Source organism: Gossypium hirsutum, chromosome A08 (genome assembly GCF_007990345.1).
Source record: "Gossypium hirsutum isolate 1008001.06 chromosome A08, Gossypium_hirsutum_v2.1, whole genome shotgun sequence".
In the NCBI taxonomy this organism is placed as follows: Eukaryota; Viridiplantae; Streptophyta; class Magnoliopsida; order Malvales; family Malvaceae; genus Gossypium; species Gossypium hirsutum.
The window spans coordinates 114,489,741-114,633,919 of NC_053431.1; the positions used below are offsets into that span (position 1 = coordinate 114,489,741).

At 32.9% G+C, this 144,179-nt stretch overlaps 5 protein-coding genes and 2 pseudogenes across 12 annotated transcripts; all 7 read left to right on the plus strand.

Moving 5' to 3' along the window:
- The first annotated feature begins 56,779 nt into the window (after positions 1 to 56,779).
- Positions 56,780 to 57,653, plus strand: LOC121204627 (uncharacterized). Its single transcript, XM_041074845.1, has 2 exons — positions 56,780 to 56,926; positions 57,266 to 57,653. Exons 1-2 carry the CDS (start codon positions 56,810 to 56,812, stop codon positions 57,497 to 57,499), a joined length of 351 nt encoding a protein of 116 aa, XP_040930779.1. The 5' UTR covers positions 56,780 to 56,809; the 3' UTR covers positions 57,500 to 57,653.
- Positions 57,654 to 58,189: 536 nt separating this feature from the next.
- On the plus strand, positions 58,190 to 60,607 carry LOC107934083 (uncharacterized). The gene is made up of 6 exons (XM_016866427.2): positions 58,190 to 58,485; positions 58,771 to 59,117; positions 59,220 to 59,461; positions 59,654 to 59,766; positions 59,881 to 60,118; positions 60,227 to 60,607. The coding sequence occupies exons 1-6, from the start codon at positions 58,190 to 58,192 to the stop codon at positions 60,605 to 60,607; spliced, it is 1,617 nt and encodes a 538-aa protein (XP_016721916.2).
- Positions 60,608 to 64,866: 4,259 nt separating this feature from the next.
- Positions 64,867 to 67,692, plus strand: LOC107934063 (2-oxoglutarate-Fe(II) type oxidoreductase hxnY-like; annotated as a pseudogene).
- Positions 67,693 to 67,951: 259 nt separating this feature from the next.
- Positions 67,952 to 71,672, plus strand: LOC107934064 (1-aminocyclopropane-1-carboxylate oxidase). Of its 2 annotated transcripts, XR_001693801.2 has the most exons (10): positions 67,952 to 68,911; positions 69,020 to 69,212; positions 69,302 to 69,367; positions 69,459 to 69,507; positions 69,681 to 69,802; positions 70,334 to 70,434; positions 70,520 to 70,578; positions 70,654 to 70,710; positions 71,044 to 71,123; positions 71,352 to 71,672. XR_001693801.2 is itself a non-coding variant. In XM_016866409.2 (9 exons), exons 1-9 carry the CDS (start codon positions 68,834 to 68,836, stop codon positions 71,057 to 71,059), a joined length of 741 nt encoding a protein of 246 aa, XP_016721898.2. In that variant the 5' UTR covers positions 67,952 to 68,833; the 3' UTR covers positions 71,060 to 71,325. The 2 variants fall into 2 exon arrangements, 1 of the variants encoding a protein (XP_016721898.2); XM_016866409.2 differs by lacking the exon at positions 71,352 to 71,672 and having other exon boundaries at positions 71,044 to 71,325.
- Positions 71,673 to 100,074: 28,402 nt separating this feature from the next.
- Positions 100,075 to 103,152, plus strand: LOC107934066 (2-oxoglutarate-Fe(II) type oxidoreductase hxnY-like; annotated as a pseudogene).
- A 1,546-nt stretch (positions 103,153 to 104,698) lies between these two features.
- LOC107934057 (2-oxoglutarate-Fe(II) type oxidoreductase hxnY) lies at positions 104,699 to 107,889 on the plus strand. 7 transcript variants are annotated; one of them, XM_016866403.2, is made up of 11 exons: positions 104,699 to 104,966; positions 105,154 to 105,346; positions 105,597 to 105,662; positions 105,768 to 105,819; positions 106,042 to 106,169; positions 106,318 to 106,418; positions 106,494 to 106,555; positions 106,630 to 106,686; positions 106,788 to 106,833; positions 107,103 to 107,182; positions 107,530 to 107,889. In XM_016866403.2, exons 1-11 carry the CDS (start codon positions 104,889 to 104,891, stop codon positions 107,591 to 107,593), a joined length of 927 nt encoding a protein of 308 aa, XP_016721892.2. In that variant the 5' UTR covers positions 104,699 to 104,888; the 3' UTR covers positions 107,594 to 107,889. The 7 variants fall into 7 exon arrangements, with proteins under 7 accessions (XP_016721892.2, XP_016721895.2, XP_016721893.2 ...); XM_016866406.2 differs by having other exon boundaries at positions 104,780 to 104,966; positions 106,497 to 106,555; XM_016866401.2 differs by having other exon boundaries at positions 104,808 to 104,966; positions 105,151 to 105,346.
- Positions 107,890 to 139,224: 31,335 nt separating this feature from the next.
- LOC107934092 (transcription factor KUA1) lies at positions 139,225 to 142,053 on the plus strand. Its single transcript, XM_016866442.2, has 3 exons — positions 139,225 to 139,847; positions 140,638 to 140,846; positions 141,238 to 142,053. The coding sequence occupies exons 1-3, from the start codon at positions 139,577 to 139,579 to the stop codon at positions 141,742 to 141,744; spliced, it is 987 nt and encodes a 328-aa protein (XP_016721931.1). The 5' UTR covers positions 139,225 to 139,576; the 3' UTR covers positions 141,745 to 142,053.
- The last annotated feature ends 2,126 nt before the right edge of the window (positions 142,054 to 144,179 follow it).

Consider the following 144,179-nt stretch of genomic DNA (forward strand, 5'->3'; position numbering starts at 1 on the left):
GTATCTGTTATTAGAATCTTAAAAAGTTAAAACTGTCATCTGACATGACATAATTAATTTTTATAATTTTCTGTAAAGATTTACAATGTGTTATATTCCTACTAAACATGTCATTTGACACAGTTGTTTTAAAATTCCCTTTTAGTTTTTCTTCAACACATGTCACCATGTGTTAACCATTAGCTAAACCATCATCTAATGCGATAAGTTCAAAGATTTTTCAAAAAGAAAAATTGTACAACATTAATTTTTTTTAAAATTCATATTTACCACGTGTCACATCTTTATTGAAACTGTCGACATGGTTTCATCTCACATAAACAAAAATGTAAATTACTTTTCTAAATTAATCTGAAATTTAAATTTCATATTTAAATAATTTCTAAATAATCTGAAAAATAGATTATGTGTTTCTTTTTAAGGAGGTGCATTTATAACCCAAAAAGAAAATCTAATTTTAGACATTAAATTTTAAATTAGAAATATTTTAAATTAAAAAGAAAATTATAACCCCCACGTAATATGATTTGATGGATTTGGGGTAGACCTGTTCATAGGTCGATTCACTCAGTCCAACCTAAAGACCCGTTCAAAAAGTGAAAGGTTTTGAGTAAAAATATTAGTCCGAAAAATGAGTTCAGGCAAAATAAATAATGCTAATTTAAAAATTAGGCTGAGTCTCGAGTAAGGTTTTTTTGGCCTGGGCTCAACCTAGCCCAAATTAGCAAAAAAATTTCTTATTATTTTCTCACTGTTTTGCTACAATTTCACTATTATGTTACTACTATTTTGTTGTTATTGTTTGGATATTATATAACTCTTGTTTTATTATTAATTTTGTTACAATTTTAGAGGCATTTGCTTGTTAAGTTATACCTATGTTAGTGTTTCTTTTATATATTTTTTAATTTATTTTCAATTTGTTGGGAAACATTTATTTAAATGTTTTTAATATTTTTGATGTATTATATTTTTAACATTTTTTATATACAAAATTAATTCGGGCAAATCAGTCTGGGTCCAAGTTTTAATATTTTTATCCGGACTGAACTTGAACAAAATTTTAAGTCCATTTTTCAGCTCATGTTGGCCCAGACCTAGTAAACAAACCTAAAATTTTGACAAGATCCAACCCGAGTCCAACCCAACCTAACTCATGAACATCAACATTAAAATGTAATGACGAGTAACTAAAAGAAATAATTCCAAATTTAGATTATGTAACTAAAAAAGTCTCATATATCCTATCTATTTATTAAGTAATTTTAAACAAAAAAGATAATTATACTCTTCCAATCACTTATCCATGTATCTTCTATTTAGTTTATTCATTAATCTATTTTAATTACAAAATAATTACATATTTAAGTATTATAAAACTAAATATATTTAAATTATTTTATATAAAAATATATTTTACTTTAATTAAAATTAAATACTTTAAATTTATGTTTAATTCAAACATATTTTAACCTAATATTATAATTAAAGTAAATTTTAAATATTTAAGATGTATTTACATAAAAAATAATTTAAAAAGAAGCAAAAAGCAAAGCAAAGAAAAGGTAAAAATAAAAATAATTATCATTGATAACAATTTTTTAAAAATAAACTTGAAGCAAATAAGGCTATGGCTTGATGTCAAGGTTAAGGTTTTGAGAACTTTAAAATCTTATATTCGAGTCTTATTTTATGTAAATTAACTTATATTTTGTAAAAGTTATACATTTTGGTACTTAGAGGTAACAACATTAACTTTTTATTATTTAATTCTGGTTTTAGGTCTAATAATTTTAGCAATTAATATTTATCATTGTACTATTTTTAACAAATTAAACACAAAATTAAATAAATACATAATTAACACTAAATTTAACAAAATCAAGAAAATCCAAACCTAATAGTATTAGGAACTAATTTTCATTATATCAACCCTAAAACTTGAATTAAGTTTTAAAAAATTAACACAGTTATAATTGGGTACCACAATGTACAATATTTTGTCAAATATAGATACCACATTGAAAAAAAAATATGTACCACATTAGAAAATAGCGTCAACATTAGGTATTAGATGATGTATTAAGCCTTGTAAATTTATTTTGGGTTGTCTGAATGTATTCTTATTATCAATGTGATCAAGCTTTATAATTATTAATTCTAATTATGATTATTTAGATATAATATTTTGTAATTACAATTGTGATTGTGTGTATAATTTTTCCCCCCAAAAATTATATATGTTAATTAAAAAATACATTATGTTTGATATATGATTAAATTATAATATAATGAAAATTATAATTTAATTTAGTAATAATTAAAATATTTTAAAAAATATTAAATTAAAAAAATAAAATAATTAATTAATTAAAATGTTAAAGTTGTACTTTTATTTAAAATTTATTTAGGGTTAGTGAATTGTTGATGAAATCATAAAGGGTAAGTGGATTTTTCATTAAATGTTTAAATACTTTTTCCTAAATTTTATTATACAGGTATTTAAGTATTTTAATATTTTTATAATTGTTTTTAAATTAAATACCTTAAACTACCATTTAAAAAAATAAAACGAATAAAAGTTTAAGTTGATAGATTTATTTAGACTTAAGAGTGCAAAAAGCCCTCAAATTTTTTTAGAAAAAGTAATTAAGTCCCTTTATCTGTTTTTCACTCATTTGGGTACTTGAACTTTCAAAATGCATCAAAAAGACCCTCAAACTTTTTCAAAAAAAAAGCAATTAAGCCTTTGCTTTTATTAAAAATTAGAAAAAAATTATAAAAAATTTAAATCAATAAAAGCCATAAATATTATTAAATTTTAATAAAAATCAAATATTAGAAAATTATTAAAAAATATAAAAAATATATATTTCATAAAATAAATATAAAATTTTATTAAAATCGTAAAAAATGATAAAATATATAGAAATTATAAAATATTATAAAGTCGTAAGAAAATTATACAAAATGTATAGAATTATAAATTTCGTAAAAAAATTATCGTACTAAAAGAAGCATTTTATAATTTTTCTATAACTTTTATTGATTTTTATTTTTTATTTATCATTTTTGCCACATGTCACGTTGTGTTGCGACATATGATGACTTTAATTGAAAAAAAAAACTAGGGGCCATTAAATTTTTTATGATTTTTATGAAATTTTATATTTTTTTATTTTTTTACGATTTTTATAAAAAAAATTCTAATTTTTAATATTTTTATTAAAATTCAATAGTTTTTCTAAAATTTATTATTTATTATTTTTTGTAATTTTTTTGTAATTTTTAATAAGAGCAGGGGCTTAAATGCTTTTTTAAAAAATTTTGAGAGTATTTTTTATGCATTTTGAAAGTTCAAATACCCTATTGAGTGAAAAAAAAAAGCAAGGGCTTAATTTTTTTTTTAAGAAATTTGAGGGCCTTTTTGATGCATTTTGAAATTTCAAATACTCAATTAAGTTCAAAAAATAAAAAAAGAGGGGCTTAATTACTTTTTTTAAAAAAGTTTGAAACTTTTTACACCTTTAAACCATTTATTTATTTGTACAAGAGCCTATCTTTAGTATTGGTGTTGATTGTATATATAAATTTTTTTATTCAATACAATATGGGTATCTCATAATCAACTTTATTGTATTTGTTTAATGGCTATTGAATTTATTGGAATATGTTTAGTTGATTTATATTTAATGTATTTGAAGATAAATCTGGGTGCAATCTTGTATGATGAAATTCAGCTAGAAGATAGATTCAGCATTTTAAGTCGTTGGAAGGTTGTTTAACTTTTTTTTTTTAAAATTATAAGAGGAGGGTAAAACCCTAATAGTGACGTGACTAACGTGATTCAAATCCAGGCCATACTTAATGTGGTGAACATCCTGACCATCAGGTCAATACACTGGGTTTAATTGGTCTAACCTATTTGGTTTAATTGCTTGGAAAATATGGAAAAATAGGAACCTTTTCATGTTTCAAGGAATAACTTGGAATTCCTTTGAAACTATTAAATCATTCGTCAGCTAGGCTAAGCAATTTGATTTAGCTCACAAGAAGGCCTCACCAAGACAATTTGATATTGCTCCTAACCTACCTCTTTCAAGTAATTAGATTAATTTACATATTGACGGGCCGTTCAGTTAGGTGTAGGTTTTACTATTGCTGGAGGTGTGGTACGCAAACAGAATGGTTTTGGATCATTGGTTTCAATCACTATTTGGGGAACTTCTTAGTTTTTGATGTCGAGCTTTAAGGTGTTTTGGATGATCTGATTCTTCTTCAAATACGGGCATACAACAAGGTATTAATCCATACTGGCAGTTTAGAGGTGGTCAATGCCTTTCAGAATAGACACTTGGCCGAATCGACTTCAGTTTTGGTGAGAAGGATTTATCTGATATTACAAACTATGGATCAGTGGAGTATCAGGAATGTTCCAAGGGAGAAAAATCAAGTAGTTGATCATATTGTTAAGATGGCTTCTGATAGGATAGAAGATGTGCATGTGTATTTTGAAGCATCTGAGGAGCTCAGAACTGGTCTTTGTGTCGATAAAACAAATGGCTTTCTTACACATGATGGATTAATTTAGTTACCTTTTTTGTGTTTTTTTTCAAAAAAAAATTAAGCTAGAATTTAGACCAAAGAAGGCTGCTGCTTAAATTCAAAAGAGTAAACCTATAAATTATAGAGCTATCCACTGGATTATGGTACACAACTCTCATGAAGATATTGAAACATTACATGCAAATACATTTAAACTCTAATTACCTATGGCAAAAGGACCCACATCCGACTTCAACAACACAACATATACTTCCACCAATCATTTCAAAGAGCTACCACATGTTGAGGGCTCTCTCCATTGCTGAAAGATAACTGTAATAGGTCATTTTGCCCGGGCCCAAACTAAACCAAATAAAATAAAAATTTTAAAGTCCAAATTAAAAACAGTCCAATTATAAGATTACAAGCCCAAAACAAAAAAAAACTCTAATGGTCCAGGCCCGGTACCCTAAACTAAGGTTTCAATAAAATAAAAAAACCCTAGCCTCCAGCGTCGCTGCCCTCTACGTGAACAGGCACTCCGTTTGGGGCCTGATGTGACTTTGCTGCCGTTTCACCAAAATGGCAAGGGCATGCTTTTTGCCCTGTCGTTGACTCTCCAAGGGGTACCTACAAAAAGAATGAAAAAAGGACAAAAAAAAAACAGTAGCAAAGAAACTGTACCAACGTAGAAACAAAAAAGAAAAGAAAATGTTGTAATTTCAAACAACTATAAAAGCTGATTTCTTGTAAGATTCAAGGGGACTTCTTTTTTGAAAAAAGAAAAGATCAGATTCAAACACAAAAAAGAGGGTGACTTACTTTGTTTATCTTTTGATTCGTAAAATAAGAAAATAATAAATAAAAAAGGAGTTCATTACCTGTCTACTCGTGCCGCGCCACCGATGGAGGTCCCCTTTAGTCACAAAAGCCGCCGAACCCATTAAGGTATTATTCGGGCTTTGTCGAAAGGGGACACGAGAGGGCAAATTGACAGAAAAAGAGCAGAGGCCGAATTTCTTTTCGTTCTTTTTTTTTCTTTTTATTTTTAGGCATTTGCCTTTAGATCTAAAACCTAGGTTTAAAAAAGAGGCCAAAAGGGACTATTTTCGGTATTTTCTAGCCACCGGGAATAGCGGAGCCCATTGTCGGTGACTGGTGGCCGCCGTGGGCTCGCTGGACCCTTAATCAGGACAAGGGGGCTGGAGAGAAACAAAAAAGGGTCAAAGTGTTTTTTTTTAAAAAAGCTTAAAATGTTTTTTTTAAAACGTTTTTTAACTTATATAGTTGATGCAAAACGACACCGTTTCAATATGTCCTGAAATGCCCCAAAATGATGTCGTTTTGGGGCCAAACCCGAAATCTGACCCGATCCTTTAATAGGATCCACGTGTTTTTGAAAAATGGCCTATTTATACTTTCAGTCCTTCTGCTTTTTAATGACATTTCAATGCAGTCCTATTTCTTCTTTCCCTTTTTAATTTTTACCATGTAATTTCATTTTTCTTCCATTTTAGTCCCTATGGAACGGTGTGTTTGAGGAGTTTGGGATAATTTCATATTTAGCCCCTATTCTTTTACACGCGTTTCATTTTAATCATTTATTCTGTTTTATTATTATTTTTTATTTCATACCATTAATTTCATTTAAATTTTAATTTAATCCTTTTTTTAATCTTTATTAAATTGTTTTCTTTTATATTTATCTACTTACTTATTTATTTATTATTTCTCATATATTTAAAATTATTGTTTATATTCCTCACATTTTGTGTACATTTCCATCATTATTTTTTATTTTTCTAATATATTTTTTGTATGCTTAAATCTAATATTACTTATTTTATTTATTCATTTACTTTTTAAATACTTAAATTAAATATTATTTGTTTTGCCTATTTATTTATTTATTATTTATATATATATATATTTAAATTCGATGTTACTTATATTCCCTTTTATTTGATTTTATTTTTTATTTTTTATTTCAAAATTACTTTATTTATTTTGTTATGAATTAATATTCTTATTATTGCCACATTTACATCATTTATTTATTATCACCATGGTATGATTATTAATGTCAATGTTATTGTTATAATTATGTTATTAATATTATAATATTTCTTCATTTACTTATTATTTATCATTCTATCTATATAGTCATTTTAAGTTATCTCATTTCCACTATATCAGATACTAAGATTCAAACATTTATCCATTTGTATACCACGCCCAAATGAATTAAATACACATCACCTTAAGTATTACATTCACTTTTTCGCGCAATGCATAAAAAAAAGAGAAATTTTTAAACCGAAGCAAATGTTCATTATTTTGAAATTAGAAAAGTTGTGTTCCTAACTCACGAAATATGGCTTCCTTCTAAAGTCGATATATTCAAATATTTACTTTAAAATAAATAAAAAATGAGATTTAAGTAACATTCAATCGGCATTTATTCTACTTCTCGAGAATTTAAGGCATTGTACCCTAACTTACTAGACATGATCCTTTCTTTTCGAACAACTTGAAATAAGCCTTTTTCGTGAAAATTAATTTTGTTAAGTAATGCTTTAATACAAAAAATGATCGTGCTTTAAACTCCTTTCAAATTTTCAATTCCCGACAATAAGACATCAAGTAATCAACCAGGTACCAATTTTGGGCGTCACGAGGGTGTTAATCCTCCCTCGTGTGTAACCGACTCCCGAACACATTTTTTTCCAAATTTCGTAGACCAAAAATTATTGTTTTAGTAAATCAAACCCTTTATTAAAACAATCAAATTAGGAGATGACCCGATCACACCTCACAAAAATGATTGGTGGCTACTCCCATTTTCACTTTTAAATAAAAGTCGATATCAAAAAAAGGTTTTGACAATAACATTACACTCATAGATAACATAGGTATAATGAAGTGCTAATGAATCCACTAAAATAATATAAATAACTCATAGATAATATTTTTGTACCAACAACATTATGCACTTAACGATATCTAATTTATGATGATCTTGTTTCATCCATTCAACAATATATGTGTGAGGACTCCCAAATCTACGTCTTTAAAAATAAGGCACTAATCTTCAATTATACCTCTTGTCAAACTAAATGCACTTGTCAGTATCAATCCACTAATCTTCAATTATACCTCTTGTGAAACTAAATGCACTTGTCAGTATCAATCTACTTCTTAATTTTGTAATAGTAATTGAATTTTTGAAAAGTTGAAATTGTCATATGACACAATGTAATCAATTTTTGTAATTTTTGCAGAGATTTACAACGTGTCATATTCCCGCATGATAGTTTTAAGATTTCCTTTTAGTTTGTTTTTAACTCATGTCACTACGTGTTAACCATTGGCTAAACTTATCATCTAATGCCATAAGTTAAAAGGTTTTTCAATATATATATATACATATATATAACATTAATTTTTTAAATTCATATTTGACCACGTGTCACATTTTTACTGAAATCGTTGCCATGATTTCACCTTGTATAAACAAAAATGTAAATTACTTTTCTAAATAATCTAGAATTTAAATTTCATGTTTAAATAATTTCTAAATAATCTGAAAAATAGATTATGTGTTTCCTTTTAAGGTGATGTATTTAATAACAAAAAAGAATTCTAATTTTAAACATTAAATTTTAAATTAGGAATATTTTAAATTAAAAAGAAAATCATAACCACGGCATAATATGAATTGATGGATTGGGGATAGATCTATCCATGGGTTGGTTCACTTGATTTGGCCTGAAAGCTCGCCCGAAAATTGGAAGAGTTGGGCAAAAATATAGGACCAAAAATAGATTTGGACAAAAAAAAAGGCCGGTTTAAAAACGGGTTACGCCTTGAGTAAACTTTTAGCCTGGGCTCGATCAGACTTGAATTTGAAAAAAGACAAAAAAATTATACTGTTTTCTTGTTATTTTACTACTAAATTATATTGTTTTGCTATCATTCCACTATTATGTTATTACTATTTTATTATTATTGTTTGAATATTATATAACTCTTGTTTTATTGTTAATTTTGTCAGTTGCTTGTTAAGTTCATCTATCTTAGTGTTATTTAAGTATAAATATTTTTTTTAAATTTATTTTCAATTTGTTGGAGAAACATTTATTTTAATGTTTTTATTATTTTTGATGTATTTTTAATGTTTTATGTTTTTTAATTAAAATTAAATACTTTAAATTTCTGTATAATTCAATCATATTTTAACCTAATATTATAATTGAAGTAAAATTTAAATAATTAACATGTATATTTTACATAAAAAATAATTTAAAAAGAAGCAAAAGTAAAGAAAAGGGAAAAACAAAAATAATTATCATTGATAACAACTTTTTAAAAATAAACTTGTAGCAAACAAGGCTATAGTTTGATGTCGAGGTTAAGGTCTTGAGAATTTTAAAATCTTATATTCGAGTTTTATTTTCAGATAAACCAACTTATATTTAGTAAAAGTTATACAATTTGGTAATTAGAGATAACAATATTAACTTTTTACTGTTTAATTCGAGTTTTAAGTCTAATAATATTAGCATTTAACTTTTATCATTGGACTATTTTTAACAAATTAAACACAAAATTAAACAAATTCACAATTAACACTAAATTTAACAAAATCATGAAAATTCAAACCTAATAATATTAGGAACTAATTTTCATTATACCAACCCTAAAACTTGAATATGATATTAAGAAATTAACACCATTACAACTGGGTACAACAATGTACAACATTCTGTCAAATATATGTACCACATTGAAAAAAAATACATGTATCACATTAGAAAATAATGTCAAAATAAGGTATTAGATGATGTATTAAGCCTTGTAAATTTATTTTGGATTGCCTTAATGTTTTCTTATTATCAATGTGATCAGGCTTTATAATGATTAATTCTAATTATAATTATTTAGATATATTTTTGTAATCGCAATTGTGATTATACGTATAATTTTCATCTAAAACATTTACATATATTAATTAAAAAATACATTATATTTGATATATGATTGTATTAGAAAATAATGAAAATTATAATTTAATTTAGTAATAATTAAAATATTTTTAATAAAGATTGAAATAACATAAATAAATAGAATAATAACTACTTAAAAGGTTAAAGCTGTACTTTCATTTTTATTTGCCTTAAATTACATTTTAATCACTTATGTTTGAAATGTTACCGTTAAAACCATTTTCTTGAAAATGTTGACTTTTATTTAAAAACGAAAATGGAGTCGCCACCAATCTTTTTTATGAGATGTGATAGGATCACCTCGTAATTTGATCGTTTTAATAAAATGTTTTGATTTACTAAAACAATGATTTGATCTACGAAATTTGAGAAAACGGGTTTGGGAGTCGGTTACGTGCGAGGAAGGATTAGCACCCTCGTAATGCCCAAAATTGGTACCTAATTAATTAATTAATTAATGTCTTAATGTCAAAAATTGAAAACTCGAAAAGAATTTAAAAGACGATCCCTTTTTTATTAATGTTGATTTTAAAAAAAAAGCTTGAATAAATTGAAATGAGAATTAAAGGCCCTCTCGTCTTGAGATAAAAAAATGTCACATCCCGTAAGTTAGGACATGACATTTGAATCCTCGAGAATAAGTTTGCCTTTTAATTTTTTTATATTTTAAAACTTGTATGTTTTAATTCTAAAAGATATTAGGCCATTTAGGTCCAACGAGAAAATCAAAACCCCGTAAATTAGGACAACTTCTCAAAGTTTCAAATACGAAATATTGTCTTTATTTTCAAAATTTTCATTTTTTACGAATTTGGGTGAAATTTAATGTAATATTTAAAATGATATATGAACAAAATACTATGCTAATGAATGACAACAATATAAATGTACTAATAAGCCATTTATAATACATATAATGACAACAATCACATAATACGTATCACTTTAATACCAATATTAACAATCAAAGAAAAATAAAATAAATAACAATGATATCAATAATATTAATGACAAAACAAGGCACACAAAAAGAAAATATCAATTTTTAAACGTAATAAGGACAAAGAAATAAACACATACATAAATAAAGATTGAGAAAAATAATTTATAAAATATTGAAAATAAAAGACCAAATTAAAATATAAATGAGAGTTGGGGTGCAATTTGTAATAAAGTACATAATAATAATAATAATAATAATAATAATAATAATAATAATAATAATAATAGAGAATAAAATGAAATAAATGGAAAAATGCCCGAAATAAAAAAACAAAATAATAAATATAAACAAAAATAAAGAAATAATAAATAAGCAACTAAATGAATAAATAAATAAATTAAATTAATTGAGGGACTAAATTGATGTTTAGACTAAACTACAAGTATAAAATATAATAAAAATAGACTGATTGAATGATAAAACAAATAAAAGGACCAGTTTAAAACGCGCGGAAAAGGCAAGGGATTAAGAGGGAAAATATCCCAAGACCCCACTAAGTGTGCCATTCCATTTTGCGAATCGAAGGACCAAATTAAAAGTGAAATAAAATTAAAGAGTCAAATTTTAAAAAAAAATAAAAAAGAAAATATGATTAGATTAAAACAACCCAGAAATGCGGAAGGACCAGGGGCGTAAATAACCCAAAAATGAAAACACGCGGGTTCCCCTAGAGTGGGTCAGGTTGACCGCGGGTTGGCCCTAAACGGCGCCGTTTTGGCATTAAAAGGTCAAAGCAAAATGACGCCTTTTTATTTCCATTATTTAAATCATTTTTTTTAAAAACTTCATTTTCTCTTTTCTTCCTAAAAAAACAAAAGAAACTCTCTTAACTCCTCCCCCATCTTTTAGATCTCTGGCATTATCCGACCATTAGGCCACCGTGGTGACCACCGATTGCCGGCGACAGCGCCGCAGTACACGGTTGCCGAAGAACACCAAAAGACACCCTTTTAAAGCCTGTCATATGTAGAACGCCGATCCGAGGCCAAAACCCCTGAAATCCCAGCCTAAAAAGAAACATTTTGTTTCTTCTCCTTTTTCGGCGTGGCCTTCGATGGCGAGGAGACCGATAGATTTAGGTGAGTTTTCTTTTCTTTTTATTCCTATATCTTATATCTTTAAAAAAGAAATAAAAATAAAAATAAAACGATAGATACATAAAAAAAGTTCACCTTATGTTTAAAATTTTTTATTTTTATTTTATTTCTACTTCTTGCATGCATAAAAAAGAAAATACAAAGATGATGTTGGGCTTTTATAGCCAATGTTACAAGATCCGTTTTTATTTTTGTTGTTTTTTGTCTGCTGTCATTTTGTTTCCTTCTTTGTTGTCTTCTTTTTTTTGCATGTTGCAAGTGGTGTCAGAGAAGGGTCAAATGCATAGAGAAGTGGTTGCGTGCAGCGACGGCAACTCTTAGGCTAAGGTTAGGTTCTTTTTCTTGAAAATGTTAAGATAGTGAGCCATTTGGGCAGTCTAAGGTTTTTAAGTTTTGGGTTGGTAATTTGTTTGTAAATTAGGCTGGTGTGTTAAGGTTAATTCTGGTCTGAGCTTGTAATTGGGCCTGTCATTAGTATTTGGACTTTGGATTGTTTAATTATTTTTATTTTGGTTTTTGTTTCCCTTTTTTTATTTTTGATTTTGCTTGTTGGGCCCTTGCAAAAATGGGCTTTTACAGTTGCCCCTCTTTGCTCGTTGTCGTCTAATGAGAACGGAGCAAAGACTTTAAAGAGGGCCAAATTTGCCCGATTTTTTCAAATATCGACTTCTTTGATGTCTCTCTTCTTCAAATAGTCTCATTCCAATCTACTGCGTATTCAGGCGTATAATAATTAGTGTTTTAATCTAATCCACTGTAACTTCAGAGAGATCAGTCTCACATTTACAATCTGTTCCACTGTAACTTTAGGGAGATAAGATTTTTAACTCGTAGCTTTAATCTGTTCCACTAAAACTCCAGGGAAATAAGAATCGCATCTTCAATCTGCTCCACTGCAACTTCAAGAAGATAAGATTTGTAACTCTAACTTGCTCCACTGCAACTTTAGGGAAATAAGGTTTATAGCTTTAATCTGCTCTACTGCAACTTTAAAGAGATAAGATTCGCTATCTTTAGTCTGCTCCACTGCAACTTCAGGGAGATAAGACTTGTGGCTTTAATCTACTCCATTGTAACTTCAGGGAGATAAGATTTGCCATAATAACTTCAATTCATCCCACTGCAACTTCATGGGTATGAGACTTGTGACTTCAATCTACTCCACTACAACTTCAGGTAGATAAAATTTGGTATTTTTAACCTACTCTACTGCAGCTTCAGGAAGATAGGATTTGTGGTTTCAATTTGTTCCACTGCAACTTTAGAGATATAAGATTCACCATGATGATTTAAATTTTTCCCACTGTAACTTCAGGGGTTTAGGATTTGACTTGTAACTTTAATTTATTCCTCTGCAACTTTAGGGAAATAAGATTTGAGGCTTCAATCTACTTCACTACAACTTTAGAGAGATAATATTCGCTATCTTCAATCTACTCCATTGCAACTTTAAGGAGATAATATTTATTATTTTTAACCTGCTCCACTGTAACTTTAGGGAGATAAGGTTTGTGACTTCAATCTGCTCCGCTGCAACTTTAGGGAGATAAAATTCGTAGCCTGTAACTTTAGTCTATTCCACTAGAACTTCAAGAAAATAAGACCTATTATGGTAGATTTGATCCGACCTACTGCAACTTCAAAGGTATAGGATTTATTATTTTACTCCATTTCAACTTCAGGGAGATAAGATTTGTAATTTGTGGTTTTAATTTGTTCCACTACAACTTCAAGGAAATAAGATTCACTATCTTCAGTCTGCTCTACTGTAACTTTAGGGAAATAAGACTTGTAACTTCATCCTACTTCACTACAACTTCAGGGAGATAAGGTTTGTGGCTTTAATTTGCTCCACTGCAACTTTAGGAAGATAAGATTCACCATGATAACTTTAATCCGTCCCACTGCCATTTTAGGGGTGTAGGATTAGTGGTTTCAATATGCTCCACTGCATCTTCAGGGGGATAAGATTCGCCATAATGATTTTAATCCATCCCACTGCATCTTTAGAGGTATAGGATTTTTGGTTTCTCTGATCTTTTACACCATTCTTTGGGGAACATGACCTGTAGAATCTATTTCATGAGCCTATTTATGCCAAGTCATGATCAGAATAAATCAAATGCTCCTAAAATGTGTATGAATGATGTTTGCATGAATGTAAAATGTCATTTTTTCGAGAAAAATCCATTGTTTAGAGTTTGGGTTGTCATTGCTTGTTGTTCATCAATGTTTTATCACTGACATATTACTCTGTCTTTTTCTTCAGTTGGTATCTCTGACAGAAAACCCGAGGAATAATCACAATTTGGACTATTCTTTCCCCAATGTTTCCAACTCTTGAATTTGGTTAGTTTTAACTAGTGGTCCTGTTTTAGGTCCTTGTACTATTTAGAAGCTTTTCAGTGCAATATGCAGAACTTCTTTTACGTGAATATTATCAGTCCAATAATTATTGTTTCAATGAAAAATGTTTGAAAAAAATTATCACAATGGATAAGATGGAACTTTATTGATAGAAAAGCTCGAAATTAATAAATTAATCAAGATAGCAAATTTTGCTAATATAAAAAATGAATAAGATGATAATAGGTACCCCAGATATCGCAGCATAAGCTTCTTTGCACAAAACTTCTCGAGGACCTTTTGGACTTTATATGTGTTCAGAAGACCTAGAGTACTTTGTTGATGCCCCAAGATGTAGCATCCTTCCTTCTTGTTAATTCGGAGAAGACAAGACTACTGTATGCCTCCACCCTTAATCAAAATTTGAATTACCCATTCCTGGGTTTTCAACTCAAAACCTTTTTGGTCTCAAGGAGCCCTTTTACGGGTTTTTATTTTGGCCTCCTTTTTCTTTTTCTTCTTTTTTATTTTTGTTTATTTTTATTTTTTTATTTTGTAGTGAAATATTTCTTAATTGAATCTGAATTCACGGGATTAGGCAAATTATTTGGCATCCATTTCAGTCAAAATTGACGCTCCTCTAAAGAAGGCCTTCTTTACCATATAATGTCTTTCCTAGTTTGGCATCCACTTTTCTGTAAAGTCTTTTTGTATAGGAAGGATTTTTTTCAGTAATAGATTTCCCTCATAGAGTTCTCTAGGATGAACCTTTTTGTTGTAATCTCGTATTATTCGTTTTTTTATATATCTAACCATGTCGTATAGCCTTTAACCTCTTCTCTTCAATCAGATTCAATTGATCACATCGAGATTTGATCTATTTTGCTTCATCCATCTTCAGCTCAACTGACACTCGGTGAGAAAGAATTTCAACTTCAATGGGCGAAACCACCCCATTCCATAAATTAATGAGAAATGCATTGCCTAGGTGAGGATCCTGACAAGCGTTTAATAAGCATTTATAGTAATTTCTCATGCCAATCTTTATGAGTCTCAATCATTTCCCCCACGATCTTCTTAAATTTTTTTATTGGTTGCCTCTACTGCACCGTTCATTTTTGGGCTATATGGTGTTTGATCTTGAAAAAGAATGTAAACTTTTGATATTGTGCTATTGTTTAAATTCAGTGTATTGTCAGATATTATCCTTTTTGGCATTCCATACCAATATATGATTTTTTTAAGAACTTGCTAACTGTCGACTTTCTGCCTTTGGCATATGAAGCATCTTTTACCCACTTAGTAAAGTAATCGAAGATCGCAAAGATGAATCGATTCCCACTAGAAGCTTTTGGTGTGTTCGTCCTAATAACAACCATGCCCCACATAGAGAAAGGTCATGGATTCCAGTGATTTTTTGTAAGGTAGGATCTGTTTATCATCTTGTTCTACTATCCTTAACAAATCAGGAAATAAACTACAATTTTGATCATCTTCAAAGTCTTAAGGTTCCTCTGGACACATATCTTGGTCAAAAGGAGGTTCTGAGTCAATAGCAGTGTTGCTCATATCATTGATATCTGGAGACCTATTGTAGGGACGAACAAAAACCCAAAGAAAAAAAGAATCTAAGAATAAATATTTGTGTGGTATGAGATGAAATAAACAAAAGAATATTTGCTCGAAGTGAGGCACAAAGATGCATTTTATTGAAATAAAAATGTTGGAAATAGGCTTATTTCACAAGAGGATTCTTATTGCTCTTAGGCTTAGAGCAATAAACGCGTTTTGAACATTACTTTGAATTAGCTCTAAAAAATACAAGAATCTCTTCCACAGTCCTATTGTTCAAAACATTCCCAGGTATGTAAGGGCAAATGCTTGATAATTTTTTTCCCTAGTTCCCTATTAATGTTCAAATTTCCCAACATTCGTTCTCGGCCTTTGTCCTCTTCAAAGAATTCCAACTCTTAGTTATCCATTAGACTTTGCACCAAAACTTTGAATTTTCCGCACTTTTGGATTTCATGACCTTCTTCCGCGTAGAATTCACAGTAACTCCTCATCCCTTTGGGTATCTTCTATGAATCCTGAATGATTAATTTCATGTCTATCATTTGTTTCAAGATCCATTTCAGAGGGGTTTTTACTTCTGTAACATTGGTTTTGGTTCTCTTTCCTCCCCTCTCAATTATCGCGTTTACCCCTAGGTCTAAATGACTGGGTAAAGGATTTTTTGCCACATTAGGTCCTGATGGATCGTCGAACTTAACGATTCCTATCTTGATGAACCTTTCGATTAACATTTTAAATGTAGTGCAGTTTTCAATTGACGCGTTATTCATGCGTGGTACTCGCATTGGGCATTCGCATCATACCATTTTAGGAACGGAGGCTGCATGGGTTCTAAGTAGAACAATGATACAACATGCGCATCAAACAGATTCTGATACAGCTCCCTATATGTCATCGGGATGGGTGTGAACTGAAGTCTTTCTGTATTTGGCCTCGAGTTGGATTCTTGCATTGAGAGGCCTTGATAACTAGTAGTTATGGCCCTCGGCTGGCTTATAGTGACTGGTTTGGAATGGCCTTTGTTGTACATGCTCATGTTATTCATTTCATTTTTCTTGTTCTTCAGGGTTGATCTTTTGGTGCTTTCTCCCGCATCTATCTTCCTACTTCTCACTGTATTTTTAATCATCTCACCGGACATTACTATATCTAAGAAGCTCATGGTAGCACTTCCCAACATATGATTAATAAACGGGGCTTTCAGAGTGTTGATGAAAAGCATTTTTGTTTTTTTTCCAGAAGAGATAGTTGGACTTGCGTTGCCACCTCTCTCCATCTTTGGGCATATTACCTGAAGCTTTCACTTTACTGCTTTTCCATATTCTGCAGTGTAATTCTGTTGGGTGTCATGTCTGTTACATGGATGTATTGCTTCATGAAAGCTTGTACCAAGTCTTTCCATGAATTTGATTTTAGCACGACTTAGCTGGTTGTACTATTTGGCCGCAGACCCGATCAGACTGTCTTGGAAGCAGTGGATTAATAATTGATCATTATTACCGTATCTTGTCATCCTTCGTCAGAACATCATGATGTAAGCTTCAAGGCAGCTAGTCCCATTATAATTTTCAAACTCTAGAATATTAAACTTTGGTGGGAGCACTAGATCTGGGACCAAGCTCAAGTCCTTAGCATCAATTCTGCAATGGTAGTTAGTGTTTTCCATTGCTTTGAATTTTTTTTCTAACCATTTGCACCTATCTTCAAGTTGCTTTGGCAGTTCCACTATTGCTTTTTCCATTTCTGCCATATCTGTAACACCCCCTACCTGTATCTGTCGCCAGAATAGAGTACGAGGCATTACCGAGAAGCACGAAACACTTACAGATAGTTTAAATACATTTTCATAGCAATTTGTTTCGATTTCATACTATTCCATATTTAAGCTTTATTCACTAAAGTATTTGAAATATCATCTTTATGCAAATAGCACACATGAGGTACATAATTCTATAATTATGAATGAACACATTTATCAAACATATTCCATGTTTTTATATATATCATAGTTTCATATTTCCATGTATCAATTACCATCACTTCCTCGTATTTCAGACAAATACGTGTAACAATTCATAAATATGCAATTCATTAACTCTTCCTACCAATTACGATTTAAATTGCCAAATCACTTATTGAGCCCAATTTGAATGTTCACTAAAATTTATCATATAAATTTTGATGTACGTATTCATCAATAAATTTCATGTACAAATATCATCATCTTATATTTCCACATACATTTGCTTTCCACATTTATGAATTCAAATAGCATATACAATACATACCAATGTATTTCAAGTACATTTTCATGATATTTCATTTCGAACTCAGATTATTTCATACTAGAAGTTTTCTCATTAACTCATTTGAAGTACCAATTCATACGGATAATACACTCAAGGCGTAGAAATATATAATCAAAAATGAATTCATCCATCAACCAAGTTTTATGCTCATGTCTCATCAACTCGTATTTCCTTATGTCACATAATTCCATGTAATACTTACCAAACTTCTTCAAATTAGTGAACATCTTACGGAATTGAGTACTTCATTTTTTTCGATGCTATAGTTCAACTATGGTCTTACACATCTTTACATAATGATGCCATAGCCCAGCTATGGTTTTACACGTAAGCACATATCTCACTGATGTCATATCTCAGATATGGTCTTATACAGTAGCATATATCACACCGATGCCATATCCCAGATATGGTCCTATACAGAAATCACTTGTCACTTGTCACTTGTCACTTGTAGCCAAAGCTACCACTATTCACTGATCAGGTAGCTGGTGCTACCATTTTTCACTGATTAGGTAGCCGGAGCTACCACTTTTCACTGATCAGGTAGCCGAAGCTACCACTTTTCACTGATTAGGTAGCAGAAGCTACCACTTTTCACTGATCAGGTAGCTGAAACTACCAATTTTCACTGATCAGGTAGCTGAAGCTACCACTTTTCAGTTGTCATTTGCCATTGATCAGATAAGTGTAGCCGAAGCTATCACTTATCACTTTCACTTGTCCTTAATCAGATAAGTGTAGCCGAAGTTATTACTTATCACTTTCATTTGTCCTTGATCAGATAAGTGTAGCCGAAGCTATCACTTATCACTTGTTTCCATGGTCCAACCATGGTATTTTCTTTCAATTCATCTTGTCACTGAACTGAAATGCTCAATTTGATCATTTATTCAATTTTCATGCTTTTACATTATTCATGATTTTATCATCAATACATATGAAATAACTCATCATAAAATTCATAAAATTAACAAATAATCACTAAAATTTAGCCATATAAACTCACAAGTTCAATTTTTGTATTATAACGATAATTATAATTTCATAATAAATATTCCAAATAAAACATTATATCATTTCTAATCCAACACTCATCGATTATAACCGGGCATGTGATCAATTTATACACGAGTCATTCATATATATGTATATTTTCCCTCCTCCTCCTCTCCATCCACATCCTTAGTATAAACAACACACTTGTAAGTAACATTATCCATAATTTTCATTATCTACTTATGTGAATATTCAAGTTATCCATCTGTGTCATAGTCACTAAATTATTTTTATCTTGAGCTACAGAACTCCAAATTAAGATCTGCTAATTTTCACTCATATACCTTCTTACCATAAAAATTTAATAATTTTTGGTTGGGCCAATTAATACAGTTTATTCATTGAAGTCTCCCCTGTTCTGCTGTCTAACAGTTCCAACCCTTCTTCATTAAAAATTAATTATCTTCTCGTACAGGATTTGAATGATGTCCTCGTTTATTTCTATTGAAAATAGACTCATTCATGATTCTAAACATATAAATTTAAGCCTCTAATTATTTTTATACAATTTTTTATGATTTTCCAAATTTAGAACAGGGGAACTCGAAATCATTCTGACCTTGTCTCACAAAAGTTATTGTATCTGATGATTTACAATTCCATTGCTTACATAATTTCTTTTATAAGAAACTAGACTAAATAAGATTTAATTTCATATTTTATTCATCCTCTAATTCGATTTCTATAATTTTTAGTGATTTTTCAAAGTTAGACTACTGCTGCTGTCTAAAACAGTTTTAGTCCAAAATGTTTATTTCCATTTTGCCCCAAATTTTACAATTCATACAATTCAGTCCTTGCTCAATTAACCCCTAAATTAAGATAATTTTCTCAATTAAAACTTTTTCTAGACATTATAAGTTATTTCATAACTATTGAAATTCAAAATTTCCATATGAAACTTTAACTTCAAACACTTTTACAATTAGCTCCCAAACATTCACTTTCTATTCAATTCTTTCAATAAAATCAGCATATAAATAATTTAAAGCTCTAATTCCATGCCAAATCATCATATACTTCCAGCACATGTTCATAACAACTTTCAATTTCTTTCATAAAATCAAAAACTAATGAATTCAACAAGTGGACCTAGTTGTAAATGTCACAAAAACATAAAAATTTCAAGGAGAAAGCAAGAATTAAACTTACATGAAGCTAGAGTATGAAAACCAGCTTGAACCTTCCTCCATGGCTGTTTTTCAGCTGATGAATATGAAGAGAAATGAAGAGAATTGTAGATATTCCAATTTAGTCCCATTTTTATTTAGCCAATTTTGGCAATTTTCCAATTTTGCCCTTATTTCATCCATTTCCTGATTTTTCTCAGCTATTGCAGCCCAAAATATCTCCTTTAGGACTATTTTTACTTTAGGTCCTTCCTCATTTGACAATTGAGCTATTTAATCCTTCTAGCAACTTTTACACCCTTTTTAATTTAGTCCTTTTTATTTAATTAACCACCCAAACGTAAAAATTTTCTGACTAAATTTTAATACTACCTCACCAACACTCCATAAATATTTCTAAAAATATTTATGGCTCGATTTATGAAGTTGAGGTCTTGATACCTCATTCTCGACCCAATTTACCTAATTAATTCTTTTAAATCACCAAATTCACTAATTCAAAAATGCTTTTATATTCGCATTCGACTCATAGGTATTAATTTATTAAATTTTTAACTCACCCGTCGGATTTAGTGATCTCAAATCTCTATTCCCGATACCACTGAAAATTAAGCTGTTACAACTCTCCCCCCCTTTAGGGATTTTCGTCCCCGAAAATCTTATCAGAAAAGAGGTTAAGGTTTCAGCATAAATCCTCCATCCTGTAATGTTGCCTAAGAACCTTACACTGTACTCGATTACTTTAAATTTTCTGAATGTCATTATACAATATTAATTAAGTAATCATCAATCGCAAAGTAAACAAAACTTCATTACTCAGAGCATACATATCTACGTTTACTCTTCTCAAAGGTTAATCGATAGCTACTCACAATCTTTCAACAACTCAAATCATCATCACTGTCTTAAATTTAAATTTTTCTGTAATATTCGACACTTTAAACTCTTGGAATCAAGAATTTTTTTATTTTTCGGACTATCCTTCTATTTACCCATGAATACATAAAATTCATTTCCAAACTCGAGGATCGATTTACATACATATATCTCAATTTTCCTTCTAACTGAATAACTTGTTCTGATTAAAACATCTAATTCCATCTTAACTGTCAAACAATATTAACCTTTCAAAACAATTTCCTCTTCAAGTTGTTAGAACAACTCAAACACATAATCTTTCACAATTTCCGTAATATGCTAGTCAAAAAGCTTTACTAACGGCATTAGTTCAAACAAAACACCACATCTCGATTTATCTCATTGACCTTAATCAATATTACCTAATAAAAGGAAATTAATATAAAAATTTAGCTTGAACAGTCACAATCCACACTTTGTCGATGCCAATCTTCTTAAGAAAACTCGAAGAATTCCTGATAACACATTCTTTAGATATCATACCTGGATAAGTTGATTGTCCTCTTCTTTAACTGTGGCATCACTTAATTTGAATGATTTTCCAAACAGTCTATCATCTCTTCCAGAACCTTTTTTACTTGCTAAACCATTTTAATCTCTGACTACATTATTAATTATTCCACTTTTTGAACTCTTTTGTTTCACACTTGTGAACTTATTCAATATAAATTTCATAAACTTTATTATATAATACCATAATGATAGGGGTGAAGATTGTAAAGGCTAGACTTTTAGCTATTATATATATATACATCTAACATATCATTTATCAACAACATAACATCATATAAATACCAAACAACTCACAAGATAAACTTTTATTTCATTTCATACATCATCACATCCATATCATGAACTCTTTTTCATACCTTTCCAAGTTTCAACTCATCATAAACACATTCTTACTCAGACACATTAGTGTCACTTTCAACACTTTCTGAAATAACTCGATTGAAAAGTATTTATGTCTATAAGTAAAATAAAAATTTGATCAGATTATACACATCACTTTATCACAGATTTATACGGCATGTATCTCTAAACACTTTACACATCTCATTTGATCAGAGAATCGGCTAAACCAAAGCTCTGATACCAATAAATGTAACACCCCCTACCTGTATCTGTCGCCGGAATAGAGTACGAGGCATTACCGAGAAGCACGAAACACTTACAGATAGTTTAAATACATTTTCATAACAATTTGTTTCGATTTCATACTATTTCATATTTAAGCTTTATTCACTAAAGTAGTTGAAATATCATCTTTATGCAAATAGCACACATGAGGTACATAATTCTATAATTATGAATGAACACATTTATCAAACATATTCGATGTTTTTATATATATCATAGTTTCATATTTCCATATATCAATTACCATCACTTCTTTGTATTTCAGACAAATTCGTGTAACAATTCATAAATATGCAATTCATTAACTCTTCCTACCAATTACGATTTAAATTGCCAAATAACTTATTGAGCCCAATTTCAATGTTCATTAAAATTTATCATATAAATTTTGATGTACGTATTCATCAATAAATTCCATGTACAAATATCATCATCTTATATTTCCACATACATTTGCTTTCCACATTTATGAATTCAAATAGCATATACAATACATACCAATGTATTTCAAGTACGTTTTCATGATATTTCATTTCGAACTCTGATTATTTCATACTAGAAGTTTTCTCATTAACTCATTTAGAGTACCAATTCATACGGATAATACACTCAAGGCGTAGAAATATATAATCACAAATGAATTCATCCATCAACCAAGTTTTATGCTCATGTCTCATCAACTCGTATTTCCTTATGTCACATAATTCCATGTAATACTTACCAAACTTCTTCAAATTAGTGAACATCTTACGGAATTGAGTACTTCGTTTTTTTTGATGCTATAGTTCAACTATGGTCTTACACATCTTTACATAATGATGCCATAGCCTAGCTATGGTCTTACACGTAATCACATATCTCACTGATGTCATATCCTAGATATGGTCTTATACAGTAGCATATATTACACCGATGCCATATCCCAGATATGGTCTTATACAGAAATCACTTGTCACTTGTCACTTGCCACTTGTAGCCAAAGCTACCACTATTCACTGATCAGGTAGCTGGTGTTGTAATATCCCGAATTAGGGCCTAATCGGAATAGTGGTTTTGTGACCACAAATTCGAGATAGAAATAATTATTTTATAATTATTTTGAGGTTTATGATATGATTGCATGATTGTGTGAAAATTTCGTGATGAAATTCTATGCCTAAAGTGCTTAAATTGAAAGTAGGGACTAAATCGAATAAGTTGCAAAACTTGCATTCTAGAAGTTTTTAGTATGAAATTGTTTTGGAATATTAATGAGGAGGTCTTAAATAGCAATTTGACCAATTTTAAGTTCATGGACAAAATTAGGACATGGAAGGAATTTTTGGAAAGTTTAGTAGTAAGGGTATTTTGGTCATTTAGTTATTAAAATGAATTAAAAACAAAATTAAAAGCCAATTTTTATCCATCTTCTTCATTAGGCCGAAATTTCAAGGGTTCTCCATAGCTAGGATTTGTTTCAAGCTTCCAAGCTCCATAGTAAGTGATTCCATGCCCCGTTTTTAATGATTTTTACGTTTTTGATATCCCGGTAGCTCGATTAAGCTTATGCTAACAATAATTCAACTTAGGGTTCATATTTGGAAAAATACCCATAGGTGAAATTTGTGTATTTTGATGTTTTATGATAGAATATGGGGTTTTAAATTACGTTAGACAACTTGTGCTACTCGGTTTTGAGTGAAAACGAGTAAAAGGGCTTAATCGGTAAAAATACCTAATAGTCATAAGTACATGTTAGAGTGAGAATTTGATGTTTCCATAGAAGAGAAAAGTGATCAGCATGTTGTAAAACATAAGAATAAGGAATAAAGTTTAATCCCGAGCCTAGGGGCAAAAATGTAAATATGCAAAAGTTTAGGGGTAAAATTGTAATTTTTCCAAAATTTGAGTTAAGGATTAATTTGATAATGTGAGTATTAAATAAGCTAAATGTGTTATTTTAGATCAAGAAAGACGTGGAATCGACCTCAATCGAGGAAAAGAAAAGATTGTGGACTAAATTGCAAAATCTTTGTATTTTGGTACTAAGGTAAGTTCATGTGTAAATAATGTAGCATAAATGTTATTTTTAAGTTATTAATGTTAATTATATGATATGCTGATTTTTATCATGAAATATATGCTTTGTGGTTATTTTCGAATAAAATGCAAATTATGTGAATTATTTGTTAAATATAAAGTGCTACCGAGTATTGGTTTCGGTATTTTACGGAAGATGGCATGGAGATGTGTTCGAGGAAAATCCCGTTTGAACCTTAGGAATAGATTAGGATACAAGTGACATGTCACTAGGATGGTTGAGCATCCGAACTCGTTGAGTTGAGTTCGAGTTCACTTATGGATGCGAATGTCCGAACTCGTTGAGTTGAGTCCGAGTTCGTGAGATGTAACTAGGCATCCGAACTCGTTGAGTTGAGTCCAAGTTCACTTATGGATGCGAACACCCGAGCTCGTTGAGTTGAGTCCGAGTTCGCTTATGGGCGGGTTACATGATTGCTTGATTGAATATGTGGCACTTATATGCAAATTATGCATGTATCCGAATTATATTCCAATGTGTTCAACGGGTAAAGTTCTACTCAATGGAGGAATATTCGAGATGTAAAGAGAAGTATTGGTGAGTGATGTGAAATGGATATTTTGGACAGGTATGTATTTAACCCTCGGGTTGAGTATTGATACAACCACTATAAGGTAATAAGATGATGAAAAATGATCAGAAATGTGATATGTGTTTTAGTGATGTATGCTAATGTTGATTGGTATAACTGTTTGTTATGTTACTTATTATTTGCATATGAACTTACTAAGCATTTATGCTTACTCCCTCCTTCTTACTCATTGTAGTTTTGGACAAGCCAGCTCAGGAGTCGGGATAGGTCGAAGGCTCAGTCACACTATCTGGAAGACTTTTGGTAAATGGCTTGTAAATTTAAGTATGGCATGTATAGCAATATACCTATTTTGTGTAAATGATCTTATGGTATGGTTGTGGAATGGTTGAGGAAATGGTTGATAATGATAAATTATGAAAATGGTTAGTGTAGATTATGTTTGATGTTAAGGAAAACTATTAAGATACTTAGTGCATAAAAACTCATAAAAAGGATGAAATTTGCCATAAACAGAATACTGCAGCAACACTGATGCGAGTTTGAAAATTTATTAAAAATCATAGCAATTGAATTTGGTGATGGAATACATATAAAATTTAAGCTTATTATGTCTAGTTTCACATGAAACAAATGAAACAGGTAAAGGAATTATATGTTAGAAGATATTTGAATTTTAGTGAAACAGGGTCATAGCAGTTTTTGAATCCCCTGTTCCAACTTTAGAAATTCATTATAAATTATAAAGATATAATTAGGTGGTATATTTTATATCCTCAGAATCCTTATTGAGTCTAGTTTTAGTAAAAACAAATCTAATAGTCATATGAATTTTTTACGGAGAGAAATGTGGTTCGTAGTAAACAGAGGTCAGACTAGTTGAGTCCTGAAATAGGGGTAACTTTAACTAATAAACTGTGCTAATTGGCCCAACCAAAAATTCTAGAAAAAATTTAGTAGATAGGTATATGAGTCTAGATTCAGGGAAAATTTATGGATCTTGATTTCGAGTTTCGTAACTCGAGATATGATTTTTCTTGTGACTATGATGCAAGTAGCTTAAAAGCTGTGAATGTAGAAACAATAATCCAAAGTTCTAAAAATGTTAAACTAAGCTTAGTAACACCTCATACTCGACTCCGGCGATGGTCTCGGGCGTGGGGGCGTTACATTTAGTGGTATCAGAGCAGGTTTAGTCGGTTCTCGGACTACGTGTTGTATGTACGAATTTTGCTATACATGCCATATGTATGAATTGTGATAGTGTGACGACTTCTGACCTTTTTAAAAGATTTTTATATAGTAAATGGATCCCGATCCAGCTGTTACAGATGAAGTAGAGAGTAATGCGCCAGCTCCGGCTGAAGGAGCAGCGCCGACTGAAAATCCACCTCCTACTGTTGGTCAAGGAGGAGGAGAAAGGGGTCGGGAAGCCTTTCTCCAAATGATGAGTGCATGGTACACTGAGTTCATTCGTACGAACCCAAATGTACGACCTCCCCCACCTCCCCCAATTCCTCAACCTATACCCCCGATGCCTCAAGGTATGGATATGATAAAATTTCACAGAACCCCTGTTGATAGAATTCGTAAACAAGGGGCTGAAGAATTTAGAGCAAATATTGATGATGATGCAGAGAAAGCAGAGTTCTGGCTTGAAAATTCTATCTGGGTATTTGATGAATTATCTTGTACACCTGAAGAATGTTTGAAATGTGCTACATCTTTGTTGAGAGATTTAGCCTATAATTGGTGGAAGACTTTGATTTCGGTGGTACCGAAAGAGAGGGTAACCTGGGAATTCTTTCAAGAAGAGTTTCGGAAGAAATATATTAGTTAAAGGTTTATTGATCAGAAATGTAAAGAGTTTCTTGAGCTGAAGCAAGGTAATATGACAGTCTCAGAATATGAAAGAGAGTTTGTTCGATTAAGTAAGTATGCCAGGGAATATGTTCCTACAGAAGCCAAGATGTGCCGACGATTTGAAGACGGGCTTAACGAAGACATTAAAGTATTTGTCGGGATCCTTGAACTAAAAGAAATGGTAGTACTGGTTGATCGAGCTTGCAAGGCTGAAGAGCTACTTAAAGAAAAGAAAAAGGTAGAGGCTGAGACTAGAAATTGGAAGAAAAGACCGATGAGCGGTTCATTTTCACAGCAACCTAGAAAGTCAAGGAATATGAATCCTCGTTCCCAAGCTTCAGCTGGGCAATCATATGGGAATTATAGGAAGCAAAATGTGGGTCCTAAATCCCAGACTACTTCGGCAGCCAGTGTAGGGAACTCGAGATTTGTTAAACCTGAGTGCCAGCGGTGTGGTAGAAATCATTTTGGTCCGTGTAGAGCAAATGAATGTTTTCGATGTGGTTCTCCGGATCATTTTATTAGAGACTGCCCAGAGAGAGCTGAAAAAGAAAAATTTCAGAATACAAAATCTAGTGGTGCAGACTCGAGAGGAAGATATTCGAGAAAAGCTGGAAATGAAGCAAGCAGCAAGAATGTAGCCAGAGATTCAGCAGCTAAATCTGAAGTAAGGGCTCCAGCTAGAACTTATGCCATAAAGGCACGTGAAGATGCTTCCTCACCTGATGTGATTACCGGTACATTTTCTCTCTATAATGTTAATGTTATTGCTTTGATTGATCTCGGTTCTACTCATTCATATGTATGCATGAAACTGGTGTCTAGTATGAATATACCTGTTGAGAACACAGAATTTATGATTAGAGTGTTGAACCCGTTAGGCAAATGCGTGATAGTTGATAAAGTAAGCAAGAAATGTCCTTTAATGATTCGGGATCATTACTTTCTGGCCGACTTGATGTTGTTGCCGTTTGATGAGTTTGATGTTATTTTGGGTATGGATTGGTTGACATTGCATGATGCTAAAATAAATTGCAAAGAAAAGATTATAGAATTAAAATGTGGAAATGGTGAAACTCTGCGGGTTGAATAAGATAAATCAGAGGCATTATCTAGTATGATTTCTTCGATGTCGGCTCAGAGATATTTGAGAAAGGGTTATGAAGCTTATTTGGCGTATGTAATTAATACAAAAGAAGTTGAAAAGAAAGTTGAATCAGTGCCGGTTGTGTGTGAATTTGCGGACGTATTTCTAGAAGAATTGCCGGGTTTGCCTCCAGTCAGGGAAGTAGAATTTGGTATTGATTTGATACCGGGAACAGCTCCAATTTCGATTGCTCCGTATAGAATGGCACCAGCAGAGTTGAAGGAATTAAAGTCACAGTTGCAAGAGTTGACTGATAAAGGTTTTGTGAGACCGAGTTTTTCACCTTGGGGTGCTCCCGTGTTATTTGTGAAAAAGAAGGATGGTTCTATGAGGTTGTGTGTTGATTATCGGCAGTTAAACAAGGTGACAATCAAAAACAAGTATCCGTTGCCAAGAATTGATGATTTGTTTGATCAGCTAAAAGGAGCGACATGGTTTTCAAAGATTGACTTGAGATCTGGGTATTACCAACTGCGGGTAAAAGAGTCGGATGTGCCTAAAACTGCTTTTAGAACAAGGTATGGTCATTATGAATTTTTAGTTATGCCATTCGGATTGACAAATGCTCCTGTTGTGTTTATGGATTTAATGAATCGCATATTTCGGCCATACTTGGACAGATTTGTTGTGGTGTTTATAGATTATATTTTAATTTATTCAAAAGATGAGACAGAGCATGCTGAGCATTTGAGGATAGTTTTGCAAACTTTGAGAGATAAACAGCTGTATGCTAAGTTTAGTAAAAGTAAATTTTGGCTCCGGGAAGTTGGATTTTTGGGTCATATTGTTTCAGGTGATGGTATACGGGTTGGTCCTAGTAAAATTTTAGCCATTGTTGATTGGAAACCACCGAAAAATGTAACTGAAGTTAGAAGTTTCTTGGGGCTAGCTGGGTATTATCGGCGGTTTGTAAATGGATTTTCTATAATTGCTGCTCCTATAACTAGATTACTCCGAAAGGATGTTAAATTTGAATGGACGGAAGAATGTCAACAGAGTTTTGAAGAATTGAAAAAGTTATTAACAGATGCACCACTGTTAGTACAACCTGAATTAGGTAAAGAATTTGTGGTGTATAGTGATGCTTCTCTAAATGGTTTGGGGTGTGTGCTCATGCAGGAAGGAAAAGTGGTGGCATATGCTTCGAGGCAGTTAAAACCTCATGAGAGGAATTATCCTACTCACGATTTGGAATTGGTTGCGGTGGTGTTTGCTTTGAAAATTTGGTGACATTGTTTGTATGGTGAAAAATGTCGGGTATATACTGACCACAAAAGTCTTAAGTACTTGATGTCACAAAAAGACTTGAATTTGAGACAGCGAAGATGGTTGGAGTTATTGAAAGATTACGAGCTTGTTATCGATTATCATCCGGGAAAAGCGAATGTGGTTGCTGATGCTTTGAGCAGAAAGTTGTTGTTTGCTTTGAGAGTTATGAACACTCAGTTGAAAGTGTCAGATGATGGTTCGATTCTAGCAAAGTTAAGAGCAAGGCCGATGTTTTTACAAGAGATTTCTGAAACTCAGAAAAATGATCAAGATTTGCTAGCCAAAAGAAAACAGTGTGAAGCTGATACGGGATCAGATTTCAGAATTGGTGCTGATGGGTGCTTAATGTTTAAAGATCAGATTTGTGTACAGAAGAATGAGGAATTGATTCAAAAGATCCTACAGGAAACACATAGTGGTTATTTCTCGATTCATCCGGGTAGTACGAAAATGTATAATGACTTGAAGAAAATGTATTGGTGGAATGGAATGAAAAGAGATATATCAGAGTTTGTGTCCAAATGCTTAATTTGTCAACAGGTGAAAGCTGAACACCAAGTACCTTCGGGATTACTTCAGCCTATTATGGTTCCTGAATGGAAATGGGATCGGATTACTATGGATTTTGTTTCAGGATTGCCATTGACTCCAGGAAAGAAAGATGCCATCTGGGCAATAGTTGACAGATTAACTAAGTCGGCTCATTTTATCCCGGTACGTACGGATTATTCTCTTAACAAGTTGGCTGAACTGTATATTAGAGAAATTGTTAGATTACACGGAATACCAGTATCGATTATTTCAGATAGAGATCCAAGGTTTACCTCGCGGTTTTGGCAAAAGTTGTAAGACGCGTTAGGTACGAAGTTACATTTCAGTACTGCTTTTCATCCACAAACTAATGGACAATCAGAAAGAATAATTCAGATTCTTGAAGATATGCTTAGATGTTGTGTATTGGAATTTCAAGGAAGTTGGGAAAGATACTTACCGTTGGTGGAATTTGCTTACAATAATAGTTATCAGACGAGCTTGAAAATGGCACCTTATGAAGCATTGTATGGTCGTAAGTGTCGAACGCCTTTGTATTGGACTGAACTCAAGGAAAATCAAATTTATGGAGTTGATCTAATAAAAGAAACTGAAGAAAAAGTGAAGGTAATTAGGTGGTATATTTTATATCCTCAGAATCCTTATTGAGTCTAGTTTTAGTAGAAACAAATCTAATAGTCATATGAATTTTTTACGGAGAGAAATGTGGTTCGTAGTAAACAGAAGTCAGACCAGTCGAGTCCTGAAACAGGGGTAACTTTAACTAATAAACTGTGCTAATTGGCCCAACCAAAAATTCTAGAAAAAATTTAGTAGATAGGTATATGAGTCTAAATTCAGGGAAAATTTACGGATCTTGATTTCGAGTTTCTTAACTCGAGATATGATTTTTCTTGTGACTATGATGCAAGTAGCTTAAAAGCTGTGAATGTAGAAACAATAATCCAAAGTTCTAAAAATGTTAAACTAAGCTTAGTAACACCTCATACTCGACTTCGGCGATGGTCTCGGGCGTGGGGGCGTTACAGGTGCTACCATTTTTCACTGATCAGGTAGCCGGAGCTACCACTTTTCACTGATCAGGTAGCCGAAGCTACCACTTTTCACTGATTAGGTAGCAGAAGCTACCACTTTTCACTGATCAGGCAGCTGAAACTACCACTTTTCACTGATCAGGTAGCTGAAGCTACCACTTTTCAGTTGTCATTTGCCATTGATCAGATAAGTGTAGCCGAAGCTATCACTTATCACTTTCACTTGTCCTTAATCAGATAAGTGTAGCCGAAGTTATTACTTATCACTTTCATTTGTCCTTGATCAGATAAGTGTAGCCGAAGCTATCACTTATCACTTGTTTCCATGGTCCAACCATGGTCTTTTCCTTCAATTCATCTTGTCACTGAACTGAAATGCTCAATTTGATCATTTATTCAATTTTCATGCTTTTACATTATTCACGATTTTATCATCAATACATATGAAATAACTCATCATAAAATTCATAAAATTAACAAATAATCACTAAAATTTAGCCATATAAACTCACAAGTTCAATTTTTGTATTATAACGATAATCATAATTTCATAATAAATATTCCAAATAAAACATTATATCATTTCTAATCCAACACTCATCGATTATAACCGGGCATGTGATCAATTTATACACGAGTCATTCATATATATGTATATTTTTCCTCCTCCTCCTCTCCATCCACATCCTTAGTATAAAAAACACACTTGTAAGTAACATTATCCATAATTTTCATTATTTACTTATGTGAATATTCAAGCTATCCATCTGTGTCATAGTCACTAAATTATTTTTATCTTGAGCTACAGAACTCCAAATTAAGATCCGCTAATTTTCTATGAAACTAGACTCATATACCTTCTTACCATAAAAATTTCATAATTTTTGGTTAGGCCAATTAATACAGTTTATTCATTGAAGTCTCCCTTGTTCTGCTGTCTAACAGTTCCGACCCTTCTTCACTAAAAATTAATTATCTTCTCGTACAGGATTAGAATGATGTCCTAATTTGTTTCTATTGAAAATAGACTCATTCAAGATTCTAAACATATAAATTTAAGCCTCTAATTATTTTTATACAATTTTTTATGATTTTCCAAATTTAGAACAGGGGAACTCGAAATCATTCTGACCTTGTCTCACAAAAGTTATTGTATCTGATTTACAATTCCATTGCTTACATAATTTCTTTTATAAGAAACTAGACTCAATAAGCTTTAATTTCATATTTTATTCATCCTCTAATTCGATTTCTATAATTTTTAGTGATTTTTCAAAGTTAGACTACTGCTGCTGTCTAAAACAGTTTTAGTGCAAAATGTTTATTTCCATTTTGCCCCAAATTTCACAATTCATACAATTCAATCCTTGCTCAATTAACCCCTCAATTAAGATAATTTTCTCAATTAAAACTTTTTCTAGACATTATAAGTTATTTCATAACTATTGAAATTCAGAATTTCCATATGAAACTTTAACTTCAAACTCTTTTACAATTAAGTCCCAAACATTCACTTTCTATTCAATTCTTTCAATAAAATCAGCATATAAATAATTTAAAGCTCTAATTCCATGCCAAATCATCATAAACTTCCAGCACATGTTCATAACAACTTTCAATTTCTTTCATAGAATCAAAAACTAATGAATTCAACAAGTGGACCTAGTTGTAAAAGTCACAAAAACATAAAAATTTCAAGGAGAAAGCAAGAATTAAACTTACATGAAGCTAGAGTATGAAAACCAGCTTGAACCCTCCTCCATGGCTGTTTTTCAGCTGATGAATATGAAGAGAAATGAAGAGAATTGTAGATATTCCAATTTAGTCCCATTTTTATTTAGCCAATTTTGGCAATTTTCCAATTTTGCCCTTATTTCATCCATTTCCTGATTTTTCTCAGCTATTGCAGCCCAAAATATCTCCTTTAGGACTATTTTTACTTTAGGTCCTTCCTCATTTGACAATTGAGCTATTTAATCCTTCTAGCAACTTTTACACCCTTTTTAATTTAGTCCTTTTTATTTAATTAACCACCCAAACGTAAAAATTTTCTGACTAAATTTTAATACTACCTCACCAACACTCCATAAATATTTCTAAAAATATTTATGGCTCGATTTATGAAGTTGAGGTCTTGATACCTCATTCTCGACCCAATTTACCTAATCAATTCTTTTAAATCACCAAATTCACTAATTCAAAAATGCTTTTATATTCGCATTCGACTCATAGGTATTAATTTATTAAATTTTTAACTCACCCATCGGATTTAGTGATCTCAAATCTCTATTCCCGATACCACTAAAAATTAGGCTGTTACAATATCATCTAGATCAAGAACAATGTGATTGATTGGATTCTCCTCCGAATTGGAGCCTAAACTCATTGGGTAGTTCGCTGGTGCCGAGGTACCGGTTTGGTATTGTTGAGGTCTGATGGTAAGGGGTACCCTTCGTGGGCACGCCTCTGGTTGAGTCTGGACATTTATCGGGTTAAAACCTTGGAGATAGGTAGGGTCTTCATTATCATCCCCCGAGTTAACCGCAGTACTCTTCCCTTTTCGAGTCCTCCAGTCAGCAACTGCGTTAATTGGCTTAGCATACTTCTTTGGGATTCTTGCATTTGATCCCTCATATCTTGCTGAATTTTGGCTAATTGTTCTTGCATTTGTGCTTGCAATTGATCTTGCATATCTCTTTGCATTTTTTCTAATATTTCCAATCTCTGATCCATTGCCTTGGTTTTGCGGCGGGTACTGTAACGATATTTAGTTGGTAAACTTTCATTGGTTTCCAGGGTAACTGTCATAATTTTAACTAATTAGGGTTTTTTTTTATGAAACTTAATGTATATGATGAAATGTAATGCAAATGCATGAAATGAATGCAAAAAGAGGCGCTGATTTTGATTCAATTTCATTAGAATAACTTTACTAGAAAACAAAGCTATTTACATAAAATAGATATTTATACACAAGGTTTTTTCCTAATATTCAAAGTGAAGACATCAATCCTTTTCTTCATATCCGGATGTTAAGATTAAATCTCACGAATTTTCTAATGGATGCCTACTATCTCCTCTTTTCTTGATCCGGGCTGCGACCCATTACTCACTCATCCTTGTGATGCTCATTAGAAATTCAGGACATTGACGACTCTCGAACAATCCTTGTCGGCTTGAGTCATCGGGTAACGAAGCAAAGTCATATACTCCTTCGTCTGGATATCACCCTTTTCTTGTTGTGTTTCCTTAGACCATATTTGGATGGCCGCATTATCCTCCACTTTATCAAGAAATCCATTTTCCATGACAAAGCTCCATATTTAGAAACTGAACGTGAATCAACACCTTTTTTTTATGATGAAAATGTCATGCAATTACAGACAAAACAAAACAAAACAAAACAAAACAAGTCAGTATCATACAAAGCTAAAGTAAGCAATAAATGATAAATAAAACCTATTCAGGTAACCACTAGGGTTTGGCGTGGCTCTACCTAGGGTAGGCTTTTAGGGCTCATTATATGTAGTTTAGTTCTAAAGCGAAGGTACCCAAACCTACAGATTCCTCGATCCTCATCCATTATAAGCTCATATGGACTGAGTTCAGTTCAGGGGAATACATTTCCCTATGGATATACGAAGATGAAAATCTTACGAAGACATAGGTACGGATATATCCCAGAAACGATCTACTATCCTATACGGAGGTGAAGACCTCACGAAGGAATGGTTTCTCACTCCCACTTAAGAGAAGTAAAATCGAACAATTATGCAATGCGATGTGCGGAAGTATACTAAGAGACTCGAACCAAAAAGCAAACATATCAAAATGATGAAAACCACAAAAATGAAATGCAACGAAAGGATCATAAATTTAAACCAAATTATCAATTTTTGACAAAAATACAGAAAATAATCAATTCGCGGCTTGACTCTCTTATTTTGTCCCCAGTGGAGTCATCAAGCTGTTGAAACTATTTTTTTAAAATGTCGACTTTTATTCAAAAACGAAAATGGAGTCGTCACTAATCTTTTTTATGAGATGTGATCGGATCACCTCGTAATTTGATTGTTTTAATAAAATATTTTGATTTACTAAAACAACGATTTTGATCTATGAAAGTCAAGAAAACAGGTTCGGGAGTCAGTTATGTGTGAGGAAGGATTAGCACCCTCGTATGCCCAAAATTGATATCTAATTGATTAATTAATGTCTTAATGTCGAAAGTTAAAAACTCAAAAAGAATTTAAAATACGATCTCTTTTTTATTAATGTTGATTTAAAAAAACGCTTAAATAAATTGAAACGAGCATTAAAGGCCCTCTCGTCTCGAGATAACAAAATGTCACATCCCTAAGTTAGGACACGACATTTGAACCCTCGAGAATAAGCTTGCCTTTTAATTTTTTTTTATATTTTAAAACTTGTATGTTTTAATTCTAAAGGATATTAGGCCATTTAGGTCCAACGAGAAAATCAAAACCTCGTAAGTTAGGGACAACTTCTCGAAGTTCCAAATACGAAATATTATCTTTATTTTCAAAATTTTTATTTTTTACGAATTTGGGTGAAACTTAATGTAATATTTAAAATGATATATGAATAAAAATTATGCTAATGAATGACAACGATATAAATGTACTAATAAGCAATTTATAATACATATAATGACAACAATCACATAATACGTATCACTTTAATACCAATATTAACAATAAAAGAAAAATAAAATAAATAACAACAATGATATCAATAATAATAATTACAAAACAAGGCACACAAAAAGAAAATATCAATATTTAAACGTAACAAGGACAAAGAAATAAATACATACATAAATAAAGATCGAGAAAAATAATTTATAAAATATTGAAAATAAAAGACAAAATTAAAATATAAATGAGAGCTCGGGTGCAATTTTTAATAAAGTACATAATAATAATAATAATAATAATAAAACGAAATAAATGGACAAATGCCCGAAAGAAAAAAAACAAAATAAAAAAATATAAACAAAAATAAAGAAATAATAAATAAGCAACTAAATGAATAAATAAATTAAATTAAATGAGGGACTAAATTGATGTTTAGACTAAACTACAAGTATAAAATATAATAAAAATAGATTGATTGAATGATAAAACAAACAAAAGGACCAGTTTGAAACGCGCGGAAAAGGCAAGGGATTAAGAGGGAAAATATCCCAAGACCTCACTAAGTGCGTCATTCCATTTTGCGAATCGAAGAACCAAATTAAAAGTGAAATAAAATTAAAGAGTCAAATTAAAAAAAAAGAAAAGAAAATAGGACTAGATTAAAACAACCCAGAAAAGCGGAAGGACCAGGGGCGTAAACAACCCAAAAATGAAAACACGCGGGTTCCCCTGGAGTGGGTCGGGTTGGCCTTAAACGGGCCATTTTGACATTAAAGGGTCAAAACAAAATGGTGCCGTTTTACTTCCATTAGTTAAATCAATTTTTTTTAAAAAAACTTCATTTCTCTCTTCTTCCTCAAAAAACAAAAGAAACTTTCTAACTGCTCCTCCATCTTTTCGATCTCCGACATTATCCAACCATCGGGCCACCGTGGCGATTGCCGATTGCTGACAACAGCTCTGCCGTACACGGTTGCCGGAGAACACCAAAAGACAGCCTTTTGAAGCCCGTCACATGTAGAACGCCGATCCGAGGCCAAAACCCCTAAGAACTCAGCCTAACTCAGCGGAGAAATAAAGAAACGTTTCGTTTTTTCTCCTTTTCCGACATGGCCTTCGACGGTGAGGAGAGCAACCGATTTAGGTGAGTCTCCTTTTCTTTTTATTCCTATATCTTATATCTTTAAAAAAGAAATAAAAATAAAAATAAAATGAAAGATACATCAAAAAAAGTTCTCCTTTTGTTTCAAAATTTTTGTTTTTATTTGATTTCTACTTCTTGCATGCGTAAAAAAAATACAAAGATGATATTGGGGGTTTTATAGCCAATGTTACAAGATTCGTTTTTGTTTTTGTTGTTTTTTGACTGCTGCCATTTTGTTTCCTTCTTTATTTTCTTCTTCTTTTGCGTGTTGCAGGTGGTGTCAGAGAAGCGTCAGACGCGTGGAAAGATGGTAGCGTGCGGCGGTGGCAGCTCTTAGGCTAGGGTTAAGTTCTTTTTCCTGAAAATGTTAAGATAGTGACTCATTTAGGCCGTCTACGGTTTTTAGGTTTTGGGCTGATAATTTGTTTGTAAATTGGGATGGTGTGTTAAGGTTAATTCTGGTTTGAGCTTGTAATTGGGTCTGTCATTAGTATTTGGACTTTGGATTGTTTAATTATTTTTATTTTGGTTTTTGTTTCCCCTTTTTTTTCTGATTTTGTTTGTTGGACCCGGGCAAAAATGGGCTTTTACAGTTACATTTTAGTCACTTACGTTATTGTTTTGTTACGAAGTGGTTATTCCGCCGTAAAGCTTCGTTACCTCCCTAATGACAATCCTATATGGCATCCCAAATGGGTTTTAAATACCAACTTGGATGTCCAACTGGGACGAGAATAGGTTTTTAATTAAATAAATTTAATTAATTAAAAATTTTAAATTAATTACACCTTGAATTGGAAAATACAATCATCGGTCTCCTTTTTCTTTTAGTTTTCTTTTCCATTTTGACTAAAAAAACTATTTTCATCCAAGTTGGACATCAAAGTTGGCATTTAAAACCTATTTGGACTGTACGTAGGATTGCCATTAGGAAGTTAACGGAACTTAAAGACAGAGTGACTACTTCGTAACAAAATAATAACGTAAGTAACTAAAATGTAATATGAGGCAAACAAAAATGACCATTTTTATAATTTGGTAAACAAAAATGACTATTTTTATAATCTGGCAAACTAAAATGACTATTTTTATAATTTATATTAATTTTATAGGGTTAGTGAACTGTTGTTCAAATCATACCGGGTAAGTGAATTTTTCATCAAATCTCGTAAAAATTTGAATAGTTTTCCCTAAATTTTATATATGACAATAATACTTATTTGGTGTTCTACTTCACGACTAATTTTTTTATATAAGACATCAATTTTAATTTTCTTTCGTAAAACAAAAAAAATGGTCAGTCTCTAAAAATCAAAAGTAATTTATGTAAATTATCAATGAAAATGAAAACTGAATTTAAATTTAATATAATTGCGTATCGCTATTATTCTTTTTGTTGTTTTTTGAAGTTGGGATGATGTCATTATCTTCTTTACTTGTACACCTGGACTCGCATGATTTTCTTTTAGAGTATATTATATTGTCGTGGTGAGATAATCTGAAATGCATAGAGTATAATGAAGTGCTAAAGAATACACTAAAAATAATATAAATAACTCGTTTTAGTTAGGGTATAAATGAAAAATTAGTACCGGTAAGTTATTTGAGTTTATCTCTGGTGAACGAGTATAAACTTAATAATACTCGATTTGAACGGTTCACAGAAAATTTTGTTTTTCTTGAATTGTTCATTCATTCAATTAATTTTTAAATAAGTCATATCTTACTCAGACCAATAAATAAAAGCTAAGGTTATAGTTAAAGCCACTAGTAAAAAACCAAAAGAACTAGTTATGGTGGGCATAAAGGAGCTAAATGAAATATGTTCTTTTTATACATATGTTTACAAATCACTTACCTAAGTTTCATTTTTTAAACGAGAGGGGGATAAACAAAAATACCAATTGAAATAATAAGTTCAATTGAAATTTTTTGCTTCAACAATCATTATAAACGGTATTCACAAAAACAGAGCAGCAGGACAAGAGTAGAAAAAAAATCGATTCATCATCTTTGTAGTTAGGTCAAGAAAAAAACCTTTGGATCCAATGCAAGAATACAAGAAAGGCCGCCTAAAAAATATTGATTAGTAGAATTTTTTTTTCTCCTTGCTTTTTTATTTTAATCTATGCCATGCCCCAAAAATTGGGTTAGAAGAATCGGATTTGTGAAAACCGAAAGTTGTCACGCTCCAAGTTTTAAAGTTATCTTTGAGCATTTATTAATCGAGGGTTTGAAATGGATACCGAAATTAGGGTCATAAATAATTAATTAAAGTATTAAAATAATATAATCAATTATTATTATATTAATTAATCTAAAACGAAACTTGATTATAAGGTTTAATTTGAAAATAGTGTGTTTTAATTGAATTAGGACCTAATTTGAAAAGGGGTAAAATAAATTAAAATATTAACAATGAGACTTGATTATGAGTATTAATTATTGCATATAAACTAAAATAGGAATGCGTTAAAAACCATAAAGTAAAATAAAAATTGAGTAAATGCATAAGTTAAAAAAGAATATATAAGTTGAACCCAAAATAAATATATATACAATTAAGTGACTAAAATATGTAGGAAATAGGGCTTAAGCCTAATGGTTAAGTGTTAGCTTTCCTACCTAAATAGTCTAGGTTCAAACATAACTCTTTCTATTTCCTTTCCTTTTAATTTTCCACAACCTAGAATAACAACCACACTAAATGTAATACCCCCTACCCGTATTCATTGTCGGAATAGGGTACGAGGTATTACTGGAGTTTACGATTTTTTTACATATTCAATATAGTCCCTTTATAAATATTTAACCTTCTCTGAAATTTTAAACCAAAAACAGTCCACATCAACCAATCCAATTCAACATATTTTCAAGATAAATTCATGCATATTTATAAAATAACGTCATCACATACCCAAAACCAGTTTTGTTAACCATACTAATGGCTAACTTTACATTCATTTCACGTTAACATTTACTTTATTAGCTTATACATGACATTAATTTCCAAAATAAAGTTTCTTTATATATCGAAATCCTGAGGTTGATAGTGTGATGTGTCTCTGACCAAATCCGACCTCCGAGCTCTTAACACTACAAAATAGGGAAAAAGGAAACGGGGTAAGCACCTCGTGCTTAGTAAGCTCATGTAGCAAGAATTATACTTACCTAATATTTTCAATACAACACAATAAACATTCATATATCCATTCAATGCATTATTACCCTAATATGCACAAACTCAACATTCTAGTACAATAATTTCCATGTACCAATAATATATACCATGATTGATGAGCTCACTAATATCATAATTTCCATTTCCTTGTTATTTTTCCATATTTATCTCGTTGAATTTATCAGAATTTCGATGGATTTTCAGAGGTACACTTTTAGTGTACAATTCTGGGTCCGTCAATCATATTCATGTGCGCACATTTCCATTTCAGAGAGCACACTCCCGCGAACCTCAACCTTGCAGCGGGATTACCAGTCCAGGCTAAATCCCCTGCAGTTTAAACTCATAGAGTATTGTCGGGATTACCAGTCCAGGCTAAATCCCCTGCAACGACAATTACTCTAATGAGCTTGGATCTGAATTACCAGTCCAGGCTAAATTCAGACCCGAATTCGGATTACCCGTCCGGGCTAAATCCATTTTACACATATTCTTTGGGAGGGCTATATCAAGATAGGATCACCTGTCTGGGCTAGATCCTTTTTACTGTCAATTCCTTTTCAGAGATCCATCGAATTTTCCTTTCATTCAACCGAGATTTCTTCCCCTTTTATCAAATATATCAATGTTTCATAAATTTCCATATAATGAACATTCAAATCATATTCATATAAAAAACATGCATTTCAAACATTTAAGAATATAATTCAAGTTACACGAACTTACCTTGATGCTTGTTAGTAAACAAAAAAAATCTACTAATCCCGAACTTTTTTCTATCCTCGATCTAGCTTCGTATTTGAATCTTTTGGTGCAAAAATTATGGAATACCAGCTTAGAGAACCCTCCTATGGCATTTTTAGCTGCTGGAATTGAAGAGAAATGAAGAGAAATCTAGATATTTCCTATTTAGTCCTAGCTTTATTTAGTTAATTTTGCAATATTCCAAATTTTCCCTTAATTTATCAATTTTCCTGCTGATTTCATGCCCTTACCGTCCAGCCCAAATAAATTTTGGGTCTAATTGCCTTTTAAATCCTTTCTCATTAGACTCTTAAGCTATTTAATCATTCTAGCAATTTTTACACCTATTACAATTTAGTCATTTTCATTTAATTGACTACCGAAATATTAAAATTTCCTAACGAAATTTTAATACCACATTACTAACATTTCATAAATATTTATAAAATTATTTTCGACTCGGTTTTACGAGATAGAGGTCCCGATACCTTGTTTTTACCCAATTTCTTCAATAATTTCTTTTTCTAATTAACCACTAAATCCGTAAATTTTTTTTTCTATCAATATTTTCATACGATTTTCCTATCATATCAATTTTCATGCAAAAATATTGAAATAAATTTCTCTTTAAATCGGATTTGTGGTAACAAAACCACTGTTCCGATAACTTTGAATTTAGGCCATTACAACTCTCCCCCCTTTAGGATTTTCGTCTTCGAAAATCTTACCAGTAAAGAGGTTTGGGTATTGTTTCCTCATTGCCTCCTCCGGTTCCCATGTCTTTTCCTCAATCCCGTGCTTTTGCCACAATACTTTCACCAAAATTTTCTTTTTATTTCTAAGCTCTTTTGTCTCCCATGCCAATATCTTGACCAGTTCTTCACTGTAAGTCATATCCGGTTGAATCTCCACTTCTGTAGGAGAAATAACATGTGAAAGATCTTATTGATATCGTCGTAACATAGATACATGAAAAACATTATGGATTCTATCAAGTTCCGGTGGTAATGCCAATCGATAAGAGACCGGTCCAATTCTTTCTATGATTTCATATGGCCCGATAAATCTTGGACTCAGTTTACCCTTTCGACCGAATCGAATGACTTTTTTCCAAGGAGACACTTTCAGGAATACCTTGTCACCGACTTGAAATTCAATCTCTTTTCGTTTAAGGTCGGCATATGATTTTTGACGATCGGAAGCTGCTTTTAGACTATCTCTAATAACCTTTACTTTTTCTTCTATTTCCTGGTTCAAATCAACCCCATGTATCTTCCTTTCACTGAGCTCTGTCCAATATAACGGTGTTCTACATTTTCTACCATACAAAGCTTCATACGGAACCATTTTAATACTCGATTGATAACTATTATTGTAAGCAAATTCAATCTAAGGTAGATACCTCTCCCAATTACCTTCAAACTCTAGTATACAACATCGGAACATATCTTCCAATACTTGAATTACACGCTCAGATTGTCCATCTGTCTGAGGATGAAATACAGTGCTAAAATACAACTGAGTACCCAAGACTTCTTGCAATTTGTCCCAGAAACGAGACGTAAATCGGGGATCTCTATCTGATATAATAGAGACAGGCACTCCATGTAGCCTGACAATCTCAGATATGTATAGTTCAGCTAATTTATCCAAAAAATAATCCATACGTACCGGAATAAAGTGAGCTGAATTTGTTAATCGGTCAACAATCACCCAAATAGCATCTTTTTTTCCTCGGAGACAAAGGTAACCCCGATACAAAATCCATAGTGATTCTTTCCCATTTCCATTCCGGTATAGTATTTGGCTGAAGTAACCCCGAAGGTACCTGATGTTCAGCTTTAACTTGCTGACATATTAAACACTTTGATACAAACTTAGAGACATCACGTTTCATTCCCGACCACCAGTACATCTTTTTCAGATCATTATACATTTTATTACTCCCTAGATGTACAGACATAGTACCGCTGTGAGCCTCGCGTAGAATCTTCTGTATGAGCTCTGAATTCTGAGGTACACATACCCTACCTCTGAATAATAAACAACCATCAGAACCAATCTGAAATTCAGAATCATTACCTGACTCACACTGTGCCCGTTTAACTTGTAACTTCTTATCATTCTTCTGAGTTTCACATATTTGCTGTAAAAATGTTGGTTTAGCTCTTAATTCTGCTAGGATTGAACCATCATCAGTCAATGACAACCGGGTATTCATAGCTCGTAAAACATATAGAGATTTCCGGCTCAAAGCATCAACTACAACATTAGCTTTACCCGGATGGTAATCAATAATCAAATTATAATCCTTTATCAGTTCAAGCCACCTGCGCTGTCTCATTCAAATCTTTCTGTGTCATCAAATATTTCAAGCTTTTATGATCAGTATAAATATGACATTTCTCACCGTACAAGTAATGCCGCCATATTTTCAGTGCAAATACAATAGAAACTAATTCAAGATCATGTACTGGGTAATTTCTTTCATGTGGTTTAAGTTGTCTTGAAGCATAGGCTATTACTTTACCTTCTTGCATTAAGACACAACCTAAACCATTTAATGAGGCATCACTATAAATAACAAATTCCTTACCCGGTTTAGGCTGCACTAATACAGGTGCTTTCGTTAGTAGATCTTTCAATCGGTTGAAACTCTGCTGACATTCATCAGTCCACTCAAACTTTACATCTTTCTACAATAATCGAGTCATCGGAAAAGCTATCATAGAGAATCCCTGTACAAATCTCCGATAATAACCAGCTAAACCAAAGAAACTTCTAACTTCAGATACATTCTTTGATGGATTCAAATTGACAATAGCTGAGATTTTACTTGGATCTACCCTGATGCCTTCGGTAGATACAACGTGTCCAAGAAAACCCACTTCTCGGAGCCAAAATTTACATTTATTGAATTTAGCATATAATTGCTTCTCTCGCAGAATTTGCAACACAATTCTCAAATGTTCTGTATGTTCTTCTTCATCCCGAGAATAAACCAAAATATCATCAATGAATACTACTACAAATCTATCTAAGTACGGTCTGAATATCTGGTTCATCAAATCCATGAATACTGTAGGTGCATTAGCTAGCCCAAATGGCATAATCAGAAACTCATAATATACGTACCTGGTTCTGAAGGCTGTTTTTGGCACATCTGACTCCTTTACCCGTAACTGATAATAACTTAATCGAAGATCAATCTTTGAAAACACAGTAGCACCTTTCAACTGATCAAATAAATCATCAATCCGGGGTAACGGGTACTTATTCTTTATGGTTACTTTATTAAGCTGCCGGTAGTCAATACATAGTCTTAAAGACCCGTCCTTCTTTTTCACAAACAAAACCGGAGCACCCCAAGGTGAATGACTCGGTCGGACAAAACCCCTGTCAACAAGCTCTTGCAGCTGTGTCTTTAACTCTTTTAATTCAGTAGGAGCCATCCGGTACGGAGCTATGAAAATCAGAATAGTTCCCGGAATCAAATCTATGAAAAATTCCACTTCTCTTTTTGGTGGCAACCCTGGTAATTCCTCTGGAAACACATCGGAAAATTCACATACTATTGGCACTGCCTGTATCCTTGACTCAGATACCTTAGTGTCGAGTACATAAGACAAGTAAGCATCATACCCTTTTTTTGACATACCTTTGTGCTACTATTATTGAAATCACATCAGATAACCTTTCTGTCTGATCAGATTTAACCCGGAGCAACTCACCATTCTGACATTTTAGCACAATATATTTTTGTCTACAATTTACTACCGCATCATGCTGGGTTAACCAATCCATGGCCAATATCACATCAAATTCATCAAATGGCAGTAACATCAAATCAACCGGGAAGCAATAACCTCTTACCATCAGTGGGACAATTTTTACAAATTTTATCCACCAACACAGACTGGCCCAAGGGGTTCGAGACTTTAACCACAAATTCAGTAGGTTCAACTGATAAATTTTTAACAATTGCAAGTTTAACACATATATATAAATGCGTAGAATCAGGATCAATCAATGCAGTAATATCAGTATCAAGTAAAGAAAATGTACCAGTAATAATATCAGGTGCTGAGGTATCTTCTCTGGTACGGATGGCATATGTCCTAGCAGGTGCTCGTGCTTCAGACCTGCCTGCAATATCTTTCGTAACTCCTTGGCTACCACTGACATTACCAGATGGTCGAGGTGGTCTACCTCTCGAAACTGGATTACTCGGCTTCGATATCTGTTCAGCTTCTTTTTCACCCCTTTCTGGACAATCTCTGAGGAAATGGTCAAAAGAACCACATCGGTAACAAGCCCCGCTCTTTAATCGACATTCACCAAAATGAGCTTTATTACAGTACTGGCATCTCGGCTTAGGAGTGCCAACACTGCCAATACTGGTCACTGATGGAGTAGAAGGTCTTGGATTAGTACGTTGAGAACCTTGCTCTCTACCCGAATACCCAGTGGCTGAGGTAGAACGATCCTGGTACTTCCTTCAATTTCTTTGAAGCAGAAAACTAGGATTTTCTCATCGGTCTTTTACTAAAAATTCGAGCTTCCCTCTCATCCTGTTTCTTTTTTTTGCTCGATTCTTCTGCTTTATAAGCTTTCTCTGCCAATGTAGCAAACTCTCGAATTTCAAGAATTCCGATCAGTAGCTTAATGTCTTCATTCAAACCTTCTTCGAATTGTTTGCACATTTCAGCTTCTGACTATACCCATTCTCGAGCATATTTACTCAATCGAACAAATTCCCTTTCATACTCAAATACTGATCTGTTACCCTGTTTCAGCTCAAGAAATTCTTTTCTCTTTTGATCGAGAAACCTCTGACTGATATATTTCTTTCTAAACTCAGTCTGAAAGAATCCCCATGTAATTTCTTCTTTTGAAACAACTGAAGCTTTAGTATTCCACCAATGGTAAGCTGTATCTTTTAGCAGTGATACGACACATTTCAGACATTCTTCTGGTGTACAAGATAATTCCTCCAAAACCCAAGTAGTGTTTCCTAACCAGAATTCAGCCCGTTCGGAATCATCATCAACTGCTGCTCGAAATTCTTCGACCCCATATTTGCAAATTTTATCTGCTGGAGCTTTCCCTTTTCTGATAGATTCAGTACCTGTACCCTGTGGGATTTCGGGAACCGGTGGAGAAGTAGGAGGAGGAGCTTGAACTTGCTGCACTACAGGGTTAGTTCTTAAGTATTGACTAAACCATTCATTCATCATTTGAAAAAAGGCTATTTTTGCCTCCTCCCCTCGACCCTCTGTCTCGGGCCTTCTACTGCTAGTTTCTTCTCTTTGTACTGAAGCCGAAGCATGACTCCCAGCTTCCTCAGATTGAGCTCGGTCGGTAGACATTTACTATAAGAAAAACACATTTTAAATGGTCAGGAGATATCACACTATCAATAATAATTTAAATGGCATGTATAGCTAATCCCTTATTTGCTACATCGGTCCTAGAACTGGCTAAACCGTAACTCTGATACCAATAAATATAATACCCCTACCCGTATTCATTGCCAGAATAGGGTAGGAGGTATTACCGGAGTTTACGATTTTTTTATATATTCAATATAGCCCCTTTATAAATATCTAATCTTCCCTAAAATTTTAAACTAAAAACAATCCACATCAACCAATCCAATTCAACATATTTTTAAGATAAATTCATGCATATTTATAAAATAACGTCATCACATACCCAAAACCAGGTTTGTTAACCATACTAATGGCTAACTTTACATTCATTTCATGTTAACATTTACTTTATTAGCTTATACATGCCATTGATTTCCAAAATAAAGTTTCTTTATATACCGAAATCCTGAGGTTGATAGTGTGATGTGTCTCCGACCAAATCTGACCTCCGAACTCTTAACACTACAAAACAGGAAAAAAGGAAACGAGGTAAGCACTTCGTGCTTAGTAAGCTCATGTAACAAGAATTATACTTACCTAATATTTTCAATACAACACAATAAACATTCATATATCCATTCAATGCATTATTACCCTAATATGCACAAACTCAACATTCTAGTACAATAATTTCCATGTACCAATAATATATACCATGATTGATGAGCTCACCAATATCATAATTTCCATTTCCTTGTTATTTTTCCATATTTATCCCGTTGAATTTATCAGAATTTCGATGGATTTTCAGAGGTACACTTTTAGTGTACAATTCTAGGTCCGTCAGTTCATATTCATGTGTGCACATTTCCATTTCAGAGAGCACACTCCCGCGAACCTCAACCTTGCAGCGGGATTACCAGTCCAGGCTAAATCCCCTGCAATATAAACTCATAGAGTATTGTCGGGATTACCAGTCCAGGCTAAATCCCCTGCAACGACAATTACTCTAATGAGCTTGGATCTGAATTACCAGTCCAGGCTAAATTCAGACCCGAATTCGGATTACCCGTCTGGGCTAAATCTATTTTACACATATTCTTCGGGAGGGCTATATCAAGATAGGATCACTCGTCCGGGCTAGATCTTTTTTACCGTCAATTCCTTTTCAGAGATCTATCGAATTTTCCTTTCATTCAATCGGGATTTTTCCCCTTTTATCAAATATATCAATGTTTCATAAATTTCCATATAATGAACATTCAAATCATATTCATATCAAAAGCATGCATTTCAAGCATTTAAGAATATAATTCAAGTTACAAGAACTTACCTTGATACTTGTTTGTAAACAAAAAAAATCTACTAATCCCGAACTTTTTCCTATCCTCGATCTAGCTTCGTATTTGAGTCTTTTGGTGCAAAAATTATGGAATACCAGCTTAGAGAACCCTCCTATAGCGTTTTTAGCCGCTGGAATTGAAGAGAAATGAAGAGAAATCTAGATATTTCCTATTTAGTCCTAGCTTTATTTAGTTAATTTTGCAATATTCCAATTTTGCCCTTAATTTATCAATTTTCCTGCTGATTTCATGCCCTTGCCGTCCAGCTCAAATAAATTTTGGGTCTAATTGCCTTTTAAATCCTTTCTCATTAGACTCTTAAGCTATTTAATCATTCTAGCAACTTTTACACCTATTACAATTTAGTCATTTTCATTTAATTGACTACCCAAACATTAGAATTTCCTAACGAAATTTTAATACCACATTACTAACATTTCATAAATATTTATAAAATTATTTTTGACTCGGTTTTACAAGATAGAGGTCCCGATACCTTGTTTTTACCCAATTTCTTCAATAATTTCTTTTTCTAACTAACCACTAAATCGGTAAAAAAAATTTCTATCAATATTTTCATACGATTTTCCTATCTTATCAATTTTCATGCACAAATATTGAAATAAATTTCTCTTTAAATTGGATTTGTGGTTACGAAACCACTGTTCCGATAACTTTGAATTTAGGCCATTACACTAAAATATATTCTATTGATGATAAAACTTGATAAGAAATGGGCAATAGTTCAACAATTAAAACGTTAGTACATGTCCTAAAAGACCTAAGTTCGAGCTCTTCTTTTCTTTATAATTTTGAAATTTTGGCAAGTTTCCCAAACATTAAAATATGTAAAATTAAGTGTAAAAATTAAATAAGAATGAGCAATAAGCTCAACGGTAAGGTGTTAGTATTATTTGAAACTAGCGTTTGAGCTGCTATGTTCTTCCCCCATTTCATTTTTGTAACACTCCTAACCTTATCTGTTGTCGGAATAGGGTTACGAAGCATTATCAGACTTTATAGATTAAATTCAGACATTTCACAACCTTTATTATACATATCAAGAATTATTCATTTAATACTCATATTATCCTTTAGATGGGCCCTCAAGGCCTAATATACACCTTAGAAGTGGATCGGTACTAAACCGGATACTCAGGGAAGTTTTCCCAAAATTTCAAAAATTTTCTTAAAAGCAGGGGACACACGCCCGTGTCTCTGCCTGTGTGGATGAAAATAGGTCATTTTAAGGCCATTTTCTCACCTTTTTTTGATATCAGCGTACACACAACATTTCAATACGTCAAATAGCCCTAATCAAACAATCAACACAAGTCAAAATCATGTTTTAAACATAATATATATATCATCACAAGACTCAATTGGCTAAACTTACCAAAATATTCATTGATTTACCAAAATCTACTACTAAATCTATGCATATAAACATATATATATATATATATATATAACTCCTTCACAACCATAATTCAAATTTAGCTCTTTTCCAATTCAACCCTATATATGCCATATAAACCATAAAGTGCATAACAAAATCTACCGGAACAATCTGGATAGTGTGTTCCGACATGTTGACCCGATCCTTCGAGCTTCTTGAAAATCTACAAAGAACATTAAACGACACAAGTAAGCTTAATGAAGCTTAGTAAGTTCGTTAGCTCTAACATAAATCTTACCGAACATACTATAATAATTCATTTAGGTAAATCATTTCATAAACATTTCCTGCCAATCACAACTCAATTGATGAATTTACTTATTTGAGCTCAATATCAATAACAACTTAAATTCTTCCACATTAATTCCATGTGGCACTTACCATTCCTTATTAAATCAGAGAACGTCTTACGGATTTGAATACATCGTAAACAGAAGCCTAAAGGCTGCACTGAAGCACATAAGTGTTAAATGGAAACCCATAAGGGTTAAACGGAAGCTCATAGGAGTTGAACGGAAAGCCATAAGGGCTAATCTGAAGCTCAAAAGAGCTAAACTGAAACCCAAAAGGGTTGAACTGAAACTTATATGAGTTGACTGAAGTTCATGAGAGCTAAATGGAAAGCAAACACAAAATTCCACAAAAAATGCTGAAATTCGGTTTACTTGGGTAATTTACCGTCAATTCTTCTTTTGCACTGAACGACTGTACTCAATCCTGCTTCTGTTCACTTCGAAATTTGATTCAATTTCATAATTTTTACAACAATTTTATTTTCAACAAATAATATGAATAAATGCATATTACCACTCATCAATTTAACAAATAACATTAAAAATTTAACCTTACGAACTTACTTGGGCTAAATTGTGGAATTTTTAATAGTTAAGGATTATTCTGCTAATTTCCCTTTTTCTTATTGATCTACAGGCTCTTGATCTAAAATATAAAATTTATTCATTCATTAGCATATATCTCAATTATAATTCACTTCACAATTTATACCCTTAAAATTTTGAAATTTACACAAATACCTTAACTTTTACAATTTTGCAATTTAATCCCTCCCCAATTTGTCTATCGAATAAGCTAATTTTTCTCAATTAACACTTTATCTAAATATTCTAAGCTATTACATAGCCTTTGATAAACATAATTTAAAACCAAACCCTAAGATTTAATTTTTTTTCATAATTTGATCCTAAAATCAATTTCTATTGAAATTACTTGATAAAATAGTCATATAACAAAATTAAAGCTTCAATTTCAAGCTAATTCATCATAAACATCCATCACTCGTCAATGGTAACTTTCAAAATTACTCATAGAATAAAAAAACTAATGAAATAAATAGTTGGACATAATTGTAAAAGTCTCAAAAACATAAAAATTTCAAAGAAAAAGCAAGAATTGAACTCACTTGAAGTAAAAATATGAAAAGCCAGCTTCTTGGGAACCTCCTATGGTGTTTTTGGCTGAAGAATTGTGAAGAAATATCTAGATTTCTTTTAAGTTTCATTTTTATCTAATTAAATTTTATTTTATTTCCCATTTTGCCCTTAATCACCTAATTTCTTTGTTTTTTTTCTGCTTATGCCTTTTCAGCCATCTTCTTTGGGCTAATTTGCCCTTTAAGTCCTTCCTCATTTAACATTTAAGCTATTTTATCACTTTAACAAGTTTTGAACATTTTTCAATTTAGTCCTTTTTAATTAATTAACTATAGAATTTTCTAACGAAACTTTAATACTAACTCAATGATACTCTGTAAATATTTATAAAAATATTTACGGCTCAGTTTATGAAATCGAGGTCTCGATACCTCGTTTTTGAAATCACTTAACTTAATAATTCCTTCTAAAACACAAATCACTAATTCAAAAGTCTTCCTAAAATCACATTTGACTCGTAATTAATAATTAATATAATTTTTGAACTCTCTCTTGAATTTAGTGGTCTCGAACCACTGATCCGACATCATTAAAAATTAGGCTGTTATAATTTTAATTTTAAATTCGGTAAAAATTTAGGATAATTACAAGTGACGCCCCTAAGGTTTACCCTAGGAATTGACCCAATTCTTTCCTAATTAGAATTCATATCTTGTCATTTCTTAAAATTCCAATAGAATTAGAATTCCATCATCTTTTTATCTTCTTTTTCTAATTAGAATTTCAATTTGCCTCTTTTTCAAATCCTAATAGAATTTGCCCTCCATCCTCCTATTTATTCTCTTTTTATTCTCTTTCTCTTTTTTTACACCATTATTTTCAACATTCTTGCTATTGATTATTTTGTTTTCCCGAATTAAAAATATTAATTTCATCTCTAATTTCGTAAAGAATCTATAAGAACATTCCAATCTCGGTGTTTAAATATTAAATTCTTGTAGAATTTTTATCCGTGCTAATTTTAAAGAATGATTAAACAATCTTTTAAGAATATTGCCAAAAATCTCCTAAAATCTTGACTTTCTTGAGATTCATTATTAATTCTGGCATAAATATCATTTGAATAACCCGATTTAGGTACCTTGGATTAGATTTAAGTGCAAGGAACGACGTTCGAGATCCCTGTGACAGGAGTGTGTTATTTTACTAGAGAATCAGAGCAAATCGTGCCTCAGAATAGGGTCACATAGTCATGTACCCCTTCTATATGATCTAGGGCTTTTCACACAATCTGGCCACACAGTCGTGTGTCCCCTGTTTCTCAGATTTCACAGTTTTGGCCCAAAATTTTGTGTTTTGTTCAGTTTAGTCACTGATTGGTTTCTGAACTATTTTAGGTTTTTATTTTTATTTTTTTCAATTAAGCCCATGATAATATGAATAATGCTAGAATCCATGATATAATTTATTGATTTATTATTGTGAATGTAAGATATGAGATTGTTACATATCTATTGTCACTATATTTCTGATGAACTGATATTGTTATGTAAAACCATGATGATACTGATTACAAGAGATACATGTCATTATTACCGTTAAATTGAATATATGATAAGCAAGTCTGTTGCTGCTATTATGATTTGTTATAAGCATAATAATTGCTATTGTATATATTTGATATAAGCATGTTAATGTTGCCGTATTTAATTGTTATAGCATGTTATTTTGCATTGCATGGGGTGAGACGTTTGAATGGAGGAAGTCGTTGGCAGTTCATCTATTCGACCAATGGTTTATCCACAATGGATTTCAGTCGGCAATCATCTGCTCGACCAATTGTTCATCCACAACGTATTTTAATTGCCAGTCATCTGTTCGGCCAGTGGTTTATCCACAACGTATTTTAGTTGATCTCCTTGAGCAATGGTTAATCCACAACGTATTAGCAGATTTTATCTGCTAAGACAGATGGTTCATCTACCAATATATTTTATCATTAGTAGTTCATCTCCAATGATCAGTGGTTTATCCGCAATGTGGTGTAAAGGTAGATGAGTTCTAGGGAACTCCTACTATGGCGTGTAGCGGTGGGGTAGGACATTTTTATTGTTAAATTGAACTTGCATTGCATGTATAATAAATTACCTGGCTACAAATATTGAAATATTTTGTTGATTAGTTGATCTGAATTATCGATATTTTGTATTGCTAATTGATTGTGATTTATTCCATGAGTTGATATTATGCATGGCTTGTTTATTTTTTGCTCTAATTCCCTTGTGAAGGAACTCGCACTGAGCGTCATAGCTCATTCCTTCATTTATTTTCATCTTTACAGATAACTTACCAAGTTAGGACGTGAACGCAACATAAGGATGGCTCAAAAACGTTTTAGTTTTATGAAAGTATTATTAGGCTTTTTTTTATAATTTATGTTATTTCAAAATTGTACTATTTTATTTCTAAAACGTTTTAGGATTTGTTTAGCATTCATAACATTTATCTTAATTTTAAAATATGGTTTTTATTAAAGCATGAAATATAGTTTTATTAAAACTAAGTAAAAATCACTTTTCCACTATCAGATTAAAATTAAAAATTGTGAGTAATAAGGAGAATTAACTAAATTTTCCTAAAGTAATCACAGTTACTTAAAAAGTTAACCTAAAACGTTTTTTTTATAACTTGTCAACTTTTTTGAAAATAGACTAAATTTTCTTCTAAAATAAATAAATGTTTTAAATTGATTGTTTTAAAAACTCCGATCGTACTAGGCTATCTCAGTGGCCAATATAATCTTCCGAATTCGGATCTAATATCTAGGCTGGGTTGAGGAAGTTACAATCTATATAATACTATCGATTACTCTTACTAGTCTTATCAGACATTTCATCTTTAATATATTTTAAATATTTTTATATTATTAAATTATGTTGTTCTCTTTAATAATTATATATAAATTTAACGTGATTTGAAAGCACATTTGAAAATTAGAAAAAACACCATTGAAACACAAAATGCATAATTTGAAGGGGAGATTATTTAATAAAAAGGTAGAAATCACAAAACTTAAACAGTTAATGTAAAATGTTTCACCAAATCACAATATTAGAATTTTTTTTTTGTGTCATAATAAACATGTAAACATGTAACTATAATTTGATCAGAACTATGTACAAAAAGTAAGATTGAATTATCTGAATCTTTCTTCTTATTAAAATAATTTAAGTTGTAGATCTGGAATGAGGACTAAATTATGAATAATTAGATGTATTAAAATTTTTTGAATCAAATAAAATTACAGTCGCACCCAATATCCGACTTAAAAAAGCTATCAACATCACCAACCCCGACTTCCATCCTTCGTCCTTCCTTCAGACAAACTCAACACGAAGGCTGTTTTTTTCTTGATTATGATCGCGTTAATGCGTTAGTCTTTGGCCTTTCCACACGGTATTAGAGTGTAGAGAGATTCCAAACTTTACCCGTCCAAGAAGTTACACATAATACATATGACCTTCCATTTTCTCACCTCAATTTTTCTCTCTCTATATTTTTTTTCTTCCATATTTTCACGAGAAACAAACGCATCTTCGAGTTTCATTTGTTTTTAACCTTTTTAAAACCTATATTTAAAAGCAAAAGAACTACAAACACTGATATATTACAAAAAAAAAAAACCCTCTTAAACTATTATACTTTATTTAAACAAGTTTTTATGCTTTTTTTAATTAAATAAATCTTTAAACTATATTTTTTTTTACTTAGAATGCCCTTCATTTTAATATTAAAGTGAAAATATTTTGAATTTTTAAGCTAACTTGCATTTTATGCTAACGTGACTTTAATTGGAATAGTTTAATCTTGAAAGTGATTTTATACCTTACACACTTAATCACTCTTTTGAAATGATTGATTACTCTTTTAAATTATATGTTGATGTTAAAAGTGAGTAGAATTACTATTACCCAACAATAAGTTAAAGATGAAACTTGAATTTCAAAATAATTTTACTTTAATATTAAAATCAATGGCAATTAATACATACACAAATGGGTGAAATTTATTAAATTCCATTTATCAAAGGTGTTAATTTTAAAGCTTGGAAAATCAATTGACTTGCGACGAGTTTTTGGATGGGATCTAGTCATATTTGGGTTCAAGATTTTTCCATTTTCTTTAAGGAGTCATGGGTATGCATTCTTCATCCTTCAATTTGCCAATGGTTTATATCTCAAAAGGTTCAATTGGACACTTATCCATCTATGCATTACATTCATCGGTTTACTCGATCCATCTTCCACTTTTATATAAGTATTTATGAGTAAAAATCATTGGATAAAAGTTTATTTAACTACAAAAATAATTCAAAACTTGTTTAAACAAAAGTATAGCACTTTGAGGGTTTTTTTTATTATATTAGCCAATTACAATATTATCTTTAAAACAGAAATCAATTACCTTAATTTATGATTAATATTTTTAGGGTAAACTATACTAGTAGTCATCTAACTATTGATAAAGTTTTTTTTTGGTCACCTGATTATGAAAAAGCTACAAAATGATTACCCAACTATTTAATTTTTTCTTTTTTGTCACTAGTTATTAAATAGCCAACGGAAAGATGATGTTGTAGCTTTTAAAGTTGGAATAATAGCAAATTTAACTTTGAATGTACAAAAATTTAGTCCTTAATATTTACATATTATATAATTTGGTTTTGCTTTTCTTTGTGACCATTTCACCTAAAAAGCTAAAAAAAAATTATCAACTAATTTGATTGAAATTATATAAAACATGGAAACATCCAAAAATCCAAGATAATAATTTTCATATTTTTTTATTCTTTTAAAATTAAACCTTAATATCACAGAGAAAAGTAAAATTATAAAAAGACTAAATTACACAATGTGTAAATATTGAGAGTTAAATTTTTTAGAATCAAGGCTAAATTAACACAATATATAAATGTTAAGAGTTATAAAGTTGTTATTATATCAATTTTAAAAGCTTCCAAGTTACCTTCTTATCAATAATTAACTGTTGGTGACCAAAAAAAGAAAAGTTGAATAATTGGTTCATAATTAAGAAACTAAAAAATAATAATAATTAGATATAATTTACCCTTATTTTTAACATGATTGACCATTTCTAAAATCTAACTCAACTTTTGATGGTGAAGTCAACGGACTCAACTTTTTCCTTTTGACCATTAACAAAGCAAGGATTATTGCTTACTTAATACATTCTAGTCACAAACTAATTAATAAAATTAAGTAGTTTTAATTGCAAATTTGAGATTGGATTGAAGGACGAAGGAAATAAAATGCGGACCAGATCACAACTTACAAGGGCGTTTGTTTGACCGTCTAGAGAAAAAATAGAGAAATAGAGTAAAATCTACAATTGGGTTGGATTCAAATTTATATAATCTTCTATTCATTTCACTGCATATCAAATACAACAACAATAACAATATATTTTTTGAAGGTATAAGCCCATTAAAAACCCAGCTTTCAAATATAACTTTTAATTAAATAAAAAAATAAACTATAAATCTAATTTTAGTGTCAGTGTCTCAAGAATTCATTGTTTATTTATTATTATTGTTAAAACTTTTAAGAATTCAAGTGTTAATCTATATATATATATTTAGTTATGATGTATTGTGTTATTTTTTCTATTATTATTGTTGTTACAACTTCTAAAATTTTGGTTATTATTATTAACATTTATGAGTTAGTTGTTTTTTGCTCTCATTATACATTAAGAGTTATAAAATACAAATAATTAAACATTTGATTTTGTTCAATAAAGATTGATAGTGATTAAAGGTTTAGTTATATTTTTAATAAACATTTATAATTATAGATTTTACAAATTATTTAATTGATATTTTATGTATAATTGAAAAGAAATTAAAATGATCAAATAATGTCTAAAAAATATAAAACAAACATAATTTGATCTAATTAAAGTTGAAAAATTCAAATTTAAAGACAATTTTATTTAAATAAAGTTCAAAAGTCAAAACCCAAAATCAACACGAAAATTCGAATCGAATCAATTTAATACGATTCGATAATAATTGATTTTTTATGTCCATCAGTTTGATTTTAGTTTTGGAAAATAAAAATAAAAAAATTGAATTACACGGTTCAATAAAAAAATCGAAAAATTTAAATCAAACCGACCTTACCCCTAACCCTGTCTAATAATAAGCTTTTCAACCCCACAGACCACAACCAAACCATCGACTTGTCAGTTTTTGTCAACTAACGCTTGGCCGCTAGGCTTGGCACCGTTCTTCTCTATTGCTTCACCAACGCTCGTTCTCTCCGTCTCTCTACATTTTTTATTTTTAATAATTACTTTTTTTTGTTAATATATACGGAACTACTTAAATTTGGTCATTTCTATTTAATTGGTATCTAAATTTTTTAACTGTAAGTCAACTTAGTATTTTTTTTGGGGACCTAATTAACACAGTTAAAATATGTTAATGTGGCATTGAGAATCAATAATATGGTGATACATGAAGGTCTCGCATTTCTAACAAGTGGCATTTTTTTTTAGTTAGACAAGAGTATATGGTGAATTATAGCACTGAAGTGATTTTATTAATAGCTTTGACTAGTATTTGTTTTTTAATATGTACTTCGAATTCTATCGGTAGCAAGCATAGGAAATTGATTTGTACTTAGATTGTAATATAAATTTCAGGAGGCTTTGCAACACTTGGCATCTAAAGACCTTTAGTGAGTTATTGATGGAGGCGAAAATAGAGGCTTAAGAAGCTGTGACCGTTATGTACAGTAGAATCAAATTCGCGTTAGCGTGCTTTGTTATGTCCATTCAGCAAAAGTGGTAATAATAGACTTGGCCTTCGCCTTTATGATGAGTGCATAGATGCAAACCTCATTTCGGGAAGATGCGTTGAGAGGCTTCAACTTAAAGAATATGGAGATGATCAGATGTTCAACGTCTTTATTCGATGTAGCCTCGGAAAATAACTTGGTTTCTTTGGTTTGTCATTGTAACCTTCTGCCGTTTATTTTTGGGTTAATTTTTGCTTTTTGGAACATCTTGATTTGCTTTTACTTTTTATAACATATACTGAAGTCCGCTGTCTTGGTTGTTTCCTTTAGCTGAGAAACAACAGATGTTACAAATTTATGCATGGATGAAACTGCTGTTTTGCTGTGATTTGTCAATGCTTTGTTGCTGGATGAGAAGGTTGTCAAGGATTGAGTCAAATGCACTCATTTGAACTTCTACTGGCTGTCTTGTTCTGTGTAACTTGTGTTTGCATACCGTGTATTATTGAGTTATTAGTTTCTGTTGAAGTTGGCCTGCGTGCAGCAGATAAAGCAACTAAGGAGCAGACCATGCAACACAAGTCAGGCGGATGAAGTGTTGAAGATCAAGCTGGAAGATCAAGTTGTTGCAATATCTCCGGATGAAGTACATACAATATGTAAGCATGATGCAACACGTATGCTTACTGTAGTATTTCTGGATAAAGTACATGCAGCTACTAAAGTTGATGCTACTGTTCAAGTTCAGTTTCATTTTATTACTTTAAGTAATATTTTGTAACTTAGATAAATTAGAACTAAGTAGAAAATGTATTTAATGCATTCGGTGCTGATAAGATTGATAGATCAGCTAAACTAATTGTGCAAGTTGTGATTTGCAAGTTGTGATATGCAAGTTGTGCAAGTTGCAATGAAGCTAAAAATAGTAAGTGAAACCTGTCAAAGCTGACCAGCTTATGATTGGTATATATATTGGCATTATGCCATCTTTTTAATTAATGAATTTCAATAGAAATCATTCAAGAAAAATAATCTCTCAATTTTTGCTTTCTTTCACCAAGTAAAATTCTATTTGTTTATCTTACAAATATCGAGCCTTTTGAAGCTCAATCTTCCTTCATTCTTTATCCGGATTTATTACATTGTTGCTCAAGTTTTAGACTGAGCTTCATACTTTCTCCTAATAAATTGTTCCAAAATCCAAACAATTGGTATCTAGAGCCCTATTCTTAGTGGACCTGTCATTTTCAATCCTTAGAACCATGGCTTCATCAGGCTTCTCACTAGCTGCACCACCAGATTTCAATGGTGAGGGCTACCACATTTGGGTAGTAAAAATGAAGACCTACCTATAGGCATTTGACCTATGGGAGGTGGTCAACTCAGATGTTGAACCAGAACCACTCAGAGCCAATCCAACAGTGGCTCAGATCAGGCAGTATGCTGATGAAAGAACAAGAGGCATAAAGCTATGTCTTGTGTCCAGAACAGTGTGTCTGATGTGATTTTCACAAGAATTATGGCTTCTGAGTCACCAAAGCAGGCCTGGGATAAGCTGAAGGAGGAGTTCCAAGGGACTAAAAGAACGAGGCAGCAACAACTACTGAATTTAAGAAGGGACTTTGAAAACTTGAAGATGAAGGAGGAAGAAATAGTGAAGCAATACTCAGACAGAAGCATAGCTGTAGTAAATAGCATAAGGCAACTTGGAGAACAGTTTAGTGAAGCAAGAATTGTGGAGAAGGTGATCTCAACCTTGCCTGAAAGGTATGAGGCAAAGATCTCATCTCTTGAAGACTCGAGGGACCTAACCAGCATTTCATTGACAGAGCTGATCAATGCTCTTTATGCTCAAAAGCAAAGGAGAGCCAGCAGACTGGAAGAGCATTAAGAAGGTGCCTTCCAAGCCAAAAGCAGACCAACCACAAAGTCCTCTACTTACAAGGGGAAGAAAACCTGGAAAGATAAGCCTAGAATAGATGGTGCAAGAAAATATCCACCTTGCCCACACTGCAAAAGGCTAAATCATCGGGGTGAAGTATGTTGGTTTAGGCCTGATGTGCAGTGTAAAATCTGCAAAAAGATAGGCCATGCAAACAAAGTTTGCAAAAACCAAGGCAAACAGAGGCCAAATCAACCTCAACAGCTAAGAGCTGAAACTCGAGTAGCAGAAGAAGAAAGTGATCAAGAAGAACGAGTCTTTACTGTCTCTTGCTCATCTACCAAAAGAAAAGCAACAAAAGGATGGCTGATAGACTGTGGTTGCACAAACCATATGACCCTTGATGCTGATATTTTTAAGTCAATTGACAGAAGCTTCAAAACAAGGGTGAATGTTGGAAATGGACACTTCATCAAAGCTGAAGGCAAAAAAGATGTGTTGATTGACACTCCTACAGGTACCAAACTTGTTTCAAATGTACTTTTGGTGCCTGAAATAGATAGAAACCTGCTCAGTATAGCTTAGTAGCTAGAAAAGGGCTACTCTGTGGTGTTCAAAGGCAAGGAGTGCCTAATCAGTGATCCAAATGGATCCAAGCTCATGACAGTGACCATTGCTGACAAGAGCTTTGTTGTGGACTGGAATAAGAGCTCAGACAGTGCCTACATAGCTGTTCAAGATGAATCCAATCTGTGGCACAAAAGACCTGGCCATGTCAACTACAACTTAATGACTCAGCTAACCAAAGGAGATTTGGTTGAAAACTTCACTAACTCAGTTGAAAAAGAAGAATTTTGTGAAGTATGTCAACTAGGAAAACAAGCTAGACTACCATTTCCTACAAACAAAGCCTGGAGAGTTTCTGAAAGACTGCAACTTGTACACACTGATATGTGTGGTCCAATGAAGGCTCAATCTTTGAATGGCAGCAGGTATTTCATCTTATTCATTGATGATTACTCGAGATATTGCTGGATTTATTTTTTGAAACAGAAATCAGAAGTGGACTCAGTATTTTTGAAGTTTAAAGCTGCAGCAGAGACTGAAACAGGTTGCAAGTTGAAGACATTGAGGTCTGATAATGGGACTGAGTATACTTCATCCGAGTTACATATATTTTGTGATGAAGCAGGCATCAAACACTCGCTCACCAACACTTATACACTTTAACAAAATGGTGTAAGTGAAAGAAAGAACAGAAACTTGATGGATATGGCCAGGTGCCTAATGTTTGAAAGAAATTTGCCTAAGACATTTTGGGTAGAAGTAGTTAACACTGCTGTTTACCTCCAAAACAAGCTCCCAACCAAGGCTTTGGCTCAGAAAACTCCATTCAAGGCCTGGTTCGGGTTCAAACCATCACTGGCTCACCTAAGAGTCTTTGGATGTGTATGTTATGGTCATGTTCCAGCAACAAAGAGAGACAAGCTTGCTAAGAAAGCTCAACCTGGTATTCTGGTGGGCTACAGTAGTATCAAGAAGGGTTATAGGATACATAATCCTTCAATAAACAAGGTCTCTGTGAGCAGAGATGTTGTATTCGATGAGAAGTCAAGCTGGAACTAGGATAAAAATGAACCAGAAACTGCTGCTGAAGATTTGGTGACAGATAAGACTGAAGCTGATCAAAATGGTCCTGAAATGGACATTAATGATGAACCAGTCAGGGGCACAAGACCATTGGCTGAGATTTATGAAATAGCCCAAATGGCTATTGTTGAACCAAACAGCTTTGAAGAGGCTGAAGCTCATCAAGGCTGGAAACAAGAAATGGCTGATGAAATCAGTATGATTGAGGAGAATCAGACCCAGCAACTAGTTGAAAGACCACTCAACAAAAAAGTCATTGGAGTGAAATGGGTGTTTCGAGCCAAGCAAAATGCTGATGGTAGCTTGAACAAATTCAAAGCAAAGCTGGTTGTAAAGGGTTTAGTCAGAACTATGTAGCATGCAAACCAAGGAGGAGTGTTGAAGTTGGCCTGCATGCAGTAAATAAAGCAACCAAGGAGCAGACCATGCAACACAAGTCATGCGGATGAAGTGTTGAAGATCAAGTTGGAAGATCAAGCTGCTGCAATATCTCCGGATGAAGTACATACAATATGTAAGCATGATGCAACACGTTTGCTTGCTGTAGTATTTCCGGATAAAGTACATGCAGCTACTAAAGTTGATGCTACTGTTCAATTTCAGTTTCATTTTGTTACTTTAAGTAATATTTTGTAACTTAGTTAAATTAGAACTAAGTAGAAAATGTATTTAATGCATTCGGTGCTGATAATATTGATAGATCAACTTACCTAATTGTGCAAGTTGTGATTTGCAAGTTGTGATGTGCAAGTTGTACAAGTTGCAATGAAGCTAAAAATAGTAAGTGAAACCTGTCAAAGCTGACCAGCTTATGACTGGTATATATATTGGTATTATGCCATCTTTTTAATTAATGAATTTCAATAGAAATCATTCAAGAAAAATAGTCTTTCAATTTTTACTTTCTTTCACCAAGTAAAATTCTATTTGTTTATCTACCAAATATCGAGCCTTTTGAAGCTCAATCTTCTTTCATTCTTTATCCGGATTTATTACATTGTTGCTCAAGTTTTAGACTGAGCTTCATACTTTCTCCTAATAAATTGTTCCAAAATCCAAACAATTGGTATCTAGAGCCCTATTCTTAGTGGACCTGTTATTTTCAATCCTTAAAACCATGGCTTCATCAGGCTTCTCACCAGCTGCACCACCAGTTTTCAATGGAGAGGGCTACCACATTTGGGTAGTAAAAATGAAGACCTACCTACAGGCATTTGACCTATGGGAGGTGGTCAACTCAGATGTTGAACCAGAACCACTCAGAGCCAATCCAACAGTGGCTCAGATCAGGCAGTATGCTGATGAAAGAACAAGAGGCATAAAGCTATGTCTTGGGTCCAGAACAGTGTGTCTGATGTGATTTTCACAAGAATTATGGCTTGTGAGTCACCAAAGCATGCCTGGGATAAGCTGAAGGAGGAGTTCCAAGGGACTAAAAGAACGAGGCAGCAACAACTACTAAATTTAAGAAGGGACTTTGAAAACTTGAAGATGAAGGAGGAAGAAATAGTGAAGCAATACTCAGACAGAAGCATAGTTGTAGTAAATAGCATAAGGCTACTTGGAGAACAGTTTAGTGAAGCAAGAATTGTGGAGAAGGTGATCTCAATCTTGCCTGAAAGGTATGAGGCAAAGATCTCATCTCTTGAAGACTCGAGGGACCTGACCAGCATTTCATTGACAGAGCTGATCAATGCTCTTTATGCTCAAAAGCAAAGGAGAGCCAGCAGACTGGAAGAGCATTAAGAAGGTGCCTTCCAAGCCAAAAGCAGACCAACCACAAAGTCCTCTACTTACAAGGGGAAGAAAACCTGGAAAGATAAGCCTAGAATAGATGGTGCAAGAAAATATCCACCTTGCCCACACTGCAAAAGGCTAAATCATCGGGGTGAAGTATGTTGGTTTAGGCCTGATGTGCAGTGTAAAATCTGCAAAAAGATGGCCCATGCAAACAAAGTTTGCAAAAACAAAGGCAAACAGAGGCCAAATCAACCTCAACAGCTAAGAGCTGAAACTCGAGTAGCAGAAGAAGAAAGTGATCAAGAAGAACGAGTCTTTACTGTCTCTTGCTCATTTACCAAAAGAAAAGCAACAAAAGGATGGCTGATAGACTGTGGTTGCACAAACCATATGATCCCTAATGCTGATATTTTTAAGTCAATTGACAGAAGCTTCAAAACAAGGGTGAATGTTGGAAATGGACACTTCATCAAAGCTGAAGGCAAAAAAGATGTGTTGATTGACACTCCTACAGGTACCAAACTTGTTTCAAATGTACTTTTGGTGCCTGAAATAGATAGAAACCTGCTCAGTATAGCTCAGTAGCTAGAAAAGGGCTACTCTGTGGTGTTCAAAGGCAAGGAGTGCCTAATCAGTAATCCAAATGGATCCAAGCTCATGACAGTGACCATTGCTGACAAGAGCTTTGTTGTGGACTGGAATAAGAGCTCAGACAGTGCCTACATAGCTGTTCAAGATGAATCCAATCTGTGGCACAAAAGACCTGGCCATGTCAACTACAACTCAATGACTCAGCTAACCAAAGGAGATTTGGTTGAAAACTTCACTAACTCAGTTGAAAAAGAAGAATTTTGTGAAGTATGTCAACTAGGAAAACAAGCTAGACTACCATTTCCTACAAACAAAGCCTAGAGAGTTTCTGAAAGACTGCAACTTGTACACACTGATATGTGTGGTCCAATGAAGGCTCAATCTTTGAATGGCAGCAGGTATTTCATCTTATTCATTGATGATTACTCGAGATATTGCTAGATTTATTTTTTGAAACAGAAATCAGAAGTGGCCTCAGTATTTTTGAAGTTTAAAGCTGCAGCAGAGACTGAAACAGGTTGCAAGTTGAAGACATTGAGGTCTGATAATGGGACTGAGTATACTTCATCCGAGTTGCATATATTTTGTGATGAAGCAGGCATCCAACACCCACTCACCAACACTTATACACCTTAACAAAATGGTGTAAGTGAAAGAAAGAACAGAAGCTTGATGGATATGGCCAGGTGCCTAATGTTTGAAAGAAATTTGCTTAAGACATTTTGGGTAGAAGTAGTTAACACTGTTGTTTACCTCCAAAACAAGCTATCAACCAAGGCTTTGGCTCAGAAAACTCCATTCAAGGCCTGGTTCAGGTTCAAACCATCACTGGCTCACCTAAGAGTCTTTGGATGTGTATGTTATGGTCATGTTCCAGCAACAAAAAGAGACAAGCTTGCTAAGAAAGCTCAACCTGGTATTCTGGTGGGCTACAGTAGTATCAAGAAGGGTTATAGGATACATAATCCTTCAATAAACAAGGTCTCTGTGAGCAGAGATGTTGTATTCGATGAGAAGTCAAGCTGGAACTGGGATAAAAATGAACCAGAAACTGCTGCTGAAGATTTGGTGACAGATAAGACTGAAGCTGATCAAAATGGTCCTGAAATGGACATTAATGATGAACCAGTCAGGGGCACAAGACCATTGGCTGAGATTTATGAAAGAGCCCAAGTGGCTATTGTTGAACCAAACAGCTTTGAAGAGGCTGAAGCTCATCAAGGCTGGAAACAAGAAATGGCTGATAAGATCAGTATGATTGGGGAGAATCAGACCCGGCAACTAGTTGAAAGACCACTCAACAAAAAAGTCATTGGAGTGAAATGGGTGTTTCGAGCCAAGCAAAATGCTGATGGTAGCTTGAACAAATTCAAAGCAAAGCTGGTTGTAAAGGGTTTAGTCAGAACTATGTAGCATGCAAACCAAGGAGGAGTGTTGAAGTTGGCCTGCATGCAGCAAATAAAGCAACCAAGGAGCAGACCATGCAACACAAGTCATGCGGATGAAGTGTTGAAGATCAAGTTGGAAGATCAAACTGCTGCAATATCTCCGGATGAAGTACATACAACATGTAAGCATGATGCAACACGTACGCTTGCTGTAGTATTTCCGAATAAAGTACATGCAGCTACTAAAATTGATGCTACTGTTCAATTTCAGTTTCATTTTATTACTTTAAGTAATATTTTGTAACTTAGTTAAATTAGAACTAAATAGATAATGTATTTAATGCATTCAGTGCTGATAAGATTGATAGATCAGCTTACCTAATTGTGTAAGTTCTGATTTGCAAGTTGCAATGAAGCTAAAAATAGTAAGTGAAACCTGTCAAAGCTGACCAGCTTATGACTGGTATATGTATTGGCATTATGCCATCTTTTTAATTAATGAATTTCAATAGAAATCATTCAAGAAAAATACTCTGTCAATTTTTGCTTTCTTTCACTAAGTAAAATTTTGTTTGTTTATCTTACAAATATCGAGCCTTTTAAAGCTCAATTCCTTAATTCTTTATCCGGATTTATTACGTTGTTGCTCAAGTTTTAGACTGAGCTTCATACTTCCTCCGGATAAATTGTTCCAAAATCCCAACAGTTTCATTAAGATAGTCCTTTAGCATTGAACTGGAGAAATAGTGATAGGTGTGTCGGTCGAGTTTACAGTTTTGTACATTGCGTAGCCAACTCCTATCTGATAGCATGGTTCGCTTATCATTGAGGATTAATTTTATAAACCTTTGCCTAGACCCTTTGCTCGTTCAATTCTGCTGCAACCAGCCTAGTGTTGAGTATCCTAAAGTATACACCCTAAAAAATAAATTGTATTGGAGGAGGGTTTTGCTGACTAGTGTTTTAAAAGCATTCTTTAATACAAAAGTGGGAGGTTAAAAACAGTATCCCGATTTGATTTATCTAATTATACCCGAAGACAAAAAGAAGATTAAATTATCCAGCGAAGTATTTATTTTGATGATATTGATAAGAGGCAGAGCAAAGTAAGTTGCAGCAGAAAAGGAGTAAAAAAAAAATATGCCTGACGCTCTTCAATTTCCCATCATTGACTTGTCATCCCCAGATCGCTTCTCAATCGCCAACTTGATCCGTCAGGTTATCCTTTGATTTCTTCTTTAGCCCTTTGCGTTGCAAATATTCAATTTTTAGGCAGCTCCCAGCAAAACAATCTGCTTTTCAACTCATATGAGTTTTTCAATAGCGATGCGTTGACCACGGTTTCTTTTACCTTGTAAATCATGGGGTTGATGAAGAATTGATTAGCAAAGTTTTTGAGCAGAGTAGTAACTTCTTTTCACTCCCCATTGAAGAGAAGATGAAGTTGGTGACAAAGAATCACAGAGGTTATACGGCACTTCATGCTGAAAAGCTTGATACTACTTTAACTACCAGAGGTTGTTTCTTTATTTCAATCAATTAACCTTTCCCTTTTGTTCCCCCTTTACTGCTTAACATTTTTTTGATGCTAGCTGCCTATTAATGATTATGTCAACGAGTTTGATTCAAGAAACTAGTGGGGCTATTCTAGATTTACGAATGAACTCTTTTCAGCAAAGTTTCTTTGCTTTCTTAATTTCTTTCTAGTTCAATGTAAAAGGTGATTTAAGGTGAGATTGATCAGTTTTGACTGCTTCAAAAACAGGTGACTCTAAAGAAAGTTTCTATATCGGTCCACTAACTGATGACCTCAATCAATGGCCTTTAGAAGGTATGTATATCTTATAAACAACAACTTGCAGTAGTTGTCAATTTCCAGATTCCTTCTTTACTTGCACTTTATCTTGTATAAATAGTTTCTTCATATAAGAAATTTAATTGATTTTTACTAAGATCTTTTGGCTTGGAAATTTCAGAAGATCTGCCATCGTGGAGATGCACAATGGAGACTTATCACCAAAAGCTGCTGTGAGTCCCTGGTGTTAGTTCACATATTGGTATTCATGGTTTACAGATGATTTCATACATCTTTGGTCTCTTTAGGCTTTATTTTTAGCAAAGAGCTTCTTCTATAATTTGATAAATATAATTAACCTTTTCATATATTCCCTTGTCATCCCAGCTCAAAACTTACTTTTTAAGTTTTGAATTCAACTCTATCTTGCTTGGAAATTCATACTATGAGATTCTACTTCTGCCAGGTTTTAAAAGTTGCTAAATTTGCTTCCTCAGGTCTGCTGTGACGAAATTACTTTCTTTAATAGCCCTGTCCCTATAATTAGAAGAAGATTTCTTTGAAAAAGTGGGTGCCCTTATTGAACCATTGGCATTTATTCGTTTATTACATTATCCAGGTATGGTAGAACTACTTGGATCTTTGGCATTATACTTGTATATTGAAGTTCAGAGCTATAAAACCTTAAGAATATAACAATACGCCTCTTGATTTTGATGTTAGGAGACTTGAACTCTTCAAGTGAAGAAATATTTGGTGCTTCTGCTCATTCAGATTATGGAATGGTCACTCTTCTGGTCACAGATGGTGTTCCAGGGCTTCAGGTGTGTTCCTTGTTAATTGTACACAAACCTCAAATTTCATATTTCGGCCCAACATCTGTTTCATCTTTCTGAAAGCAGATTTGCAGGGAGAAATCCAAGCAACCACGAGTTTGGGAGGATGTACCAAGCATGAGTGGGTGAGTCTTAATGATGGTAGATTGTTCAAGTAATCACTAGACAAAAGTACTGGTTTAAGGTACTCGTTCCTACCTTTCAATCCTATCCAGAAGAAAAACGAAAAGAGAAGCAACATATTTGTTAACTTTGCCAAACTAGCCTCTGAACTTTGATTCTGAACCTGTAGGGCATTCATTGTTAACATCGGGGACATGATGGAGGGGTGGACCAATGGTTTGTTTAGGTAATCCAGTTGTCTGCATCTTATGTATAGCTTTTGATGCTTCTCTTAGAGGGTTTGAAAAACAGTAATGTTAGTTTCTTTGTATCTCCTCTAATTTTGTGTAATGATGCATCAGGTCGACACTGCATAGAGTGCTTCAACCTAGACAAGACCGCTACTCTGTAACGATTCACCCTTTCTTGTTTACTTGTAGTGTCATTTCTTGTGTCATCTGTTCATGGGGCCGAACGATTGAAATGTTATCACCAGTCATTGCACATGGCACATTGCTCATTCTCTCACTCTTCAATTTTTATGGAAAGTTTTATAACTATTATGTAAATGTTCTAGGTTGCATTCTTTACAAATCCTAGCAAAGACTGTATTGTGGAATGTTTGGAAAGCTGTTGCACCGAGTCTTGTCCACCAAGGTACTGATTCAACTGGTATTTTCAAATTGGAGCATCATGAATTTCATATATGTTTGTCATCAGAGAGATAGGTAACACGTTTTCATTCTTACATGCAGATTCCCACCCATAAAAGCCATAGACTACCTGGAAGAGCGTGTTAGGCTTACATATGGCTTGTAGTTGAAGTTATGCATCAATTTTTACAGATTATATTCCAAGTTCCTTTCTGCTAATAAATTGCAAACATTGTAATCTGTACTTTTGCAGCTACAGATAAATGCAGACCTCTGCAAAGATACTGTAATGTAATCAGCAGACAGATGACATTGAAAAATAGTAGAAACAGAACCAGAAAACATGTAGTATCTAGTATGCTTGTTTTATGTGTACTTTTTGGTATCAAGTTCATTGCAATTTGAGTTGAGTTACGTATGAATAGTAAAAGGGGATCTGATTCTAAGAATCTTGGTGTCGTGGAGGGTAAAGTGTTGAGCTGACGGTTCAGTTGTATTATGAGTTGTAACTAAAAGAAATCTTGAAACTAGAACATGGAAATAGACGAATTGATCCTCTTCTTACATTTGTGTGGCTTGTCCAAGGAGTTAATCTACTATAATTCACGTTTGTGCTTTTTCTAAAGGTGCCTGTGAAATGATTATATCAACGAATTTGATTCGAGATACTAGTGGGATTATCCTAGATTTTCCAATGAACCCATTTCAGCAGAGTTAGTTTAAAGATGATTTAAGGTGAGATTGATCACTTATGACTGCTTGGAAAACAAGTTACCCTAAAGAAAGTTTCTATATTGGTCCACTAACGGATGACCTCATTCAATGGCCTTTAGAAGGTATTTATGAGCATCTTAAGAAATTTTAATTAACTTATACTAAGTTGTTATTTTGGCTTGGAAAATGCAGAACTGCCATCTTGGAGAAGCACAATGGAGACTTATTATCAAAAAATGCTATGACTGTGAGAAGCATCAATTTAACATATTTAGTATTTATCAGCACATCCTAAATTGAAATCTAAAAGAGGGTATGAATTTCTATAGTTTTTTCATGTATTTGGAGTTGGAGGGTCTTTGGTTGGTTATATTCCAATACTTATGTCTAAATATGTGTGGAATTGCACATATGTTCATCATGAGTGACAAAGTTAACACATTTTCTTTCTTAAATGCATGGATATGGCTTGTAGTTGAAGTTATGCATCATTCCAAGCTTATTATTTCTGCTAAAGAAATTGCAATCAATACTTTCGCAGCTACAGAGAAGTGCAGGACTTTGCAAAGATAATGTAATGTAATAAACAGAAGATGAAAGTGGACAATGGAAGAAACAGAACAAGAATATATTGTCGTTTTCTTTCTTTCTGACCAACATCAATTTAAAATATGTAAACTTGGTTTTTTTAAGGTAGGTTGATGTAAACACGTTAATACTTTTTCAAAGCAAAGCAAGTTGCAGCAGAAACCCCCACAAAAAAAATGTGCGACGCTCTTCAACTTCCCATCGTTGACTTGTCATCCCCAGATCGCTTCTCCACCGCCAACTCGATCCGTCAGGTTATCCTCTGATTTCTTCTTTTGCCTTTTGCATTGTCATTATTCAAATTTTAGGTAGTTCCAGTGCAATACAATCTGCTTTTAAACTCATATGAGTTATTTCAACAGGCATGCATCGACCACGGTTTCTTTTACCTTGTGAATCATGGGGTCGATGAAGAATTGGTTAACAAAGTGTTTGAACAGAGTAGCAAGTTTTTTTCACTTCCAATTGAAGAGAAGATGAAGGTGATCATAAAGAATTACAACGGTTATTCGCCACTTTTTGCTGGAAAACTTGATACTACTCTAAGTACCAAAGGTAGTTTATGTATTTTCGTTATGTTTCTGGTTTAATGTAAAAGGGTGATTTTAGGTCAGATTGATCACTTTTAACTGCATGGAAAACAGGTGACTCTAAAGAAGGCTTCTATGTTAGTCAACTAGCTGGTGACCTCAATCAATGGCCTTTAGAAGGCATGTATGAGTATCTTATATAACAGTTGCTTTACATAAGAAATTTAATTGAGTTAGAATGTCAGATGGTCTTTTGGCTTGGAAATTGCAGAGGATTTGCCATCTTGGAGAAGCACAATCGAAACTTATTATCAACTACTGTGAGTACCTGTTGTTAGTTTACATATTGGTATTTATGGTTTACAGAATGAATAAATAAATAAATCCATATATTTCGAGGTTAGAGAGTTTGTTATTTATTTTTTAATATTCACATATTGGTAGTTATACCCTTATTTATGGGTTTACAATGGTGATCGATTTGCTTCCTCAGGTCTGCTGGGACTAAATTGCTCTCCTTAATTGCCCTGTCCCTGAAATTAGATGAAGATTTTTTTGAAAAAGTGGGTGCCTTTAATGAACCATTGGCATCTCTTGGTTTATTACATTATCCAGGTATGGTACCCCTGCTTGGCATTTCTTAATCTTTGGCATTACACTTGTATATATGTTGAAAAGTGGCAAAACCATGCTGCTGTGATGATTTTGTTGAAGAGCTTGCAGCTTGTATGCATGCTGCAGCTCCTATGCTTGCTGCAATAGCAAGTTCCTTGTTTAGTTACATTGTAACTATGGTTGGTTGAAAATGAACAAACTTGATGACAGCTTGATGTGTTTAGGTAGCTGAATGACTTGTTTAGTTGGTTTGTTTTAGTGTACAAGCAATGTATCACAACTACCAACTTACTAGGCTGAGTAGTTGTGTTTGATAGAGAAGATTGTCTATAAAAGTCATGTTTTGCTTTGTTAATGGTAATGAAAATCAGTTTTTCATTCCTTGCTGCACGTTTGTGAGCAAGTAAATTATATCAAGCTTCTTGCTGCTTTGTTCTCTGTTTTTGTTGCTGCAAAATCCCAACAATATAGACAGTTCAGAATCATGAAACCTTAAGAATATAACAACATGCCTCTTAATTTTGATGTTAGGGGAGGTGGATTCTTCCAATGAGGAAATATATGGTGCGTCTGCTCATTCAGATTTTGGAATGCTCACTCTTTTGGTCACTAATGGTGTACCGGGACTTCAGGTGTGTTGCTTGTTAATAATGCGCCAACCTTAGATTATGTATTTCGATTTTCCAGCAAATATTTTTTTCACCTTGGTGAAAGCAGATTTATCGGGAGAAATCCGAGCAACCGCAGGTTTGGGAGGATGTGCCAAGCAAGAGTGGGTGAGTATTGGTGGTGGCAAATTGTAGTTATCATCACTTGAACAAAAGTACTGAATCTTGAATGTGAACCTGTAGGGCATTCATTGTTAACATTGGCGACATGATGGAGAGGTGGACCAATTGTTTGTTTAGGTAATCTAGTTGTTTCATATCTTAAAATAGCTTTCAATGCTTCTCTTGGAGGGTTTTACAATAATGTCAGCTTCTTTGTATCTCCTGTACTTTTGTGCCATGCATTTGCCGGTCAACACTGCATAGAGTGCTCCCACCCTGACAAGAACGCTACTCCGTAACGATTTACCCCTTTTCCAGTTTAAGCATAATTATGCCATTTCTCTTTCGGAAAGTTCAATTATGTTAGGAACATTTTTTTGAATGCTATCATCAGGCATTGCACAGTGTTGATTCTGTCGCTCTTCAGTTGAGAGAGGCCTTCCTCTTTAATTATGTGTGCAAACATTTCAGGTGGCATTCTTCTTAAATCCTAGCAAAGATTGTAACGTGGAATGTTTGGAAAGCTGTTGCAGTGAGGATTGCCCTCGAAGGTATTGATTCGACGGGTACTTTTGATGTTTATGATTCAATTATGGTTAAAACAACCCATCAAATAGAACATTGATCAATTCAGCTCATTCAGTATTTATAAGCACATCCTGACTGAAATCTGTGTATACCCTAACAGTAATTATGTCCAAATATGCGTTAAACGTCGATATTTAAAATTAAAAAAAAAGATCGAAGAAAAAAGAATTTCATATATGTTTTATGATCAGTGACAGAGATGATACGTTTTCATGGTTACATGCTGATTCCCACCCATAAAAGCATTGGACTACCTGGAAGAGCGCCTTAGACTTACATATGGCTTGTAGTTGAAGTTATGCACCATTTTCACATATTATATTCCAAGCTATAGAGAATTGCAGGCCTTTGCATAGATACTGTAAGTAATAAACAGACAGGTTATTTTTATTCTAAGAACAACACCATCGTAATAAACAGATAGGTTATTTTTATTCTAAGAATGGTGTTGTACCACCCTCAAAGTAAACCGGACAACCGGCAACCCGAAGATGAATTTATAATCTAACCAACAAGTAAAGAACTCAAGTGACATTTAATTTCATCTGTCAATTAATGGGAATTTAGTGATTCAACCTGAGATATGCATTCCAGCACATTTTCAAAACTATACGAGGAGACAAAAATTTAAAATTTTGGCTTTGCTTATTTATAAATGATAAAAACGAGCAACATAATAAGTATTAAAATAATACAGCATTTGATGACATGAGAAAGAATTGCATGAAATAGGGATATTATTTATTGTTAATAATTTAATGCCACATTAATAATTTTATCTTAGATTTTAGGATTTATATTTGAATTTAATTTTTATTCAAAATGAAGATACTGATGTGTATTTAAACTATTGAAAAAAAGATATAGATGACGTGATGTTACTGTTTTATACAATTCTTTCACTTGATGACATACGTATGACCATGTAACAAATTTATCTTTATACAAATTCCTTAAGTCACTCTGGTATATATACATGCTACAAAAAGTCAAAACAAGGGCTCTGGGATCTAGCTAAGTCCCTTTAATCAAAGAGAGTAAAATGATGTACCTGAAAATTTGAGACAAAGAGAGAACCGAATAAGTTCAAATTTATCAAATAGCTCTCAGACTCATCATAATATTGAGTAGTAGCATCAACAATTACTGAATCTCAAAGTCAACAATTACTAAATCTCAAAGTTGAACAGGTAAATAAATAAAATTATAAGAATAAGAATGAAATTATAACTAAGTATTTAAATGGTTCCAAGAATGAGTTGAATAGCTCAAAGCGCTCTTCTCAACATTGTGAACACATAATACGAAAGGAAAATAGTCAGCCATCCCTTAGTATTTAACTCATTCTTTACTCATTCGCTTAATCTTCGCGAAGCCATAATTTAATACCAAACAAGATATTTGGTTTCATGCCATATCACTTTAGTACAGCATTCGAAATCACATACGGACAACATTAACACGGCATTTTCAAGCACCTTAAAGACACATTTGGGGAAACACATTTGAACACATTAAAAGTACATTCGAATAGCCACATCTGAACACTTTAAAGACACCTTTGGACAGCCACAATTGCATCAACAATGTTTGACCTTTAATATTAACAAACCATTTAATATGTCCTTGTTGGGGCATCTCAAAACAGCATTTTAAAGGGAATATTTGAGGAGGTACTTCTATTTTCTCTCTTAAAAAATGCTTATATGAAGCTTCTAGAGGGATCGTGTAATCCGAAAGAACTAATGTAGCACATTCCATGGAAATTTCAAGGACCCCAATGGATTAGATTCTTTATTTGGCTTGCTCTCAATCAATTTTTGCTTACCAAAGTGGAAATAACATGCTGAGGAATAGAACATGATTCAGCATGTGGAGTTTGCGGTCATGGTCTTGAAGATGTGCTACATGCTATGATAATACTCTAAAATGACATATTTTTATATATTAATTATATGTTTATTTTGAGTATGATCATACTAATTTGAGCTATTTATGGTTTTTTTATCTTATAGGGACTAAATTGAAGGCAAAATGGAATTTGAGGACTAAAAGCGTGAATTTGAAGTTAAATTGGGCCAACATGTGAAGTAGGAGGGAAGTGGTGCCAAAAATGCAAGGTGTGGAAGATTTTGGGAGCAAAAATACAAAAGAAGAGATTTTATAACACAAGACTCTATTTAATTTTTAATTATATTAGGATAATTGCTAGATATTATTATTTAGATTTTATTTTAGCTTTTATCTTTATTTATCCTTAATTATCTTTAATTATATGTATTTATCTTTTAGAATTTAAGTAGGACTAGACTAGGTTTCCTAGTACTATAAATAGGGGATGAAGTGACTCAAATTTGACGGATCTTTTTTGTAAACACTCTCTCTCCCATAAGTTTAGCCTTTTTGTTCTTTTCATATTTTTTTCAATAAAAATTCTATTTTCATTATATTTATTTCTTTTTCCCCAAAAATCATGAGCCACTAAATTTATCTAGCCGAAGGTTGTCAAAGTTTCCCAAAGGGGTTCATGAGACTTAGGCTTTGTTTGGATGGGCGATTGACTGCGGTGCGGTGCGTTTAACTTACTTTTTGTCTCACGCTACAGTATCGCTACAGTATCTAATCTCACCGCCATCGCTGTTTTTACTCTAACCGCAGCTAAACGCACCGCCCATCCAAACTCACCCTTAGAATCCGTATTTAGCCTTTTCGACGAATATTCATCATTTCTCCGCATTACGGGGCTGACGCTTCCGTCCATGTCCCTTAAAAGGTAATCTTTTCAACGTGTGCAAAGGTGGCCGCTTTGTATGTTTTGGGAAGGTTGCACAATCAATTCATTAGCTTACTGCGTCAGAGCTTGGCGAGCCCAATAGACAAAATGGCATGGGATTCGCCATTGAGAAGTGATGATCTAGCATAAGATGATCCCACAGAAGAGATTATTGGCTAGAGTCAGGTTCCACTAAATTGTAAGTTTAAATTCTTGGAACTGGTGGTCATATGTGTCCTTTTCCACTATAACTGGCTTATTCTATTTGAGAAGGATCACCTAAAAGCCGAGGATTGAACCCAAGACGGATCGAGACAATCGGAGGCTAGAATCTCTTCATAAGAATACATTTTCCTCAACTCTATTATTTATATTATTTTAATTTTAATTTTCAAAATTTCAATCAAAACTTTTAATTCTGTTTTTATTTTATTTTTTTCTAGATCAAAACTTTTAATTCTTTTTTTTTTATTTTTTTCCCAGGTACGCAAGTTTTATTGGGCACAATTCTGACTAGGATTTCGAGGAACAAGCAATTGTGCAAATCCAGTCTTGAGGATTTGACCCTACTTCCCTTATACTATTATTTTCATTATTTTCAATATTTTATGGGGATAGGATATTTTTGGTGCTCTCAACAGCCGCATCAAATTTTGGCACCGTTGCCAGGGATCGGTAACGTACTAATCTTGTTCTTTATTTCTTATGACCAGATCTACTCTAGGAACTCTTGCATTTGATTCAGAGATAAAGAAGACTGCGAGAGCTAATCGCAAGGAAACAAAGTTACGCAAAAAACAGTCAGGAATGGTTGGGACTCAGAGTAACCCACCACCAAAAATCAAAATCGAAGACAAAGTAGAGTCTAGGGTTAACGAAAACCCTACTCAAACATTTGAAAGCGAAAAAGTAGAAGTCGATTCACCAGAAGAAGTGCTTAATGCTAGGGTTAACGGAAACCCAAATCTAACACATCAACAAATGGCTCAAACGATTCGGTAACTGGCCGAAGCTCCTGCAGAACAACCGCCATTGTGAATCACGTGTCCTACTATAGATACTGATTTTGAACTGAAGTCAGGTTTAATTTAGTTACTGCCAACTTTTCGTGAGTTGCAAAATGAAAATCCCCACAAACATCTGAAAGAGTTTCATATAGTTTGTCTTAGTATGAAACCTCAGGTGGTAACTGAAGATCAAATTAAATTGTGTGCTTTCCCTTTTTCCTTAGCAGATTCAGCTAGAGAATAGCTATTTTATTTACCTCCTGGATCTATTACAACTTGGGTTGATCTTTCTCATTTATTTCTCAATAGGTTTTTTCTAGTATCATGAGTAGCTGAGTTAAGAAGAAAGATAGCTGGAATAAGGTAAAAAGAAGCAGAGTCTCTTTACGACTATTGAGAATGATTTAAGAAGCTATGTACGAGCTGCTCACAACACGATATAACGGAAAAATCTCTTCTCCAATATTTTTGTGAAGATTTGAAACCCATAAATATGAACATGGTGGATGCCGCTAGTGAAGGAGCATTGGTCAACATGACTCCCCAACAAGCAAGGGACTTGATATCTACGATGGCTACAAATACTCAGCAATTTTGAGCTAATCTTGTGTCCCCTAGAAGGGTTCACCAGCTAAGTAATCCAATCTTAGAAGATAAAGTTGATACACTTACTAATATTGTGAACTATTTTGTTGTAGGAAAAGCAAAATTAGCTAGACTATGCGGAATATGTGCTACTCCTGAGCATACAACTGATGCATGTCCTAGTTTGTATGATGATACTATGGCCCATTTAGATGTTGTGGGGAACTTTCCTAGACTACCACATAGGTGATATGACCCCTACGCTAATACCTACAACCCAGGATAGAGAGACCATCCCAACTTGAGTTATAGGACAAACCTACAGTATAACCAGTCGTACCAAAATCGAGTTCCACAACAAATGCAAGATTCAAGTATCTTTCTAGAAACCATGGTCAATAAATTAGTAGCTAATGTGCTTGATTTCCAACAGCAGATACAACAGCAAACTATTGATTTCCAACGAAAAATACTACGGCAAACTCTTGATTTCCAAAAGGAAACAAAGGATTTTCAATAGAAAATCGATGTGTCTATAAGAAATTGACCACATCAATTAAGAAAATGAACTCACAAGGGAAGCTGCTGTCACAAATGAAACCTCCATTGCCCATAATTCAACCTTCGTTTCCAGGATAATTGAACCAATGTCAAAAAGGTAAAGAAGACAATGAGATTCTTAAGATATTCAGAAATGTCGAGATCAACATACCACTGTTGGATGCCATCAGACAAATTTCGCGTTATGCCAAATTCCTTAAAGAGCTCTGCACCAACAAATGAAAATTAACAGGTAATGAAAAGATAAGTGTTGGTGAGAATATATCTGTGGAGTTACAACGGAAAATGCCAGCAAATTGCAAAGATACAGGCATGTTTGCAATACCATGCAAAATAAGTCATTTGGGAATTAAGCAGGCTATGTGTGATTTAGAGGCCTCCATAAATGTCATGCTTTTTTCAATTTATGAATCACTTAACGCGGGTTTTTTGGTAAAAACAGGTGTTATCATTCAATTAGCAGACAGGTCTATTGTGCATCCCACAGGAGTCCTTGAACACGTATTAGTGAAAGTAAACGGACTTATCTTTCCTGTGGATTTTTATGTGATAAAAATGGAAAAGGATAAAACTCCTGGGCCTTCAGACATCTTGTTGGGCCGACCTTTCTTTAGTACCGCTAGCACTAAGATTGACGTGCGTAGTGGAACTCTCATGATAGAATTTGACGGGGAGATCGTGAAGTTTAACATTTACGATGCTATTAGTCACCCAAGTGAAATCTTGGACGTAAACTGTGTCAACATAATTGACTCATTAGTAGAAGAAACTTTTGAGTCATCTTATGGAAATAAATCTAAAATGATGTTTGATGATTTTGAATCTGTTAATAAATTATTGGCTCCTATGGATACCAAAATTCTAGCTTCTATTATGCAGGCACCAGATCTAAAATTAAAACCACTTCTCGAGCATCTCAAGCGCGTATTGTTGGAGAATGATGAGACCATTTCTGACTTAAAAGGGATTAACCCCCTGACAGGCACACATAAGATTTTCTTGGAGGAAAATATGAAACCAAAGAAAGAGGCACAAGGACGATTCAACCCAAATATGATGGATGTGATAAAAAGGGAGAATTTTCAAGCCCATACAAATGAAAGAATTCAGCTGGAATAGCCCCAATACTAGTTGAGGCGTCAAGCTAGTAACGTTAAACAAGCGCTTGTTGGGAGGCAACCCAATTTTTATTTTCTTTATTTTTATTATATTATATTATTATTTATTGTCTTATTTTATTTTATTTTATTATTTATTACTTTATTTTTGGATATTGATAAATTTTTCTTTTTCTGTCTAGGTATATCGAAGCGAAAATAGAGAGAAAAAAAAGAAAAACAAAAAAAATTGAATGAAAACAGCCCTTATCCTATCCTTATTCCAGCCAAGAATAGCACGTCCCTACCCTAAAACTACCTAAAGCCTGTAGCCAATCACACACACTTCAGCCAAACAACCCTCTTATACATAACCAAACCCTAAAATTTACCTCATTCTTTTTCACCCAAAAATTAAAACACCTCCACCAGCCTCCGCACCCTCTTTCTACTCTCTTCCACCGCTGATTTCTCCAACACCATCATGAGAACCCGAAGTGAGCTGCCACCGAGGCATCCTTCACATTCAACTCATACCAGTACTATTTCTCGGCATCCCAAAACATTAACTTGGCCGACTATTCCTCTCCCTCGCCAACCTCTCTGTCACACACGTTGACCGCGCCATCTTTTTCATCTCCACAGTTCGAATCACCTTCCTCGGCCAGTAGATGGCTGATCTTATTGTCACTCTGCGCCAACGACATTAACTACATGGAGAGTTTTTCTGAACTTTTCTCCTTCCGCCTATTTATTTTTTATTATATTCCACATCGAGGACAATGTGTTTTAAGTAGAGGGAAGCATTCCACATTTTTTCTGTCATTTCATTTGTTGTTGTTGCTGCTGTTTTGTGCTCGTTGTTGCCCATTTTTTTTGAAAGAATATTCTGCCTCTTTTCATGCCCAAGAATTTGACCATGACTTGCTTACTATTTGACCTCCATGTATGCTTCTTATCTATTGAGTTAGTTATGATTTTGTCTGTTTGATTTCATCTCCACTGTTTTATTTCTTTTAGGCTGAATAATTATGATTGATAAAGTTAACCCTATCTTGCTTATAGTAAAATAGGTTAAGCCTAAATGTAAAGAGAACGCTTAATGAAAATTGCATGCTGAATTTTTGTTCATGACTGTTGGTAGTTGCCGAAACTTATTTTTGACACTTGATTGTTTTCCCTCGTCCTCCAAATTAAAATTCTATTTCATTATAATAATTTGTGATGCTTCCATGGTTATGAGTACAGCTTAAAACGTGATTGACTGAGTAACCGGGGTAAGGTGCTTGGGTTGTCATCCTATTTCGTGTCAAAACGTTATGTGACGTGTTAGGTAACTCCGCTAACCGGAATTAAATAATTTTTTTTTAAGAATATGTTGGGTTGAGTAACCGGGGTAGGCTGCTTAGCTGTCATCTCTCTTCGCGTCAAAATGTTCGATATGTTTTTAAGAGAAATAATAAATTAGGAGTATGTTGAGCTGAGCAACCGGGGTGGGGTGCTTGGTTGTCATCTCTCTTCACGTCAAAAGGTTCAATGTACTCTTAAACATTAAAAAGAAAAAAGAAAAAAAAGTGATGTATTAATAATAAAATTATATTTGGGGATTAAAGGTGGAAACAAATAAGGTGCCTTGGTAAGTTTAGTAAATTACCTAATTTTCATGAAATAATCCAAGTCGATTTTAATTTTTGTGTGTATTAATTGGACTACTTTTTCAGTTTTACTTAAAGCAAGCTAAATGTTCTCTTTATTTTTCATATGCATTATGCCTACTTGTTATAAAACTTTGGAGTAGTATTTCTTTCATGGCTAGATCTAATTTTCATAGTGGTTAGGAACCATACTTGAGGGCAAGCATGGGCTAAGTAGGGGGAATTTGATAATACTCTAAAATGACATATTTTTATGTATTAATTATATGTTTATTTTGAGTACAATCCTACTAATTTGAGTTATTTATGGTTTTTTTATCTTATAGGGACTAAATTAAAGGGAAAATGAAATTTGAGGGCTAAAAGTGTGAATTTGAAGATAAATTGGGCCAACATGCGAAGAAGGAGAGAAGTGGTGCCAAAAATACAAAATGTGAAAGATTTTGGGAGCAAAATGTGGAAGATTTTGGGTGCAAAAATGCAAAAGAAGAGATTTTGTAACACAAGACTCTATTTAATTTTTAATTATATTAGGATAATTGTTAGATTTTATTTTAGCTTTTATCTTTATTTATCTGTATTTATCTTTTAGAATTTAAGTAGGACTAGACTAGGCTTCCTAGTACTATAAATAGGGGATGAAGTGACTCAAATTTGACGGATCTTTTATGTAAACACTTTCTCCCCCATAAGTTTAGCCTTTTTGTTCTTTCCATATTTTTTTCAATAAAAAATTCTATTTTCATTATATTTATTTCTTTTTCCCCAAAAATCATGAGTCACTAAATTTATCTAGCCGAAGGTTGTCAAAGTTTCCCAAAATGGGTTCATGAGGCTTAGAATCTGTACTTAGCCTTCTCGACGAATATTCATTGTTTCTCCGCATTACGGGGCTGACGTTTCTGTCCATGTCTCTTAAAAGGTGATCTTTTCAATGTGTTCAAAGGCGGCCACTTTGTATGTTTTGGGAAGGTTGCATAGTCAATTCGTTAGCTTACTGCGTCAGAGGTTGGCGAGCCTAAGAGACAAAATGGCATGGGATTCGCCATTGAGAAGTGATGATCCTAAAGAAGCAATTATTGGCTAGAGTCAGGTTCCGCTAAATTGTAAGTCTAAATTCTTGGAATTGGTGGTCATAGGCGTCCTCTTCCACTATAACTGGCTTATTTTGTTTGAGAAGGATCACTTAAAAGTCGAGGATTGAACCCAAGGCGGATCGAGACAACCGGAGGCTGGAATCTCTCCATAAGAACACCTTTTCCTCAACTCATTTATTTTTATTATTTTAATTTTAATTTTCAAAATTTCAATAAAAACTTTTAATTCTATTTTTATTTTATTTTTTCAAAATCAAAACTTTTGATTCTGTTGTTTTATATTTTTTCCAGGTACGTAGGTTTTTTTGGGCACGATTCTGACCAGGATTTCGAGGAACAAGCAATTGTGCAAATCCGGTCCTTGAGGATTTGACCCTACTTCCCTTATACTATTGTTTTTTTTTCAATATTTTATAGGGATAGGATATTTTTTGGTGCTCTCAACGACTGCATCATGCTATTAGGGATTGTCCTACGGCGAGGAATATTTGGGACCAATTAATCCCACTTTATTGGTATTCTAGATTCTATGCAGGTAATATACACGAGTGACTAGTTTCTAACCTTGAAAATTAGCATGACTTGTGCTTCAGAGATGTGGACTAGCAATGTCTTTTCAAGATCATTGCTTAGCGTATTTGGAAAAATTGCAATATTTTCATCTTCCAAAGTGTTTCATGGAATGTTAGTGAAACTATTAAAGTGTCTTATAGTTGAGCAAAGCAGTACCTCTCTACTACTAGGGGCAAAATGAATGAAACATGAGGTAAGTTTCTGTTTTCTGAATTAGCTAATGATTGAGGATGTTTAAGTATAGATGGATCTATTTAGAAATAAGTTGGATTCGCAGCGGCAGGGGGAATAGCCCATGACTAAGATGGAGCGTAGATTATTGGTTATAATAGATTTTTGAGTAATTGTCTTATTTTTTATACGGAGTCGTTGGATATTTTGGACGGGCTGAGTCTTCTTATTGAGCAAGGATATGACAAGGTGCTTATTCAGTCTAACTGTCTTGAGGCGGTCATAGCTATCCCAGTGAATTCTCCAAAAAGGTCCAATTCTGCCTTGATCAAGAGGATCCATCAGATGTTCTCCCGATTTAAACAGTGAAACATTAGGCACATTTTTAGAGAGGATAATAAAGAAACTGATCGTTTGGTCAATTTGGTCCAACATAGAACAAATAATTTACTTTTGTTTGAGACCTCCCCATTGGTGGGGATAGTCTAATTTTTGTAAATAGTTTAATTATTCTATTTTTTCACCAAAAAAGAATATTTGTTGTGTCCTCTTTTAGACATCTTCGTTAATCAAAATAATTAAGACACATAGCTTGGAATTAAATGTTGAAAGTATAACATTTGAACAGCAAAAATATTAACATTTAGAAGAGTAGATTTTTTTCCTCCAATTCGAAACAGCATGATAGCTTAAAAAACATGCAAATTGGACAAATTAAACTTGGTTTATTTCACTTTACAGCTGAGTATAACAACAATGTAACCTTGTATGCCAACAATGTTAATTTGAACAATTTCACCATGTCTTAATTGCACAACATTCATCATAAGAAGAGCAAAACAACATTTTTGTGCAATAACGGCCTTAACCACGACATCAACAACCTTTAAATCAGATTTTTCTTTTATCAAATAACTTGTAACACCCCAAACCCATCCCAGACGTTACGGCTGAATTTGGCGTGTCACATTGAAGTATTTTTTGAAAACCGTGTTTTTCGAAAACCATGTTTTCATTGAAAACCCTTCTTGATGTAAAACTCATTGGAGCGTTATTGTAAAACTCATGTTTTAATTAAAAATCTTTGAAAAGAATATTTTCGTTATAGATTAAAGTGAATGGAAGCTGTGCACCAGGTAGGAAGCCAGAAAAGAGGAGGTGAGTCTATTGGACTGCTTAAGTACCAAGCTCTTCATGGATCCAATCCTAGACATGCACACATTCATTGCCACACTTAAAGCATATTACTTGTCCACGAACAACAAATTAAGTTTAAGTCCATTTAAAATATTTATTTGCTTTGAAAACATTTACGTTGCGGAAGCTTTGCTCGGTAATCGTGATATTTTAAAAATAAGTAACTTTTATAAAACGCGCCCTAGAGCTAACCAATTTAATAACCCAAAATATTAAAAATAATAAAAAGAACGGCCTTATTACAACTTAAACCAGAATAAAAATAATCAAAATAATAAATGCGAAACTTATTTTAAAGAAAATAGAAACTTAATCTTCGTGGCCACTCTGAACCCCGCCCAGCTCCAAGTCCACCAACTAGGGCTCATCTGCAAGGATGGAAGAGAAATGGGGTGAGTTTGGAAAACTCAGTGTGTAAAGTATCCCAACCAGAGCCCAAATCAGTTCAAGCTTTACTGGGCCTAAGCCCTATTCAGAAATCAGTGTTAACTGGGCTTTAACCCATATCAACATTAATCTGGGCCATAGACCCTTACAGTATCAGAGTATATTGTGCCTAGCCCATATCAGTATCAATCTGGGCCGTAGCTCTATTACAAGTCGAGATATACTGGGCCTTGCCCATATTAACATAGTTGGCCCATAACAAAATAGTCTCATATGATTAATGCATGATAACCCCATCCAACCCTGCACTTGCCTCCGTCCATCCCTACACTTCCTGTGGGGAACAAATCACCCACGCCATCCCTACACTTACAGTGTTAGCACCGGTTGCGGCACTAACTATAATTCGCAACAAAGCTGCTTATATCAGAATATGTGGCACAGCCACCAGAACGGGTTCTTCCTCCATAACAAAACCCAACCCCATGCAACAGATATACATGTCATGGCATACAACAAACATAATCAGAATATCATGCATTTCAGTCAAAATTATCCCTAGGGGTATGACGGTCATTTTGCACCTAGAGGTAAAACGGTAATTTTCATATTTAGGTGTAGTTTAATAAAATTTACTATTCTAGAGTTTACATACACATTCTAACCATTAACACATTAACAGAAGCACTTACCGAGCGTTTTTACCGAATTGGGCCCATTGGCCCACTAACTCGTTTTCGGCCCATTAAGCCCAAATATATCGAAGTGCACGAAATTGCGCACTCTGCAATCATACCGCTTTAGATTACCAAAACTAACAAACAACCATCTCACGAGCGCTCGCACGCTCGCAAGTTCACAAAATGCTGGCTTTCCGGCATTTCGGCTTTTCAGCTTTTGCCGATCTAGTCTATGAGTGGGTGTCGTTTACACACCTAATTTGCGATATTCCTTGACGAGATCTCCTACGCGATTTCTCCTATAATCAACTGCTTATAGATTAGATCATGGTAATATTTAAACCAAATCGAAAACTACCTATTATCATCACTTACATATTCGGCCACCATCCACAATGGCCCTAGAATTCATACCTTTGCCGAAATTGATGACTAGATCTAGATTTAGTCACTCTGATGATCTAAGCTTTTCACACACTCCTCGATCGGCAGCCTTTAATCCTCATTAGCACCAACAAACCAAATAACACCAAAAACCCTTTCAGTCTTAGTTGACAGCCACCCTATGTATATAGGGCTTTTCAGCTTTTCTTAAACTACAAGATACAAATGGAAAGAAGGTTCAAATACTTACCAAGAGATCTACTCTTTGAAGAACATTCCAAATACCTTTCTACCCCCATTCCGTTGTGAATTCAACTTAAACATGCGTAGAAAATAGATCTAAATATTAATTCCCGAATTACTAAAATATGAAGATTTTCAGCTTTTGGATCTATCCTAGAAAATGGCTATTGCGATCTAAAAGAAAAAAATAGGTGACGATAAGTTCACCATCGAAGAGACCATCAGTAGAGGAAGAGATGTAAGATTAGAGGTTCGGTCTTTTGAAAGATTAAAAGGAAAGGAGATATAGTTTCAACCAAAGGAGTAATCGGCAACCACTATTTGAGAAGAAAAAGTTGTTTTAAAAAGAATTTGGCTTCGAGGAAAGAAAATAGAAATGGAGAGAATTGTTCAGCTTTTGGGAAAAATAGAAAAGAATATGAGCAAAAGAAGTAAGATAAGATTAGAATAAAATAAAATCCTTTTCAAATTTTAATTCCTTCCTTATCTCCTTAATTCATGGCCAAATTCAAAGTTTGAATTTAATTCAAACTCTCCACTGCTGAGCAGCAGTCCACCGCTCAGCCGACTCCTCCTGTTGCTGGTAGCGTTTCAATCCCGTAAGGCCCTTCCCACGCACGTACAGCAAAAAGAAGCACCCTCCTGCGCGTAACGCTGCTCGAACCTGGGACCTCCAGGTTGCCCAGCATGCTGCTGGACACTGGGACATGCATTTGCTTTCAACAATATACCGTCACATTTAGTCTTAAAGGTTACCTGCTGAAGCTCCAGTCCGCTTAAAAATAAAAAGGGGATTTCCGCCTTCCACCCCACTCGAACCTTCAACCTCCAGAACACTCAGCCACTGTAACATCCTAATTTTTAGTGGTGTCGGAACAGTGATTTGAGATCACTAAATCTAAAAAATGAGTAGGAAATATTATTAATTTAGTGAGTATAAGTTAAATGTGAAGTTAGGAAAAATTTTGAAATAGTGAAACGTACAAAAAATATATATATTAAAATAATTAGAATTGAAAACGAGGTATCGAGACCTCGGGAATTTTAAATCGAGCCATAAATATTTTTATAAATATTTATGGAGTGTTAATAAGTTAGTATTAAAGTTTAGTCAAGAAATTTTAAAGTACTGATAGCTAATTGAACAAAAGGACTAAATTGTATCAAATGCAAAATTGTGGGAAATGATTAAAGAGCTTAAATGATAAAAGAAAGAGGGTTTAAAATGAAATAGACCCAAGTTCTATTTGGGCTGGACGGCAAGAGCATGAAATCACCAAGAAAATAAGGACAAAATTGCAAAATTGCAAAATTTACTTAATAAAGCTAGGACTAAAGTGGAATTATCTAGATTTCTCTTTATTTTTCTGCATTCTCATCAGCAAAAACCCCATGGAAGAGTTCCCTTAAGCTGGTTTTTCATATTTTTACTTCAAGTAAGTTCAATTCTTGATTATTTCTTGAAATTTTTGTGTTTTTGTGACTTTTACAACTAGCTCCATTTGTTGAATTCATTAGTTCTTGATTCTATGAAAGAAATTGAAATTTTCTATGAATATGTGCTGGAATTATATGATGATTTGATATAGAATTAGAGCTTTAAATTGTTTATATGCTGATTTTATTGAAAGAGTTGAATAGAAAGTGAATGTTTGGGACCTAAATTGTAAAAGAGTTTGAAGTTAGAGTTTTATGTGGAAATTCTGAATTTTAATAGTTATGGAATAACTTATAATGTATAGGAAAATTATTAATTGAGAAAATTAGTTTAATTGAGGGGTTAATTAAGTAAGGACTGAATTGTATGAACTGTGAAATTTGGGGCAAAATGAAAATCAACATTTTGCACTAAAACAGTTTTGGACAGCAGCAATAGTCTAACTTTGAAAAATCTCCAAAAATTTTAGAAATCTAATTAGAGGATGAATAAAATATGAAATTAAATCTTATTGAGTCTAGTTTCTTATAGAAGAAACGGTGTAAGCAATGGAATTGTAAATCATGAGATATAATAAGTTTTGTGAGACAATATCAGAATGATTTTGGGTTCCCCTTTTCTGACTTTGGAAAATCATAAAAAATTGGATAAAAATAATTAAGGGATTAAATTTATATGTTTAAAATAATTAATAATGCAGACGGAGTTGAAAATAGTTTGACAAGTGAATACAGTTTTAAAAAAAAAGATATCAGATTATTCTAAAGATTATTCAGATTACGTAATGTCACGATTAAAGAAAAAGTTAACCTCGGCTAGTCGACTTATTCAGATACAATGTCTGAAGTATGTGTTTGCTGAAATTTTTCCCGAATTGGTTTTCGTTAGTGAATGGAATGATGCGGGGTTCATGATGACAGAATTAGTAAAAAAAATGAAAAAAAAATGATAATTGAGTAGTAAAGATGTCTGTGTGTGATAGTTACAGTTGAAATGAATATGATCATCTTTTCTAGGTATTCTATATATTCTTTTATCCTCAGAGATATGTGTGTGGTTGTTCAGTCTCTGGTGGAGTTTTGATGTTTTGAGAATGCTAGTTAATTATGATGTTAGACGAAAGCCCTATTGGTCTGGTCGGTTTATGATCATCATTTCTTCATCTTCTTGGAATTCTATTTTAATATGTTGGAAATGAAGTTAATGGTAAAAATATATGTTGGAAATGAAGTTAATGGTAAAAATTTATGTGAGACTATTCTTATGTTTCTACTGATTATGATTTTGTTTTATACATGCGGGAAATATATTATCTCTGTTATGATGGAAGTCCAAAGTCGGTAAGCAGTGTTTTTCTTCTGGCTTTCTTTGAGAAAATATCAAGATCTTTATTATCTTCTTGTGAGTTAGATGTACTAGTGATTGCACGAGCGTTACATAATATCTTTGAGTTCATGTTCAGATGTCTATTTGTTAGCAAGTAAGCCGAACATTAAGAACATTTAGGATTATTGCAGTCAATGATAATACTAGTGTGTTATAAGATAAAATGACTATAGATTTCGAATTGGGATTGTCATTAACATCGGAAAGGAAAATGTTATTTAGTTTATGGTTGTTCATTTGACAAAGAAAGATCTGTATGATCATTTCAGTAGGTACAGAGTTTTCATTTGACAGATCAGCTGAGTATATGTATCCCTGAGAGGGTAATTTAGAATTTTGACAGTATGTTCCAACATTGTGTTCTAGAGTTCAAAGGTGAATGGAAAAGATATTCGAGGTTAAATCAAATTGTGATTCTGAGAAGTTAGTAAAGGTGTTTTATGAGTGTTGAAAGCAACTTCTTCTGGTAAGATTTTCGAGGACGAAAATCCCTAAAGAGGGGGAGAGTTGTAACAGCCTAATTTTTATGGTGTCGGAACAGTGATTCGAGATCACTAAATCTGAAAAATGAGTAGGAAATATTATTAATTTAGTGAGTATAAGTTAAATGTGAAGTTAGGAAAAATTTTGAAATAGTGAAATGTACAAAATATATATATATTAAAATAATTAGAATTGAAAACGAGGTATCGAGACCTCAGGAATTTTAAATCGAGCTATAAATATTTTTATAAATATTTATGGAGTGTTAATAAGTTAGTATTAAAGTTTCGTCAAGAAATTTTAAAGTACTGATAGCTAATTGAACAAAAAGGACTAAATTGTATCAAATGCAAAATTGTGGGAAATGATTAAATAGCTTAAATGATAAAAGAAAGAGGGTTTAAAAGGTAAATAGACCCAAGGTCTATTTGGGCTGGACGGCAAGAGCATGAAATCACCAAGAAAATAAGGATAAAATTGGAAAATTGCAAAATTTACTAAATAAAGCTAGGACTAATGTGGAATTATCTAGATTTCTCTTTATTTTTCTGCATTCTCATCAGAAAAACCACCATGGAAGAGTTCCCTTAAGCTGGTTTTTCATATTTTTACTTCAAGTAAGTTCAATTCTTGATTATTTCTTGAAATTTTTGTGTTTTTGTGACTTTTACAACTAGGTCCATTTGTTGAATTCATTAGTTCTTGATTCTATGAAAGAAATTGAAAGTTTCTATGAATATGTGCTGGAAGTATATGATGATTTGACATAGAATTAGAGATTTAAATTGTTTATATGCAGATTTTATTGAAAGAATTGAATAGAAAGTGAATGTTTGGAACCTAAATTGTAAAAGAGTTTGAAGTTAGAGTTTTATGTGGAAATTCTGAATTTCAATAGTTATGAAATAACTTATAATGTCTAGGAAAATTATTAATTGAGAAAATTAGTTTAATTGAGGGGTTAATTAAGTAAGGACTGAATTGTATAAACTGTGAAATTTGGGGCAAAATGAAAATCAACATTTTGCACTAAAACAGTTTTGGACAGCAGCAATAGTCTAACTTTGAAAAACCTCCAAAAATTTTAGAAATCTAATTAGAGGATGAATAAAATATGAAATTAAAGCTTATTGAGTGTAGTTTCTTATAGAAGAAACGGTGTAAGCAATGGAATTGTAAATCATGAGATATAATAAGTTTTGTGAGACAATGTCAGAATGATTTCGGGTTCCCTTTTTCTGAATTTGAAAAATCATAAAAAATTGGAGAAACATAATTAAGGGATTAAATTTATATGTTTAAAATCCTTAAAGAGTCTATTTTCAATATAAATAAGCGGGAACATCATTCGAATCTCGTACAATGAGATAATTAATTCTTAGTGAAGAAGGGTCGGAACTGTTAGACAGCAGAACAGGGGCAACTTTAAAGAATAAACTGTACTTATTGGCTAAACCAAAAATTCTGAAAATTTTATGGTAATAAGATAAGTAAGTCTAGTTTTATGGAAAATTAGCGGATCTTAATTTTGAGTTCTGTAGCTTAAGATATAAATAATTTAGTGACTATGACGCAAATGGATAGTTTTGAATATACATAAGTAAATAGTGAAATTATTGATAATGTTACTTGTTGCATGTTATATAAATTAAGGATGTGGAATGGAGAGGAGGAGGAGGAAAATATGTATGAATATTCAGCTAGCATGGCTAATTTGTATGTTTTAGGCTCATGGACTAAATTGAATAAAAGTAAAATTTTATGGGCAATTTTGTAAAAAAATGTTAGAAATGACCAATTTGCATGAAATGGATTATTTTATTATTTAAATTACAAAATTGAATGAAATTATTAATTTAGCTCAAGATCAGGGAAAAACATGTTTTAATGATTAAATTGAAAAGTGTTGAAATTATGAAAAATTCTGACATTTTATAGAATTCATAGGTTGTTATCAATTTGTGTGAGAATAACGGCTAGAAATAAGGATTAAATTGCAATAATTTTATTTTATTTTAACCAAAGGATGAAATTGTCATTAATTAAAAGTTTAGGGGTAAAATGATAATTTTGTTTAGAGCATTAGTTGAATGTATTATAACATAAAATAAATGAAAACGACGATCAAATTTCTTTATAAAGATCCGGATGACTTGAATACGAGACTTGAACGTGGAAAAAAAAAGATATCGGATTAATGAAATATCTGATAAATGAATCGGTAACTACGGTAATGCTCCGTAACTCTATTCCGGTGACGGATTCGGGTTAGGGGCGTTACAGCCACCCTGCTTGCCGCTGCTACACACCCTCGCTTTTGTTATATTTCGACTGCATTTACTTATAAACCTTATCCGCTTCAGTCACGGGCTTCTTAAAAAAATAAAACAAGTTTCGGTTCCCCCTGCCTTCAAACTCGTGACCACTGGGTTTCCTTAGCGCGCTGCTGCCACTGAGCCAAAGCGGTCTTTGTGTTAAATTATACTCGCAACTCCTCTTAACCCTTATTCTTGCCGCGATCTGCATATTAAAAAAAACCCAAATTGGGCACGCCGCGCCTTAAACCCAAGCACCTCCCACACCTTCCTAGGATGCTTAGCCACTGGGCCAAGTGCTCCTTTATGCTAAAACGTAGCCCAAATTTTTATTAAGGCCTACTGCCCAGATTCCCTAAGGTAGCATAAAATTAAAATTTTTCTAGAGTCTTAAACACCAAAACAATAATACTTTTATAAATATATATATTTTATTTTATTTTTCCCTATCTAATAATAATAATTATAATAATAATAATTTTATAAATATATCTAATAATAAAAATTTCAAATATCAATAATACAGTAAATAATAATAATTTTCATAAAAAATTTTCAAACATACATATAGTAATATTTTTCTAAGAATAATAATTTTATCTCATAATACTAATTAAAATTTCGTAAAAATTTAAAATATCCGTAATAGTAAAAATTTTCTAGTAGTAATTCAATTTTTTTCTTAAACGGTAATATTTAAAACTTCTTAATTATTCAGGTTTTCTTCTATACGAATTCCAGACTCAAGGCCCAATTCTTTCTAGGCCCAATTTTTGGGGCGTTACATAACTTCTTCTACCGAAAACAGAAAACATAAGGCAGAAAAATGTAGAAATTTAAGCAATTAAAATTTGACAAAGGCTAAGAAAGGCTCACAATTAAACATGATTGAGTTCTCTCCAGGGCATTTCATTCTAAACACTAGGGTTGTAAATAAACAGAGCTTAAACGAGTAAACATCTATTCATATTTGTTTGTTTATTTTTAAGTTTGTTCCTGTTTAGTTTGTGTTCGTTAAAAAATTCAAAGTTTTGTTCATATTCGTTTATTTAAAATTATATGTGTTCATATTCGTTTGTTTAGTGTTTACGAACATGTTCATACACATATACTTAAACATGTTCACGAACAATGTAATTAATAATAAACAAACAAACAAACAATAAATACATACAAATATATTGTTTAGATATAAAATAGTCAAATATAAATATTAATAATTATATTATAAATGAAAAAAATACAAACCAATATAATTTTACTAATATATACTAATGGAATTTTTATAAGAAAATACCATTAATAAATAAATGAGTCAATAAATGAGCTTGTTCGTAAACATAAACGAACCAAATACACCTCCGTTCGTGTTCGTTCGTTTATTAAACGAACATAAAAAAAATTTCATACCTATTTAATAAACGGACGTTATACAAACGGTTCACGAATAATTTATCAAACATTCTGTTCATTTACACCCGTATTAAACACTCAAACAAACATCATGATACATATAAGATTTCAATATTTTATACATATATTTTGTCTTATAATTGGATAATGATATATCAATGCCACCAATAAGCATTTAATTAATCATACAAGATCATGCAATGTACTAATTTAATTTTAAATATATAAGCTCTTGACCTGTTTTGAAACATAACAACAACTTTATTGCATAGACAGGGTTAAATTACAGACACATTTAATCTAATTAAGCAAGGTAATTCGGACATGTTTAATTCTAACATTCATTCGGACATTATTAATTTCCAGTATACATCCGGACATATTAAACTCTAGCATGCATTCGAGTAGTTCTCCAGCTAACAACAACTACATTTTCAGACAATTTAGCTCCCTACATCCTTTGATCAATTACTTGTTTCTAAGCTTCAACCATTAATAATGGGACATTACTAAAACTGAATTTTTGGACAGCAATATGAATCGCAATTTAAACTGTTTTAAGCTCCCAAATTTTAAACTTCTCAAGCATAAACCGAACAACAATGCATGCTATTTTTTGCATTTTAAACCACAATACAAGATACGCAAAATTAACAGCAACATCCTTAATCAAGAGATAGTTCCCACAACTTCCAGCCGAATTCAACAAGTTTTCATGTAACAGCCCGCTTTTGGGCCTAGTTGGAACAGTGGTTTCGGGACTACTATTTCGAGGCTAGAAAAAATTATTTTAGTATTATTTTATGTGTTATAATATAATTTTATAAGTGCATATAAATTTTAGTAAGTTAATTTTAGCGATTTCTAGTCCAATTTCGAAAAAGGACTAAATGGCGTAAAAGGTAAAAGTTGTGTTTTGATGCCTAAGGTGTTAAATTGCCTTGTGTATTAAATTGGGGGGCTTTAAAGTGAAATTAAACCCCTAAATGAAGCATGACCGGTCATGAGGGGACAAAAATTGTTGAAAAGTCAAAATTAGGTGAAGTTGGTCACCAATTTTGACTAGTTTTATTATTAACAAATAAAAAAGAAAAAGTTATCATTTTCTCTTCTCCACCACTGAAATATGCAGCAAAGAAAGGGGTTTTGAAGCTTTGAAATATCAGCCACTTACATCCCTTGCTAGTAAGTGATCTTTGGTTGTTTCTGATTTTTATATTTTTGGAACCCCTAAAGCATGAGCTTTCATATGAGGGGTCTAGTTTTCAAAATGATGAAGAGTTTAGGGTTTTGCCATGAGAGTAAATATGTTGTTTTCTGTGTTTTTATGGAAGATTATGAGTCCTAGTTGTCTAATAAACAACTTTTGTGAAAGAAATTGCATGAAAACACCTTAAAAAGGGCTAGTTTGCCAAGTTGTAAGATAAGGTGTTAGTGTGTGTAATAATGATTTTTGTGAGTTTCCATAGTTATGAAAATGGTTTATCTAGGCTTATTGAGTAAAGAAACTGAATAAAAATCATTTTTCGAGCCTAGGGGAAATTTGGTAATTTTGGCAAAATAGAGGGGCAAAATTTTAAATTTTGCCAAAGTGTGTCAATGGACTAATTTGATTAGCACATTGTTTTAATAAGCTAAATGTGATGTTTTCGATGTTGAAAAATGCGATTTGGGCCTAGAACGGGGAAAATCGATTTATGGATGATTATGTCTTTTTCACCTTTGTGGTATCGAGGTAAGTTCGTATGGTAACAATAATGCAATATCATGCTTGAATTAAAATTCTTTATTGTTATGGCATTAAGTGTATGGCCTAAAATATTAGAAGTTTGTATGAAAGTAATGCTCAAATTTCATTATGATGTGCTTAATACTTGATATTGTACAAAATGTTGATGTATGCCTCTATTGGAATTGACTTGTGAGGATTCAATGAAAATGTGATGATATGTGTGTTAGTATAAGACCATGTCCGGGACATGGCATCGACACTAACATGAAACCTTGTATAAGACCATATCCGAGATATGGCAACGATATGTGGATCCATGTAAGACCATGTGGGGGACATAGCCTTGGGCATTCTATTTGGCATATGATAATTCCGAACATCCTTTAGCATCCCAAGTATTCAACGGGTAATGAAATGGATGATGTGATGAAAGCCCTAAGGAGGGCATGTTAAAGAAAGTATGATTATATACTTAATACGATTTGGTACAGGTATATACTTGAGTTATGTTACAAGTTGTACAAGTATGTACACTAAGCTTAAGAGTAACTTAGCCTTGATAGATTTGAGTTACTGCAGTAGTGTAACTTTGAAAATACACTAAAAATAGTGGAAAATGAGTTAGAAGCTAAATAAAATATGAGAATAAATCTTATTGAGTCTAGTTTCGTATAAAAGAAACCGTGTAAGCAAAAGAATTTCCTATAATGAGATATTTGAAGTTGCATGGGATAGAGTCAGAATGACTTCGAGATCCCCTACTCTGATTTTAGAAAATCATTATAAATTGTACAAAAATATTTACGAGTTATGATTTATATGATTAGAATCCTTAATGATTCTAGTTTCCATAAAAATAGACGAGAACATTATTCGAGTCCTAAGATATGAGATAATTGAACTTTAATGCAAAAGGGTCTAAACTGTCAGACAGTGAATCTGGTGTAACTTTGAGGAATAAACTGTACTAATTGGCTAAGATAAAAATTCTGGAAATTTTATGGTAGAAATTTATATGAGTCTAGTTTCAGAGAAAATTAACGGAACTTAATTTGGAGTTTCGTAGATCCAATTATAAATAATTTAGTGACTATTACTCAAGAAGACAGCTTGTTGTGAACTTGAGAATATGTTGTAAACATTGATAAAACATGTTAATGAGTTATTTATTGTTTTCATATGAACTTACTAAGCGTAAAGCTTGCCCCCTTTCTTTCCCATGTTCCCTAGGGTTGTCAGGTTAGCTCGAGTTGGAGGCCGTCAGAGATATTATCACACTGTCGAGTTAATGCTATCGGCGTAAGTAAATCCTAGTGTTTCGAGTCTATGGCATGTATAGGGTTTTAACGTTGAGTATGTGATATTATGATTTAGCCAAAGGTGTTGGCTTGTATTGATAAAGTGTTGTAGCCATGTGGGTTGGCCTATGTTGGCTAATGATGTTGTGGGCCTAAATGTTTATTCATATATATGTATGATACTATCTTTTGTGATGTGGCTTATAGCATGTATGCCTAGAGATTGAAATGAGATTCATTGATGAGTTAGTAACTGATGCAAGATTAGGTGATTGGTAAATAATTAATAATGCATCATGAATGGTTTGTGGAAATGATTATGCATGCTTAGTGATGGACATGAGGTTTGTGATGTAATGATAGTTATGACTAGTATGTGGTAATGATGTGAGCAAATTCTATGATATTTATTGCATAAGAAATTGATTTGAGCATAACATGTTTGTATATGTTTAAGAGCTCATTTATGCCATGTTGTATGTTATTGGATAAGTATGTGTGCACATATTGTGAGGGTGACAAATGGCTTGGAAATAGCCTTGTAATTGTCCACATGGGTAGACACACGGGCGTGTGCCTTAGTCGTGTGGTTTTGGCAGAATGTCTAGGTTTTTAGACACGGGTTTGGGACACGGGCGTGTCCCTAGCACACGGGCGTGTACTCTATACCCACACGGGCTTGTGAAGCCTTGATGCAAGAGATTTTCTAAGTTTTTCATGAGTTCTTGGTTGGGTCCCGAACCACCCCGGATGTATGTTTTGGGCCTCGTAAGCCCGTATATGGGACAGATTGCATGTGAAAAGAAAAGTTTTTAAATTGATCAAAATTTTACGGCCCGGTTTTTGTGTGATTGATTGAGTTTAAGTCAGGTAATACCTCGAACCCTGTCCCGGCGTTGGATATGGGCGAGGGGTGTTACATTTCAAGTGTTGTTCGAGAACTCACCAAAATAACTTTCCTAAGAGCTAAGATGCCGAGAGCCTCACACTAACCGTTTGGTCCCTCCAACTCTTTGCTAGCTAACATCCAAGCATGATAATTAGAGAGGAAAAAGGGTTGTTATCATAATATGAACCCAACATTACAGCCATTAAAGAGTTTAAGTTAAGCAAAGAGGGCTTCATGTCATTGTTAATTCATGGTTCTACATCCTACCATTTCAATTTACAATATTTTGATATAGAGAAGAGATGCAAGAGTCTACCATGCTTGAAACTTTACTTGAATACTCTAATCACTTAATTTCTCCCACCGTGTACCCAAACATACCTTAGTTCCTCCATATTAACCACCCAAAAAAACATTTCTTACTTATTTCTTTCTCCCTTGGTTTGTCTGTGATGTGTGTTTTCCATGCTAACTAAAATTTACGACAAAGACAAGCACACCTATCGAACAATAATATAACTACGGTGAGTTGTGATATCGTATCTACGAAAACTAAAAGTATTAGTAATTACCGTTTTCTAATTATTTAGCTAATAAATTGGAGTGATGTGCTTTAAACTAAAATTACTAAACTAATTTACTAAGAACTCAACAGAGATGAAATAGGAAAAATAATTGAAGATAACCAATGAGAGAGACAATACTCACTAAACTTCACCTATTATTTTGAATCTGAATTAAACGATCCCTAAATTATGTTAATATCTCTTTTGAGAGTAAGAACAGCCGACTCTAGGTTGATAATTGAAATTTCTTTCTAATTAAAACCCCTATCGTCGCATTAACTCGATGTATGGATTCCCCTATTAGATTTTATTCTAATCCAGTAGATTTATGTCATCCTATTTCTAGGATTGCATGCAACTCCACTCAATTATGCTAGATCTACTCTTAAACAGGGGCTTTTCTTCCACTGACTTAAGCACATTAAACATGAATTAATATCCCAGAAATTTTAAAACAAGGGATAAACATACATAATTAAGAACAAGAATCAAGTATTTATTGCATAAAATAAAAAATAAATAATAGATTTCATCTTCCTTAAGTATATATCTAGGAAATTAGTTCATAATCTTGAATAAAAACATCTCAAAGTTAGAAAAACCATAAAAACAAAGAAACTCATAAAAATTTCAAAAGAAATTAAAAGGAGGTCTTCGATCTTGATAGAAATCTGCTTTAGAGTTGGCTCCAAATGGTCTTCGAGTGTTTTCTTCGATCTTCTCTGATGGCTCCAATATCTATTCTTATATTTGACATTTATAGACTTTAGAATGCTCAGAAAGCTTAAAAATTATATTTTTTCGCGTGTTTGGGAAGCAATGTGCAAAATCGGCATGGGCTAACACATAGGCATGTGTCTAGCCCGTGTGGCTCTTGAAATCTGCTCTTTTTCTCTTATTTTTGCTCCTTCTACTCACAAATGCTCACCTAAATATAAGAACATAAATTAAAAGGATTAAGAGCATCAAATTCACCGATTTGCATAAATATTCATCCAAAAACACATTTAAAAATAATATTAAAATATATTAAATTTATTATTTATTAGTCCGCCACCCACTCCCACTCACAATTCTCCCCTACACGTTAAATAAAATTAAAGATAGCTTCAAGTCAAAAGAAACAATTTGGCCAACATTAATTGAAATAGCCGGTCACCCACTTCCACTAGCCTAATTAAACTATTTTTTATGATTATAATGTATTTAGTCATATCTAAGCAATCCCACTGCTAACCTATGTCATTATTACCCATCCAACCCCCCCTTCTAAAATTTTTACTATCTGGTTACATAATAACCGTTAGATAAACAAGCTCCCACCATGTAGTTCACTGAGCATTGAGCTCAATTCCTTATCCTCACATCTAGTACGGGTGAGTTTGGATGAGTTATTGAGTATTGAGCTCAATTCCTTATCCTCACATCTAGTACGGGTGAGTTTGGATGAGTTATTGAGCGTGGTGCAATGCAATACGTTTAGTTTATTTTTTTGTCTTACATCGCTAAAATATTTTATATCACCGCCACTATTATTTTCACACTAACCATAAATAAACATACCACTCATTCAAATTCACCCTAAATCTATAAAAGAAAATTACAGAATTAAATCAAATTTTAAAACCAACATATATCCTCCCTTTTTTAGCTTCCTCATTGTGAAATGAAATATATTAAATATCTTCGGAATAAGTTTATAATTTAAATAAATGTATATAAAAGGTGTTCTACGAAGACCTTCCCAATCCCGTTACAATCCAAATTTTAACATCATAAAAAAAATCATTACTCGGTTTAAACCAAATTACAAAGGTATACTAACACCTAACTTTAAAGGTCCAAAATTTGGGTGTGACAGATGTTGTGGAGGATGATATGGCAATCGTTGAAGGTAAACCTATTTGCTGCTCACCAACTCAAAGTTACAAAAATTCATCAAATTGTCGTAGTGGCTCCAAATTTTATTTTTTTCCATGTTCCGGTTCGTTTTAACGTAGTGCTCGGACTAAGGCTCAAAGACTGCTTTTAACTATTAAAATGCACTATTTGATACCTAAATAATTGTTAAACAAGTTGATATTAATAGCCAAATCTCTTTTACTGTTTGAAAATCGAGATGACATGGAAATGATAAAAAAAACCCAGCTCAAACATTCAACTGTTTGAATTTTTTTAATTGGAGTTGAATCTTTAATCAATCAATAAAAATAATAACACTAAAAATTCCTTTTCAATATTAATAAGTAGTGAGAAGAAGTAAGAGTAGACTTATTCTCAAAAATTTGGATTTCCCAATTTCACATTTTATCTTTGTAGGAGTGTATGGAAAGTGTAAATTAAGAACCTTACATTAGAATTTTGGTCGTGAGTGGTTATAATTTAAATTGATAAGAGAAGAAAAAAAAAAAAGAAGAGAATGTAACGCTTCGAAAATTGTTTAATTATAGAAATAGTGAAAAAATCGAGAAATTATCCTCGATAAAGTAAAATAAAGGAATAAAGAAATAAAAGTTATAAAAAGTGAAAATTTAGCTAATGTCAAAGAAAATTTTGATGGAGAATGATGCATTAATTTAAAGTGGGGACTAAATCATAAACATATGAAAAGTTTTGTGACCCAAATATAAATATTTAAAATTTAAAGGGTTAAAGTGTAAATATAAAAATTTAAAGGGTTAATAGTGTAAATATATTAAGAGTGGAAGGTTCTTAAAATAAGGAAAATGGATGAATAAGGACCAAATTGAATAAGTGGAGAATTAGGAAGGAATAAATCATAATTTTACTAAATTAAGTGATTATTCAAAAATGAAATTTTAAAAAATCATAAAGGACAAAATAGTCAATTAACAAGAGAGAAGAGTCTAATAATTATGTTGGTGTTATTTAATGGATAAAATAATATTTTATAAATATTTTATTTAAATATTTATTAATATTTTATTAATTTAATATTTGTATAAGAAGGGAGAAAGGCAATCATCTTTCCCCATGCATATTACGTTCGTGGAAGAGGAGAAGGAAAGAAAACTTTGCTTTCTTTGCAATTTAGTCATTCTCCATGAAATCTCACTTTTTCACTTAATTCAGTTAAAATTTTTCATAACCACCCAAAAGAAGAAGTAAAGTAGAAACACTAGAGAGTTAGAATACTATCTTGGAAGCAAGAAATTGGAATTTAAAGTGAAGAAAGTGAAGAGATTAAAAGATATAAGGTAGCGGTTCAAGAATTTTACTTGATTTTATTTTATTTCCAGTATAGAGTATGTTAAATAGTTGGATTAAATATGTTTGTGCAAATATTATGCATGAAATCAAATTAGTATATTAAAGTAGTAGGAAGAATGATCAAATTGTAAAGTAAACAAAATAAGTTATGTGAAGTGGAATATTAATATGAGGTTACAAACGATGCATGTTGAAATAATGATTAGATCAAAAGTGATGGTGTTGATTACGGGTGAAGCCATAAAATGTTTTAGTAAGGACCAAAATTAAAATTTAATTTTTAATAGTATATATTTTTATCATTTTTAAATGATTAAATCAATTTTTTATAATTTTTAAGGGGGCAAAGTATAATTTTACATTTACTAATTTAAATTTTCTAAAAGATTTAAATAAATAATTTTCTATTTTTGGGGGTGAGGCCTCTGCCAGCCCCCTAGATACACCACTGGTGTTGATATTGGTAGTCAAAGCTCTTTTGCCAATCATTAGTGAAGAAGTTATGTTTTGGGTACTTTTATTGTCTGAAAATTAAGATGTTGACAGGGAAATGATTAAAAAAAACCTTATCTCAAAAATTGTACAGTTTGAATTTTTTGGTTTGGAGTTGAATTTATAAGTGGTGGGAAGAAATAAAAGTGGATTTATTTGGGTTGTCCAATTTCGCGTTTTATCTTTACAGAAATGTATGGAAAGTATAAATTAAGAATCTTACATTAAAATTATTGGCAATCATCCATACTTTGGAAAGACAAAGATATGGGTAACAAAATTTTGGCACTAGAAATATGAGATTTAAGGCACCAAGAGTGGGATTGAGATTTGACATGAGATAATTGCAAATTTTAGTCTCTAATTGTATAGTGACTTTGCTAGTTGCTCCCTGTACCTCCACTGTAAATAGGCCTAACCATTTCTCATTTTCTATCAACCCACATTTACCATTATTTACTTAAGGCATTTTTCTCTCTCTTTGTAAATCTTCACTTGTATTTTAGAGTGAAATATATTTGGTAGTGCCCGATGACGTAAGCAAAATTTGCTGAACCTCGTTAAAATTCTAGTGTTCTTTATTGTATTATTTTGCATATTTTGTAAGTATGATTGTAGTGATTTATTGTGCTATTAAATTACGATAGAGGGATATTCTGGCTAGAAAAGACCTAGTATTTAAGCGATTCTTGTGATCTACCTCTTTTTCCTGGGAATTAAACTTAGTGTGATTTTTTAGTACAATAATTTTAGTGTGATTTTTTAGTACAATAATTTTACTCTTGTACACGCTTCCGCACAACAATAATTTTGGTCAACCATTAGTGAGTAGTTATAATTTGAATCGATAAAAGAAGGAAAAAAAAAAGAATAGGAGCTTCAAGAACCAGATTGGTTTAACTAATCAAATTGGGAGTCACTTAAAGTATTAATTCATAATAAAAAGTTGGGCTTGTTAATCCACGAATTAGTATGAATTTATTGAATGTACTGTTGAATTGATTCAAAGAATTGATCTATCTAACAATTGGACTGATTTTTTCATTTTTAATATTTTTAAAATTTTTATAATTTTTTTAATAATTTATTTAATTAAGCCCGAAATAAATAGATTAAAAATTAATAATCCAATTAGATTGATTACGTAATCAGATCTAAAAACTTTGAATGCGATATTAGTGTTTTGACATAATACGTATAAAAAATTTGTCATTTTTCATTTGATTTAACAATTATATTTAAAAAATAAAAAAATAAAAAAAAGAATAAAAATGGACCAAATTGGGGTACAGGATTGAATTTCAAAGCGAAGTGAACAGCAGAAACCACGAAACAAAGAAAAATGTCTAACGCCCTTCAACTTCCGATCATTGACTTGGCCTCACCAGATCGCTTCTCCACCGCCAACTCTATCCGTAAGGTTCGTCTTTTTATTTCTTCTTTACCCTTTTGCTTTACCAATATTCAATCTTTAGGCAGTTTCAGTTCGGGTCTATTGATTGTAATATAAAGACACTGGTTTTAGAACCAAAGCAATCTCTTTTGCATGCAATTTGTAACTCTTTCCAAAAGAAAAAAAAAAAGATTTTAAACTTACGGGTTTTAAGCAGGCATGCATTGACTACGGTTTCTTTTACCTCGTGAATCATGGGGTCGATGAAGAATTGATTAAGAAAGTTTTTGAGCAGAGTAGCAACTTCTTTTCATTCCCAATTGAAGAGAAGATGAAGTTAGCTATCAAGAATCACAGAGGCTATACAGCACTTTATGCTGAAAAACTTGATACTACTTTAACTACCAAAGGTATTTCTATCTATTTTAATTATTTGAACTTCCCTTTTCCTTTTCCTTTTTTAATGTCTAACATTCTTCTTAAGTTGCATGTTCAATGACTATATCAACGAGTTTGATTTGAGATGCTAATACGTTTTTTCAAGATTCTCCAATACACCCATTTCAGTAGCGTTAAATTTCTTTCCAAATTCCTTCTGGTTTTCTGTAAAGATTTGAGGTCAGATTGATCACTTTCGATTGCTTGAACAACAGGTGACTCTAAAGAAACTTTCTATGTTGGTCCACTAGCTGATGGCCTCAATCAATGGTCTTTAGAAGGTATGTATGGTTATCTTATTATACAAAACATCTTGTAGTAGTTTCTTCATATAAGAAGTTTAATTGAGTTATACTCAAGATGTCGTTTTGTCTTGGAAATTGCAGAAGATCTACCGTCTTGGAGAAGCACAATGGAGACTTATCATCAAAAAGTGCTGTGAGTCCCTGCTATTAATTCACATATTGGTATTTATGGTTTCTGCAAAGAGTTTCTATTATAAATTTATAGATATACTCAACCTTTTTATATATTCCTTTGTCATCCCAGTTCATAACTTACTTTTAAGTTCTGAATTCAACTCTATCTTGCTTGGAAAACTATACAATGAGATTCAGCTACCTGTGAAAGGTTTAAGTGGTGCTACATTTGCTTCCTCAGGTCTGCTGGGACTAAATTACTCTCCTTAATTGCCCTGTCCCTTAAATTAGATGAAAATTTCTTTGGGAAAGTGGGTGCCCTTAATGAACCATTAGGATTTATTCGTTATTACATTATCCAGGCTCAGGTATGGTAACACTACTTGGCTTCTTTATATTTGTTGAAGTCTTTGATTGATGTGAAGTTTTTATGGAGCACTTGTATCTAAAGCTTTCCATTGGAGTGAAAAAATATTTAGATAGAAAAGATGATGTGCCACTTAATGCTGATGTTAGGGGACTTGGACTCTTCAAGTGAAGAAATATATGGTGCTTCTGCTCATTCAGATTATGGAATGATCACTCTTCTGATGACGGATGGTGTTCCGGGGCTTCAGGTATGTTCCTTGTTAAAAACATGCAAACCTTAAATTTTTTATTTCGACCCAACATCTGTTTCACCTTTCTGAAAGCAGATTTGCAGGGAGAAATCCAAACAACCTCAGGTTTGGGAGGATGTGCCAAGCATAAGTGGGTGAGTATTAGTGATGGCAGATTGTACATATCATCATTGAAACAAAAGTACTGAACATTGGATGTGAACCTGTAGGGCATTCGTTGTTAACATTGGGGACATGATGGAGAGGTGGACCAATTGTTTGTTCAGGTTGTTTGTTATCGCAAAGCTTTCAATGCTTTTCTTGGAGCGCTTGTAAAACAATAACGTCAGCTTCTTTGTATCTCTAATTCTGTGTCATGCATTTGCAGGTCAACACTGCATAGAGTGCTGCCACCTAGACAAGAACGTTACTCCGTAATGATTCACCCTTTTGCTGTTTATGCATAACAGTTCCATTTTTTTGGAAAGTTCAATTATGTTAGGAAATAGGAGCAGTTTGTTGAATGTCCTTTCCACTTCGAAATCTTCATGTCAAATGATATTATCTGTTCATAAACTGATTATTTGATGAGGGTGCAAAAGATTGAAATTTATTCACTAGTCATTGCACATTGTTTATTCTATACCTCTTCAACTGAAGAGGGGGGACTCTCTATTCTATAATTGTTTTGCAAACATTTCAGGTGGCATTCTTCATGGATCCTGGTAAAGACTGTATCGTGGAATGTTTGGAAAGCTGTTGCAGTGAGGCTTGCCCGCCAAGGTATTGATTCAACTGGTGATTTCTATTTTTATGATTCAATTAAAGTTAAAACAACCTATCAAATAGAACATCGATTCAACTGGTGTTTTGTTAACTACAACAGAAAGAAGAGTAAGACCTACCTTCTCTTGCTCTTTTATATTTCCTGCTATATTGCACAGACTCTGGTATGTTTTGATTTTTTCTATGTTCTTTTTCCCACAACCGGAAGGTCCTTGAATGGTTATATCCCCATAACAATGTCCAAATATGAATCCTTAAAGAAAAATATTAAATCAGAGCAACATGAATTGGGTATATGTTTATGATCAGTGACAGAGTTGATACGTTTTGATGGTTACATGCAGATTCCCACCCATAAAAGCATCGGACTACCTGGAAGAGCGCTTTAGACTTACATATGTCAAGTAGTTGAAGTTATGCATCATTCCAAGCTCACTTGTGCTGAAGGAATTGCAAACATTGTTGATTTGGCTTGTTATATATTTTTATCTATATATATTGGTACCAAGTTCATTGCAATTTGGTTTGAGTTGCGTATTGAATATGTGTAAAAGGAGATTTGATTCTAAGAATCTTGGTGGTGTTGAGGATAAAATGGCAGAAGTTGAAGAAGATTGTTATGGACAAATCCCATTTGCTGTTCACCATGTGAAAACGAGGAATGGAATTATATTTATAAAATGAAAAGTCATCCATTTTAGTCACTGATAAGTAGAAGGTGTTCATATTGCAACTTTGTATGCATGAAATTATTGCTATCAACAATTTTTTGGCAACTGCTAAACCAAATTCATTTCTTTTGAGCAAAAACAAGGGTGCTTTTATTATTTGAAAATTATGGATTTAATCTTAATAATTTTATGGAAATTTTTCTCCAGTGGAATCAAATCTTTAAAAAAATAAAATAAAATAAAAACTCCCCCATTTATTCTAAAATCTAGTTGTGTCAGCTAATTAAGTTTATATGGTAGGTAAGAAAAATCAAGGTGTCTCAATCTAGTTCAGTTGATTGTAAGAAAAGTATAAAGGAGGTGTGGCAAACAATAAAATTTTCAAAACTACAATTAATTAGGACCAAAAAAAGGAATTAAATTCCTTCATTTTTCGTGGTTAACAGATGATAAAGGATGGCGGCCGTTGATATGGGTTGCCGTGCATGATGGCCCCTTTGTTTCAACGATGTGATTAGATTTGTACACGTGCCTTCTCTTTGAGCCAGACAGACAAAGACATTGGACAACGTTTTGTGTTTACATTTCTTTTAGGCCAGGCTAGGTGTCCTTTATGATCCTGTAACAATCTCTAAAAATATTAGAGAGTTAGAATACTATTTTAGAAGTAAAAAATTAAAATTTAAAGGGACGAAAGTGATAAGATTAAAGATACAAGGTAAGTAGTTTAAGAATTTTACTTGATTTTATTTTATTTTCGGTACAGAGTATGTTAAATAGTTGGATTAAATATGTTTGTGTAAATATTATGCATGAAATCAAATTAGTATATTAAAGTAATAGAAATAATGATCAAATTGTAAAGTAAACAAAATAAGTTATGTGAAGTGGAATACTAATGAGATTACAAACGATGCATGTTGAAATAATGATTAGATTAAAAGTGATGGTGTTGATTACGGGTGAAGTCAGAGAATTTTTTTAGTCGGGACTAAAATTAAATTTTAACTTTTAACAATTTATATATTTATTATTTTTTAAAGGATTAAATTAAATTTTTATACTTTTTAAAGGGGTAGAGTATAATTTTACTTTTACTAATTTAAATTTTCTAAAGGACTTTAATGAATAATTTTTTATTTTTGGGGTGAGGCCCTGCAAATTTTGGGGTGGGAACAAATAGAAGTAGATTTATTCGAGTTGTCCAATTTTACGATTTATTTTTAAAAAGTGTATAAAAAGTACATTAAAATTTTAGTGAACCATTAGTGAGTGATTATAATTTGAATCGATAAGAGAAGAAAAAAAAAAGAAAAGAATGGGAGCTTGAAGAACTAGATTAGCTTAACTAATCAAATTTGGAGTCATTTAAAGTATTAATTCATAAAAAAAGTCTGACTTGCTGATTCACTGAATTTATTAATTTACTGTTAAATTGATTCAACTAGTAATTCGACTGATTTTTTTATTTTTAATATTTTTTAAATTTTTATAATTTTTATAATTTTTTAATAATTTATTTAATTAAATCCGAAATAAATAGATTAAAAATTCATAATGTAATCAGATTGATTACGTATCAAAATCTAAAAACTATGAATGCGATATTAATGTTTTGACATAATACATATAAAAAAAATTGTCATTTTTCAATTGATTTAACAGTTATATTTAAAAAATAAAAAAATAAGAATAAAAATGGACCAAATTGGGGTACAGGATTGAATTTCAAAGCGAAGTGAACAGCAGAAACCACGAAACAAAGAAAAATGTCTAACGCCCTTCAACTTCCGATCATTGACTTGGCATCACCAGATCGCTTCTCCACCGCCAACTCTATCCGTAAGGTTCGTCTTTTTATTTCTTCTTTACCCTTTTACTTTGCCAATATTCAATCTTTAGGCAGTTTCAGTTCGGGTCTATTGATTGTAATATAAAGACACTGGTTTTAGAACCAAAGCAATCTCTTTTCCATGCAATTTGTAACTCTTTCCAAAAGAAAAAAAAGTTTTTAAACTTATGGGTTTTTAGCAGGCATGCATTGACCACGGTTTCTTTTACCTCGTGAATCATGGGGTCGATGAAGAATTGGTTAAGAAAGTTTTTGAGCAGAGTAGCAACTTCTTTTCATTCCCAATTGAAGAGAAGATGAAGTTAGCTATCAAGAATCACAGAGGTTATACAGCACTTTATGCTGAAAAACTTGATACTACTTTAACTACCAAAGGTATTTCTATCTATTTTAATTATTTAAACTTCCCTTTTCCTTTTCCTTTTTTTAATGTTTAACATTCTTCCTAAGTTGCATGTTCAATGACTATTTATCAACGACTTTGATTTGAGATGCTAGAGGGTTTATTCAAGATTTTCCAATACACCCATTTCAGTAGCGAAATTTTTCTTTCCTAATTCCTTTCTGGTTTACTGTAAAGATCATTTGAGGTCAGATTGATCACTTTCGATTGCTTGAACAACAGGTGACTCTAAAGAAACTTTCTATCTTGGTCCACTAGCTGATGGCCTCAATCAATGGCCTTTAGAAGGTATGTATGATTATCTTATTATACAAAACATCTTGTAGTAGTTTCTTCATATAAGAAGTTTAATTGAGTTATACTCAAGATGTTGTTTTGTCTTGGAAATTGCAGAAGATCTACCATCTTGGAGAAGCGCAATGGAGACTTATCATCAAAAAGTGCTGTGAGTCCCTGCTATTAGTTCACATATTGGTATTTATGGTTTCTGCAAAGAGTTTCTATTATAAATTTATAGATATACTCAACCTTTTTCTAGATTCCTTTGTCATCCCAGTTCATAACTTACTTTGAAGTTCTGAATTCAACTCTATCTTGCTTGGAAAACTATACAATGACAGTCAGCCACCTGTGAAAGGTTTAAGTGGTGCTACATTTGCTTCCTTAGGTCTGCTGGGACTAAATTACTCTCCTTAATTGCCCTGTCCCTTAAATTAGATGAAGACTTCTTCTGGAAAGTGGGTGCCCTTAATGAACAAGTAGGAGTTATTCGTTTATTACATTATCCAGGCTCAGGTATGGTAACACTACTTGGCTTCTTTATATTTGTTGAAATCTTTGATTGATATGAAGTTTTTATGGAGCACTTGTATCTAAAGCTTTCCATTGGAGTGAAGAAATATATAGATAGAAAAGATGATGTGCCTCTTAATTTTGATGTTAGGGGACTCGGACTCTTCAAGTGAAGAAATATATGGTGCTTCTGCTCATTCAGATTATGGAATGATCACTCTTCTGATGACGGATGGTGTTCCGGGGCTTCAGGTATGTTCCTTGTTAAAAACATGCGAACCTCAAATTTTTTATCTCGACCCAACATCAGTTTCACCTTTCTGAAAGCAGATTTGCAGGGAGAAATCCAAACAACCACAGGTTTGGGAGGATGTGCCAAGCATAAGTGGGTGAGTATTAGTGATGGCAGATTGTACATATCATCATTAAAACAAAAGTACCTAAATTGGATGTGAACCTGTAGGGCATTCATTGTTAACATTGGGGACATGATGGAGAGGTGGACCAATTGTTTGTTCAGGTTGTTTGTTATCGCAAAGCTTTCGATGCTTTTCTTGGAGGGCTTGTAAAACAATAATGTCAGCTTCTTTGTATCTCTAATACTGTGTCATGCATTTGCAGGTCAACACTGCATAGAGTGCTGCCACCTAGACAAGAACGTTACTCCGTAATGATTCACCCTTTTGCTGTTTATGCAGAACAGTTCCATTTTTTTGGAAAGTTCAACTATGTTAGGAAATAGGAACAGTTTGTTGAATGTCCTTTTGATTTCGAAATCTTCATGTTGAATGATATTATCTGTTCATAATCTGATTATTTGATGAGGGTGCAAAAGATTGAAATGTATTCACCAGTCATTGCACATTGTTTATTCTATACCTCTTCAATTGAAGAGGGGGGACTTTCTATTCTATAATTATTTTGCAAACATTTCAGGTGGCATTCTTCATGGATCCTGGTAAAGACTGTATCGTGGAATGTTTGGAAAGCTGTTGCAGTGAGGCTTGCCCGCCAAGGTATTGATTCAACCGGTGATTTCTATTTTTATGATTTGATTAAAGTTAAAACAACCTATCAAATAGAACATCGATTCAACTGGTGTTCTGTTAAACTACAACAGAAAGAAGAGTCAGACCTACCTTCTCTTGCTCTTTTATATTTCCTGCTATATTGCTCAAGACTGGTATGTTTTGATTTTTTCTATGTTCTTTTTCCCACAACCGGAAGGTCCTTGAATGGTTATATCCCCATAGCAATGTCCAAATATGAATACTTAAAGAAAACTATTAAATCAGAGCAACATGAATTGGGTATATGTTTATGATCAGTGACAGAGTTGATACGTTTTGATGGTTACATGCAGATTCCCACCCATAAAAGCATCGGACTACCTGGAAGAGCGCTTTAGACTTACATCTGTCAAGTAGTTGAAGTTATGCATCATTCCAAGCTCACTTGTGCTGAAGGAATTGCAAACATTGTTGATTTGGCTTGTTATATATTTTTATCTATATATATTGGTACCAAGTTCATTGCAATTTGGTTTGAGTTGCGTATTGAATATGTGTAAAAGGAGATTTGATTCTAAGAATCTTGGTGGTGTTGAGGATAAAATGGCAGAAGTTGAAGAAGATTGTTATGGACAAATCCCATTTGCTGTTCACCATGTGAAAACGAGGAATGGAATTATATTTATAAAATGAAAAGTCATCCATTTTAGTCACTGATAAGTAGGTGTTCATATTGCAACTTTGTATGCATGAAATTATTGCTATCAACAATTTTTTGGCAACTGCTAAACCAATTTCATTTTCTTTTGAACAAAAACAAGGGTGCTTTTATTGTTTGAAAATTATGGATTTAACCTTAATAATTTTATGGAAATTTTTCTCCAGTGGAATCAAATCTTTAAAAAAATAAAATAAAATAAAAACTCCTCCATTTATTCTAAAATCTAGTTGTGTCAGCTAATGAAGTTTATATGGTGGGTAAGAAAAATCAAGGTGTCTCAATCTAGTTCAGTTGATTGTAAGAAAAGTATAAAGGAGGTGTGGTCAAACAATAAAATTTTCAAAACTACAATTAATTAGGACCAAAAAAAAGGGAATAAATTCCTTCATTTTTCGTGGTTAATAGATGATAAAGGATGGCGGCCGTTGATATGGGTTGCCGTGCATGATGTCCCCTTTGTTTCAACGATGTGATTAGATTTATACACGTGCCTTCTCTTTGAGCCAGACAGACAAAGACATTGGACAACGTTTTGTCTTTACATTTCTTTTAGGCCAGGCTAGGTGTCCTTTATGATCCTGTCACAATCTCTAATCTAACAACCTTTTTCTTTTCTTTTTTAAATAGATTTACTCACTGTTTTTAATTTTCTTTTTCTTTTTCTTTTTTAAAGCGAGAATATATTCTAAACAGCATTTTTTCGGCCTTTTTATTTTTAAATTTAGGTTTTACGCTAGCCTTAAATTTAATTAGGGATATAGACCGATTTTGTTGAAAAGTCCATTCAATTAGATGCATTTTTTACTTAACGGTTAGATCTTAACAATTTTTTAAACGTTGCTGCTAACAATAAAAAAAAAGATTAAAACCTTAACCAATGGTAACTTTTTTTTACTATATAAATACCTCTCATATTTTTTTTTCATTTTTATCCTTCTCTTAACTCTCTCAATTCTCTCAAACCCTCTCAAGTCTCTCAAGTCTCTTTTTATAATTTTTGACATTTTTATTTTAAAATATTTTTTGTTTTAATTATTTCATTTTTTTCTTTTAAATCAATTACTCACGAATAGCTGTCTCCCCAATCCCCTTCAACGACAAACATATTTTCGCCACCCAATTAGTAATGGTAAGACCGAAATTTAAATTTTGTTAATTTCAATAATGTTAAAAAAATTGTGTAAATAAGCAGATGATCGTGTTTTGAAGGGCTTCATCCATAATATAGAAAAACCTGTGATTCTTAAATTTTGTGACCTCTTACAAGCAGCTGGATTCTTACATGCGTCTCACATGTCGTGGGCTGCAAACTTGATTTGCAACTAATGAGCGTGTTGGTGAAAAATAGGGGCCTGAGACACATACTTTCCACCTTCCGTGCAACGAGTGTATAATCACACTCGAAGGCATAGCACTACAACTCGGTCTGACAATTATGAGTCAGTCATCACGGAATTTTGGATCATTTCGAACAAAGTGACCCTCTATCAATCATTGTTGGGGAAGGTCCCAGACAAGTTTGAAGGTGCTCGGATATTAATAAACTGGTTAAAGGATAACTTCAACGAGCTCCCTAAAGACCAAACAAATGGGGTGGTACAACAATGCGCCTGAGCATACATCAAGAGGTTAATCGGGACATTTTAATGTCCGACAAATCTCAAAATTTGTTGCACACAAAGTGGCTATTACATTTAGTGGACATCAATGACTGCGAGAAACTAAGTTGAGGATCTTCTGTATTGTCCATGTTATACTGGGAGATGTGTTGAGCCATCCTACTGAGTGCGGCATCAATCGGTGGTTGTCTGTTCTTACTGTAGTTGTGGGTCCGGTGGTGACTATTTTTTTAAGTCCCAAGATAACCGACTCATATATATTCCCGTTGGCGACGAGGTAAACATCATTTATTAAAAAATATATAGTTTATACAATAAATTTTATTATTATACGTTTCGACTAGCATATCGGTTGTACAGGTGGAACCATGGGCAGAGCTACGTGGGATTACTGAGGTTTTAAAAGATTTTAGGCTATGTTTAGATCAACGGTTGGAAGCCGATGTTAATTACCTGTTCTTTCGAACATATATTAATGACGCAATGATTCATAAAAAAATTCATAAATAATAATATTTATAATTTTGCTTATCAGTTTGAATGGATGTTATACGCCGACACCAATGTTATATACTTCATCCCGCTAGAAGTGTTGGGTAATCGACATATGTGAGATACGAAGGTGTCGTTGATAGTGTATGGGACAATGAAAATGTAAAAAATAAAATCGAGTGTTGAGGCAGTTCGGGTAGAGGCAACGAATTTCGCCGCCATAGCAAGACCTGAAGGAACTGTACAAGGTGGACATACGGGGGAAGGACAACACCGACTGGTCGGTGTGGCACGAGGAGCACATCGAGACATGGGATTGTAGGATGCAATCTATACCTGTTTGCAAACAATTTTTGTTAATGGACACGGCGGTAGTTGATGATTACTTGGCATAGCTTAGAGCCATCAGTAAGTCATATTTACTATCATCATAGGAGAGGGGTCAGCAAATTTGGGCGAAAGGTCATGTCGACCACCACAGCATACTAGGAGGGGACGCGATCACATGATTGGTTCGTGATCTGCTCCAACAGAAGATGCGCCACCTATGGCTACGTAATATTTGAGTCACTTCCCTCCAGGTATTCCCATTCAATTAACTAACCTTATGTTTTCTTCACAAGCACCACTGCACTACGGACCATCACTGCATGTGGCCAATTCTTTTGTTCCCGTAGGTACATATTTTGCTCCACCGATGTCTCTCGCATACTACACCCCTGCATAGATGTTGATGTTGAACTCCATGTCGGGATAGTCACCAACATACCTGTAACACCTCTCACCCGTATTCAACGCCGGAATAAGGTTACAGAGCATTACCGGACTTATAACACATATAACTGTACTTATCTCATTCATTCAATCAATTCATACAATCATCATTCAATCTCAATCAATTTGTCCCTTATAATAGCCTACGAAGCCTTAAACATACTTTAGTAGTGGTTTGGGACTAAACCGATAACTTATAAAACTTTCACGAAACCTTGAAAATTTTTCTCAAAACAGAGGACACACAACCGTGTGGGCAGGCCATGTGTCTCACACGGCCACTAGACACGCCCGTGTCGCCAGCCGTGTAAAAACATGGGGTATATATTGACTTGGGTCACAAGGCCAACTATTCATATACCTATCACATATCAAGACAACATTGCATATTTTTACTCCATCTACTACTTGCCAAAACATACCATGTTTGAATACTTATACACAACCAAAACATTATACCAAGTTAAGCCAAATCATATGGCTTTATCATATATCAAAATATATACCAAAATTACCATCTTAAGTAACTATAACTATCATCTTTATAACTAGCCTATACATGTCATATTTACATATATCCATAAGTTCAAATATATCAATTGGCAAATAGATAGTGTGATGCATAACTCGGACTTAATCAGAATTGAGCAAGCTATTGAACCTCTATAAAACACGGAAAGGAAACAAAGTAAGCTTTATAGCTTAGTAAGCCCGTATAATTCAAAATTTAACTTACCATTTAAACATAATCAAATAATTAAACAAAGTATATCAAATTCACTTGCCAAATGCCTATACACAAGCATTCATAAAAATGTTAGTCTTATAAGTACATATAATCAACCTTTATCTCAATTTCATACATCAATGTATTATATCATACCAATTTCATGTAACATGTATAACATATGTAACAATTCATTCTCATTCACATAATCGACAATTCATTTATATAACCAGGAATTTATTCATGTAATCATTAGCAAAATTATGCCCGTTGAACCTATTAGAATATCGATAGATACACGGGTGATACATACTAAGTGTATTAATCGGTAATCCATCAATTCATCATCGTATTTGCTCTTTCGAGCTATGATCGGTAAGCTCCTTCTGAGTTGATGAACAGTAAGCTCTATTGAGCTGAAAACAGTAAGCTTTGACGAGCTGAGAACAGTAAGCTCTTAGGAGCTAATATATCAGTAAGCTTATACGAGCTGCAGTGAGTCCACAGCACATGCAGGATCTCGACCTAAACGGTAACCCTAGTGACATGTCACTCATATCCTACGAATTCTTATGGTTCAAAGGGGAACTCAGTAACCATCAAACTATATCAATAAAGCATTCGAATTTTGAATATACCAGTTACTCAATTACATACTTTCATTTCAATAATTACAAGCATTTAAAAGTTTGATTCTAATTATACAAACTTACCTCGTATCGCTCGGATTACAAATATCGGCTAATCGTCAACCTTTCCTCTAGATTCAATCCTTACTTATCTTGATCTATATATATTTCAAAATTAGCACATTCAGTATCCAATCTATTCAATTTAACCCTTACTTCATATTTTGGAAAATTTACACATTTGCCCCTAATGTTTCACACTTTTACAAGTTAGTCCCTATCACATAAAATTGCAAATTCATGCAATTAATCACCAACTCATGCTTGACCAAATTTTAATGGAGTCCCTAGCAGCCCATATCTTTTATTTATTTACACTTTTACCCATATAATTTTACATTTTCACAATTTAATCCCTTTTTGACATTTTTGTCAAAAATCACTTTACAAAACTAGTAAATCTAACAATAAACCTTCATAGTCTATCATCAACATCAAATTACTCAAGTATTCAACAATGGCAACATGTTAAATCTTTAACAATTTTGAAATCTAGGGTACGGGCTAGCTAGAATACGAAGCAACGATCTCAAAAACGTAGAAATCATTAAAACCCGAGCAAAAATAGACTTACATGCTTAAAGATTTATGGATGAACCTTTGAAGCTCTTTTAATGGTGTTTTAATTCCTAATTTCAGTTAGATGAAGAAGAAACAAGATGATATCTTGTTTTTCTATAACTATTAGACACCTTTAGCTAAAAGAACAACACTTTTGCATTTTACGTGATTTAGTCATTTTTCTTAAATTAACTAATTAAACGATAAAATTTCTTAACAAAATTTTCACACAAACATAATATCATACTGTAAACAAAATAATAATAATAAAATAATGATTTTGTCTTCGAATTTGTAGTCCCGAAACTACTGTTTCGATTTAACCAAAAATGGGCTGTTACAACTCTTCCCCCTTAAGAATTTTCGTCCCTGAAAAACTTTCCAGTGAAAAAGTTAGGGTACTATTTTCTCATAGCTTCCTTGGGTTCCCACGTAGCTTCCTTGATCCTGTGTTTATGTCAAAGAACCTTCACTAGAGCTATGCGTTTATTTCCCAATTCTTTGATTTTGCGAGCTAAAATCCTAATTAGTTCTTCGCTATACATCAAATCAGTCTGTATCTCAACATCTACTGAGAAATCATATGTGATGGATCGAATCTATATCGACATAACATAAAAGCGTAAAAGACATTATGAATCTTTTCAAGTTCTGACGGTAAAACTAGTCGATACGCTACAGGCCTTATTCTTTCAACAATATCATACGGTCCGATAAATCGCAGACTCAACTTTTCTTTACGGCCAAATCAAAGAATATTTTTCTACGATGACACCTTTAGAAACACTTGGTCCCCGATTTGAAACTCAATTTATTTACTTTTCAAATATGCATATGATTTCTGTCAATCTGAAGCTGCTTTTAAATTATCGCGAATCATTTTCACTTTTTCTTCAGTTTCTCTGATCAATTCAACCCCGTGAATCTTTTTCTCACTTAGTTCAATCCAGTATAGTGGAGTTCGACATTTGCGACCATATAAAACTTCGTACGGTGCCATCTTTATACTCGTCTAAAAATTGTTATTATACACAAATTCAATCAACGGTAAGTATTTTTCTCAACTACCTTCAAACACAAAAATACAACATTGCAACATGTCTTCGAAATCTGAATAACTCTCTCGGTCTGACCGTTAGTCTGAGGATAAAAATCTGTACTGAAATTCAACTTTATTCCCAAAGCTTTTTGCAGTTTCTTCTAGAATCGCGACGTAAATCTCGGATCTCTATTAGAAATAATAGATAGTGGCACCCCGTACAATCGAACAATTTTAGAAATGTACAATTCAGCTAGTTTATCAAGTGAGAAATTTGTATGTACCGGTATATAATGAGCAAATTTCGTTAGGCGATTAACGACAACCTAGATATCATCTTTCTTTTTCGGAGTTAGGGGCAATCCCGATACAAAGTCCAACGTAACTCTATCCCATTTCCACTCACGAATCATCACAAGCTGCAGTACACCAGATGGTACTTGATGTTCAGCTTTGACTTGTTGACAAATCAAACATTTAGAAACAAACTCTGAGATATTTCGTTTCATGCATTGCCACTAGTAAAACTGTTTCAAATCGTTGTACATTTTGGTACTCCCTGAATGAACAGATAAGCAACTATTGTACGCTTCATGCAAAATCTTCTGAATGAGTTCTGAATTTCTCGGCATGCAAATTCTATTCTAGAACCTTAAACAATCATTGGTTCCAATCTAAAACTCTAAATTAGGGATAGTCTCACATTGAGTTCGTTTAACTTGCAATTCACGGTCATCTTTCTAAGCTTCACAGATTTGTTGAAGAAATGTCAGTTTAGCTTTTAATTCAGCTAAAATAGACCCATCATCACAAATCATCAACTGTGTATTCATTGCTCTTAATGCAAACAAAGATTTTCGACTTAGGGCATTAGTAACAACATTAGCTTTTCTCGGGTGATAATCAATCACAAATTCATAATCTTTCAATAATCGAGCCATCTTTGTTGTCGTAGATTTAAGTCTTTCTATGACATTAGATATTTTAAGCTTTTGTGATCCGTATACATATGACATTTTTCACCGTATAAGTAATGTCGCCAAATTTTCAACGCGAACACAATTGCAACCAAATCTAAGTCGTGCGTCTGATAGTTCTTTTCATGCGGTTTCAATTGTCGGGAAGCATAAGCTATAACTTTTCCTTCTTGCATCAGAACACATCCCAGACCATTTAATGAAGCATCACTATAAATCGCAAACTCTTTCCCCTATTTAGGTTGAGCCAAAACTGGTGCTTCAGTTAACAGTACTCTCAATTGTTCGAAACTCTACTAACATTTTTCTAACCAATTAAATTTCACATCTTTTTGAAGCAGTCGTGTCATCAGTGTTGCAATCATTGAAAATCCTTTCATGAATCTTTGGTAATAGTTCGCTAAACCCAGAAAACTACGGACTTCAGACACATTTCTCGGAGGTTTCCAATCAACAATAGTAGAAATCTTACTCGAGTCAACTCTAATACCTTCAGCTGAAACAATATGCCCCAGAAATCCAACCTCTCGAATCCAAAACTCACATTTGTTAAACTTTGCAAATAATTTTTTATCACGTAGAGTTTGTAACACAACTCTCAAGTGCTCAGTATGTTTAGATTCATCTCACGAATAGATCAGAATGTCGTCAATGAATACAAAAACAAATTTATCTGAATACGGTCTGAATATCTAGTTCATCAAGTCTATAAAAATTGCAAGAGCATTAGTTAATCCGAAAGGCATAACAAGGAATTCATAGTGTCTGTACCTCGTTCTGTACGTAGTCTTAGGTACATCTGAGTCTTTAACTCGCAACTAATAATAACCCGATCTCAAATCAATTTTGATTCAGACACCTTTGTATCTAGTACGTATGCAAGATATGCATCATAGCCCATCTTTCATACATTTCTGAGCTAACATAGATGATATCACAGTTGATAACTCACTCGAATTATCAGACTCAATCTGAAGAATTTTACCATTCTGACATTTAATTCGATAATCTTTCGTTTACAATTCACAACTGCATCATGCATAGTCAGTCAGTCCATACCCAGAATCATGTCAAACTCATCAAATGGTTGAACTATTAGGTCAGCCAGAAAACAGTAACCCTGAGTCATCAAAGGACAATTCTTACAAATTTTATCAACTAAAGCAGACTTGCCTAAAGGGTTCGATACTTTAATTACAAACTCTATAGCCTCGACATGTAAATTCTTTTTAAATACTAAATTCATAGAGATATATGAATGAGTTGATCCAGGATCTATCAACACAACTATATCAGTATTGAAAAGAGAAAATGTACTGGTAATAACGTCTGACGATGATGCCTCCTCCCGTGCACGGATAGCATAAGCTCGAGTAGGTGCTCGTGCCTCAGATCTCACAACATAATCTCTCGTAATACCTTGGTTACCACTCATATTTCCAGTGTTTCAGGATGGTCTCCCTCTAGTAGTCGTATTACTTACTTTCATCGATTGATTTGTTTCAGCTATAGACTTTTCTGGATAGTCTCGGATATAATAACCAAGAGATCCACATTTAAAACAAGCTCTACTCATTATTCTGCATTCACTGTAATGTTGCTTATTGCAGTGCTTACATTCAGGTCCAACATTTCTAACGCTACCCACACTAGCAATAGATGTCGTCTGAGGTTTAGAGTTGAAATGTCTCGCATCTCTATCTCTGATTGAAATCCTAGCAGAAGCAGTAGAACGAGGATGATATTATCTATATTTCTTTGATGCTGAATGATGTGCTTTGCCCATAAATCTCTTTCTAAAGTCTCTAGCCTCATAATCGACTTTTCTTTTCCCTTTGCTAAGCTTTCCGGCTTTGCAAGCTCTACTTACTAGGGTAACAAAATCTTTCAGCTCAAGAATCCCAACTAATAGTCTAATTTCTTCATTTAATCCATCTTCAAACCTTTTACACAATACGGGCTCGGAAAAAACACATTCACAAGCATATTTGCTGAGTCGTACAAACTCTCTTTCGTATTTTGTTACTGATATACGGCCCTATTTCAATTCAAGAAATTCCTTTCGTTTCTAATCAATGAACCTTTGGCTGATGTATTTCTTTTTGAATTCAACTTGAAATTGTAATGGCCTAAATTCAAGGTTATTGGAATAGTGGTTTCGTAACCACAAATTCGATTTAAAGAGAAATTTATTTCAATATTTTTGCATGAAAATTGATATGATAGGAAAATCGTATTAAAATATTGATAAATTTTTTTACCGATTTAATGGTTAGTTAGAAAAAGAAATTATTGAAGAAATTGGGTAAAATAAGGTATAAGGACCTCTATCTCGTAAGACCGAGTCGAAAATAATTTTATAAATATTTATAAAATGTTAGTAATGTGGTATTAAAATTTCGTTAGGAAATTTTAATGTTTGGGTAGTCAATTAAATGAAAATGACTAAATTGTAATAGGTGTAAAAGTTGCTAGAATGATTAAATAGCTTAAGAGTCTAATGAGAAAGGATTTAAAAGGCAATTAGACCCAAAATTTATTTGGGCTGGACGGCAAGGGCATGAAATCAGAAGGAAAATTGATAAATCAAGGGAAAAATTGGAATATTGCAAAATTAACTAAATAAAGCTAAGACTGAATAGGAAATATCTAGATTTCTCTTCATTTCTCTTCAATTCCAGCAGCTAAAAATGCCATAAGAGGGTTCTTTAAGCTGGTATTCCATAATTTTTTCACCAAGTGAGTTAATCCTTGCCTTTTTCTTGTAATTTTTGTGTTTCTAAGACTTTTACAACTAGGTCCTACTATTAAATTCATTAGTTTTTGATTTCATGGATGAAATTGAAAGTCACCATGGTTGAGTGCTGTAAGTTTATGATGAAATAGAATGAAATTAAAGCTTTAATTTGTTTATCAGATGATTTTATTAGGTAATTGCAGTAGAAATTGATTTTTAAGACCTAATTGTGAAAATGTTTGGAATTAAAGTCTATTGCTGAAATTTTGATTCCTAAAGGTTATAAACTAGTTTAAGGAGATAGAATAAAGTGTTAATTGAGAAAAATTAGCTCAATTGAGGGGCTAATTGATTACGGACGAAATTGTTATTTATTAAAAGATTAAGGGAAAAATGGTAATAAACAGCTTGCACTAAAACAGTTTGGACAGCAACAGTAGACTAACTTTGAAAATCACCATAAATTGTAGGAATCGAATTAGAAGATGAAAAAAATATGGAATTAAATCTTATTGAGTCTAGTTTCTCATAAAAGAAATGGTGTAAGCAATGAATTTGTAAATTTTGAGATATAATAAATTTTGTGAGACAATGTCATAATAAATTCGAGTTCCCTTGTTCTGAATTTGAAAAATCATAAAAATTGAATAAAAATAATTAGAGGCTTAAATTTATATGTATAGAATTCTGAATGAGTCTATTTTCAAGAGAAAGAAACATGAACATCATCTAAATTCTGTATGAAGAGATAATTAATTTTTAGTGAAGAAGAGTCAGAACTGTCAGACAGCAGAACAGGGGTGACTTTAAAGAATAAACTGTACTTATTAGCTGAACCAAAAATTCTAAAAATTTTATGGTAAAAATATATATGAGTCTAGATTCAGGAAAAATTAACGGATCTTAATTTAGAGTTTCGTAGCTCGAGTTATAAATAATTTAGTGACTATGACTCAAATAGGAAACTTTGAATAAACTATAAATAATAATAATGAAATTATAGAAATTGTTGCATATGAACATGAAATGTATTAAATTGATAATTAGATTTATTTATTTATCTAGAAGATTCAAATATGAAGCTAGATCGAGGAAAGGAAAAAGTTCAGGATTAGTAGATTTTTGTACATGAACAAGTATCAAGGTAATTTCGTGTAACTTGAATTATATTCTTAAATGCTTGAAATGTATGTTATTGATGTGAATATGATTTGAAAGTTCATTGTATGAAAATTTATGAAACATTGATATATTTAATAAAAAGGGGAAGAAATCCCTGTTGAATGAAAGGAAATTTCGATGGATCTCTAAAAAGGAATTGACGATAAAAAGGATCTAGCCCGGACGGGTGATCCTATCCTGATATAGCCTTCCTGAAGAATATATGGAAAGTGGATTTAGCCCGGACGGGTAATCCAAATTAGGGTATGAATTTAGCCTGGACTGGTAATTCAGATCCAAACTCATTAGAGTAATTGTCGTTGCAAGGGATTTAGCCTGGACTGGTAATCCCGACAATACTCTATGAGTTTATATTACAGGGGATTTAGCCTGGACTGGTAATCCCTCTGTAAGGATGAGGTTTGCGGGTATGTGTTCTCTGAAATGGAAATGTGCGCACATGAATATAAATTGACGGACCCGGGAATGTACACTAAAAGTGTACCTCTGAAAATCCATCGAAATTCCGAGAAATTCAATGAGATAAATATGGAAAAATAACAAGGAAATGGAAATCATGGTATTGATGAGCTCATCAATCATAGTATATATTATTGGTACATGGAAATTATTGTACTAACTTGAATGTTGAGTTTGTGCATGTCAGGGTAATAATGCATTGAATGGATATATGAATGTTTATTGTATTGTATTGAAAATATTAGGTAAGTATAATTCTTGTTACATGAGCTTACTAAGCATAAAGTGCTTACCCTGTTTCCTTTTTCCCTGTTTTGTAGTGTTAAGAGTTCGGAGGTCGGATTTGGTCGGAGACACATCACACTATCAACCTCAGGATTTCGGTATATAAATTTGGAAATCAATGGCATGTATAAGCTAATAAAGTAAATGATTCTGTGAAATGAATGTAAGGTCAGCCAATGTATGGCTAACAAATCTTGGTTTTGGTATGCGATGATGTTATCTTATAAATATGCGTGAATATATATGCGTTAACTTATCTTGAAAATATGTTGAATTGGATTGGTTGATGTGGATTATTTTTGGTTTAAAATTTCAGGGAAGGTTAGATATTTATAAAAGGGATTATATTGAAAAAAATTAACTCGTAAACTCCGGTAATACCTCGTACCCTATTCCGGCAATGAATACAGGTAGGAGGTATTACATTTGTTGGTATCAGAGCTACAGTTTAGCCGGTTCTAGGACCAATGTAGCAAATATGAGATTAGTTATATATGCCATTTAAAATATTATTGATAGTGTGATATATTCTGACCATTTAAATGTGTTTTTCTTATAGTAAATGTCTACCGACTGAGCTCAATCCGAAGAAGCCGGGAGTCATGCTTCGGCTCTAGAACAGGCACAGAGGGAAGCCGAAGTTACTAGTAGTACAAGACCCGTATCTGAGGGTCAAGGGGAGGAGGCAAAATGAGCCTTCTTTCAAATGACGAATGAATGGTTTAGTCAATACTTAAGAACTAACCTTGTAGTGCAGAAAGTTCAAGCTTCCCCTCCTGCTCCTCTACTGGTTCTCGAGATCCTACAGGGTATAGGTACTGAATCTGTCAGAAAAAAGGAAAGCTCTAGTAGATAAAATTCAAAAATATGGGGCCGAAAAATTTTGAGCAGAAGTTGATGATGATTCCGAACGGGCTGAATTCTGGTTAGAAAACACTACTCAGGTTTTGGAGGAATTATCTTGTACACTAGAAGAATGTCTGAAATGTGCCATCTCACTGCTAAAATACACAACTTACCATTGGTGGAATACTAAAGATTCAGTTGTTCCGAAAGAAGAAATTACATGGGAATTCTTTCAGACCGAGTTCAGAAAGAAATATATCAGCCAGAGGTTTCTCAATCAGAAGAGAAAAGAATTTCTTGAGCTGAAACAGGGTAACAGATCAGTATCTGAGTATGAAAGAGAATTTGTTCGATTGAGTAAATATGCTCGAGAATGGGTACAGTCAAAAGCTGAAATGTGCAAACGATTCGAAGAAGGGTTGAATGAAGACGTTAAGCTACTGATCGGAATTCTTAAAATTCGAGAGTTTGCTACACTAGCAGAGAGAGCTTATAAAGCAGAAGAATTGAGCAAAGAAAAGAAACAGGCTAAGAGAGAAGCTCGAATTTTTAGTAAAAGACCAATTGGAAAATCCCAGTTTTCTGCTCCAAAGAAATTGAAGAAGTACCAAGATCGTTCTACCTCAGCCATTGGGTATTCGGGTAGAGAGCGAGGTTCTCAACACACTAATCCAAGACCTTCCACTCCATCAGTTACCAGTGTTGGCAGTGTTGGTACCCCTAAGCTGATATGTTAGTACTGTAATAAAATCCATTTTGGTGAATGCCAATTTAAGAGTGGGGCTTGTTACCGATGTGGTTCTTTCGACCATTTCCTTAGAGATTGTCCAAAAAGAGGTGAAAAAGAAGCTGAGCAGGTATCGAAGCTAAGTAATCCAGTTTCGAAGGGCAGACCACCTCGACCATCTGGTAATGTCAGTGGTAGCCGAGGAGTTGCGAAAGATATTGCAGGTAGATCTGAAGCACGAGCACTTGCTAGGACATATGTCATCCATGCCAGAGAAGATGCCTTAGCACCCTATGTTATTACTGGTACATTTTTTTTACATGATACTGATATTACTGCATTGATTGATAGTGGTTCTACGTATTCATATATATGTGTTAAACTAGCAATTGTTAAAAATTTATCTGTTGAACCTACTGAATTTGTGGTTAAAGTCTCGAACCCCTTGGGTCAATCTGTTTTGGTGGATAAAATTTGTAAAAATTGTCCACTGATGGTAAAAGGTTATTGTTTCCTGGCTGATTTGATATTACTGCCATTTGATGAATTTGACGTGATATTGGGCATGGATTGGCTAACTCAACATGATGCAGTAGTAAATTGTAGACAGAAATATATTGTGCTAAAATGTCAGAATGGTGAGTTGCTCCAAGTTAAATCTGATCAGATAGAGGGATTATCTGATGTGATTTCAGTAATGGCAGCATAGAGGTATGTCAAAAAAGGGTATGATGCTTACTTGGCTTATGTACTCGACACCAAGGTATCTGAGTCAAGGATACAGGCAGTGCCAATAGTATGAGAATTTTTCGATGTGTTTCCAGAGGAATTATCAGGGTTGCCACCAGAAAGAGAAGTGGAATTTTCTATAGATTTGATTCCGAGAACTACTCCAATCTCCATAGCTCAGTACCGGATGGCTCCTACTGAATTAAAGGAGTTATAGACACAGTTGCAAAAACTTGTTGACAGGGGTTTTGTCCGACCGAGTCATTCACCTTGGGGTGCTCCGGTTCTGTTTGTGAAAAAGAAAGATGGGTCTTTGAGATTGTGTATCGACTACCGGTAGCTTAATATAGTAACCATAAAGAATAAGTACCCGTTACCTCAGATTGATGATTTATTTGATCAACTGAAAGGTGCTACTGTATTTTCAAAGATTGATCTTCGATCGGGTTATTATCAGCTACTGATAAAGGAGTCAGATGTGCCAAAAACAGCCTTTAGAACCAGGTACGAGCATTATGAATTTCTAGTTATGCCGTTTAGGCTAACTAATGCACCTGCAGTATTTATGGATTTAATGAACCGGATTTTCAGACCGTACTTAGACAGATTTGTGGTAGTATTCATTGATGATATTTTGGTTTATTCTCAGGATGAAAAAGAACATACAGAACATTTGAGAATTGTGCTGCAAATTCTGCGAGAGAAGCAGTTATATGCTAAATTCAGTAAATGTAAATTTTGGCTTTGAGAAGTGGGTTTTCTAGGACATATTGTATCTGCCGAAGGTATCAGGGTAGATCCAAATAAAATCTCAGCTATTTTCAATCGGAATCCACCGAAGAATGTATCTAAAGTTAGAAGTTTCTTGGGTTTAGCTGGTTATTATCAAAGATTTGTACAGGGATTCTCTATGATAGCTTCTCCAATGACTCGATTATTGCAGAAAGATGTAAAGTTCGAGTGGACTGATGAATGTCAGCAAAGTTTCAACCGATTGAAAGATCTACTAACGAAAGCACCTGTATTAGTGCAGCCTGAACTGGGTAAGGAATTTGTTATTTACAGTAATGCCTCATTAAATGTTTTAGGTTGTGTCTTAATGCAAGAAGGTAAAGTAATAGCCTATGCTTCAAGACAACTTAAACTACATGAAAGAAATTACCCAGTACATGATCTTGAATTAGCTGCTATTGTATTTGCGCTAAAGATATGGCGGCATTACTTGTACAGTGAGAAATGTCATATTTATACTGATCATAAAAGCTTGAAATATTTGATGACACAGAAAGATTTGAATTTGAGACAGCGCAGGTGGCTTGAACTAATAAAGGACTATGATTTGATTATTGATTACCATCCAGGTAAGGCTAATGTTGTAGCTGATGCTTTGAGCTGAAAATCTCTGTTTGCAGTTATCATTGACTGATGATGGTTTAATCATACCTAAATTGAGAACTAAACCGACATTTTTACAGCAAATATGTGAAGCTCAGAAGAATGATGAGAAGTTACAGGTTAAACGGGCACAGTGTGAGTCAGGTAATGATTCTGAATTTTAGATTGGTTCTGATGGTTGTTTATTATTCAGAGGTAGGGTATGTGTACCTCGGAATTCAGAGCTCATACAGAAGATTCTACGCTAGGCTCACAGCGGTACTATGTCTGTACATCCGGGGAGTAATAAAATGTATAATGATCTGAAAAAGATGTACTGGTGGTCGGGAATGAAACATGATATCTCTGAGTTTGTATCAAGGTGTTTAATATGTCAGCAAGTTAAAGTTGAACATCAAGTACCTTTGGGGTTACTTCAGCCAATTACTATACCTAAATGGAAATGGGAAAGAATCACTATGGATTTTGTATCGAGGTTACCTTTGTCTCCGAGGAAAAAAGATGCTATTTGGGTGATTGTTGACCGATTGACAAAGTCAGCGCACTTTATTCTGGAACGTATGGATTATTCTTTAGATAAACTAGCTGAACTATATATATCTGAGATTGTCAGGCTACATGGAGTGCCTGTCTCCATTATATCAGATAGAGATCCCCGATTTACGTCTCGTTTCTGGGACAAATTGCAAGAAGCCTTGGGTACTCAGTTGTATTTCAGCACTGCATTTCATCCTCAGACAGATGGTCAATCTGAGCGTGTAATTCAAGTATTGGAAGATATGCTTTGATGTTGTATACTAGAGTTTGAAGGTAACTAGGAGAGGTATCTACCTTTGATTGAATTTGCTTACAATAATAGTTATTAGTCCAGTATTAAAATGACTCTGTATGAAGCTTTGTATAGTAGAAAATGTAGAACACCATTATATTGGACAGAACTCAGTGGAAAGAAGATACATGGGGTTGACTTGATTCGGGAAACAGAAGAAAAAGTAAAGGTTATTCGGGATAGTCTAAAAGCAGCTTCCGATCGTCAAAAATCATATGCCGACCTTAAACGAAAAGAGATTGAATTTCAAGTCGGTGACAAGGTATTCCTGAAAGTGTCTTCTTGGAAGAAAGTCCTCCAATTTGGTCGAAAGGGTAAATTGAGTCCAAGATTTATCGGGCCATATGAAATCATAGAAAGAATTGGACCAGTCGCTTATCGATTGGTATTACCACCGGAACTTGAAAGAATCCATAATATTTTTCATGTATCTATGTTACGACGATATTGATCAGATCCTTCACATGTTATTTCTCCGATAGAAGTTGAGATTCAACCGGATATGACTTACAGTGAAGAACCGATCAAGAAATTGGCACGGGAGACAAAAGAGCTTAGAAATAAAAAGATAAATTTGGTGAAAGTATTGTGGCAAAAGCATGGGATTGAGGAAGCGACATGGGAATTGGAGGAGGCAATGAGGAAACAATACCCAAACCTCTTTACTGGTAAGATTTTCGAGGACGAAAATCCTAAAAGGGGGGGAGAGTTGTAATAACCTAAATTCAAGGTTATCAGAATAGTGGTTTCGTAACCACAAATCTGATTTAAAGAGAAATTTATTTCAATATTTTTGCATGAAAATTGATATGATAGGAAAATCGTATTAAAATATTGATAATTTTTTTTACCGATTTAGTGGTTAGTTAGAAAAAGAAATTATTGAAGAAATTAAGTAAAATAAGTTATAAGGACCTCTATCTCATAAGACCGAGTCGAAAATAATTTTATAAATATTTATAAAATGTTAGTAATGTGGTATTAAAATTTCGTTAGGAAATTTTAATGTTTGGGTAGTCAATTAAATGAAAAGGACTAAATTGTAATAGGTGTAAAAGTTGCTAGAATGATTAAATAGCTTAAGAGTCTAATGAGAAAGGATTTAAAAGGCAATTAGACCCAAAATTTATTTGGGCTGGACGGAAAGGGCATGAAATCAGAAGGAAAATTGATAAATCAAGGGAAAAATTGGAATATTGCAAAATTAACTAAATAAAGCTAAGACTGAATAGGAAATATCTAGATTTCTCTTCATTTCTCTTCAATTCCAGTAGCTAAAAATGCCATAGGAGGGTTCTTTAAGCTGGTATTCCATAATTTTTTCACCAAGTGAGTTAATCCTTGCCTTTTTCTTGTAATTTTTGTGTTTCTAAGACTTTTACAACTAGGTCCTACTATTAAATTCATTAGTTTTTTATTTCATGGATGAAATTGAAAGTCACCATGGTTGAGTGCTGTAAGTTTATGATGAAATAGAATGAAATTAAAGCTTTAATTTGTTTATCAGATGATTTTATTAGGTAATTGCAATAGAAATTGATTTTTAGGACCTAATTGTCAAAATGTTTAGAATTAAAGTCTATTGCTGAAATTTGATTCCTAAAGGTTATAAACTAGTTTAAGGAGATAGAATAAAGTGTTAATTTAGAAAAATCAGCTCAATTGAGAGGCTAATTGATTACGGACGAAATTGTTATTTATTAAAAGATTAAGGGAAAAATGGTAATAAACAGCTTGCACTAAAACAGTTTGGACAGCAACAGTAGACTAACTTTGAAAATCACCATAAATTATAGGAATCGAATTAGAAGATGAAAAAAATATGGAATTAAATCTTATTGAGTCTAGTTTCTCATAGAAGAAACAGTGTAAGCAATGAATTTGTAAATTTTGAGATATAATAAATTTTGTGAGACAAGGTCAGAATGAATTCGAGTTCCCCTATTCTGAATTTGAAAAATCATAAAAAATTGAATAAAAATAATTAGGGGCTTAAATTTATATTATAGAATCCTAAATAAGTCTATTTTTAAGAGAAATAAACAGTAACATTATCTAAATTTTTTATGAAGATATAATTAATTTTTAGTGAAGAAGGGTCAGAACTGTCAGACAGCAGAACATTAGTAACTTTAAAGAATAAACTGTACTTATTGGCTAAACCAAAAATTTTGAAAATTGCATGGTAAAAGTATATATGAGTCTAGTTTTAGGTAAAATTAACGGATCTTAATTTGGAGTTCCGTAGCTCGAGTTATAAATAATTTAGTGACTATGACTCAAATAGACAACTTTGAATAAACTATAAATAATAATGAAATTATAGAAATTGTTGCATATGAACATGAAATGTATTAAATTGATAATTAAATTTATTTATTTAGATCCAGAAGATTCAAATACGAAGCTAGATCGAGGAAAGGAAAAAGTTCAGGATTAGTAGATTTTTGTACACGAACAAGTATCAAGGTAATTTCGTGTAACTTGAATTATATTCTTAAATGCTTGAAATGTATGTTATTGATGTGAATATGATTTGAAAGTTCATTGTATGAAAATTTATGAAACGTTGATATATTTGATAAAAAGGGGAAGAAATCCAGGTTGAATGAAAGGAAATTTCGATGGATCTCTGAAAAAGAATTTACGGTAAAAAGGATCTAGCCCGGACGGGTGATCCTATCCTGATATAGCCCTTCCGAAGAATATGTGGAAAGTGGATTTAGCCCGGATGGGTAATCCGAATGAGGGTTTGAATTTAGCCTGTACTGGTAATTCAGATCCAAGCTCATTAGAGTAATTGTCGTTGCAGGGGATTTAGCCTATACTGGTAATCCCGATAATACTCTATGAGTTTATATGACAGGGGATTTAGCTTGGACTGGTACTCCCGCTGTAAGGATGAGGTTCGCGGGAGTGTGCTCTCTGAAATGGAAATTTGCGAACATGAATATGAATTGACGGACCCGGGAATGCACAATAAACGTGTACCTTTGAAAATCCATCGAAATTCCGAGAAATTCAACGGGATAAATATGGAAAAATAACAAGGAAATGAAAATATGGTATTGATGAGCTCATCAATCATAGTATATATTATTGGTACATGGAAATTATTGTACTAACTTGAATGTTGAGTTTGTGCATGTTAGAGTAATAATGCATTGAATGGATATATGAATGTTTATTTTATTGTATTGAAAATATTAGGTAAGTATAATTCTTATTAGATGAGCTTACTAAGCACAAAGTGCTTACCTTATTTCCTTTTTCCCTGTTTTGTAGTGTTAAGAGCTCGGAGGTCGGATTTGGTTGGAGACACATCACACTATCAACCTCAGAATTTCGGTATATAAAGAAAACTTTATTTTGGAAACCAATGGCATGTATAAGCTAATAAAGTAAATGATTCTGTGAAATGAATGTAAGGTCAGCCAATGGTATGGGTAACAAATCTTGGTTTTGGTATGCGATGATGTTATCTTATAAATATGCGTGAATATATATGCGTTAACCTATCTTGAAAATATGTTGAATTGGATTGGTTGATGTAGATTATTTTTGGTTTAAAATTTCAGGGAAGGTTAGATATTTACAAAAGGGATTATATTGAAAAAAAATTTAACTCGTAAACTCCGGTAATACCTTGTACCTTATTCCGGCAATGAATACGGGTAGGGGGTATTACAGAAATAGCTCCTAAGTAACTCTTTCCTGCGGAACTACAGATATCAAGGTATTCCACCACTGATACGCAATGTCTCTCAACAGTGATATAACACATTTTAAACATTCTTTAGATGTGCAAGACAGCTCATCAAATACCCAAATCGTGTTCTCAAGCCAAAACTTGGCTCTCTCAGGATCATTATTAACAGTGGCTCTGAATTTTTCAACCTCATACTTACGAATCTTGTAAACAGGTGGTTTATTCAATCGCAAAGGATCCATACCTTGAAGAACTACATGGATCGGCTAGGGAATAGGTGGGGTGGAGGTTGTTGAGCAGCCGGATTAGTACGAATATATTGAGTGAACCACTCGTTTATCATTTGGAAGAAGGCGTCTATAGCCTCTCCTACCTGACTGCCTGTTCTAGGTCTAAAATCAGACGGAATTGTCCTTTGAGTGAGAGTAGACGCATTACTCTCAACCTCATCAACTACAGCTTGATCAGGATCCATTTACTATATAAAAACACATTTGATAATGTTAGGAGTCATCACACTATCTTAATTTATATATATGACATGTATAGCTAGACTCATATACGCTACATCAGTCCTAAAATCGACTAAACTATAGCTCTAATGCCAATAAATATAACACCTCTCACCTGTATTCAATGTCGAAATAGGGTTACTGAGCATTACTGTACTTATAACACATATAACCGTACTTATCTTATACATTCAATCAATTCATACAATCATCATTCAATCTCAATCAATTTGTCCCTTATAATAGCCTACGAGGCCTTAAACATGCTTTAGTGGTGGTTCAAGACTAAACTGATAACTTATAAAACTTTCACGAAACCTTGAAAATTTTTCTCAAAACAGAGGATACACGTCTGTTTGAGCAGGCTGTATGTCTCACACGGCCACTAGACACGCCCATGTCGCCAGTCGTGTGAAAACAGAGGGTACATACTAACTTGGGTCATACGGCCAACCACGCGCCTGTGTGTCTAGCCCGTGTGTCTTTTGAAGTGGCCACATACACGCCCGTGTGTCAGGTCATGTGCTATGCCGTGCCAAACTTGTAGAGTATATTGACTTATGCAACACGACCAAGTCAGACACCTGTTTGCTATGCCGTGTGCCAATTAGGGGGTATACTGACTTGTACCACACGGCTAGTCACACGCACTTGTGTGAGATCGTGTGGAGCATACTGACTTCATTTTAATTTCAAAACCAGGGGATACACGACCATGTAACATGACCGCGTGTCACACACGGCTGAGACAGATGCCCATGCGGAAAAAATAGGCTATTTGCAAAGCCATTTTGCCACCCTATTTTTACATACATGCACAAGCATAATTTGCAACATTTATAACTCAATAGGCGGCCAATCCATAACATTTTATACACATTTTATACCAATTCGACATAGTATTCAAATACCTAATTAAAATCAAGCATTTTCTATTCATATGCCTATCACATATCAAGACAACATTGCATATTTCTATCCCATCTATTACTTGCCAAAACATACCATATTTGAATACTTATACGCAACCAAAACATTATACCAAGTTAAGTCAAATCACATGGCTTTATCATATACCGCAACATGTACCAAAATCACTATCTTAAGTAACTATAACTATCATCTTTATAACTAGCTTATACATGCCATATTTACATATATCCATAAGTTCAAAGGTGCCAATCGGCAACTGGATAGTGTGATGCGTAACTCCGACTTAATCTGAATCGAGCAAGCTATCGAACCTCTATAAAATACGAAAAGGAAACAAAATAAGCTTTATAGCTTAGTAAGCCCGTATAATTCCGAATTTAACTTACCATTTAAACTTAATTAAACAATTAAACAAAGTATATGAAATTCACTTGCCAAATGCCTATACACAAGCATTCATCAAAATGTTAGTCTTATAAGTACATATAATCAACCTTTATCTCAATTTCATACATCAATTTATTTTATCATACCAATTTCATGTAACATGTATAACATATGTAACAATTCATTCTCATTCATATAATCCAAAATTCATTTATATAACCAGGAATTTATCCATATAATCATTAGCAGAATTATGCCCGTTGAACCTATTAGAATATCGATAGATACACGGGTGATACAAACTAAGTGTATTAATTGGTAATCCATCAATTCATCATCGTATTCGCTCTTTTGAGTTATGACCGATAAGCTCTTTCTGAGCTAATGAATAGTAAGCTCTATCGAGCTAGAAATAATAAGCTTTTACGAGCTGAGAACAGTAAGCTCTTACAAGCTGATATATCAGTAAGCTCATGCGAGCTGTGGTGAGTCCACAACAAATGCAGGATCTCGACCTAAACGGTAACCTTAGTGACATGTCACTCGTATCCTACGAATTCTTACTGTTCAAACGAGAACTCGGTAACCATCAAACTATATCAATAAAGCATTCAAATTTCGAATATATCATTTACTCAATTGCATACATTCATTTCAATAATTACAAGTATTTAAAACTTTGATTCTAACTATACGAACTTACCTCGTATCACTCGAATAACAAATATCAACTAATCGTCAACCTTTCCTTTTCTCCGATCTAGATTCAATCTTTGCTTATCTTGATCTATATATATTTTAAAATTGGCACATTTAGTATCTGATTTATTCAATTTAACCCTTACTTCATATTTTGACAAATTTACACATTTGCCTTTAATATTTCACACTTTTACAATTTAGTCCCTATAACATAAAATTGAAAATTCATGCAATTAATCACCAACCCATGCTTAGCCGAATTTTAATGGAGTCCCTAACAGCCCATATCTTTTATTTATTCACACTTTTACCCACATAATTTTACATTTTCACAATTTAATCTCTTTTTGACATTTTTGTCAAAAATCACTTTACAAAACTAGTAAATCCAATAATAAACCTTCATAATCTATCATCAACATTAAATTACTCAAGCATTCAACAATGAAAACATGTTAAATCTTTAACAATTTTGAAATCTAGGGTACGGGCTAGCTAGAATAAGAAGCAACGATTTCAAAAACGTAGAAATCATTAAGAACCAAGCAAAAATGGACTTACATGCTTAAAGACTTATGGTCGAACCTTTGAAGCTCTTTTAATGCTATTTTAATTCCTAATTTCGGTTAGATGAAGAAGAAACAAGATGATAAATTTTTTTCCTTTAATTTAATTCATCATTTAATACCAAATTACATTATTAACCTTTGTTATAATTTATTAAAAATCATTTAATCATGTCCAAGAATGTCCACTTATAATATTAATGGTATAATTACCACATAGGGACCTTTACTTTAAGGTTCTATAACTATTAGACACCTTTAATAAAAGAACAACAGTTTTGCATTTTACGCGATTTAGTCATTTTTCTCAAATTAATCAACTAAACGATAAAATTTCTTAACAAAATTTTCACACCAACATAATATCATACTGCAAACAAAATAATAATAAAATAATAAATTTGACTTTGTATTTGTTGTCCCGAAACCACTGTTCTGATTTGATCGAAAACAAGCTGTTACAGTACCCGCCACCACCAATCCAAACGCCCATACAACAGTCAATGGCAATATCGATGCCTGGTATTTTTCTGTCGTACTTAAGATTTGGGGTACCTTATAGTTTCACACCTATAGTGACCCAAATACTACGTACATCACTATTTTGCAAGGGTGGCCTATTGTCACAACTGGTGGACAAGGGAGTGGCGGATAGACAATAATAGGTGAGGACAATGTAAAAAATCAACCACGGAGGAAGATGATGATGGTGTCGATCCTGAAGATACGATCTGTGATGAGTTTATTATTCCCCAAGCTAAAAAACCTGACGTTTTGAATATTTTGGACGAATTAAACATTTCAACACGTTTAGAATATGTTCTAGCGTTCTTTTGAAGGTTTTCCTTTCCAAACAGACACTTCCATGCGCTTATAAATTGACCATTACATGTCAAGCTTCATCATCCCTCACTCATATAATTTCTCTCCAATCATTTCTATTTCTCCACTATAAATCATTTTCTGGTGTTAAAAATTCCAGCCGTGAAGGACATTTTGTTTATGTTCGAGGTATTCTTGAGTCGTCGGTGATGCGATATCGCTCCAGGCCGCACAAATTTTATATATCATACCAAGATAGGATCATTGCCTCTGAAGTCTATCCTAGGGATGTAACAGCCTAATTTTCAGTGGTGTCAGAACAGTGATTTGAGATCACTAAATCTGACAAATGAGTAGGAAATATTATTAATTTAGTGGTATCAGAGCTACGGTTTAGTCGGTTCTCGGACCGAACATAGCATACGTGAAGTCTAGAAATACATGCCATATAAATCTGTGATAGTGTGATGTGTATGATCCGGTCTAATCTTTATTTTACATATAGACAGAAATACTTTTCAATCGAGCTATTTCATAAATTGTTGAAAGTGACACTAAGGTGTCTGAGTAAGAATGTGTTTAAGATGAGTTGAAACTTGAAAAGGTATGAAAAAGAGTTCATGATATGGATGTGATGAGGTACGAAATGAACTAGTCATAAATCGAGAAATATGGGAAAAGTGAAATGAAATGAAAGTTTATCTTGCGATGAGCGCATCTCTGTTTGTGTGACATTCATATGATATTATGTGCCTGACTTGTTTGATTAAGTAAATGCTATGAGTGAACTTACTCAAAATTCATGGAATGTATGTTTAAGTACACTTGTTTAAAAATGATAATTGAAAAGTTCATGTAACATAATTATGTATGTTAATTTGCTTGAAGTGAATTATGTAATTGTAAGGATATGATGTTGATGATAAATGCTAAATCTTATGTATGTATTTATGAGAGTCCAGTTAGAGGCTTTACAACCTCACCCCTTATCAATGTGGTATTTTATAACGAAAATTCACGAGAATTATGTTGAATAGTTCACAAGTGTGAAACTAAAGAGTACAGTAGTGAAATAATTAATAATGCAGACGGAGTTAAAAATAGTTTGACAAGTGAATACAGTTTTGAAAAAGATATCAGATTATTCTAAAGATCATTCATATTACGTAATGTCACGGTTAAAGAAAAAGTTAACCTTGGCTAATCGACTTATTCCGATATGATGTCTAAAGTATGTGGTTGCTGAAGTTTTTCCCGAATTGGTTTTCATTAGTGAATGGAATGATGTAGGGTTCATGATGATAAAATTAGTCAGAGAAATGATAATTGAATAATAAAGATGTCTGTGTGTGTGACAATTATAGTTGAAATGAATATGATGATCTTTTCTGGGTATTATATATATTCTTTTATCATCAAATATATGTGTTTGGTTGTTCAGTTTTTGATGGAGTTCTTATGTTGTGAGAATGCTAGCTAACTATGATGTTAGACAAAAGCCCTGTTGGTCTGGTCGATTTATGATCAGTATTTCTTTATCTCTTTGGAATTTTATTCTAATATGTTGGAATGAAGTCGATGGTAAAAATTTATATGAGACTATTCTTATGTTTCTACTGATTATGATTTTATTTTATACATGCGGAAAATATATTATCTTTGTTATGATGTTTTTAGTAGGTAAGCAGTGTTTTTCTTTTGGCTTTCTCTGAGGAATTATCAAGATCTTTATTATCTTCTTGTGTGTTAGATGTGCTAGTGATTGCAAGAGCGCTACATAAATATTTTTGAGTTCAAGCCGAATATCAAGAGCATTCAGGATTATTGCAGTCAGTGATAATACTAGTGTGATATGAGATAGAATGGCTATAGATTTCGAATTGGAATTGTCATTAACATCAGAAAGGAAAATGTTATTTAGTTTATGGTTAATCATTTCACAAAGAAAGATCTGTATGATCATTTCAGTAGGTACAGAGTTTTTTTTATTTGACAGATCAACTAAGCATATGTGTTCCTAAAAGGGTAATTTAGAATTTTGACAATAAGTTCCAACATTTATTCCAGAGTTCAAAGGTGACTGGAAAAAAAAATAATATTTGAGGTTAAACCGAATTGTGATTTTGAGAAGTTAGTAAAAGTGTTTCATGAATATTGAAAGCAACTTTTTCTAATAAGATTTTCAGGGACGAAAATCCCTAAAGGAGGGGAGAGTTGTAACAGCCTAATTTTCAGTGGTGTCAGAACAGTGATTTGAGATCACTAAATCCGACAAATGAGTAGGAAATATTATTCTGATCAAGGACAAATGAAAGTGATAAGTGATAGCTTCAGCTACACTTATCTGATCAAGGACAAATGGCAAGTAAAAAGTGGTAGCTTCGGTTACCTGATCAATGAAAAGTGGTAGCTTTGGCTACCTGATCATCGGCTACTTGATTAGTGAAAAATGGTAGCTCCGGCTACCTGATCAGTGAATAGTGATAGCTTCGGCTACAAGTGACAAGTGATTTCTGTGTAAGACCATATCTGGGATAAGACATCGGTGTGATATGTGTATAAAATGTAAGACCATAGCTGAGCTATGGCATTCTAGTGAAAAGACCATAGCTATGCTATGGCATCAGTGATTGTCAGTGAAATTCAGTGCATACCGGTGCAGACCAATTCCGTAAGATGTTCACTAATTTGAAAAAGTTTGGTAAGTATTACATGGAATTATGTGACATAAGGAAAAACGAGTTGATGAGACATGAGCATAAAACTCGATTGATGAATGAGTTCATTTGTGATTATATATTTCTACGCCTTGAGTGTATTATCCGTATTAATTGGTATTCCAAATGAATTAATGAGAAAACTTCTAGTATGAAATAATCTGAGTTCGAAATGAAATATCATGAAAACGTACCTGAAATTCATTGGTATGTCTTGTATATGCTATTTGAATTCATGAATGTGGAAAGTAAATGTATGTGGAAATAAGAGATGATGATATCTGTACATGGAATTTATTGATGAATACGTACATCCAAATTTATATGATAGATTTTAGTGTACATTGAAATTGGGCTCAATAAGTGATTTGGCAATTTAAATCGTGATTGGCAGAAAGAGTTAGTGAATTGCATATTTATGAATTGTTACACGTATTTGTCTGAAATACGAGGAAGTGATGGTAATTGATACATGTAAATTTGAGACTATATATATATAAAAACATGGAATATGTTTGATAAATGTGTTCATTTATAACTATGGAATTATGTACCTCCTGTGTGTTATTTGTATAAAGATGATATTTCAAAGACTTTAGTGAATAAAGCTTAAATACGAAATAGTATGAAATCGAGACAAGTTGTTATGAAAATGTATTTAAATTATCTATAAGTGTTTCGTGCTTCTCGGTAATGCCTCGTACTCTATTCCAGCGACAGATACGGGTAGGGGTTGTTACAAGGGAAGTCAGTTACGGGGTGACTTTGCTTTGTACGGTCAATGATGGAAGTCGACGTGAAGGTCTCAATCGACGATCATTATGCGGTAATGAATCGGGGTATAACAGGAGAGCCAGTTGACTGTTGTTATATGGCCACGAGCTCAATCTTTTCGAATACCTAAAAATGATGTCTTATAAATAACATACAGAAGTTTGAGGGCATATTGATACGGAAAAAGTCTGGGGCTTCTAGCTATAATAAGTGTAATTTTTTTTCTATTTTCAGGCAACCGGTACCTTTAAACTTTATTCTTGTTCGAAGGCTGGCACTGTCGTGGATACAATAGAACTCTCAGGTGAGGAACGACTGTTACAATGCAGTAAAAGTGATACTTCTTTCATAGCAATGATGATTGTTGTTATTACACAACCTATTAATAAATACAACCACTATTGCGCTGACTCGAGTTTGATCTCTACTGTGCCGAAACATTCACTCTCCTTCTGAGAGCTCTCTTGTGTTAACTTCAGTGTCGGCTTTCAAACAAGAATAAAAAGTTAGAGATAATGGTTGCTTGGAAATAGAGAAAAAATTTACGTTGATTACACTGGAAGTCTTAGAGTTTTGTTGTATGAATATGACTTTAATCTTATGTATGGTATATATAAGGCATTGTTTGCGGGTATCCAAAAAGCTTGAACTCCTGATCGTGTAACGATTGTCACCTACCCCCCGATTATACTTGAACTCGTGATCGTATCACGACTGCTGACTAGGACCTTTACGTTCACTTCGACCCCTGATTGTATCAAGCATTATTACCCCTAAACCAGATTTCCCCACAATGGGTTTCTAAGGTCATGGTCCTATCCCACCATGACATATGAAATGTATGTGTATTAAGATATGTTACCACATCTCCTTTCCCCACAATGGGTTTCTAAGGTCATAGTCCTATCCCACCATGACATATGAAATGTATGTGTATTAAGACGCGTTATCACATTCCTGACCCCTCAAAACTACTTAAAAATTTTCATCAAAAACCCTGAACACTTTCAAAATACTCAAAACCCTTAAAATAAAAACCCTAACTCTAATAAAATAAAAACCCTAACCCCAGGAGAGAGAATTGAAAAGTGCATCTAACTAGACGAGCTTTATGGAAAGCACACCTAATTGGTTGCATTTTCCAAAAAGCTCATCCAACTGGACACATGCTTTCTCGTAAAATCGACCTATATCCCTAATTAAATTTAAAACCAGCGTAAAATTCTAATTAAAAAAAGGCCTATAAGCCTCATTTAGCCTTTTTTTTCATATATGTAGTAAAACAATATGATATATATTATTAAAAAGAATCAGGTAATGTCAAATTAAAACAAAAATACATTTATTGTTTAAAAAATGACATGGAAATCATTTTTTTCATTTATGATTCGACTCCAAACAAAACATTTCATTTATAGAATCATAAAAAGCTCTCAAGATATAACTCTGTTGAATGGTAAATGACATTTTTTAAAACAGTAAATGTTAGCACTAATGATTTTTTGGTGAATTACAAGAATAAGACAAAGCCCGAACAACAAACACGACTAACACGGTTCGAACACAAGCCACACTTGAAGCGATGAATACCTTAACCATCACGCCATCACATGGGGTTCAACTCTGTTGAAATTTGATATTATTTAATTCTTTTTAATAATACAATGACTAAATTGATTCATTTAATAGTAAAAAGACTAATTTAATTCTTTTTTTATAATATTAAAATAGGATGATGTGGCACCAGTAGCTAATAAAACAATATCAGGTTGTAGCCTCACATTATGACATATGGACAGCATTAATAATTTTTATAAAAATCATTAAAAATATAATATTTGAAAAAAATATAAAAAATCATTAAAATGTAATAAAAATGTAAATTATTATTTCAGGTCCAAAATAATTTTGGATAGAATATATTTATCAACATTCATTTTAAACTTCTTTTAGTTATTTTATATTTTATTGGAGAAAAGTATCTTTAGATACTTTAAAAATTAAAAATTTCATCAAATCAAATATTAATGAATGAATGAATCTCAAGTTATAATCTATTGATTAAGTGTTCACTTTAAATAAATCTCAAGTTTTGATCTATTGATTAAGTGTTCACTTACTCAAAATTAACTGAATTCAAATCATTATTCTATAAAAAATAATACTAATGGATAAAATAATTTACCAAACCTCAACGAATTAAAGAAAAATCATGACATAATAATGTATAACAATAACAACTAGGAAAATGTTTTCTTAAATATTTCCCTAAAGAAACAAGTTAAGGATATGAAAATCCATAGAAATTTCCACCAATTATATTTTCTTTTACCCTTAAAGTTCATAATAATTGATTAAAATTAAGTTTTTTTTCAATAAAAATATTAAAAGACTAAAAAAAAAAATTGAAAACATGATGAAACTAAAATAATTTTGCCCCACAATTTCTAAAGCAAAAACAAAGAAGAAAGTACAGAAATAAAGTGAATTAAACTTACAAATGAATGATCTATTCAGGATAACAAAAAAGGAGTGGGAAATCAGATGAATGGTTCCAAGCAGAAATGAGCAAAGTCGACGGCTTTATTGAGGAATAAAGATTCTTTTTTGAAAATTATAAAAATATCATAGAAATAAAAAAAAATCTAAATTTTTTTAAACTACTTGATTTTCATTTTAAAACTATCAATTTTTATATTATTATTTTAAAATTACAAAAATATATAAAATTATTTTAAAAAACACGTTTATAAAATAAAATATACATTTAACCCATTCTAAAATACACTTTTGAGTAATGACTGTGATAAGAAACATGTTCATTATTTTTAAAAATAAAAAAAATAATTTTATTATATATAAACTTAAAATTTAAAATGTGAATTAAAATTAGCATTTTAAAGCGGTGGAGTCCCTACCCACTGTCCTTATATTAATGTGATTAAAATTTAGCCCCTGGCTAAAGTTGGATAGATTATCCAACTAAACCCAAACCCAAGAGGAAGTTGATAAAAAACTTACGAGTGAGAAAAGGATAATTCATTCATTAATATCTATTTATCATAAATAATTGTTTGTCGTATCTTCATCACAATTATTTCCATCCAAATATCACCCCTCCTTTAACATTCTGGCCCCACAAAACTTCACCTAAAATCATTTTGTTTCACTACCCTCCACAATTATCTATAAAACACCGACTATATACTAGATTTTAATTTATTTTTTTATATTTAAAAGTTTAAATTTTAATTATTCTGATTTTAATTTTTTAGTTTCTCCTGTAATTATTTTTTTATCGAATTTTTTAACTCATATCACCTGACCGACCATCTGGTCATGCCCACCTCCCATGCTATCACAACAGGACAAGAGGTTACCAAGGAAATGGACAACAAGACTAAAAAATATATATTTTAGATTAATTGGAGAGAAGTTGTTAATTTTAGTTATAAGTAAATAAATGCCACTGTTAGTTAATTAATAGAATTTATAATTGCAATGACTAATTTAAATAATTATATTAATTAAAATGATTAAATACAGTTTTAGAATGAATTTTAGTATAATTTATTCTTTTTTTTATGGGAGTGAATATATATATTTAAATATGTTGCTATAATTATAAAAAGCCAGTATTTAGAAAATGTCCGCGGCTTTGGATAAAGTGGATAAAGCTTTTTGTGTGATAAAAATAATTTATGACGATGACTTATCCTAGAAGCTTTAATGCCCTAGAATATGCCATTTTGCAAATGGCGAATCTCCACGCGTACGGCCCATACACATCTCACCAACCCTTTTGGGTTTTTGGATCCCAGACCAAGATTACGTTTCCTTCCAATTAACCTCTCCGCCGTACACGTGTCATACCATTCATTTATATTTTTTAATCGATAGTTTCTCAAATAAAATAAAGAAATAAAAAAAAGCTGAGAAGAAAGAATACGTCACTTATTTTCTGACAGTTTTTATTAATACCGTTTCCAAATTACTTTTTTATTAATAATTGAAAATATAATAAAAAATTATATTTAGAAAATGGAGAGACAACATGGGATTAAACTATTTATCGCTAAAAGAAGAAAAAAAATGGGAATGGTCTCAAGTCTTGTTGAAGTCAGCTCCCCACACCAAACGTATGATGATGGCACACCATTGTTGACCATATCAACGGTTAAAGATAAAATATGATAATCTCCAACAATAAACTCCGCGAAGCACTAGATCATTAGATTTCCTTTTGCAATTGAATAAATAAATACATGCGATATGGATATTGTTTATCCCTCTTTCTCTCTCCCACCTGCTAACACAGCCAGAGGGGAGGAGCCAGATAAGAAAAACTAAAGGAAAATTGTTTTCTGGTTCAAAACCACAGCCCTAATCCACATGCGGTTCGGATCCGGATTCTCTAAGATCCGGTTGACATTCATCGCTTTAATTTTCATTCTGATCTGATCCCAAACGAATCTATTCGGCCGTGAAAAATGACGCGTCGCTGCTCACATTGCAGCCACAACGGCCACAACTCTCGGACATGTCCGAACCGAGGGGTCAAACTCTTCGGAGTCCGCTTGACTGACGGGTCGATTCGGAAGAGCGCCAGTATGGGCAACTTAAGCCAATATTCCGGGTCGAATTCTGGCGCGCATAACGGGAACGGGTCGGGTTCGCCCGGTGAGGGTCCGGATCACACCGATGGTTATGCTTCTGAGGATTTCGTCCCCGGGTCGTCTTCGAGTCGTGAAAGGAAAAAAGGTTTCAGTTTTTCGATGGATTAATTTTATTTGCCTATTATTTATGTTTTTATTCTGTGGATGATTAGTGTAAGACTATATAAGCTACAGAAGAAAACCTTCCAAATACTTTTGAAGTCTTTTCTTTGGCTTAAAACTTCCATGTATTTATTTTGTGCACATTGATCACGTTGGATTTGTTTACAAATATTTTTTTCAGTGATCACGTTGGATTTGTTTACAAATATTTTTTTTTCTGATTAAATATAAAATTTCTGAAGTTTAAGGATTTAAAGTAAGTTATGGCATTTCTGGTTAGTTTTGGACTTAATTTATAGTTCATTCTTCTGGTTAGAGTAGGGGGTTGTTTTTTTATTTTTTATTTTTTGAATATAGTGAGGTGGGCTGCTGAAAAACAAGAAATGGGTTTCATAGTTCATTATCGAGATGTTATGGATTTTAGTAATTTTTATATTATAATTTATGCTATAACATGAAATTTGTTGGGTTAAATCTTGTCCAAAAGAATGGTTATCAGATGTGATATCACTGAGTTTTGGTGGTGATAAAATGGGTTTCATTTTGTGCCTGGTGACCGTCTACATTGTTCTAGTATTCGATAATCCTTCAAAAATTTGATCATAGACATTGGGGGAATGAGAAGTCCAGAAGACATTGAATAATGGTCTAAGTACGTGGTGTGACAATGACTAGGTGCCTTTTTCCTTGTTAATGAAACGTTGAAGCAATAGGATAAAACATGGGTGTACTTCCTCTGAGATTCTTGAATCTGAGTTATATTTGTTTTGCAGGTGTTCCTTGGACAGAAGAGGAGCATAGGATGTTTCTCCTTGGTCTGCAGAAGCTTGGGAAAGGTGATTGGCGTGGAATCTCGCGCAATTATGTTATATCAAGGACTCCTACTCAAGTGGCTAGCCATGCTCAGAAATATTTCATCAGGCAGTCCAATGTTTCTAGGAGAAAAAGACGTTCTAGCCTCTTTGATATCGTAGCAGATGAAGTTAGTACCATTTTCTCTATAATGATACATCAGTTGCCATATCTTGTATGAATTACTAATTTGACTAATTGACTTGATGGTTTTTGGTTGACTATTTCAACTTCCAACTACTTTAAACCTTGAGAACTTAATAATGTAGATATGACTAGGATCGTGGACATACCACTGAGATTTCTTTCATTTGTTTGTGAAATTTTTGCTTCAGAAGAAATGGTTTGCTTTGTACTCGTATCAAAGGAAACTCCTATATAATACAGCTAGCTTAGCTTGTTCTTTAAGTATAGGTTTATACCTATTTGCTTACGAACAGTCCTGGATACATTTTATATCCATCCAATTTGACTGCTTTTCTAGTTGTGTAAGAGATCTTTTTCTTCTTTATTTCTTGCAGTCAAGTGACACTCCAATGGCATCACAGGATTTGTTTTCTGCTAACCATCCACATGCTGAAACACAGAGTAATGACCAGTTGAGTATTCCACCTACATTGGATGAAGAAGATAAATCAATGGATTCCAACAACTCGAATGATGGGGAAACTGTACCTCCAAAGTCAGAGAGCTCACAACCCTGTTACCCAGTAGTATATCCTACTTACTTCCCACCATTCTTTCCATATTCATTGCCATATTGGATGGGGTATGACACAGAACCAACGAAGAAGGACACGCATGAAGTGGTGAAGCCAACAGCAGTACATTCAAAGAGCCCGATCAATGTTGATGAGCTGGTGGGCATGTCAAAGTTGAGTTTGGGAGAAAGTATTGGTGATAGCGGCTCATCATCTCTTTCATTAAAACTTGATGGCTCATCTAGGCAGTCTGCTTTTCATGCCAATCCTGCTTCATCTGGTAATTCTAACATGGATTCAAGTGGGAACCCAATCCATGCGGTTTAAGATAAAAACTTGATCTGAAATTAATGTCGTAGGTTAGCTTAGGGTTTGTGAGCAGTACAGGTTAATATTGGTGGTAGTAGTAGACTAATAATTTGCTATCTGGTTTGGGTTTAGTTATATATATATTTCTTTTGTGGGTTCAACTCAATAAGTTTGGTTTTCTGGTTTTAACTTAATCCTATGCTTAGCATTAGGTGGTTGTTGTAGTAGTATGTTAGAGATTATTTGAATCTTTTAACAATGTGTTTGAACTTAAGTGTTTTCATTGAAATTGATGAAATATGAAGTGGGAGAAGGATGAACTCTGTATTTTGTTGTATGGTGAAGTAGCTAACTTCTGCATTTAGTTTGTTTGTTTTCATAAGCTAAGGATGGTTATGTAATCTGCAGTTGCTTCTTATTCATAAGGTTGAAGCAAGGTATCGTTTTCTATTTATCTTGATTTAAAATTAGTTATATCAATAAATATAGTTTTTTTTAAAGTTTGCAATGCGATTAAATAACTTAATTTAATGGTACGACAAATCAAATGGTTGAGTTGTGGTATATTTCAAATTTCAAGGGGGAGTTAGTAACACACAACAGACTTCCATTGTTGACATGTTGAGTGAATGCCGTCAAGGTTGATGAGCCGTATACCGATAAAGAAATAATTTTTTTTCATTAAATACTCATCATGATAATATGCGGCATTCTATAACTCAATCGTTAGATTAAAAAATGGCTTGTGGTTAATCTGCATTACCAGCTGCAGACTTTGTTTGGGGAGGTGGATTTGTTTTTCCTTTGCATGGGGTATTTGGAAAAAGTGATCAAAATCTTATATGGTTGAGCTAAACACTATGCTTTTGTTTGTAAGGCGAATGTGGCCAAGAGAAATGGATCGAATTGCTATCCGATACGGGCAGGTAATTGGATTCAGTTAGACACAGAAGGTGCTGTTTAGGTGGCCTTTGGTTCAGCTGCTGTGGGGGGGGTTATGCGTGACACGAAGGGAAACTAATTTTAAGATTTAGTAAGTTCCTAGGAATTTGTTCTATATTGGAGGTTGAGTTATGGGGTATTTTTAAGGGTTTGTCTCTTCTGCTGAAGCAAATATTTGATAGAGTGTTGATAAGTACAAATAGCACAGAAGCAGTCCAGATTATTCAAGATAATATCTCAAGAAACTTGAACTCAGCCTTGGTTAGGTGAATTCATCAGCTGATAGAAAAAACAGTACATTGACATATCCAACATGTACCCAGAAAAGAAATAAAGTTGCAGATTTATTAGCAAAAATGGATCATAGTAATGAACACATCTTACTTCTATTTGAATAGCCTCCTTTAGGTGTTTAAATTTAGGCTTAATGATAAATTTGGCCACTAATATTTTCATATTTTGTCAAAATAACGCTAATTATATTTTTGAGCCTTTTTTGGCCATTAACTTTTATTTTTATTTTTTCAAATTATTATTTTTTTTCAACTTAAAAAAATAAAAGTTGATGGCCAAAAAAGGCTCAAAAATACAATTAAGGCCATTTTAACAAAACATGAAAATGTCAATAGTCAAATTTATCATTAAGCCTAAAATTTAAGACTACGTAAACTGTTTGTTTTGTTTTATTTTCACCATATATATATATATATATCACCTTTAATTATATATAAAAGATTTATGATACTACATTTTAACAAAATATTTATTGGATTGTCCATTCTAAAGGATACTACATTTTAACAAGATATTTATTGAATTGTCTACTCTAAAGATTAGGTGATGAATATTTAAACTGTATAATAGAAACATCCTCCGTTTTCCCTATGGATTTTAAAATTTTTATTTAATAGTAAATTTTAATATGAAACCTAAATAGATTTCTTAGGAAGGATCAACGTATTGAATATAGAATTTAATATTATAATAAAATAATTTTTTTAGTTTTCTTAATTGTTTGAATATGATTTTATTTTATGGTAATTATGATTTTTGATATTATACCAAACATATCATTTAAAAATAAAATAAATTGGTTCTCTAAATGATCATTTTGATAAATTAAATTTTTTTATTTTTTAATATCTCAAAAAAATAGTTTGCAACTAAAATCTAATCATTATGATAAACTATATAAAATATAAAATCAATTAAGCTATAAAGTCAACACAATATGAATTTTTTTTAAAAAAAATTATATAAAATACAAAATGAATTAAGCTATACAGTCAACACAATAATGTGTAAAATTTATATAAATTTATAATAATTAAAAAATAGAAACTCATAGATAATAATGATTTTTTTAAAAAAAAATAGTTTTTAGGCTCATAAATCCTTAAAAATTTTTTTAAAATTTTTTAAAGTACCATATATGTAAGACATGTAAAAAGTTAAACACGACATATAATCAGTTGCATAATACAAAAATTTGAGCAAATTTGAAATAATTG

Coding starts and splice junctions, on each gene's coding strand:
- LOC121204627 (XM_041074845.1), top strand. CDS start 56,810: ATGCAAACCTCATTTCGGGAAGATGCGTTGAGAGGCTTCAACTTAAAG. Junction 56,927..57,265: donor AAAATAACTTGGTTTCTTTG/GTTTGTCATTGT, acceptor TGCGTGCAGCAG/ATAAAGCAACTAAGGAGCAG.
- LOC107934083 (XM_016866427.2), top strand. CDS start 58,190: ATGTCTTGTGTCCAGAACAGTGTGTCTGATGTGATTTTCACAAGAATT. Junction 59,462..59,653: donor AAAAAGAAGAATTTTGTGAA/GTATGTCAACTA, acceptor TTTTTGAAACAG/AAATCAGAAGTGGACTCAGT. Junction 60,119..60,226: donor AAGCTCAACCTGGTATTCTG/GTGGGCTACAGT, acceptor AGCTGGAACTAG/GATAAAAATGAACCAGAAAC.
- LOC107934064 (XM_016866409.2), top strand. CDS start 68,834: ATGTGCGACGCTCTTCAACTTCCCATCGTTGACTTGTCATCCCCAGAT. Junction 69,508..69,680: donor GAAACTTATTATCAACTACT/GTGAGTACCTGT, acceptor TTGCTTCCTCAG/GTCTGCTGGGACTAAATTGC. Junction 70,579..70,653: donor GATGTGCCAAGCAAGAGTGG/GTGAGTATTGGT, acceptor GTGAACCTGTAG/GGCATTCATTGTTAACATTG.
- LOC107934057 (XM_016866401.2), top strand. CDS start 104,889: ATGTCTAACGCCCTTCAACTTCCGATCATTGACTTGGCATCACCAGAT. Junction 106,556..106,629: donor GATGTGCCAAGCATAAGTGG/GTGAGTATTAGT, acceptor GTGAACCTGTAG/GGCATTCATTGTTAACATTG. Junction 106,687..106,787: donor TGGACCAATTGTTTGTTCAG/GTTGTTTGTTAT, acceptor ATGCATTTGCAG/GTCAACACTGCATAGAGTGC.
- LOC107934092 (XM_016866442.2), top strand. CDS start 139,577: ATGACGCGTCGCTGCTCACATTGCAGCCACAACGGCCACAACTCTCGG. Junction 139,848..140,637: donor GAGTCGTGAAAGGAAAAAAG/GTTTCAGTTTTT, acceptor TTTGTTTTGCAG/GTGTTCCTTGGACAGAAGAG. Junction 140,847..141,237: donor TTGATATCGTAGCAGATGAA/GTTAGTACCATT, acceptor TATTTCTTGCAG/TCAAGTGACACTCCAATGGC.